Source organism: Haliotis rufescens, unplaced genomic scaffold, assembly GCF_023055435.1.
Source record: "Haliotis rufescens isolate VD_foot unplaced genomic scaffold, xgHalRufe1.0.p SCAF_16, whole genome shotgun sequence".
Taxonomy (NCBI): domain Eukaryota; kingdom Metazoa; phylum Mollusca; class Gastropoda; order Lepetellida; family Haliotidae; genus Haliotis; species Haliotis rufescens.
The window spans coordinates 847,077-979,290 of NW_025963846.1; the positions used below are offsets into that span (position 1 = coordinate 847,077).

Genomic DNA, 132,214 nt, shown 5'->3' on the forward strand with positions numbered 1-132,214 from the left:
ATACTTTAACATGGGCTTACGATAGTCTTAGTGATAAGATCGCTTTGTGCAAGTGGGCCCAGGACGCCAACTCACTCGCTCAAAGACTAAGTTACGACCACCACGTCATTTCGAATAACATGAAATCGTATTTGCTTCGCAGATTCACCATTTAAAATAGTGCTGTATATATATTTTTTCTAGCTTTATGTTATTGTTTATAATTAATACAAGAACACAATTATATAGAATACACTTTATTATTTAGTATCATGCTCCCGGACGCTCCCGGACGCTCCCCGGCGTTATTTAGTGGGACCGATCAGCTGGTGCCACTCAAGCCTGACCCGCTGACAAAAAATAAAATGGCCAATGTCTTATCATTTGTCAAATAAATCTGTCTTCACGTGAATTATTATAAATTTGTTCTTTGTCAAGTTTGATAACAGGATCCCTAAAAATAGTTTCAGAGACTGTGCATAGAAAGACTGATCACGGAATATGTGCCATATCTGAAAATGTTAGCGAGTTTTGTTTATTCCCCAATCGAATAGACATTACATATAATCCCAGAAACGTTCAGAGATGATACATATTCTCTGTATAGCATATCTACGGAATAGCTGTCTCCAATGTGACCCGTGAAGCCATGATCCGAGTTAGAATAGGTCTTCAGCAAACCATGCTTGCCGTAAGAGGCGCACTTACGGGATCGGGTGGTCAGGCTTGCTGACTTGGTTGATGCCTGCCATCGATCCCAATTGCGTAGATCTTTGCTCAATCACTGTATTGTTTGGTCTACACTCGATTCCTTACAGACCGCAGACATATAGCTGGAATACAGCTGAGTGCGGCGTTAAACAACAAACAAACACACATCGAGATTATGTTAATTTTGTATGGAAATGACTTCACGGGGGCAACATATTGTACCGTTATTGTATAAGTTACTGATCTCAGCGCTACGACTTTCAAAGTCTACGTTAGAGTATAGGATTTACGATCTAGTTTTTATATTTTTTGTGATTTTCATGAGATTGGAACAGCTTATTTGTTAAGCACCGGAAATGAACGTATGAACGTGTTGCCATGGAAACGCAAACAATACCACCCTTGGAAATGAGGCAGGTTCAGCACATGCATAATGGTATACAAAGATTCACAATAAATATTAAACAGCTTGTGAGTTATTCTTAGAAAATGAATCCCGTCAGACTTGTTGCCTTGGAAACGGAAATAAAAATGAAAAAAACAACACTTTTAGCACTTTACTTGTATGTATACAAAGTAACACATTATGTGCCAAAGGCGAACCCTGCCTTATTTAAACCTACCGTAAATCTCACAATAAAAGCCGGTTCAACCGACGCAACGCAAAATTGTTATTAAAACGTTGCATGTTAAACTTCCAAGAGTGCAGTTCAGTTGCATCTGGAATGAACCATTTTATACTAAATTGGATGTCACTTTTCATGTATTGCACGTGAAATGAGTTAAACCACTGGTTGCGGTCAGGTGTGTGTTTTGGGTAACTTTTTCCATTACCTTCAATTTTGTACTTTTCATTGTTTATAATAGTCGTTGTCCCTTTTTGCAAACATCCGATCAGTGTGACACAGGCATAAACAACATGTTCTTCAACTGTTAATCACATTGTCACCATACTCAGACCTGTTGACGCTTGTTGGCATGTGTTCATGTTTGACACCCTACATGCCTAGTTTCATAGAAGCAACCAATCAGTGGGACATAGACATAAACAACATGTTCCTCAACTGTAAATCACATTGTCACCATACTCAGACCTGTTGACGCTTGTTGGCATGTGTTCATGTTTGACAAGGGCGGTCGGGTAGCCTGACGGTTAAAGCGTTCGCTCGTCACGCCGAAGACCCGGGTTCGATTCCCAACATGGGTACAATGTGTGAAGCCCATGTCTGGTGTCCCCCGCCGTGATATTGCTGGAATATTGCTAAAAGCGGCGAAAAACCATACTCACTCACTCACTCACTCATGTTTGACTCCCTACATCCCGAGGTGACCCTTCAGCTACCCATCCTTGTCGTAGAGAGTGAGTGAGTATGTTTTTACGGTGCTTTTAGCAATATTCCAGCACTATCACGAGCGAACGCTTTAACCACTAGGCGACCCCAACGCCCCTGCTTGTCGTAAGAATCGACTAACGGGATAGGGTTGTCAGGCTCGCTGACTTGGTTGATGCATGTTGTCGCACATCATCCCGAGGCAAGAGAGTTAACTGACTTTAAAAGTCCAGTTTCCACCCTTGCCGAACTAAGCTAGGATTACTGGGCTCGATCGTTGCGCCACCAGTGGCTATTACCAGCTATGTCCCTTCTATGCCTCTCCTATGGACCAATCAGATTCCACCACTCGTATCATTTGCATTTGCTTCACACAAAATGGTGGCGCCCAGTCAGGACGATCTGATCGATAATCAAGATCCATATTGTGTTAAAACGGGTCTTACATCGCGAAATGCATCAAATCACGCGAGCACATTGATTAAAAACATGAAAAGATTTGGAAAATATCTGCTGACAACGAGTTGGTGGTGCACATGCTTTGCAAATCCTGCAATCGACAGAAATCTGCACAACGGTTTACGAACCGGATTTCGATTTCGGTGCGCGATTTTGATTGGACTATGCATAGACTCGTTAGTCCAACCAAAATGTAACTCCATATATGACCAGCCTAGTTCGGCAAGGGTGGAAACTGGACTTTTATAGTCAGTTAACTCTCTTGCCTCGGGAAGATGGTTATCGCATCCAAATTGCGTGGATCGATGCTCATGATAGCATATATTCAAACTGCTAAAAGTGATGTCCTGGCATAGGTCTACTGTACACGTTTAACTCATTAACAATAAATGTCAGCATTAGAAAATAAAATATATAATGAAATTGCAGAAATATACATAAATATATTGACCGTAGCGGGTGACCTCACCAAGGTGAACACTACCAAGCTGACTGTCATTCATTTCCCGATAAACGTCAGTATATCACGTGATTACGTGAATCGAGCGGAGACATTCATTTTATGACAGTCACACGCTGGTTGCACATCACCCCATCGTGGATTCTGTGGATCATGTTTTGGCGTGTCGTGGCAGGCCTTCTAAAACCGTACTCGTCTTCAAGGCTCTCCCTGCTACGCTTACACTCTTCTGGCCACCTCATTATGGTGGCATAGGAGTGAGTGAATATGGTTTTACGCCGTTTGTAGCAATATTCCAGCAATATCACGACGGGGGACACCAGTAATGGGCTTCACACATTGTACACGTCGGGAATCGAACCCGGGTCTTCGGCATGACGAGCGAATGCTTTGACCACTAGGCCACCGACTGTGGTGGCAGAGGATGGGGCATACGTTCCTTGTATTCATATGCTCAATAATTCATGGATATGCAGACCCATGATTATCTTACTGACTTAATTGTCACAGTGAAACAATGTGTTCAACCGATTTAAAACATTTCACTATTACGCAATTAATTCTGCCTGGAGCTCTGAACTTTTAAATCAACCCTCACATGTTTCTCATTCAATTTATCCATAAGCATCAATGCATGCATTCTCCAGCAACCAAGAGTGCATCCTTCAACATACCAAGAGTGAGTGAGTTGGGTTTAACGCCACTTTGAACAGTATTCCAGTTATATCACGGTGTGTCAGCTTAATGTGGGAGGAAAGCCCGAAGTGATGCAGGTCTCAGACCTTCACTTCGGTGAAACCCACGAGCAGGGGTATGGTGCTGACAAACCTAGAAACATAATTGGGGCGAATCGGGATTCGAACCCACAAATATAGGTTTCTGGCGTGCCATAGGGACGCAACTCTGCACAGCGAGTTGCAGCGCCTAAGATGACTGGGTCACCCGTGCCCCCCCATACCAAGAGACCCCGAGAAGATGGGGAGTAGAATAAGGTGACTATGCTTGTCATAAGAGGGGACTAAGATCGGGTGGTCAGGTTCCCTTACTTGGTTGATGCATGTCATTGTATCCCAATTGTGTGGTTCTGTGCTCATGATATCAATCACTGGGTTATCTGGTCCAGACTTGATTATTTACAAACCGCCGTCATATAGCTGGAATATTGCTGTGAGTGGCACAAACAACCCAAACCTTCAGCTAAAATGTGTGAATTCTCCTGCAACATGTGCATCCTTCAGCAACCAAGAGAACATTCTTCAGCAACCAAAGGTGCATCCTTCAGTTACCAAGAGTGCATTTCTTCAGCAACCAAAGGTGCATTCTTCAGCAACCAAGACTGCATCCTTCAGCAACCAAGAGAACATTCTTCAGCAACCAAGGGTGCATCTTCAGCAACCAAGACTGCATCATTCAGCAACCAAGGGTGCATCTTCAGCAACCAAGACTGCATAATTCAGCAACCAAGAGAACATTCTTCAGCAACCAAGGGTGCATCCTGTAGTAACCAAGAGTGCATTCTTAAGCAACCAAGGGTGCATTATTCAGGAACCAAGAGTGCATTCTTCAGTTACCAAGGGTGCATCCAGTAGTAACCAAGAGTGCATTCTTTAGCAACCAAGGGTGCATTCTTCAGCAACCAAGGGTGCATTCTTCAGTTACCAAGGGTGCATTCTTCAGTAACCAAGAGTGCATTCTTCAGCAACCAGGGGTGCATCCTGCAGCAACCAAGGGTGCATTCTTCAGTTACCAAGGGTGCATTCTTCAGTAACCAAGAGTGCATTCTTCAGCAACCAGGGGTGCATCCTGCAGCAACCAAGGGTGCATTCTCCAGGAACCAAGAGTGCATTCTTCAGTAAACAATTTTACCATGTGTGTCCCTGAAAAATACTCAAAGAAAAGTAACATCATCCAAAAACTAAGGTCTGCATACTTTATTCTTGACATTCTTTTATCCAATACACCCTCAGCAACAACGATAATTCTGATCAGGACAAGATATACTAAAATCATGAATTTATAATTCACAATGCATTTTCTTCACATGACAGTTCAAGGAGGCTTGTTGCACACACTTAAATTCACAGCGTGGACACTTTAACGGTTTCTCCCCTGTATGCAAGCAGTAATGACACTTCAGATTATAGTTGTCTCGGAATGATTTTTCACATCCTTTCCAACTGCAGGCAAACAGAGTTTTTTTCTTGTGGTTACTCTCCGACTTGGATGGTGATACCTGCTGCTCTGGATCGAGGGTCAGGTTGTTGCTCTTACACTTCTTGTGGACTTTAGAAATGTGAGACCTCAGCAAGTCCTTATACCTAAACATCTGACAACAGTTTTCGAAGGGACAGTTATGCTGTCTGTCGGTTGCATGGATCAATGCATGTCGTTTCAGGGTCGACATGGCAAAAAAAGATTTTTGACAGAAATCACATTTAAACGGCTTTTCATTTTTGTGCATTCTTTGGTGGATGATAAAAGTGCGTTTCTGTTTGCATGAGTATTCACAAACATGACAGTTATAAATCTCCCGTGATGGATCATGAATATTTGCAAAGTGCATCTTTAGTTGTTTTTGTGTTATTCCCCTGTATGCACACTCAGAACACATGAAATCAAACCGCTGCTCTTTACTGTCTTCTTCATCATGGGATGTTTTTAACTTTGTTACATTCAAACCAGTTCCGCTTTCAAGTTCATTTGAATGTTCTGTGTCAAATGCAGACTTTTCATCATTTTCAGAACTCTGTGATTGAAGGTTTGTATTCCCAGTGGAATCAGCATTTGTAGCAGTAAAACACAATTTGTCACTCCCTAACTGATCTGAAGAAGATGGACATTTTCTTGATTCACGAAACTTCTCCTCGCTTTTTGTGACATGCTTCCTGACAAAATGGCGTCTCAACAGTCTTGTGGACGTTGTTGCAAAAGAACAAACTGTACACTGAAAATTCTTTTCTATCTCATGGACTTGAAGCAAATGCTTAGCCAGCTTACTGTGTTTGCTGTAAGTTTGGTCACACTGCGAACAACTGAACACCAATACAGCTTTTTCAGTTTGTTTTGGGACTGGGAATGTCACACTGAGATTTACGTTCTGACCGATCACTGAATGAGAAAGGACATTGTTGCTGTCGGCAACTGCTGGAAGACAGAAGTTGCCATCATCGTCACATTCAAGATGGAGGTCAATGTCCTGTATCATCGTTGACGGCAGGTCTGATGGATCAAGCCCAGGTGAAAAGGGCTGGAGAAAGTTGGGAGATTGTGATGCCTCCATATCAGGACCCACTGGTGGGAAGTAGTTCACAGTCGTTCTTCCCTCACTTCCAACATGTCACAAACACATCTGATACCTGTGAAAAAGAGAATCCAAAATTAACACCAGACAACTGTTCTTCAAGCTTTAACTTCTGGAGGTATGTCATCTAAAGCAGTACAGTTTGAGTTGTGTCCCTTTGGCATGCCAGGAACCTATGATCATTAGTTTGAATCCAAGATTTGCCCTGATTGTGTTTCTAGGTTTCTTTGTTTAACAACAAACCAACCAATCAAGGTATTTTTTCCTTAATAGTAAAAATGTATCTGAAAGTCAAATTTAATATTTTTCTCCTGCCACCTACAGATAATTTCGACTGTATACATTGCAAACCAACTGACAAAAAAGCCCCTAGCGATGCAAGTCTGAGACATTTATCAACTCAGGTGTAGTGCTGACAAACCTAGCATCATAATTAGGGTGATTTTTTAATTAGAACCATCCCAAGATTCTTGCATGCCCAGGGATGCAGAATTTGTTTCACCTCAGATGACGATATCACACCTCCCAGTATATAATAAAGTAACATTACAAGAATACATGTTCATCTTGTGTGAAACAGTGTGTTTGTTCTTAGCTTCAGATAAGCCGTGTATTTGTGTAAAACATGCAAGATAAATCATTTAAACCCACATCATTTTAAGTTGTTTGTGTACGAATATGCTTGAAAATTGAAAAAAACAACTAACATCATAAGGGTGTCCCTACTATTTTTTTGTATCACATCTCCAAGGTTTTCCCAGAGAGGGTTGGTCGAAAGAAAAAACCAACAGAAGAAAAAAAGGTTCCTTTTTGCAGAATACCTATTCAAGATGATAAAAACTTACAATGTGAAACCAAAGGTCTAACGTACACTCTCAAGGCTTTGACAAGACCAAATATTTCACATGCGAGGTCAACTATTAAGAGCAAGTTGAACCCCAAAACTGAAGTTAAAACCCATTGAGTAAAGGTTCTAAAAGAAAAACACATGTAGATGAAAAAGCAACCATCACTATAGAGTCATATTGTATAAAAACATTTTTACCCTTGACCTTTTCAAGTCATAAATGCAGCATAAAACAGCTTTGAATCAATTCTAAAATAATTTAAACAAATATGTATCCTCATACATGCAGGCTCACACAAAACTATACTGTAAATGTTGGAACAAGGAGATACATTCTACACAGGTATAGACCACATAGTTAATTAAACATGTTTTTTTATTAATTACATGACAGATGGACCTGATTTCCCCGATTCAGTAAAGTAAAAATGCAAAATATGCTTTCACAAGCGATGCAGATTCCATATTTTAAGAGCATTCATACAATAAATTCCCACAATATTTACAGGAATATTAATATCAATCATTTTTAGATTTTCACTGCTGAACAACAAATGACAACTACATTCAGCTTAGTAACATTTTTTACATCTCACAGATGTCATGCAAATTCCACGACTATTTTATACTGTAGTGAGTGAGTGAGTGAGTGAGTGAGTGAGAGTGAGAGTGAGTGAGTGAGTGAGTGAGTGAGTGAGTGAGTGAGTGAGTGAGTGACTGAGTGAGTGAGTGAGTGAGTGAGTGAGTGAGTGAGTTGGGTTTAACGCCGCTTTTAACAGTATTCCAGTTATATCGCGGCGTGTCAGCTTAATGTGGGAGGAAAGCCCCAAGTGATGCAGGTCTCAGACGTTGACCACTTCGAGTGAAACCCACGAGCAAAGGTATGGTGCTAACAAACCTAGAAACATTATCGGGGCGAACCCGGATTCGAACCCACAATCATAGGTTTCTGGCGTGCCCAAGGGACGCAACTCTGCACAGCAAATCGCGGAGCCTTAGACGACTGGGCCATCCGTGCCCCCCATTTTTATATTGTAAGCATTGAATACACTGAGGTTTCTGCAAAAGAAAATATAAATCAGAATGTCTTGAATCTTCATGAAATAAGACAGTAGATCATAGTACGCACTTATGCTTATTTTCAATAGTGCCGACAGCCCTGTACGTTTTGGGAACCTATCAATTTCATTTACAGTTTGTACAACAAGATATAGGTACTAATTGATGGTTGGTTGGTTTGTTTGTTGTTTAACGTCGCACTCAGCAATATTCCAGCTATATGACGGCAGTCTGTAAATAATCAAGTCTGGACCAGACAATCCAGTGATTAATATCATGAGCATCGATCCACGCAATTGGGATCAATGACATGCATCAACCAAGTCAGCGAGCCTGACCACCTGATCCCGTTAGTCGCCTTTTACGACAAGCATAGTCACCTTTTACGGCAAGCATGGGTTTCTGAAGACCTATTCTACCCCGGAATCACTAATTGATGGAATATTACAGATTCGCTCATTGCCATTGAACTAGGTGGATAAAGGGAAGCTTGAACTTGCTGTGTTGGTCGGAGTCAAGCTGTTTGTGGTACAAAGTCACTTTAACTCTATTATCAGTGAGAGAATCACAGAAGGTCGTAGTCAGGAGGTTCTCAAAAGTGATAGTTATGTCTGCTTTAACGAACAAGGTTGCACCAACTCTAAACTTCACAAATAAAAGAGAGACCTGCTTTTGTGATTGCCATTGTTGCAGGTTTTTATGCCATGTGCTCACTCAAACGTTTGTATTTTCTTTAATTCAGATGTGTTTTAACATTGTATTTTAACAATGCATTCAATGCAATAATGCCACACTTTTTAAATTTTATGTTTCACAGATTTATTCCAGCTTTTCCACACAAGGTCGGTCAAAATAGAAATAAATTGATATGTTAATCATTTATTGTAATCATTTAGAAGTCCCTAAAAACATTTAAAGCAGAATTAGTTTTAAGAAAGGTCTATCCAATGGTTTAAAAATACCCAATAGACAGGACCAAAAGGAGCAAACATATATCGACAACCCAAAGAAAACTATCACTACACAGTCTGAAAGAGTGAATACTCATGTCTCAAAATAAATCTGGAATTCAATTGAATAGCTGTATTTCACACTTAGTGCCTACAGCTTACATGCTAACTGTGTGAAATGTGGAAATGTTTCTATGGTAACACAAAACTGTAAAAAACTTTGAAACACTGAAACAAGGTACATATAGAATCTCTACGATAATTAGAAAGGATTTGCTTCTTCTGGAAAGAGGGCTCATAGGTAATTTTCTAAAATATTATGAGTTCTCTAGTATCACTTCATATGTTCACTGTTTTGATTTTTGCCATTTGTCTTAGAGCTCCAGATGACTTTTTGAGCAATTGAGTTTTTACTCGAAGGTTTCTAACTTAATTGGGTTATTACATTTTTCATTGGTTAACCAATATTTTTTTCACTTATCTATTCATCACTCTATTGGGTTTTTCCAAAATGAGTAAACATTTTGAGATTTAAGAAAGAAACGGTTTAAATGTATATAACGGTTCTAAATATAGGCTTGATGTGGAAAGTAAATTGGAAATTAGGTACTTAGTGGTCATGTTTTTATTCTTTTGAGTTTTTCATTTAATGCATGCGTTTCTAAATACAAGTTAATTGAAAGTAATTGGGTTTTGAATATTTTGAGGGGTTATTTTACGCAAATACGCAGTTTATCTGTAGCTCTGTGTCTACTGCTGGAATTGCTTCAGAGCTCCTTGTTGCTGTTATTCTATTACCTGGACATACCTGGAACATATCATCACCACTTGCAGGTAAACATGCTTATTGTCTTAAATTAATGAGCTAATTGCTTTTTGTTAACTACGTTTGAAAGAAATGCCACATGAAATCAACTAGAGTGTCTTATTTTCAATTATAAGAGTCTGGTAAGTTTTGATTTTGAGTTGCAAAGAATTAACAAGATTACTTCTTCATCTTTACTTGAACACAATGATTCAACTTTAACTGTAAATCAGAACTGATGTATTTTGTTCTGCGCGAGTCCATCTCCAAATAGATCAAATGAGAATCAAACCCGTACAAGGAGATTGTTGTGTTTGATTATCTCATGCCTAAATACGCAGATCAGCTTAATTTGATTTTTGTGGCCATTTTGCCAAAAATGAAAAACAAATTGAATATGCAAATAGGTGTCTCAGTACATGTAGGTAACTGTTGGATATTGGGTGCTCAAAGAAATAACTTCCCTTCTCACTTTAAAATGCAAGGGAGACATCAGTTAGAGAAAATATCTAGAAATACACAGAACATGTGACAATAGGCAGGCGGGGATTCAATCAGTGTTACTGTGAGAATATACAGAAACCAATTTTCACAATTCTTGACGAAATATCAAAATGTTTTGGTTCACGTACACATATTTGCTGTAAAATGGTGCCGGCCAGACAACTGAGAGTTTGCGTGTTCTTTCCCTTTGAATCAAAAACAATATTCAAATACATTAATGCAAGAGGTTTTTTGAAAATTGACATGACGTCACAACTTGGGGTTTGCAAATAGGAAATCGGAGAAGGTTTTTTTATCCATTTCCAATCTAGACATTGTAATTAGTACCAAGTGTGGAAGGAAAACGAACATTGTCTATGTGTAGTTTACTCGTGGGGATTCTGGCAAGAATATAAGTCCCAAGCAACTTATGCTTGTGACAGGTGACAAAAATGTTAGTCAGGCTCGGGTACCTACAGGACTACCTGGACCCGTTAGTCACGTGATATATTGTTTAATGACAAAAAATATCTGGAACTCTATGGTTACACTACAAGTCACACATGTTCGCATTTCTTTCTGATCATGCACCCATTTCTTCTGACTTTTCATATCTTTGAATAAAGATATAACTTGAGTCAACTTCAGTGTATGCATGACCAGATTGTTTGATACATGTATCTAAATACGTTTTGCCAGTGCGATGTTAAAAAATGCCCAATCGGACATTTTGTACCTATCTCTTGAGACCTACAGTGGGTACCCGGGTCGGGTCGGGTAATAGGGGGGTGGGTACCCGGGTAGAATCCCCACGAGTAAACTACACATAGACAATGTTCGTTTTCCTTCCACACATTGTAATTAGTACCATGTGTGGAAGGAAAACGAACATTGTCTATGTGTAGTTTACTCATGGGGATTCTGGCAAGAATATAAGTCCCAAGCAACTTATGCTTGTGACAGATGACAAAAATGTTAGTCAGGCTCTGTGACTTGGCCAATACGCTAATAGTGTGGATCGATGCTCAAGTCAATCACTAAATTGTGTGGTCCACAGTCGATTATTAAAGAAGCTGTCATATAGCTGGAATATTGCTGAGTACAGCGTTTAACACTTCACAAACAAAATGTATGTGTTATTAGGACAATCATTAACCCCTAGACTGATGCTATACTGGATTTGCCAGTGGGTTTTGATTCGAAAGACCACATGGGAATTAGGGCTGGGACAAGTCCGAATTATCCACCCGGGTACCCACCCCCCTATTACCCGACCCGACCCGGGTACCCACTGTAGGTCTCAAGAGATAGGTACAAAATGTCCGATTGGGCATTTTTTAACATCGCACTGGCAAAATGTATTTAGATACATGTATCAAACAATCTGGTCATGCATACACTGAAGTTGACTCAAGTTATATCTTTATTCAAAGATATGAAAAGTCAGAAGAAATGGGTGCATGATCAGAAAGAAATGCGAACATGTGTGACTTGTAGTGTAACCATAGAGTTCCAGATATTTTTTGTCATTAAACAATATATCACGTGACTAACGGGTCCAGGTAGTCCTGTAGGTACCCGGGTCCTACTCAGTAGTCAGTACCCAGCCGACCCGGGGACCCGAGTTACCCGTCCCAGCCCTAATGGGAATGGCAATTACTCCCAAGCTGTCGCTTTAACCGCAGGGGCATGAGATAACCATGTCCAATGATAGACGTCCGTTAATTAGGACGCGTGTCCAAGCAAAAATAAACCAATTGCTCAATCAATTAAGATTCACATGATAGGCATACACGCTTATAGCTAAATTCTAACGAATGTGCGAAAACTGAAACGATAGCTGACGATGCCATTTTGGGCGTGTCATAGGCTACGTTCAGATAAAGCCTGGGTTGAAAATGAAACCGTAGGAGGGAATCTTTTACACTTACATTTAACCGCATAAATCTTGCTATCAAATTATCGCCAACTAGCTGCGAATAATGCAAATTAACTCCTACCATGTCAGGCGCTTCTTTGGCCACTTACATCACTTTCAACAAATTATTCATTTGGGGTTGATGTAAGCGACGTCCGCAAAATTTTCATCCGGGCAACTAGCTACAAAACATGGCTGCCGTCTGACTGCAGGTTCGTAATAGAAACTACCAGATGTTCATCGGCCTCAAACCTTCTAACGCTAACGAATTCACGATTACAATTCGATCATTTGTTATCTTGTAATATATTTGCAACAATGTACACGAATTTGAGTCATTTTGTGTTTGACGAAAATGTCGCATTCGATGGCATTTTTCCGCCATAATTTTACGCTCAGTCACCGTTGATTTGGTTTTTCCTTTCCATTATGACAACGAATTTATCATATCAGATAGAATTTGTGCCGGTCCGTTTGATTTGCGCTTTTGTAATTTATTTTCTCTTTTACTTCCTGCAACTTCCACGTGTGGCTATTTTTAGAAGATTTGCTATGCGGATCACTATCCTAACGCTGAACTGACCACGTGCACAAATTTGCTATCTCATCTAACACGCGTATTTGTAGTTTCTTGAAGCGTTTAAACAAGTTTTATGTTTGTTATCAATAAAAAAAATATATCTTGAAAGTGTTATGGATCACATAGCATTTCAGGTTAGAATTCTTCAAACCGGGAGGTGGTAACAGTGTGATTGAAATTGCTCATTGCCATGATTACGGTTTAGATACAGGAACAAGAAAACGTGTGTAAAGATAGAGAGATGTCCAACCGGTTATAAACTACTGAATGGCAAATCAAATTTTAAGCTGTCCATGGTCAAGTAAAGGTCTCCTTGTTTAAATCTTCATATTAAGGATTACAGACCCTAGAATCCTTACAATTACATATTATCTACTGTAAACAAAACCAGAGAGTATCAATGACTTCTTATTTTCAATGTTGCTGTCATGTGTTGCCTGTTGGCTGGTGTTTTTTATATCATGATCAATGATTGGAAGGACCAGTAGAGATTTGTGAAGCGACTAACGGGATTGGGTGGTCAGGCTCGCTGACTTGGTTGATGAATGTCATCGTATCCCAATTGCGTGGATTGATGCTTATGATGTCAATCACTGGATTGTCTGGTCCAGAGTTAGTTATTTACAGACCACTGTCATATAGCTGGAATATTAATTGCTGAGTGTTGCGTTAAACAACGAACAAACAAACAAATTAGGCATTTATGTGCGTTGAATGAATCAATGATTAGAACTAAACTGAAAAGCTTTACAAGCCCAGGTAGGATGCACTTGTAATGTTAGAACAATGGGGGGATTTGTACTAGCTCCAGGCTAGTGTTAACTTCCAACTCTTAATCAACGTGTTATGTTAATAACACATGTGATTCTATGACAGCCTGTGGAAGGAATGACACTTTAAGCGGTGTTAAATCTATCAGACTCATTGTAAGAAAGAATTTGATGGCATATTTTCTTTGAAAATTAATTCCACAATACAGTGAATATTTGTTAATCAGCATGCTAGCTAGTGATGTTCCAATGCACATTTATTTCCATTTTCATCGTTGATGGATCAGTAACTCTGTATTGATGCTGTTATGGGAAAAAAGTATGCTTTATCAAATTTGTAATAAAACTGTTCATTCATGTCTTTGATCTGTAATTAGTTACACTATAAATCATATTCATTATCATTGATTTACATGCATTTAATGAAGTATTTTCATTGATTGAACAAAACAAAGTCAACATGATAACAGAAATTATATTTTGTCATTCTACTTGTCTGGCGTTATAAACCTTTTTTTAAGATTTTAACACCCCAGAGAAATATTGTCTTACCAAACTTTGATGTTAGTAGCAGATTTAAAGGTATTAGTGTACAACAGAAACCACATTGGCTTCATTTTCTTCATTATAAACTGTCTCTGTGGTCTAGGGGATAGAGCATCTGCTCGGTGAGTAGAAGGTTGGTTGTTCGAAGACAATCCCCTGGCAGCATTATGCGAAATCACTTTAATAGATGATACTTATTGTTACCCTGCCTGGTGTTCGTGTTAACATGATTAAGGGCCTACAACAAAGACTGGTTGGCTCAGAGTCAGTATGGTGTGTCTGAGTGAGGTATTCTTATTATACTGGGTCATGTTATCTTGGTAGGCTAGCACCATAAAACTGACATTAGTCTAGACCTGCAGACACCCACACACATTGCTACATAAGTGTGAAAGCCTTGAACCATTTTAACTTATCTCATTCATTAAAGAATTCTAAATGCTATGGTAAAAAATTTCATTGACTGTCAGATTGTCATCCAATTTGTCCTAAATGTTCCTAAATTGGTCCTAAACTGGTACAGGTTTAGAAGGATGTTCTATGAAAAGGTTATGTAATTATGAAAATGTCCTTTTGCCATTTGTCCATAGCAAATTCACTGCCCCATGGTCCGAATAGATCACTTGCATCGCATCCTTGTCTAAATAGACAACTAAAGTGAAGATAAATGGGTCACAATGCATAACCTGGCTGATGGTGTCTCATCTTACCCCAGCTGCATGGATCATTACTGATGCAGTCAGCCGATGGTTTACCCAGATTTCTATCATTTACAAAGAACATTGAGAGCTCAAATATTTCTGGCCTGTATAAGATCAAGCCAGGCAAAGTGCTGGCTACCAAAATGATTGGGCAACAATGTTACACAATTGGCAAAATCACACATTGTAACCACCCAGTCCTCCTTTAAGACCCCCCTACCCCCCCCCCCCCCCCCCCCCCCAAAAACTTGGTGAAAAACTTTTGACGGTTTTGGTGGGAATTATCTTGCCATAGTTGATGCTATTGACGAAGAATTGTTTGCTGTTGTCATATGTATTTTGTGTATTGCCATGTTGAAAAGGAGGCGTCAGGGTAGGCAAAGGCATATTTGGTCCCGAGAATGGCTGCTCGTTGTTGAAACAAATTAATTAATTCTTCCAACACCTCGTCATTCCAAAATAGTTGATTCACTTTGACTTGACTATGCCCTTCAGGTTGAAAAGGGGTACATGTTACTTGCAGTCTGATTGGCTAAGTTAAAACAACGTCATCAAAGTTTGACGATAAATAGCATCGGTTTCTATTCCATCAAAGTACTGTCAAAAACTTTGTCAAATGGATTTTAACCAAGTTTTTGATCAAAGTTTTTGATGGTGTAACGGGTGCTTTGCCCTAGCCTCTTTAAACAGGGGATCATTTTGACTTCCTAGCTGTAATACAGGGAGTCATATGTCTTTCAAAGGGGCATTTTAACAAAATACTAATTGATGTCAGATTTCGTAAGGAATTTAATTTAAAACATATAGCTGATGTGATGTAACCTATTTCTGACAGTGACTGACATGAAATACAACCACCCCGTTAGGCAACTACTGAAACTTATTTCTGATGGCTGCAACCGAGAGCTTGCCAGTAGGGCTGTTTAATGTTCAGACATAAGGTTTTGGAACATTAGACAAAGTTGATATCAGTCATATTTTATTGTCAAGGGATATGTCCGTTCAAATTTTAATGTTCCGACAGTATGGTACAATTAATTGATTTTGACAATTTGAATGATCTGCGTCATGACTCACAATGGAGAAATGATATTGCATATTTTCTACTTAGATTGCGTCAAATATGCAGGTTTTATGCATCAGGGCAAACTATGGATGCGCATATTGGGGTATAGAGAGTACTGTACAGATCAGACTTACATTGTATTTTATGATGATCACTTTTCTTTGTTTTTGCAGTTATCCATGTTATTGATGTCAAGATGAAGATTGACAGGTCAAAGTTGAAGAAGTCTTCAACTGAAGTGGTAAGATAAGATTCAATATTTAATCAAACTAATGTGTTTAAAATATTTTTGCATCAACAATTGAAAGGACAATTGTCCCTGCTGTTGTATTTAAATCCAGTGACACCTCACAATTTTTCACCTTTAACTTCAGTCTAAGTAATGACTAGGACCCCTAGACGTTATGCTTAATTTTGAACAGATTCAATCATTAGGAGACAATTGGCCTCATAGTGAAGATTGGGACCGCCACTGTGGTCTAGTGGTAGAGCGTCCGCCCGGACAGCGGAAGGTCCGGGGTTCCATCCCCGACCGCGTCATACCAAAAGATGTTAAAAGATGGTACTTGTTGTTACCCTGTCTGGCGCTCGGCATTAAGGGGCTAAAAAAACAAGGACTGGTCGGCTCGGAGTCAGTATACTGTGTCTGAGTGGGGTATTCATGTTAAACTGCGGCATGGTATCTCAATGAGCTAGCACTATAAATCGTCATCAGTACGGACTAGTACAAGCAGTTACACAAACACACACACGTACAAGCACGTCGCTATATGAGTGCAATAATCTTGGACGGGACGTTAAATCCCATTTTACCTCACCTCACATAGTGATGATTGATTATAACTTGTGAAGTGTTTCCCACTCAAGGAATAGATTCTCATTATGTCATTCTTTGATGTAAACAAGTGAAGAGCTCAGCTGTGAAATCACATCTATGTACTGATCTGCTTTACATAGCTGTGCACTAGCATCCCTGAGCTCAGAGTATACATCAAGGAATATTATAGAAATTTGTGCTCTCATCCGTGGTGCATAATCCATCATTCTCATAGACAGGATGGCCAAATTCCTGGCACACTGACAATTTACAGTTGGTGCTGAATGAAAATATTTCTGTTTTCACTCCTAATTTTCACTACTAAATAATTAGTGTTTGGTGTAACAGTTATAAGAGCAATCATTTAAGGTTGGAATCAATATTTTTACTTGGTGTGTGACTGTGATCAATACTTGTATCTTAAAGTGAAAAAATTGCGATCCACTAATGCATCTGTGTGTTGTCCTAGCATTAGGACTCAATTCCCTTCTGCCAACATACAGGGTGTTTTCTGGATACAAATACAATTTTTAGGAGGGGTGTGAAATTTTGTTTTTGAGGCTTAAATGATTAAATGTATAGTTTAGTAAACATAAACAGGGTTAGAAACTAACAGTTTTCGTCCACTAGTCCTTATAATGATAACATATAGCAAAACCCTTAAAAAGGGCAAATTTCTACTAGTCCTAATGATACCTTTACCATTGGGCAGTTTGGCAAGGACTATAGGCATGATAGGACTAGTGCCAATTTCTAACGCTGATAAAACCAAACAGTCAAACTTCTGTTCATACAGTGTGTCTCGCTTTTTCTTTTCCAGTAAATTTAGGCAGTAATATATGGACTTGTATATGAGTCCTTATTCACTAGAGTGCCCACTTTGATACCTATGAATTTCAAACAGTTGTAAATTTAATTCCAAGGAGAGTATCTGCAAAATCTGAACTACATTGGATACATCATGAATTTTGGAGATAGTAAACATATTTTGAGCTTTTTAAACAATGTATATAAATTAAATAAAAGAATTTTTAAATTAAAACAAGTGTGTTTTCTGAGTTCTGTTTGTTACATGTCTGTGCATACCTCCAATCTGTAGGCTGTATTCCACATTCAGTTCAATATTAATGTACGATTTTAACAGAATGTAACAGGTACCTTTGTACTTTAACAGATTTCAATAAAAAAAAAATTGAAAAAAAAAAAAAAATTAATACAAATGTACAATTAATTTGACAAGTGTCGGACGTAACAATGTCTGTCCTCGATGGGTGGTGAACAAAAACATCATTTTGTAACGAATTGTGAAACCACAGAAAGTTACTTCGGAAGCAGAATGAAAGTTGGTGATCAATGTATGTTAAACCTAAACATGAAATCAAAACAGGTTTGCAACCACAGAAAATAAATGCAAATCATAAACGTCTATAGAAAACTCTGTCCCACTGTTACGGGCGAATTGTCGATCATAATTTAACTTTTCTGATCGCTACACGTCACCTGGTTTATATTCCGTCATCGGATTTGCCAAGTTCCGGTTGGTTTCCACATGATACGAATTACATGATTGCCGAAATTTGGTCAGCAGCAGAGATGGCGCCAAAGAAGAAGGATGCTTCCACGTCTGTCTCGGTAAGTGTAAATGTTACAGGCGACCCAATGTTACGGGCGAACATTGAATTAGTCGATTTATATACGATAGTTCAAGTTTTCACCAGTTCGGCCACAAGTACTTTAGAAAAGTAATTCAAACACACAATTAAACACGACTGCTAGAGTTTGCTTCGCACTATGAATAAGAACAAGCTTTGCGCAAAGCCTCGCATAGAAAAAGTTGGACAGACTTACTTCGTTCGGGCATAACATTGAGACAGACATTTTATTGTCGGTCGTAACAAGTGGACATATTATCTGACGGTCGGACAAACTGGTAGACAGACGACTTCGGTCGGGCAAAATAGTATATATTTTTATGGACCTACCTGTAATATCATTCATTTATTTAATCTATCACATTTGACAATGTCGGAAATACGTATTCCTTTTCAATTTATCATTTTACATCGATAAATTAAAAAAGTATTCACTATTTTCCGTGATGTTATTGAAAATAAAATTATCGCACAACGGGTCCACATCGAACATGTCAAAGAGCAAAATATAGACGTTTTAAACAAATCTTTAAATATATTATACAAAGTAATAAATAAAATCAACAAAAATATATATAAAAGTAATCAAACTTACATAGATGGGTTATTATTTCCATATGTTCGTGTATCGCGTGTAATGCAAGTCAAATGACATCTCGGCTTTCATCGCCTTGAATTCTCGGCTCGGACACAATGTTTAATGCCATAATATATGCATGAAAAATCTTTGTCACAGCTCATAACCTAGCACGATGCATTCACGAAGTTCCGTATTTTTAATATATATCATGATTTCCTGCTTAAAACGTTCAGAATAATACGATTTAACGAAAATCTTTCGTCAACTTCTGAAAATTACCAAACACGAACTTGTTATCACAGCTGTAATTTGATTGGCTGCCTTAGGTCACGTGCTCAAATTTGGCTAATCGCGAACCTTGTAGCAGATTTCGGCAAGAAAGCCTCATAAGAAACCAATTTTATTCCAATGACATCGATTGTTATAACTACGGAACAAAAACCAGACCATGTTACGAGCGTGTAGATGGAGGAATAAGCTTTCCAGCGATGTGTCATATGCCATTCTTCAACGAACGTGTTATTCATACGAAGTCTCGAAAACGGGGGTATTTCTTCATGTTACTGAGCGGACAGCCGCTGTTATCGGGAAATGGGTGATGACAGAAACTATTTATAATTCTTTTTAAAATGATTTTCCAATTACGTAAACAATGAAAATAAAACAGAAATGGGTAAGTGGATTTTATGAAATCTTATATTTGCCGAAAATCGTCAAGTTTTCGCTTCCTTGGTCCTTAATCTGGATGTTAACTACGTGTTAGCTTACATTTTATTTATTTACAACAAACTTATGCATTATTTTAAATAATGTGAAAAACATAACTTTCATATTTATAAAATATAGGATTATAGGATCAGACCTTTCAATTGATGTATAACATGTAGCAGCAAATATATTTTACAAGCAGATATCTTCTTTGATGAATGTTGGCTTCATCTATCACACAAGAGTCTCTGGGAACTTGTGAGTGAGTGAGTGAGTTGGGTTTAACGCCGCTTTTAACAGTATTCCAGTTATATCGTGTCCCAGCAGTAAACACTTCTGGTTGACTGGTGTTGAAAGAGTTAATTGACTCATTTATATCTTGGAGCTACTTTAATCTTCCATGGGGCTATGTAAAACATGTTAAACATTTACATACAAGGGTTAAAACAATAAATGACATGAAAAAATGTGAACATGAATTTAGGTTAGGATGGATGACTTTTTGTAAATTAAAACCTGAGAACTGTACTGTTTCAAAGAAAATTATACCTCCATATAAAAATTACTCATTCAAAACTATATTATAGTTTTTTTAATTTGAATGCTGACATTTTTCAAAGTAGGGCCGAACAAAATTAATTGTGCGTTTCCTAGATTAGGATTTTAAGTGTGTAGGTCTACATCAAGCTTTATAAAAGTGAGTTTAAATTAAAAAAATAATGATAAAAAAATTCCCTATTCCTTAATCCTGGGAACATTTCATAAAAAATCAAAATATCTCCCCCCTCCCCTTTTCAGTTTTTTTAGCTTGGCGTAACAGAATATAAGTGTTGTCCTAGTTTGTTTATGAATAAAATATAGATCTATATGTTTATTGACAGTGCATTTTGCTTTATTGTAAATTAATGAATGTACTTATTGGTCTCATTAGAATGGTGAGAGGTGTAGGCGATGGGAGGCAGCTGAAAAAAGGTGACCAAGACTACATCGAACAGGAACGAAAGCGAAAAGCTGATTATAGGGGTCGGATGAATCCTGAACAAGTTGACAGGTAACAAACTTCAGAATTAACTTTGTGTTTTCCAATATAAAAACAAGATGGAGTTACTCCAAGTCAACAAGGGAAATATATATAGTCCGATATGTAGTAGATTAATAGATGGGTCCATTTCTCTGTTTATCAGTATGATCACATTGGACTCAACAATATACTTTTGGTTTTTAACAAAATGGAAACTCACATCCTCCAAAGGGAAGTAATTATACACAATATCATTACAAAATCTCATTTATGCTTAATAAATTAATCTTAAAAATAAAATACCACCTGGATATTAAACAAAACTTCAAATTTATATTTACTATATGGATGTGCTTCACTTTGGTAAAAGCATGGTAAATTACAATTATTACTTGTCTTGATACTTCCTAGATCACAATTAAATTCAGTTATACAGTCTATATTTTGCTTATTAGAACCACTGTGGCAAAGTGGTTAAGTCTAGAACTCAAAATCCACAGGAAATTTGGGTCTGGGTTCAAATGAAAAGTTGGCCGAGTTTGTGGCAGCCCCATCTAAAATTAACCTGGTTGTTCATGGGGCAATATTTACATTTTCAGTCTTCTGTCTTCAGTCTGCTTTCGTGAATCCTTCAATAAAATTAAACTGTGCAGCTTGCTTATGAAATCATGTTGAAGTGGCAAATACATATTATATATTATAATTTTGATTTCAACAGGTGGATGATTGGCCATGGGTGACTTTTTTCACTAAAGTGAAACAAAGATGGCTGGCAAAGGACATCCACCACACTGTCATGTTCGAAGACGTCAGAATAGCAATTGATTGGACATTATTTGAGGTAGGACATTTAATAGAACTTTATCTAACTCAAAATATTGCATCATATTTCTGACTGTTGTACTGAAAGAATTCAAGTTTTTGGTCATGAATATAATGTTGTTTAAAGGGACAGTCCCCGAAAACACTGTTTTTATGGTTAGATATGTTAGCATGTGCTGTGCATTGGAGCTGTACAACAATTTCAACAATAATCTTCATCTGCACATAGATAATAACAAAATAGCAAATTAGATTCACTATGAATGGACCGATTTTCACCAAACTTTACCATGTGTTGCACAAGTGTATCTTGCAAAAGTGAAGTGTAGCATACTAAAGTAGGTCACCTTACCTATATATTATTGACTTATTATCTTTCGATGAGGGACTATGAATTGCCTTGCCTTGTATGTTAATGTTCTTCAATTTTTAACATTTTATTGGTGATGCAATTATATATATCTTGTTGATACAGGAGATGACTAACGCCCTGTCCACCTTTAGAATGGACTACGAGATCAAGAACCAAGAGGACACCAATAACCAGTTTCTGAATAAACATAAAAAGGAGTATGGCAAAACTGATATTGGTCATTGAGATAAACAATATTCAAGATACAGGATAGCTAATGTTTAATTGCACAGTGGAAGACTTTCAAAGTTAAATTAAATTAAATTAATTTTTCTAAAATGATTTTTCATGTGGATACAAAATAGCAGCAATTGTACAGCTTTGCCTAGAAATAATTTATTGTGTCGCAGTTTTTTCCTGATTAAGTCTTGCGATAATACTTTGAATTCATCAACAATTTGAAGTGGTTTGTAAAATATTCAGTACAATGAATAATTGTCAAACAGTTACTGAATATATAAATTATAAAGGGTTATTCCTAAATGAATGTTTGAGAGGGCTGGGATGTACATTTAAAAATATTTAATGAGTGGTGGGGATATCAAGATTCCACAATCTGTTATTTTTAATATACAACTTGCATACAGCATTATAGTTTTAAAATTTGATGGGCGTGTGGGGTCCCTGAGTCTTAGAAAATATCTTCCTGCCCTGCCCTGCCCACATTAATTTCTGGAAAACCCCAAACCACATTCCAGGCTGTTGGGAATCTTGTCTACCGATAAACAATTGTACTTGGAATGAAATTATGTATTAATACAGTAATGGAATGTGTTATCACTATATATTACAACTTCATTACAATGTAATTACCCTGGTGTGTTAATTAGTAACTTAATGTAAAAATAATATCTAGAAACAAAAGAATTTTCTTCTAGAACATATTTCGGGCATACCATGAGGCACAAGCATTTTTTTTTACAAAGTAGACACATTTATAGTTGGTTGTAAAGAAGACATAATTGCATGATACTTCATGAATTTTTATGCTAAATTAGATATTATTGATATGCATATGATTTAATTCAGAAATAATGAACAGCTGTTATTTTCCGGCGATGGGACAGCCTTATTGGGTTGTTTATAATTGAAAAATATTCCATGGTTATAGACCAGTTAGAAATTATTTTGAGATACATCGTCATCACCATTGTAGAATTTGTGACTTGTCACACAGTATGATTTGGAATATGAAATAAAAGTGGTTTGCAGACTGTATTTTATCCTGTTTTGCTTTGTATGTCCTTTGTTCGTCCTGACATCACAAATGTCTGTCCTTTGTTCGTCCCGACATCACAAATGTCTGTCCTTTGTTCGTCCCGACACAAAACCCTGATTTTTATTTGTCTTGTGCTGCTTAAATAGTTGTAATTAACCTTTAATTGTTTGATTATATCTTAATGTACTTGTAATGTTTCATTCCATACTTCAGGGAACATTTAATTTTTCTTGTAAATTGCTATTTTAAAGCATCATGTCTGTCTCCGTTTGTCCCAACACTTTTTGATTTTTTTTTAACCTTGAAAGAGTTTCAAGACATTGATATATTCACATGTATTAATCCCATTTTGGGTGGCAAGTTGTACCCACTACCCGAAATGCAAATGAATTAAAACAGATTTATATGAAGAAAACTTAGGTTTTGTCTGTCCTCGTTCGTCCCAACATGTCTGCGTACCATCAGTGTTTTCATGTCAAAATTAAACAAACTGAGCCAGATATTATCTTCCCATGTCCAAAGATGAAAAAAAGAATGTTTAAACTTGTCAAAAATGCCGCCACCTTGTCTTTTCATAAATATCTAAATACTGACTCCAATGTAACACTTCAATGGGCATAAAAGTGAATAAGGACTCTCATATGTTACATTGTTCTGCCGAGGCTGCGGCCTCGAGGGATTCCCACAATGATGTTTTGATTGGTGCATAATATTTACGCTCAGTAGACATTGGGCTCATTCAGGTAGTTGGGATTATTTTGTGAAATTATAGGGGACACTAAGTGTCTTAAAAAATATTTTATATCACTCGCACAGCTGTTTCAATTATTGAATGTAAACTTCCTCTTTTTTGTGTCTCATTTTGCTCTCCGCACCTTTATTGGCTGAACGTCCCAAATGGTTGAATCAGAATCAAGCTTACACATTGTGCAATTATCCCTCCCTACGGTGTTACCTTTGGGTCCAAATAATTGATGAGCGTTATAGACGATCAGCGGTTTAACCAAGGTGGAGTTGTAGGGGGTAGATGACCAACAGCACATGCACTGCCTACCTAACACGATCTATGATGCACTTTTCAGAGTTTGAAAAAAGATTAGAATAGTAGTTCTGTATGATTCACAGTGTAAAAAAACCATTTATTGAGTGTTATGCGCTTTAAGTAAAACACATTGTATCCCGTTAGCAAATTCATTTGAACAAACAGGTATATCAAACTTTTTTCAACAAAAAATATTGTATTAAATTATATTCCCAGCTCTCCAAGGCATTGGTGTATATGCAGAGATTAAGATTACTGTGTGTAGCTTCTGGAAATAGCAATCAGCTCTACACACTTTGTCTCCCAATCTACTGGTGATTCTGTTAAAAAGTACCCAATGATACAACTTCAAAGAATTTGGATGTAATGGTCGGAAGAAATTGTATCTGAATTATTATTTTATATATAATAATAATATATTGCAATATCATGTTATTTTAGTTTCAAATTTTACAGTATATATTTGATAGTATAAGAATCAAAAGCGTATCATTTTGTTACAGCTGATTGCTATTGCAGGATATTTTTACGTATGTAACAATTTGACCAGTCACTGTAGAGAATTCCCGCACTACATGTATCACCATAGGGACTCCCCTGCGCTACTTGTATTTCGATTGCTAAAACGTTATGTTGACATAATAGTTAAATTGCCGCAAATATGACTTATAACAACTTAACAAGTCAAAGTATGGCATTTGTGACAGATGTATCAATTCTCTGGCAACTAAAGTTAGTTTAAATGTGGCAATAGCGGTAATCTGACCATGGTTACTGTAAATAATGGTGAATTGTGCGATCTACCATCACTTCACGCACAACTTCGCCGAAATTAATGTGAACAATATTGAATGAAATTTTGAATAAAATCAATAAAATAAATTACAAAAATTAGTCCAGATATACAATGAACACTTTTGATAACCAGATAGTATAATAAAGGAATTAGATTTCCTACTTCAGGATTTGATGACTGGTATTTACGGTGTTCGTACTCGTGGTGATCAGCTGACAATGTTTTTTCGAGATGGGGTGAAAACATTGTGTCAGTAAAAAAACTTGAGGTTATTAAAAATGTAAGTACATTTTGTGAGCCATGCGTTACCAAGCGCTATTACCGAGTTAGTGCTATATTGAAAGGAGCAATAACGAGGGAAACTGATAAAGAGCTGACAGCGGGAAAAATCTTCTGAGATAGATCAATTTTAATTTTCTTTTCTAAATCTAATTTATTATTTTGGAACGAGTACCTTGAAGAGACATGCTAACGTTGATCACAAACAAGCTGTTGAGACAAAATATGACATCAGACGTAGTTGCAGCAATACATAACATTACATCTGAGACAGAAGCCATGGAAAACATTTTATGTATCGCTAGCATTACCTGTGGATGTGGATTCTGCATTCGTAACCTGCATATCAGATTTTATGGGTTATTTTTATGATCTCTCAGCGTGTGGCCCCATAAGTTTTGAAAATGACCCCATGTTTTTATCCTGAAGGGGTCCCTGTCCTTGTTCAGTTTCTTGGCAGAACACTGATGTTACTTGATGTGGACTTCTTCGCGTTGGCTATATATAGTTGTAGCATGGGTTATTATTTATGCCACTACAAGTAATCAATTTGTCACCTGATCAGAGTGCATGTGACGGATTGTTGAAATGGAAACACCCTTACTCTGTTAAACCTTTTGACATTTTCTTGTTTATGTGTTTTCTTCTTTGAAATATGACATAAAATGATTAGCAGACATGGTTGAGTACCATGTTAATTTATGTTTGATATTTACCACACATTCTGTTAATTATATCATGTATATAGCTTTACAGATGTTGTGGAAAATATTGAAAAGTTCAGACGAATAGAAACTGAAAAGATTGCTGTATTTTTTGCTGTGAATGCAAACTTAGTTTATAAGGAAGGCATGCATACAAATTGTTCACTACAAGACCAGTGAAGCAAGTCCAACTAACACACTGCTCACGGTGTAACATATTCCAATTAGACCCGTGAAGATTCGAGGAAGAAAAGGTCTTCAGCAACCCATGCTTGCCGTAAGAGGCGACAAACAGGTTCGGATGGTCAGGCTCAGTGACTTGTTTGATGCATGTCATTGATCCCAGTTGCGTGGATTGATGCTCAGGATGTCAATCACTGGATTGTCTGGTTCAGATTCGATAGTTTACAGACCGCCGTCATATGGCTGGAATAGTGCTCAGGGAGGTGTTAAACAACAAGCAAACAAACAAAACATATTCCAATTAAGTTTAGCTTTTTATACCCCCGTTTAGTAAATCGGGGGTGTATAGCGTTACGCCTGTCCATCCGTTCGTCCTTCCGTCTGAGCTTTTGTACGGCCCATAACTTTTTAACCATGCACCCTAGCTTCACCAAACTTGCTACACACATTTACCACAATGAGTACTTGTGCCTTTTGCTAGTTTGAAGATTCTGAACTTTTTAATTTTTGCCGTTTCCATGAAAACATTAAGAAACTTAAACTTTTAGGGTGGGTGTTTTGTACGGCCCATACGTTTTTAACCATGCACCCTAGCTTCACCAAACGTGCTACACCTATTTACCACAATGAGTACTTGTGCCTTTTGCTAGTTTGAAGATTCTGAACTTTTTTATTTTTGCAGTTTCCATGGAATCATAGTGAAACAAAACATTTGAGGTTTTTTACGATCCATGTTTACAATATTATGTATCCTAGCTTCAGCAAACTTGCTACATTAACCACTGTGATTATTTTTTATCTTTTTTAAGATTCTGAAAGTTTTCTCTTTTGCTCTTTTTCATTCAATGTATAATAAGTATGCGTCATGCTTTGTAGTTAATTTCCAGTATCAAAGGATTCCAAGAATGTATGTTGTGCTAAGCATTGATTATCCCACACTAGATATATTTGCAAAAACATGTGTTCTTTTCAAATATAATGCATCCTCATGGGGTTACAAAAAAGGGCAGTTCCTCTGACTTAAAGCAACAGGTATATTTCATTAATTAACAAACTATTTACTATTTGTTGTTGACCAGCGGGGACAACAGGGGTATGTGAGCTGTGCTCACTTCTTTCTTGTTGAAGAATAAGTATTAGAGCTGTTACGATTCATTCGTGAATTCGGTGATTCGAACCATATCCCTTCATCAATGTTCATGAATTGAATTCGTTATTTGTGGTCACTAGAATCGAATATTTACAACAGATAATTTTACAGAGTGTTTTTGACTTGAAGTTATCTGTTATTTATCAAAGCAAGATATCCTAAATGGAATATGTACAAACCATGCAGTAGTCTGTTGTGTGGGTCATGTACAACTCCACCTCGGTTAAATGGCTGATTGTCTATAACGCTCATCAATTATTTGGACCCCAAAGGTAGCATTGTAGCAAGTGATCACTGTATTTTTCATTGAACATAATAAATAATACATCAAGTACTGACTTGTTGCATTCGTGAATAAAAATATTCGTATTCGATATCCTATATTTGTGATATGTATCGTATTCGCCTCATTGTGTATTCGTTGCAGCCCAAATAAGTGTAAAATTTGAAAGAAATTTTTGTTCCTTTTTTTGCTTATTTTCCACGCTTAATAATACTGACCAGGATTTTTGTGCAGAAATAACTGTAAACCAAAAAATCGAGAGAAAATCTGACTGTACAGACTTAGCATGTTTATATGATTCCCTGTTGGAGAGTTTGTATTCTACTCTTTCTCATCGATTTGATCAGTAGGTTAAGTTCTACTTTCAACTTTGATTAATTGAAAATGAACCCCCTTATAAATTGTTAAACATTAACAGCATGTACACAACAGGCAAAATTGAAATCAGTCATGAATTAGAATTTGATTGCTTTTGAGGTGGGAATCTGTGTTCGAGGTTATTTCACTGCCTTGTGTGCTTGGAGGATGGCAAGGGTGTGATGTGTGTTTGGCCTACTTGTTATTTGATAGTGATTAAAGAGTCAGAAGGAAATAAGGCAATCCTAGTTGTCTTTTTCTTATATGAGCATTAATCAAAAGTAGATTATTTCGATATCAAGGGAAGCTCGATTGTCACCCTTCAACCAGAAAGACTTGTGATATGGATGCATAATATGGCAATTTGCTTCCATCTTTTGGGATGACCTTGTCTACAAGGTAGCATTTGAAAATGTCTTATGGTGTGTTTATTTTTTCAATGTGCAACTCAAACTGTAGTGTAACAACCTGTAACAACATATTTTGAGTAAATCTGTTGCCATTTTTAAGTGATACAGCCCAGAATCATACACAGTAAGTCACATTTTAGAAGACACAAAATTATGTAAACATCAAACCCCCTGTGGGTTAGAATTGCTCCTCAGCAACCTAATCTCGATGAATCAGGTAGTCAGACTCAGTGATTTGGTTGATTGCATGTCATTGCAGCGGTAGAAACTAACAGTTTTTGTCCACTAGTCCTTATAATGATAACATAGTAAAACCCTTAAAAAGGGCCAATTTCTAACAGTCCTTGTGATACCTTAACTATTGCCGTATTGGGCAGTTTGGCAAGGACTTTAGGACTAGTACCAGTTTCTTATGCTGCATTGTACCATGAACATCCTGAAGGCATGACCGCCACCTGAATACAGCTGGAATATTGCTAGTGCGACTTTAGACAACAGACAAACAAAACAAATGATGGATGACAAAAGCATCAGGTTATTTGTTGTTGACCACTACAGGTGAACATTTCAGAAACAATAGGTTGCTGCTTTTTGAAGGATTGATGCCAAATGTGAATGTAGGATTTGTAAATAAAATATGAAAGTGGTTCCCAGCAGACCCAAAAATGACCATGTTGAAATAGGTGTTGCACATAACCATCATAAGATTTTTGGCAACACGTCACTTGGTTTTAGTGTTATTTACAGACCATGGCTTTTAGCAGAACAGTGTCGTTAACATTGCTTAAGTTACCTCTGTTATCATGGCTATCCGTTGAAATCATTGTTTAGATTAGAATTACATATGAAGCAAAACCAACCCACATGAAACCAGAAACTAAATCTACTCACCAAATCCTTGTTTTTATGTTTCATGTTTGAACACTTCTGTTATCTTTGGGTGATGTTGTTGGCAGATACTGTATTCGACGTAATAAACACCCAGGGCGCTCTCAAAATTAGAAATAGGGGTCTCTTATTAGAATATTATTTTGGTGAAAAAAACAGCAGGACACTACAACCTGAGACCGGATATCACAACAAAGAATATTAAATAAAGAGCTGCAACCAGACTGTCATCTGTTTTTGTTGTCGATTAGTGTATGCTCAACTTGCAAGGATGACCAGACACTATCGGTCAGCATCAGTCACCACAGGTATTTCCCCAAGGCCCCTGAAGCAGGAGAGTGATAATCCTGAAACACCAGGTCTATTTATATGGGTCTGGTGTTTCAGTAATATCACCATACTGCTTCAGGGGCCCATGGTATATCAGTATCGAGTCCCGTGCTGATTTCACAGAGTCCGCCATATTTGTTTACCTGTCAATTTCTGTCTTAATAAATGCTTAGCTAAGATAAAAAATAACCTTCATAAACACTGTATATTTATTACTGCACGTATTTCAGTGTATGTAATCTTGTTAATCTTAAATGTCAAAAAAAGGAGAAAAACGTGATATTTATCCTCTATTACTGGTATATCGTAAATTGAGGTTCAATCTTTCCATGATACGTATCACTGATAGAGTTAGGCAATGTGTAAATACTGTTTGACGTGACTGACAGACTTCCAGGCAACAAACTGTATTCTGCTTTTGGAACCTTTGAGTAGTTTGACCTGACAAATTTGTATGGTACGGGAATATTTCTAGGTTAGGTCGACATTATGGCAGGAGACAACAAGGACACACCCCAATTGACAAAGATGAATGAGGGAAGAATTCGGCCAACAGACGGTTGACATGTGTGGGCAGCTAATGAGTAAAGTGCATGAGATTCAGTTTAATGTTTGAGACATTGGACAGACTTATGCGTATATCGCCTTGCGAAAAAAATTGATGGACTTTGACTAAACACTGACGATGCGACTCTGGAACTTGTGGAAGGCTAAACGCAACCGACAGTTATATAGCAGCAACTGTTGATTAGCAAACCTAGCAACACCTACGTCCCGATAGGTTGAAATTTGTATGTAATATTTCATATGACTCATGATTACATTGTTTTGATAATCATTATCTATTAACAATGATTAGAACATAAACCTCTTTTGAAAAGGACCACTCCAAACTTTATTATATATGTTTGGTTTTATTTTTTATCAATACCGTTAAAAGTTAAGATATTACAACATGATTATGTTTTGGACCAGAAAATGATCAAAATGGTGGATATTAACCTATCATTTTAGGATTACTAAGTAGTGACAGTCCAAACATGCATAATTAATTAGGTAAATTAATGATAATTTTTCCTACTGTAGAATATGTTACATCTTTTGCAATGTAAAATACAAAGACTAATTGAAACCCAAATAAAATACCAAACATTGAATTCAAATAAAGAAAGCTCTAAAAAAATTGATGGACTTAGACTCAACACTGACGATGCGACATTATACTTTGTGACATCATTGAAACTGAATTGAAATTTGATCCTTACAATAAAATAAGTTGCAACATATGTTGAAATTTAGGGCCTTAAGTCATAAAACATCTAGTTGAAATGGGAAAATGGATGCATGACTTCCTATTGATAATAATAAAATCATTCTTACATCAAATATCTAACTGCACCTGTATATAACATGTTACTTTTGGGATAACACTTTCTCTTTAAAGTACGAATTCTAGTTAGTTTTTTTGGTTGAGTCCCATCCAGAATTTGAACCCACACTTCTCAGAGTAAGGCACCTAATCAACAACACAGAGATGGCGACCAAACCAACTCACCACCGATGCTTCCACAATTTTTGAAATAAAAATTTAGAATTATACAACATATCATGATGCGTATCTCAATATGTCCTTGTGCATTGCAAAATATTGTGATACACTGTGACCCTCCGATACCCATCCCTATATAGTATAGATTATTTTAGAATAATTACTTATTTTTAAATATGTCCTTTTCTGTAAGTGTATAAATGTATGCAATTAGTATTTTGTAATACAGTGGAATCTGTCCAAATCGGACAATCTAATTCAGATTTCGAGACTTTTTCTCTGATCCCCTCAGCTTAATTAGATTAACCCATTGTCATGAACGTGTCAATAAATAACAGTAAACACAACTTGTCGTTATCAATTGCAATGGCTGAGGGAGTGGCAATGAAAAAGTGTATCAAACTTTCCCTTGCTAAGAAAGTTGCTTTAATTGACAAATTTAATGCACTACTAAAACCGAAGCAGAAAGATGTAGCCGAAAAGTTCATGTCATAATTGGATGGAAATAGAACAGGATAACATCCGCATTTAACGAGAAGATTCGTTCTTATCAGAACATCACCAAAGCACAATAGTTTAGTTAAATGAAAAATAAGTGTAAATAGGAAGGGTTATCGTTAATTTCAATTTTCAGTCAACATAACATTTTCCAGTTGGAAAGTTAAGCATGCTGATATTGGAAAGGGTTGTCCCAACAGCTAAACACATCATTACTATATGTTAACATGTTTGATGCATGGAAACTTGTGAGATGACAAAAGAAATAAGTGTATACTACCAACTCAACATTTCGACAGAATATTTGTGAAATGTATCTGCGTTATTATGTAATTCTGTTTGGAATCTCTTTAAAAAAAGAAGAAGATTACTGTGAGGGAAACAAGACCCTTGACAATGATTTACATAATGGTCCTCCGTAGCATTCAGTCCTCTTGCTATTGTATCCAGCGGAGCGAGGGGCAGTCGGGTAGCCTAGTTGTTAAAGCGTTCACTTGTCACGTAGAAGACACGGGTTCGATTCCCGACATGGATACAATGTGTGAAGCCCATTTCTGGTGACCCCCTACGTGATATTGCTGGAATATTGCTAAAAGCGGCATAAAACCATACTCACTCACTCCAGCGGAGCGATATGAAATATTGTGACCTAAAACAGTGTACAGAACCTTAAACTATCTTATCCATAAGCAATTCTGATCGATTACTTGATTTTTGTCTACCAACAAGACATTGTGTATTAACTGATTACTCAGCATCCTCAAAACACCATTAATAAGTTCAACTCAAGTCTACCCGAAGGAAACAATTGGTTATCTTTAATTATTATTTTTCTCTACAGCCTGCCGATTGCAGAACTTTGATAGAAAAGTTGAAATCCTCGGAGGATGATCTTCTTGCTGAACTCCGAACTGTGAAAACATGGACCTTTGGAAAGGTATGTATTGCTTGCTATCACCAAAAACACGTTTTGCAAGGGGTATTATAATGTCCGTCTGTCCATGTGTCTGTGTCCATGCATCTGTGCAAGATGTTGTTTCCGGAGCAGAGCTTGAACACCGTTCAATATTCTTTCACCAAAGATGGAATAGTGATAGGTCTAGTGGTGAACTGGTGCTTTTTTATACTTTGGGATTTTTTGTTTATTTTTACATGTTTCCATGGCAACAACTTTGACATAGACTGAAAGTGGGGGTAGTGCTCGTTGCCGGAGCAGATCTTAAAAACTACTATATTTCTTCACCAACTCAATTATGTTAATTGTGCTTATAATAGAAAGATTTTATTTTTATGAAGTGTTTTATTTTTATTAATAATTTCAAGTTCTGTATGAGACCACATCTTCTTTTCAGTGTGAATTGTATCACTGGTCTGATATACTCGACCTGTTTGATGATGTATTGGAAAAGGCATGTAAGAAGGAGACTGAGAAGAAATGGACGCTTGCTTGTGATGTCTCTGGAAATGAGAAGGTTTGTGCACGTTTGATTGAAATCTTCCAGAACCCTGTGTGTTACATTAGATTGAAAAGATTATGGTTTGTTTGTGGTGTCACTAAGGAATGCTGTAGGTCATGTGGCGATGGTGCTATGTTATGGCAAGATCCAGCATTCAAGATAGTTCATAATGTGTCACTTCATGGCCAAATGATGCACACACCAGCGGTAGAAACTAACAGTTTCAGTCCACTGGTCCTTATAATGATAACATATAGCAAAACCCTTAAAAATGGCAACTTTCTACTAGTCCTTATTACTTGCCCGTGAAGAGATCACCCGTTTAATAAACATACAGCTTTATTACACATTGTGTAATACCAAAACGCGTGCTTATGTACTCTCGGAACACGTTTCACGAACAAATATTGAAAGCTCTCAACATCCCTCGGCGTATTCAACGACATTGTGTGTGGAGATGATAGATCACTGGGAGGAGCTTATGCACACTCGATGACCCCAGCAACCTTGTTGCTAGGCTGACGTCACATGGCATTGTTTCGCTGATGGAACTTGCAACAAAATTCAACAAATTACGTCATCGGGTATTGTGACGTGATTGTAAACTTTGAGGTGCAAGGCCCCGTTCCACAAGGCGATCGTACTCTAGCGCAACGACAGTCGTTAGTCTAAGTTAAATTATGTGAGTTGTGATAGCCTTAGCACTACGATAATTTTGTCGGACGAACGCCTGAATTCTAAAGGTGGACCATTGTATGATATTAAATTCATACGTTTCAACTTTTGACGTGTTTGAAGTATTATTGTGTTAAACTCAATAGGATTATGCCATGGATCGTGTAGGTGTCAGCCTATTTACACTCAACAGTATAATTCTAAAAACATTATAAATGACAAGTAATAAATAAAATACTAAACTCGCTCTCGTGTAAAACCAATTTTATGAAACTCGTGAATAGTTGTGGTATCTGACTCGCTTTCGCTCGTCAGATACCAGAACTATTCACTCGTTTCATAAAATTGGTATTACACGGGAGCTCGTTTAGTATTCTATATTTATGATACCTTTACTATTGGGCAGTTTGGCACTGACTACAGGACTAGTGCCAAGTTCTAACGCTGCACACTAACATGTGTAAACACATTATTGCAAGTAAAGCGATCTGTACCAGTGGTTATAATCCTGAAGCCTAGTTTATTCCTGGACTAGAAAAATCTCACCTTTTTGACCATGTGTACAGAGTAAAAAGTATGTGAATTGATGCCTAGAGACTGACTCAATACTGTATTCCTTTCCAGCTCAAAACCCTCCTCCTGGAGGTGTTGCGATTCACAGCTCTGCTCATTGAGCACAGCTTCTCTCGTCACCTGTACAACTCCATGGAACATCTCACCACATTGCTGGCCTCCTGTGACATGACTGTCGTGCTTGGTGTTCTAAATCTACTCTATGTATTCAGGTAAATATCAACTGGTCCCTTTAGTAGGGATTACAGGCTAGAATGTCCAGAGTACCAATGCCTGTTGTATGCACAAAGGCAACAGTAACTAGGTTTTATGAAAATCAGAAGTCTTTAGAAAGGCTATATCATCAGCCAAGTCAAACACCAGTACACTCAAAGAAAAAGCAGAAGTTTGAGTTATTTGTTTCAAAAAATTGCAATGATCTGAAAAAGACATGATAAGAGTTACTTTTGAATTTTATTGTAAGATGACAAACATGACGATCTTGTATCAATGGTATAGTTAGAATTTGGATGGCAGCCCACATTTGTGACTGATTCTAATCACTTCCTGTTAATTGCATTTGCTAGATATTGTCATGCCTCAAGCAGCAAACTTCTGAACATGTTTTATCATTTGCCATCTTGATGTTATATCTGTTAGTTTGATTTGTCAATTTACTGTCTTCCTTTCCTCTCTCCCCACCCCAATGAAACTTGGCATATGCATTTCTCATCTGCTGAAAAGGGGCCTTTTGCTAGTTACACATTTTGACATTTTTTATGTTTTCATATTTTGCAATTAATACATGTATTCTTTAAAATTTCTTCTGTTGCATGAAACCATTATCTTTCCAGGCAATAATTTTGCTATTGTTTTTTTAATTTACAAACACATTTACAATAACAACTTAAACTAACGTATTTATAAAAAACATGGAGGAGGATGACATGGTTTTAGTTTTGAAAAACACCTGGTTATTTTCTGTGATTTATTTTATTTTTCTGTTATTTTCAGCAAAAGGTCCAACTTCATAACACGTTTAAATCCAGATAAGAAACAAGCCCTGGTTGTGAGACTGACACATCTAGCTGAGGTAATTAGATAGTATTGTCCTTTGTAGAATGGGTTGCAGATTTTTTTTTACATTTTGAGACAGGTTGTTTGTTGAATAACAATAATTACTTATGATGGAGGATACATGTATTTGAATTGTACATTCCCATCATTCTCACATTAACAAAAGAACTGCAAGATGATCCAGTACATTGTGTATCTTCAGTTTCTTCCCAGTGTTTTTTACTTGTTCAACTGTGCTAAAGAAAAATGCTTAGATGGGAATAGAACTTGAAACTATTCCTGTACAAAGTAGTCATGATACTGTTTTGGAGGCAAAACAGGGAAGATGCTACACATCATGTTTTGAAAATCTACACTTTAGGCTAACAATTTGAAGCTTGTGAACATGTTCTGTCATAACCAGTAATACTAACTAATAGTTTAGTTTCATAATATATATGTCCTTATTTCAGAGTTGGGGAGGAAAGGAAAATGGATTTGGACTTGCCGAATGTTGCAAGAATTTGGCTTTGAGTGTAAGTATGATCACTGACAATTTTCTAAGATGCTACTGTAAAGAATTCTTTGTCCAAACGTACATCAGGTGGGTTTATGTGTTGGTATTTGTCTTTACATCTGCTGGCCATTATGATCTGATATAAAACTGAATTTATGAACTTATCCCATCTCACACAATGCATTTCTTCCTTCTTCTTTCGATCCTTATTTGAAAACGTACTTGAACAAAGTTTCCAGCTTCAAAAAACAATTCACTGAGCACATCACAGCATCACCATGTTCACCCCCCAAGCAAATTGGTCACGCACTGTAATCTTGTGCGATGTGAGTTTACATGACTTGATCACCTGACTACCCCTACCACATCATTCTCATCGTGGAGACATGTTTTGAATTTTACAGAATACATTTTTGTTGTTTTTGCGTAAGCTACTTCTTTCATATAAACCTTTACAGTACTATCCTGTAGAAAGATAGGGTACACAATTAATAAACGCCCGTCCTGTCTTAATTTGAAGATGTAGCTACTCAACTGCTGATCCTTATGATCACAACTGTGATTGTCCAGGCCGGTGCTATATAGACAAAGGATGTTCTCCTGCTAAGAAGCCCAAATGGTTTACTAAGCTGGCTGTCCCCTCCACCGTTCCAGTCTTGAAACCACCTCTGACGTCAACCATAGCCTCCTTGTCTCAGACAGCTTCCTCACTGACGATGTTCCCACTAAAACGGTCCAGCCGTCTGTCCCCAGTTCGCCTGTGTTGAAGCACACCACAGACTCGTCCAAGCCAGCTTCGACAGCCCCTACTGTTGACCTTCCGAGCGCTTCCAGTAGTTGGCTGCAAGTCCCTCATTGTCCCCCATGGGATGTTCCTGTCGTTACTGAACTGACCACTTCGTCTCAGGACGCAGTTGCTCCCAAGTTGACGGGTGTTGATTCCGACTTCAATTTAGTCCTCAACTGCTCTTGAGGAATGACAGAGCCGGGATCGCTCTCATGCCTCGGACAAGGATGGCCGTCCTTCCTCAAGGAGTTGCCGTTCCAGGGATCAACTATCGAGGGATAGATGCTCTTGGGATCATTCATCAAAGGATCAACATTTCAGATCTACGGTTTGCTGCTCGCAGGATCGACACTTACACGATTGACGTCGGGGGGGGGGATCAACTTTCTCCGAATTGTCGGGTCTACTGATTGACCCTGACCATCATTCGGGGGAGTATTCGAATTCAGATTTGGCAGATTGATCTTCGACTCGGTATTGCTCTCCTTCTACAAGTCATTTGATAAGTTGGCCACAAGACTTTTCCAGGGATAACCTTTAGCATAGCGAATACAGTATCGTCAACAAGGCTGGAATCAATACCCCCCAACGTCTGCATCTGTATCATCATGTGCAGTCTACCCTTTTGTGTCACCTTATCCTGACTACCACTCTTGTGCTGACTTCTATCGTTATACGCCTCTCCGGGATTAGTCCATGGATCACTGTTGACATGACGATCGTCATCAACCCTTTTTTTCACATCGAGGTTCATCTCCGGTGGACACACATTCGAATCAACATTCTCCCAGTAGATCCACCTTGCAGCCTCGCCTCCAGTTCATGGGCAACCAAGCCTGGCGGTGTCGCTCATGCAGGCCATGACTTCTGCCCTACAGATACCCTCTGCTTCTGGGTTGACATGGGGAGTGACAACTACACTCCTCCCCTCAGGGTCGACATCAACATCGAAATCAGGGCACATGTTCTGTCTTTTAATGTCATCAATGTCGCCAACTTTCTGAGACTGATTTATGCCCTGCCTTCCCAATTGTCAAGCATTCGATGGATCGGCGGTTTCAAGGTTTCATTTCAAGAATTCTGTACTATTGTCAGCCAAGAAACCAAAGCGAACAGGCTGTCCATTGTTGCTGTACTTCCCTTGTCTTTTTTGAAGACCACATCATCTACAATCACTTCACTATCGATGGAGGGCGCAGTATCCGTTTCATTCTCCACAGATTTTCCTGACTTTATGAAGACCACAGCGTTGTGTGTGTCCCCCATTCATCTGACCACCCACCATACTGTATGATCAAGACTGGTTATTCTATTGCATTGACATTTATAAAAGAATCAATGTGATCTTGTTGGACTATTGCTATAAGTTAGGTATAACTAACTCACTCATTCAGCTACGCATCGCCTGAATTGGATTGGCTGTGTCGGTTTGGAAACGTTATGACAGTCTACATTGGCATTGCCCTCCCTTACCTACTTCACGGAATTACCAGACTATCCTCGGCGTTAGTTCAATCTGTTGCTCAAGAAGATTGACATGTGTAACGATCAAGATAGACATTATCAAGGGAACATTATCAACTTGCAAATGCACTGAGCACGTCACTCATTCTACAGGGAACTGGCTGCATGTACACCATTATCTCTTCAGAACTCGGGACAATGTTTTTGTTCGTCTGCTATAGAGTTCTCTCTGTTTTGTCCCATGATTGGGGCGTGTGGTTTGCCTGCTCTAGAGCTCTTGTGATCATCACTGCTCCACAAGCTTATGCAGCCGCCAGAAAAAGGATAGCAGTCCCAGCAAGGATAGAGTTTTCAGTGCCCCGGTGGAGGGATGTTTTGCATATCACATGTCTGAACTCTTCTCTAGGTTGTAAATAATTACACACTAGGCGGAATTCCTTCAAGCATCGCTTGGCAGCTGTTCGTCCCGACCCAACACCTCTTTGTTGATGCCTTGACCGTTGGCTGGGGACCTCACTTGCACGATCTATAGATGACAGGACGTTGGCCCATCGACAAAAAGAGACTTTGGGTGAATTTTTTTTTAGAAGATGGAAACTTTGTTCAAGCATGTTTCCACATAAGGTTCAAAAGAAGAAGGAAGAAATGCATAGTGTGAGACGGGATAAGTATATAAATATAAAGGCCGGGACGATACAATATGTGTCATGATACCTTGCCAACGATCCGATACGTATCATGATACTTGCAAATGCCCTTATATGTGGTGCTTAAGCAATATTTTTAATAGCCAGGATGGCCAAATAGCTGACACACTAACGATATACAGTTGACAGTATCAAGTATGGCTCAATGAATGAAAATATTTATGTTTTTACTACTCAATTTCACTGGTAATTAGTATTTCGTGTAACATCTATTAAAGAATATATTTAAGGTAATAATTAAGGTAAAAATCGATACTTTTTACTTGTGTGATTATGATCAATATTTGTCCTGAGACGTATAAAATCAGGGTCCACTGATACATCGATGTATCTTCCCACTATTAATAAATATACAATTTAATGTAAAATTTAAGGCTATGTGTATAAATGTGCAAAGCTTTATGTAAAACTAGCGTGTAACTATTTCCATTTGTATTCTTTCAATAACCAGTCATAATTCTGGTTAAGCATTTCTTTCAACCCCATAAATAAGAAATACATTTTCTTAAGTAATGGCTTAGATGTTAGATGGCCGGATGTTAAGTATATGTTTATGAAACCTCATGCATGTGCTTTTCAATCTTTTCAGAACTTTCCACCTAGTGCAACAACTCTACATTTTGAATTCTACACAGAAAATAAAGATGAAAAATCTGGAAAAAAGGTAAGTTGGACTGCTTTTCAACTATATCCTTTTCAATATTTGAGGGTTATCAAGGCAAGTAAAATGTTGAATACATGACTATATGGAAAGACCAGCTCTCAGCTGTAATTTTGCTGAAATTTAGTTTGGCCCTGCCTGAAATGGTATGGATTCATAATGACATGCTGGATGACTTTATCTTCTGTTGATCTGATAAGCCTGTGTGCAGACTGCATTCACTTAACAATGCATTGCGTATCTCCAGTCTAAACCTTGTGGTTTTGATTGGTCGTTAACCAGTGCTAGAGTACTATGGCTATTGCGTAGTTGGAAGTAGTACTATTTGTACTTCTGATTTGTGTTAGCCATGACATTTTGTATTCTTGTAACCATTTTTTTGTCCACAGTTCCAGAAAAGGTCAATGCCTGGTGTAACCATCATTGGTTTTTGTATACCTTTGACGAAATTAATATTTATTGTTTTAACCAAATTCATTTGGTACACAAGTCATTAAATGCAGGTCAAGTTACGTGAAATTATTCAGTATTAACAAGGTGAAAGGTAAATGTTTGTAGAGCATCAACAGCAGGTTCCTGTTTGAAATGTGAAGTACTTGCAAGTTTTCTTGATTGCAGGGTGCATCAAATTCAATTCAAAGTATTCACATGGACAATGTTGACAAGGCTGCTTCTCTCCCATCAACCATCATGGAACAACTGGAGAACTACAGTATACCTGCAGATAAACAGGTCAGTCATGGTAGAGCAATGCAGTGGACTATCAAGTCCAAAAGGGGCCATATGTGCCCAGCTAAGCTGCCACAATTCGCCATGCAGAGTAGTGCTTGGTTGTAACAGAAGATGACAGTGCATGACACCTTTGTTCCCTCTCAGTAACATTGCTGCCACCTGTGTGGACACGGCTATCACAATAATCTTGAAATTTGCTTTCTAACCCCATATGTACTGACATTTATATTTTTTTGTATGTCTATGAGAATGCCAGCATGGGGAATTTTAAAAAGGTTTGCAAATAACTTAATATTTCCTTGATGAATTTATGTTTTGTTGTTTAATCAGATTGGTTCAAAATCTTTTCCCCATGCTTGTTGTGGGCGCTCCTCTCACCTGTAATACAAATGAAATAACTCTCACTCTCCTTCGTAGTTTGTGTAATTCTAATAAATACATGATTGTGTTTGTTTCAGGTTCTGCTGTACACTCACATACGCCTGGCCCATTTGTTCTCCAACTATGAGGCCAGAGTGCAGTGTGTTCAGGCCAGACTTCAAGCTATTGCTATACTTGGTTAGTATGTGAATGACCCTTGTGGAGATTCTTGGTTAGAATAGGTCCCCAGCAACCTATAATAGTCATAACAGGCAACCAAAGGGATCTGGTGGTCAGTTTCGGTGACTTGCTTTATTGCGTATTATCGTACCCCTACGGTATGGATCGTTGCTCAAATCACTTGCTTATCTGGTCCAGACTTGATTTTTTTACAGACTACCATCATAGAGCTGTAATATTGCTGACTAGTGGGCCCAGGTTCGATTTCCTACATAAGTTTCAATGTGTGGAGCCCATTTTTGGTGTCCCCTGCTGTGATATTACTGAAATATTACTAAAAGTGGCATAAAACCCAACTCACTCTTTGTTCATGGTAATAGTTTTCTCTTCTGATAAATGTATCAATTTTATCCCAAAATAAATTTGCTGTGCTGTACATTTTGGAATGATCGTTTGAACCTCTTCTAAGACTCATTTAAACTGATAATTATTAATATTACCTATATTTTTGTTTACAGTGTACTCAAATGCTATTCAAGAAAATATGAATGTGATCCTGTATCCAGGCCTCATAGAGGAGCTTGTTGATATTGTGGAACTCAAAGAACCTAACCTAGTGGTAAGTTTTATTGAAATGACTGGAACCTATTTCTATCGTAAACAAATACCCAGAATGACAAACCATATAGGTTATCCTTAACTCTTACAACACCACAGGCCCATCAAAGAGCAGAATAAAGACGCTTCAAGCAAATCTTAAAATACTAATATTTATTTTATATGAAGTAATAAATAAAATCTCCCTCCCTCCCTCCACCTCCTCTCTTCTCCTCTCCTCCTCTCTTCTCTCTTGTCCTCTTCTCTTTTCCTTCTCTTCTCTCTTCTTGTCCTCTTCTCCTCCTTTCCTCTTCCCTCTCTTGTCCTCTTTTCCTCCTCTATTCTCTTTTCTCTTCTCTTCTCTTCTCATTTCCTTCTCTCTTCTCTTTTCCTACTGTCTTCTCTTCTCCTTTCTTCTCTTTTCCTCCTTTCTTCTACTCTCTTCTCCTCTCTTGTCCTCTCCTCTCCTGCATTTGTTTAGCATTAGGTGATTGCCATGTACTAATCAGTCTCACATCTTTTTTCAGGACATCAAAGCTGCTGCTTTGAGAACATTGACATCTATCATACACCTTGAGAGAAATCCAAAGTAAGGACATTTCCATTAACTCCCAATCATGATAATTTGATAGGGAACTAATTAAAGGAGTTAAACAGATTTGGTGGTAATTGTTTGAGCAATAAGAAATGTATAAAAACTAGAATAAACTTCAGAGCCAACACTGTAAGTAAATATTCGCTTTCTGGAAGAAGCCCAAGAAACACTGCATAGAAACAGTTTAGTGAAAGCAAGTTGTGAAGGCCTGTTGTTTGACTGAAAGGAACCGCCTCCGTGGTCTAGTGGTAGAACGTCCGCCAGGAGAGCGGAAGGTCCCCTGCCACATCATACCAAAAGACCTTAAAAGATGGTACTTGTTGTTACCCTGTCTGGTGCTCGGCATTAAGGGGCTAAAACAAGGACTGGTCGGCTCGGAGTCAGTATACTGTGTCTGAGTGGGGTATTCATGTTAAACTGCGGCATGGTATCTCAGTGAGCTAGCACTATAAATCGGCATCAGTCCTGACTAGTACAAACAGCCACACACACACGTCGCTATATAAGTTCAAGAATCTTGGACGGGACGTTAAACCCAATTTCACCTCACCTCACCTCACCTCACCTCTTGACTGAAAGGATGTTTACTGTGTTGTTCAAGTTTACACACTGTCTTTGTAGGTTAAACAGTATTATAGATGCCACTGGTGCTTCATCTTACCACGGATTTCTACCTGTGCTTGTACGAACATGTATTCAACACATGATAGGTGAGTACTTTTCAATTTCTCAGTAATTTGCATTGAATGTCTGCAATTTGACATGCTTGATGTGTCATATTGATCGTTTACCAATGCTATAAAAATAAGGTCTTTTCACTTGTAGAAAGGTGCTGTAGGGCACATTTCTGTGTTAAGCCTTGACATTATACTGATGCTTGTACCGGTTACAGAAAGATAATCATGTTATGTTCATGTTGAGCAGATGTAGAATGATATTATGTTAATGAGCACTTTTTACCGTTTGAATTTTACCCTATATATGAGATGGAACAGTCTTTACAATAGACAAAAACCTAGTAGCATGTCAGGGGCCCCACATGTTTTTTCTGTTTCTAACAGATGGTGAAACTGAATAAGTATCTAATTTTGCTTTTGCTTGGCCTTTTATATGTCATTAGAAATAATGTGTATGTCAGTTTTATTGTCCCCCACTCAAACAAAGTTCCATCCATCCATCCATCCATCCATCCATCCATCCATCCATCCATCACTGCCTGTCTGTCTGTTCCTAATCATTTCATTTATGGAGGGTGTCACAGAAGCTTTCCATATTTTTCAACAAAAATAGTCAATCAAACAGATCCTGAAGTGAAGTTTAGCTATTTCCAGATTGTGGCATTTTAATTTTTCACGTTTTCCACGTTTTCCACATAGCAATTGTACTTCGTCTCAACTGGTGCCTTTTGATGATTTCGAATTTTATATTATTATTAATATTTTTAATATTTTTTAATTTTTTTTCCATGACGACAAGTTGGACTTAAACTGAAAATGAGGGTAGTGCTCGTTTCCGGAGCAGAACTCCAAAACTGTTGAATATTTCTTTTTGAGATTTGCTAGTGGTAAACTGGTGCTTTTTGATGATTTGGGATCTATATTTTTAAGATTTTATTTTATATTTGTCCATGACGATAAGTTGACTTATTATACTGAAAATAAGGCAAGTGTTCGTTTCTTGAGCAGAACTCCAAAACCGTTAAGTATTTCTAAATGAAACTTGCTGTACAGATCAGTCTAATGGTGAACTGGTGCCTTTTGATGAATTGGGATTTTAATTTTTTTTCTATTTCATGATGACAAGTTGGACCTATACTGAAAATGAGGGTAGTGCTCATTTCTGGAGCAGAACTCCAAAACTGTTGAACAACTCAAGATAAAACTTGCTATACAGATCAGTCTAGTGGTGAACTGGTGCCATTTGATGATATGGGATATTATAATCTGCAAAGTTGTTGTGTTGGTTTTACTTGGCCTTTAAAGCCTAAAGATCGATGTTTGAAATAAAGCAGCCTTTGCATTGTGTATCTTCAGTCTGTGTCCCAGTGGTTCGGATTGGTCGTTTTAACAGTGCTAGAATAATATGGTGATTGTCATAGACGGGGTAGACCTGGTGACTATTCCAGCATGCAATAACCATGACAAAAAATATTAGATATGTTCTATAAATACATGTTCATTACCTTTTCTACACACTATTTTAATCAGTTGTACATGTTATTAGTGAAGAAAAAGAAATTAATGGACATGACTGTTTCTGTTGTCAAAGTTATGACAGTTCCTCTAGTGTATGGTTTAGAAAAAAATATGTAAGATTATCACGTTGATAGCATGACCCATGCCATCAGGGTACACTGACAGTGAGCCAGGCAACCCATCGTACTATCTGATTCGGGTATTGGGATTCTTTTCTTGATCTGAATCTCCAAAGGGTTTTAAGGTCAAGTAAATGCAACAAAGGTTTCTGGCCAAATAATTTTATTATTTGTTTTGCATAACGGTATCCTATGGCAATAATAAATCTGCACCCTATGTGTCCACACCTTTCATTTCCATGCTTATTATTTCCACATTCTAAAGGGCAAGTTAACTGAAAAAGACGATTGTGATTTTTTTTGCGAATATCAATTTTCCTTGATACGTTTTATCAATTTTGGGAGAGAAAACTTCTAATTATTCACAGAAAGTATTCAAATGTGCAAGTGAAAGTACTGAAATCGCTCGCTTCGTAATCATCTTTCAATACAAACCTATTTGGGGGTGTGGCCTAAAGCTACCGGCACAGCAGTGACAACTGTTTTCATTGGCTGACATGTTTCCGCTTTTTTTTCTATCTTGAAATTCTTAGCCGTTTATATATCGTTCTGATATTTGTGTTATTCCTACAAAAATAACATTGCATACATTGATAAATGTGTCAAATCAGCGTTTGAAACTGGCGCTAGTTCTATAGTCCTTGCCAAACTGCCCAATAGTAAAGGTATCATAAGGACTAGTAGAAATTTGCCATTTTTAAGGGGTTTGCTATATGTTATCATTATAATGACTAGTGGACTAAAACGGATAGTTTCTACTCCTGGAAATGACCTTTGTTCTTGACATTGTAAATAATTAAAATAGCAATAGGTAACTAGCGTTTTATTACTGACATCCTGTTGGGATAATAAACAACCAGTTGCCTTTAGCCCTATTCCACACAATGAATGCCTGTCAGGAATTAATCCCCTAAATAAACAACTGAAGGCATCTTCAGTGTTATAACTAACAAAGTATAAGGTGACATATGTTGTAGACATGGTCTTCAAATGGTAGAACAGACAGAAGTAAAAAACTGAAATGTTTTCAAGTATTTGCATTGAGTGTCTGCAATTTGACATGCTTGATGTGTCATATTGATCGTTTACCAATGCTATAAAAATAAGGTCTTTTCACTTGTAGAAAAGTGCTGTAGGGCACATTTCTGTGTTAAGCCTTGACATTATACTGAAATTTGTACCGGTTACAGAAAGATAATCATGTTATGTTCATGTTGAGCAGATGTAGAATGATATTATGTTAATGAGCACCTTTTACCGTTTGAATTTTACCCTATATATGCGAGGAACAGTCTTTACAATAGACAAAAACCTAGTAGCATGTCAGGGGCCCCACATGTTTTTTTTATTTCTAACAGATGGTGAAACTGAATCAGTATCTAATTTTGCTTTTGCTTGGCCTTTTATACTTCATTAGAAATAATTTGTATATCAGTTTTATTGTCCCCCACAAATTCACAAAGGTTCAAATGAGGGTTGGGTTCTCATTAACCGTTCAGTATTTCTTCTTGACACTTTGTATATCAATCAGGCAAGTGCTGAACTGGTACCTTTTGCTGTTCAGATGCCTTATTCATTTTTCTCCCCGAAGTTTCAAGAACAGGGGATATAGAGATCACCATGTCTGTCCGTCAGCTGTCCGTTTTCTGTCTCTGGGGCTAAACTCTGGGTTGAAACTTTCTATATCAATCTGTCCATTGGGGAATGAGTCCTTTTGATGATTTTGGATTTTTGTTCTTTTTATTATTCTCCCCGGCATATAATGCGATGGGATATATTCAGCGCCTCGTCTGTCTGCCTGCCTGTCCGTCTGTTCCTAATCATTTCATTTATGGAGGATGTCACAGAAGCTTTCCATCTTTTTCAACAAAAATAGTCAATCAAACAGATCCTGAAGTGAAGTTTAGCTATTTCCAGATTGTGGCATTTTAATTTTTCACGTTTTCCACATAACAATTTGTACTTCGTCTCAACCGTTGCCTTTTGATGATTTCAAATTTTATATTATTAATATTTTTATTTATTTTTTATTTATTTTCCATGATGACAAATTGGACTTATACTGAAAATGGGGGTAGTGCTCGTTTCCGGAGCAGAACTCCAAAACTGTTGAATATTTCTTTTTGAAATTTGCTAGTGGTAAACTGGTGCTTTTTGATGATTTGGGATCTATTTTTTTAAGATTATACTGAAAATAAGGTTAGTGTTCGTTTCTGGAGCAGAACTCCAAAACCGTTGAGTATTTCTAAATGAAATTTGCTGTACAGATCAGTCTAGTGGTGAACTGGTGTCTTTTGATGAATTGGGATTTTTTTTTTTTTTTCTATTTCATGATGACAAGTTGGACCTATACTGAAAATGAGGGCAGTGCTCATTTCTGGAGCAGAACTCCAAAACTGTTGAACATTTCAAGATAAAACTTGCTATACAGAACAGTCTAGTGGTGAACTGGTGCCATTTGATGATTTGGGATATTATAATCTGCAAAGTTGTTGTGTTGGTTTTACTTGGCCTTCAAAGCCTAAAGATCGATGTTTGAAATAAAGCAGCCTTTGCATTGTGTATCTTCAGTCTGTGTCCCAGTGGTTCGGATTGGTCGTTTTAACAGTGCTAGAATAATATGGTGATTGTCATAGACGGGGTAGACCTGGTGACTATTCCAGCATGCAATAACCATGACAAAAGATATTAGATATGTTTTTATAAATCCATGTTCGTTACCTATTCTACACACTATTTTAATCAGTTGTACATGTTATTAGTGAAGAAAATGAAATTAATGGACTTGACTGTTTCTGTTGTCAAAGTTATGACAGTTCCTCTAGTGTATGGTTTAGAAAAAAATATGTAAGATTATCACGTTGATAGCATGACCCATGCCATCAGGGTACACTGACAGTGAGCCAGGCCACCCATCGTACTATCTGATTCTTATTGCTACCATCGGGTATTGGGATTCTTTTCTTGACCTGAATCTCCAAAGGGTTTTAAAGGTAAAGTAAATACCCGAACAAACAAAAATTATTATTTGTTTTGACGTAACAGTGTGGTATGACAATAATAAATCTGCACCCTATGTGTCCACGCCGATTATTTCCACACTTTAAGCCCAATGATCGATGTTTGAAATAAATTAGCCTTTGCATTGTGTATCTTCAGTCTGTGTCCCAGTGGTTCGGATTGGTCGTTTGACAATGCTAGAGTAATATGGTGATTGTCATAGACGGGGTAGACCTGGTGACTATCCCTGCCTACAATAACCATGACAGTATTGAATTATTTCAGGATTTCATTTTCAAATGTCAGATTTTATTTTCATATGGGAAAACATTTAGTGCTAAATAGCTTAATCATACATGGTTTCAGTATAAAAATGAAATATGTGGCCATGACTTTTCTATTGTCGTATTACAACTACTTTTCTGGCAACGTTATGACATTTTCACTGTAGTTAAAATAAAAAATTGTATATACGGGAATGTGTATAAGGCAAGTTTTTCATACCTAGAATTAGGGGGCTTTCAAGGGGGGTCACCTTATACACAGGGTTGAAAAGTTTTGATGGTTTTTTCCCCCCAACACGAAGACAATGTCATTACTGTGAGCATGTAACACCGGAAATACTATGTCAACAAATGCGTACTTCAGTACGCAAATTAATCATGTAATTACACTGTCTGGTTATAAAAAGTGTTCATTTTATATCTGCACTTATCATGCTTATGTTTCTGATCTATTTTATTAATTTTATTCAAAATTTCATTCAAAATTTCATTCAGTATTGTTTCCATTCATTTCTGCGAAATTGTATGTGAAGTGATCGGAAGATCGCGAAACTCAGTTATTTACAGCAACCACGGATAGATTACCGCAATTAAAGCCTTGAAACCAACTTTAGTGGATAGAGAATGGATATAAATATCATAAATGCCATACATTGACTCGTATAAGTCATATTTGTTGTAGTTTGACTATTTTATCTCAACATAAAGTTTTCGCTATGGCGAGTACAGGACTATCAACGGTGATTGGTCAAATTGTTCCATGCTAAAATATACCCAGCAATAGTGATCGGCTGTACCAAAGTGCTATGCTTATTGTTATTAATTTATTTCAAATACATGTATACATAGTAAAGCTTCAACTAAAATAACATGATTGGAATAAATTATTAACTATTATAAAATATTAGTTTCAGAAACAATTCTTCCGATCATTTTTAAAAATTCTTTAAAGTTATGATATTGGGAAATTTTTAACTGAATCACTGGCAGATTCCAAGTAACGTGTACACAGCTGACTGCTACTTCCGGCTTAGTTTACTAGAAAATACAAACGGTAGTCTTAGTCTCTGCATTAAACACGATGCCTAGCAGAACAGGAAAAAAAAATTCATGTCTACTGTAGCGATGTTTTTTCACACATTTCTATTTTTATTGACCAAGTTTAATTTTTATGATCTGTTCGTTTCTCTGAATTCGCTGAAGGGATACATCTACGATGTAATTTTTTTCTGCGGAAGACAAACATGTTTTTATTGCAAATGTAGAGATTGTGTATGCGCTGGGAACGTGCTTCATTCCAATTCACTTTATAGACAGGGTATATAAATTAACATCGATTTTGAAGGATTCATTCTAATATGGTCTTTCTATTTGTCTGGATCACAAGCATTCAAGTTAGATTTGATTTAAGGTTAGACCTGACTTTGAGTTACGAGTAGAATGCAAAGAAGGAGATCAGTGTTTCAGGAATATTCTTCTTTGTTATACAGTACATGTACATTGGACAGAATAATATTATCAAGGCATTTCTTTTTTTCAGACCCTGAAATGGATGCTTTTCCCCAGCAGTATGCCACAGCTTTGTTCTCCTTCCTCTACCATCTAGCCAGCTATGAGAATGGTCAGTAGAACAGTATATTCCAAATTTGCAGCTGTTGAATAGTCTATAATGTTTTCATTGTTAGATAATGTCATAAATATTGGGCTTGAATGACCCTCCCATTGCATCTCTAGGCATGCTAGAATCCTATTTGTATGGACTTGAATCCCAAATTCAATTTGATTCTTTGTTTGCCAGGACCATGCTCATTGTTTTAACCAAAGTTGTAAAGTGTTTAGCCAACATCACTCTAGGCTTTCCTCCCATATTAAGTTGATATGTAATTAAACTGAAAAAAAACACTCAGCAGCAATAAATCCAACTCACTCACTTTAAAACTTGTTAGTGTTATGAATTTGTTTGTGATGACAGGCTGTTTAGTTGTCATTTATGCAGATGATGATAGAACTTGGCATCTGTCGGCAGTGTTCAGTGGGGTTTTCAGTTTTGTAACTTATTTGGTCTTTCAAATTTTGTCTTAATGCTCTCAGCCATAGCAGCCATATTAAACATGTCAGGCCTTTCTGTATATCCCGTGAAGATTCCATGGTAGAATTGGTCTTCAGCAACCCATGCTTGCCTTAAAAGGCGACTATGCTTGTCGTAAGAAGCGACTAACGGGATCGGGTGGTCAGGCTCGCTGACTTGGTTGATGCCTGTCATCGATCCCAATTGTGTGGATCGATGCTCATGATGTCAATCACTGGATTGTCTGGTCCAGACTCGATTATTTTACAGACTGCCATCATATAGCTGGAATATTTAAAACAACAAAGAAACAAAAAAAACTTTCTATATGTGCTAGATAAAAGTTGTGTTCAGCACATGATAGGTGTATATATTCTCTTGCTTTCTTCTAATGTTTGTACTTGCATTGAGTGTCTGCAATCTGACATGTTCATGGGTCAGATTGATCGTTTTCCTAATGCTACAAAACTGAGGTCTTGCAGTCATAGAAGGGTGCTGTAGAGCACATTTCATTGTTAAGCCTCAACATTATCTTTCTAGTTTATGTAGCTTGTTCATGAGATGGAGTAGAATGAACGAATAGATAGATAGATAGATAGATAGATAGATAGAAGGAAGCTGATTAGCATGTGATTGTTACTGTGTTACCAGGTGTTGAGGCATTGGTATCTTGCGGGATGATGGAAGCATTACTGAAAGTCATCAACTGGTATGGAGAGGGACAAGAGCACATAACCGTAAGTGTGGGTATTGTTTTCTGGCTTCCTCTTTCTTGCACTTTCTCTTACTCTTGCAATGAAATATCTCCTCAGTGTTTGTATGTAGAATCAATGATTGCCATCCAGATTTAACTCTTGTAACACCACCCGACATGGGTACAATGTGTGAAGCCCATTTCTGGTGTCCCCCGCCGTGATATTGCTGGAATATTGCTAAAAGCGGCTTTAAACCATACTCACTCACTCTTGAAACACCACATGTTAGTACACTGCCCAAGAAGTCATGAATCCCCAAGCCAAAGCCACATCACAATAGTATATAATTTTAGGAACCTACCAGTCATATCATTCATTTTTTTATCTTACACATTTCACAATATCTGAAATACATATTTTATTTCAATTTATCATATTTTATTGATAGATTAATAAATTATTCACTATTTCCCATGGCCGCAAGCTATGGGATTCGAACCATGGGAGCCGTGCCAATTTACACGGGTAAATTTTAGGGGTAAACAAAGAACGTGATCTAGACTGCCAGTTCTCGGACTTCCATTTTGGTGGAAGCCTCGGTGGCTGAGTGGGTTAGATCGCTGACTTTGTGTGCTGGCGATCAGGTGCCTCAGTCTGGCAGTGTGGGCCCGAATCCCGGACGGGACTCAACCCCCAAAAAGTATGTGAATCTGTCTTTTACTGAGACAGTGTTATCCCAAATATAACATTTGTTACATAAAGGTTCTGGTTGACTGGTGTTGAAAGAGTTAATGATTCCATGATTCAGTAAGTCAAGCTATCTTTCATCCTTTTCACAATAATCACAATGTTCATAGTTAAAATTCTCCCTATATCATGTCTAGAGAGAAATGCTTTACTAGATATGATTTGGGATTAATCTGAACATGTATTAACATACGTCACAGCCCCGTGCGGAATCCTTGTTGGTATAGGTCCGTCCCCAACAATCTGTACTTGTCGTAGGAGGCACCCTAATGGATCAGGTGGTCAAACTTAGTGATTGCTTGCCATCGTACCCAGTGGCGTGGGGCCTTGCTCACAACATCGAACTGTTTTGTCTGGCCAATACTTGATTATTTACAGGCCATTGTCACATAGCCCTAATATTGCTTAGTGTGGCATTAAGTAACAAAGGTTAAGCATACATCCCAGGTTAAGCACCTGACTATCAGCTATCAGTATTCAGTGTTACTGTGAGTAGCTTCTGATTGCCCTGTCAGTTTGGACCACTTGTATACCTCGTGCTGAACAAATCATGTGGCCTTCCTTTGCAATATTTGTATAAATTGTTTAATATGGAGTTTAGTCAGTATTTGTTTACAGCACCTCATGTTTGTCTGCAGTAAAAGGCGACCGCCTCCGTGGTCTAGTGGTAGAGCGTCCGCCCGGAGAGCAGAAGGTCCGGGGTTCAATCCCCAGCCGCGTCATACCAAAAGACGTTAAAAGATGGTACTTGTTGTTACCCTGTCTGGCGCTCGGCATTAAGGGGCTAAAACAAGGACTGGTCGGCTCGGAGTCAGTATACTGTGTCTGAGTGAGGTATTCATGTTAAACTGCAGCATGGTATCTCAGTGAGCTAGCACTATAAATCAGCATTAGTTGGGACTTGTACAAGCAGCCACACACATCATGCATGCACATCACTATATGAGTGCAATAATCTTAGATGCGACATTAAACCCAATTTCACCTCACCTCACACCTCACCTCACCTCACCTCACCTCACCTCACCTCACATCACATCACATCACATCACATCACATCACATCACATCACATCACATCACATCACATCACATCACATCACATCACATCACATCACATCACATCACTTGACACTGCTGCATATACATCCAACACAAGTTTTCACAAAGTCTGCTTAGTACTCTTGAGCAGTGATATCACTTTGACATTCTTGGAAAAATATTTCTGCCCTGTGTTTGTGTAGATAACACATGTTCAATCTATTCAGTTGATTTACAATTGTGTTGTGTCCTTGCAGTTTGTGACAAGAGCTGTACGTGTGATTGATCTCATCACCAACCTGGACATGGCTGCTTTCCAGGCTCACGGAGGGCTTCTTGCATTTATCAACAGATTAGAGGTACGGAAGCCCATCATGTAATGTTGTTTGACAATTACAGTCAGGGGTAAATGTTTTACTATGTTTTACTCTATGCTGTAATCAGGGTTCTGTCTGTACAAAACTAATGAGCAGTTGAAAGAACTTGGAGTAGCTATGTTACGTAAAAAAGTGATGGAAAAGTTTGATTTAGCTCGTGTTATGATTATTGTTTGTTTCACAACTGTTAATTATCATTCTGTCCAGTTAAAAATTCTACATTGTCCACATGTGTATGTGACTCAATTATTATTTATAACAGAATGAAGTGAGCATCTGCAGAAAGGAACAGCCATTTGTAATCCGACCAGCCCGCCGTGAAGCCAGCATCGACTCCCAGCCTGAATCTCCCCCAGCCCCGATGGAAACAGACATGACCCAGAGCAGCGACAGTATAAACGCTGGCGCTTCAACTTCACTCCCAGCACCTGTAGCTCAGCCTGCAGAACCGGCAGAGCCAGATGTGCCAAAAACAGGTAAGTTTGCGGATAGTTTGATCTGATGTCTAATGTCTTGTCAGTTTATTGGCTACCTGAACTTTTCTTTACTGAAGGACCCATGACATCGCTGGAATATTGCTAAAAGTGGCATAAAAGCATGGTGGCTGAGGTAGCGCATTCTTGGTGTCCTGCAGTGTTATCGAGCTGGATTATTGTCACAAGCGATGGCAAACAATACTCTTTAACTGTCTCTGTCATTATTTAGTCAGGATTAAAAAATGGTACAAGACACAAATGTTTATACTTCTAAAAGTCAAAGTTTTAATGGGTCCATTGTCTTAAATACTCCAGCAGAAGACTTTGTAATTTTCTTAAACAAAGTTCATTGATCTAAATAAGATCTTCTGCCTTCGTTTCGTTCTTGGTTCTCCAGCCTCTGGAAAACTGATTATCTCTCGGAAGAATACCAAAGAAAGTTGATTTAGTAACCAGGAATATCATGTCATCATCTTCTGTTTGCTGTATTGCAGGTGTTCAGTGTTTTCCACAGCGAGCTGCTCTACTCAAGTCCATGTTGAACTTCCTGAAGAAGGCCATTCCTGACACAGCTTTTGCAGAGAGCATTAGACATCGTAAGTGCAGGAACATGTTGTTGTTTGTTGAGGGCTTGTTTTATTCTTGTACGTATGTTTCATTCATGAAATGTAAAAAATAATTTCTTGATATTGTGGAATAACCAAAGAATTTTCAATATACTTTGTCATAACATGTTGATATTAATTTTTTTTCAGTAATGGATGGATCTCTTCCTAAATCCCTGAAGCATATTATCAGCAATGCTGAATACTATGGACCCTCACTCTTTCTGTTAGGTAAGTTCACTGCCAGCACACTTGCTGTTTCTCAGTGAATCATTCTGATGATATTATTTATTTCATAGAAAACTTGGACTATTTAGTAACTTACATTATTTTATCTTGGAAGAATCTTTTGGAAGGAATGGTAAACCCATAGGGTTAATAAAAATAGTATGTGCACTTTTGCAAATATCACTTGACGTTCACCTGTGTAATTTTTATGTCATCCGGACTGCATTGTTGAAGTCATTTGAATCTTATAGTGATGTAAGATCGGAATGACGTCCAACAAAAAACGTCTTAGCTGAATTTTTCCCCGTCAAAATGGATGTTTTCTGAGAAGGCGGTTGTGATAAGCGGATTTTTCCCTAAAGGGGAGCTCCAAATGATTAAGCAATCATGGGTTATGAAGAAATTAATGCATAGGCGTAAGTAAACTAGCACGTGTGTCATACTGATTTTATAAAACTCGTGCAAGAATTCATGTATTGGGAAATATATGTATTCTGACTCTCGTTTCTTAAATCTGTATAACACACATGTTAGTTTACTAACGTCTATGTATTAGAAGTGATTGATATTTCATTACTGTTTGATTGTCAAAAAAATAAATTGAATCGTCTTTCAATGTGTTTCTACTGAAAGCATTCATAACGTTAATAGACCATACTTAGTCTCCACCTCAGATTAATATGTCATGTGCTCATGTGTAAATACTAAAAGTATTACTATGTATGATTTGTTTTCAGCTACTGATGTTGTGACAGTTTACGTCTTTCAAGAACCTTCTCTTCTGTCATCACTTCAAGACAATGGCCTCACTGATGTGGTGCTCAATGCCCTGCTTATCAAAGATGTGAGCAGACTTTATTACTTGAAAACACCAACTCTAAATTTAGATATAGTCTCAGTTGACTGTTAGAATTGGTTTAATATGTTTGGAAAATATAAGCAAAATTTACATTCCTACTTAAAAATAATTTCTGTTTAACTCTTTCAACACCGTAGGCCGGTTATCCGGCCAAGAAGCATCGAGTCCCCAGACACCGCAGGCCGGTTATCCGGCCAAGCCGTAGTCACGTCAAAATAGTACTATATTTTTATGGACCTACCTGTAATATCATTCATTTATTAAATCTATCACATTTCACAATGTCTGAAATACATATTCCATTTCAATTTAACATTTTTTATCGTTAAATTAAAAAATTATTCACTATTTCCCGCGATGTTATTGAAAATAAAATTCTCGGACACACATTTCGACAACGGGTCCACATCGAACACGTCAAAGAGGAAAATAAAGACGTTTTAAACAAATCTTTAAATATATTATACAAAGTAATATATAAAATCAACAAAAATATATCTAAAAGTAATCAAACTTACATCTAAGTTATTATTTTCATCTTTTCGTGCGATCGCGTGTAATGTAAGTCAAATGACATCTCGGCTTTCTTCGCCTTGAATTCTCGGCTCGGACACGATGTTTAATGCAAAAATATATGCATGAAAAATCTTTGTCACAGCTCGTAACCTAGCACGATACATTCACGAAGTTCCATATTTTTAATATATATCGTGATTTCCTGCTCAAAACGTTCAGAATAACACGATTTAACAAAATTCTTTCGCAAACTTCTGTAATTTATCGAACACGAGCTTGGTATCACAGCTGTAATTTGATTGCCTGCCTTAGGTCACGTGCTCAAAATTGACCAATCACGAAACTTGTAGCAGATTTCAGCAAGAAAGCGTCATTAGAAACCAATTTTAATCCAATGAAATCGCTTGTTATAACTGCGGAAAAAAACCAGTCGATGTTACGAGTGTGTAGATGAAGCAATAAGCTTTCCAGCGATGTGTCATATGCCATTCTTCGACGAATGTGTTATTCATACGAAACCTCGAAAACGGGGGTATTTCTTCATTTTACTGAGCGGACAGTCGCTGTTATCGGGAAATGGGTGATGACAGAGACTATTTATAATTCTTTTTAAAATGATTTTCCAATAACGTAAACAATGAAAATAAAATAGAAATAGGTACGTGGATATTATGAAATCATATATTTGCCGAAAATCGTCAAGTTTTCGCTTCCTTGGTCCTTAATCTGGATGTTAACAACGTGTTAGCGTACATTTTTTTATTTACAACGAATTTAATTAAGTTGTAAATGCATTATTTTAAATAATGTGAAAAACATAACTTTCATATTTATAAACCATAGGATCAGACCTTTCAAATGGTGTATAACATGTAGTAGCAAATATATTTTACAAGCAGGTATTTTCTTTGATAAATGTTGACTTCATCTATCACACAAGAGCCTCTGGGAACTCCGTGTCCCAGCAGTAAACACTTCTGGTTGACTGGTGTTGAAAGAGTTAATATGTTTATATTTTCTAAGCTGTATTTTTAAAGTTTGGTGCTATGTTAATAGTCTCTGAAATCTCATAACTTTTTGAAATCATTTGTGTTGGTTTATGACTCTAGTATTTTGATTCAATATCACTTATTTTTTATTTTAGGTTCCAGCAACACGTGAGGTATTAGCATCCTTACCCAATGTGTTCAGTGCTCTGTGTCTGAACACTCGAGGTCTTGAAGCTTTTGTGGAGTGTCGTCCATTTGACAGACTTTTCAAGGTGCTTTTATCCCCAGACTATCTGCCAGCAATGAGACGAAGACGAAGCTCAGACCCTTTCGGTATGTCTTTGTTTTTACACTTCAACCTAGCTTGAAGTAGAAACAAACTGTTAGTTTTATTTTTGTTAAGGGGGCATGGGTGGCTTAGTCTTGTTAAGGGGGCATGGGTGGCTTAGTCATCAAAGGCACCACAGTTTGCTGTGCTGAGTTGTGTCCGTTAGGTATGCCAGGAATCTGTTTGTGGGTATGAATCCTGGTTCACCCCGATTATGTTTCTAGGTTTGTCATCATACCGATTGCTTGTGGGTTTCACCAAAGTGGTAAAAGCCTAAGACCTGCATCACTAAGGGCTTTCCTTCCACTTCAAGCTGACACAACTGAAATACTGTTATAAGTGGCTTTTTACGCAACACACTCACAGTTAATGTTTCATCAAGTTGATAGTAATGTCTTCTCCTTGAATCAGACAAAACTGATATTGATCTTTTGTGTTTTGCAAATTGTGTTAATTATCTGCCTGCTGCCTAGAAAATGGCAGGAGGAAAAGTAACTGGCATCACTTGCAAGATGTTTTGCAGTTTCTATCATGAATGATTGTATTCTTGATTTTAGGTGATACTGCCAGTAATTTGGGCAATGCCATGGATGAGTTGATGAGGCATCAGCCTTCTCTCAGGACAGATGCAACCAAAGCAATTATTAAGGTAAAAATCTGCACCTGAGGAGTCATTACCTTAAACTGAATATTACTCTTTATGAGCCATGTTTCTGTGTCTACTTATCAATATGTATTCATGAAAACTTTTTCTGTCTGTGAAAGGATGTTTGCATACAAGTGTATTGATTAGGCTAAGAAACATAATTGGTTCTCAGACAATAACATAGGTGCAGATGGGCCATAGTCTGGCTGATGGATATGTATGACTCGTGCTTTCACCTTCCATTTTGTATTGTTTATGGATCCGGTGTCAGGATCATGAAGTTGTGCTTGCATAATGTTCCTGTGTTTTGTTTATAGTGTTTGTTTCTTATTAAATTAAAATTGAAGTGCCAAAATATAAATTGCAGTGATGAATTGTTTTCTATGACCTGTCTATGTGACACAACTTTGAAAAATACCTCTAGCACCCCCAAAACTATTGGGGATAAATGGCCATCTAGACACTTCAATCTCAGCTGTTTGCTGACTGATGGTAGTGACATTAGATATGCTTTCACACTGAGTGGTTCTACTTTTAAAGGTGAAATACTTGCTATTGTTTTCTTCAGCATCAAACAACTCACTAATTATAACTTACAACTCAACTACAGTTTTTCGTTATACCCTTTTGTGATTGTGACAATTTCTTGTACAGCTTTTAGAAGAAGTCTGTGCCATGGGAAGAGATACCAAGTACATCTGTCAAAAGCAGCAGCCAAAGGCAGAGCAGAATATGGCACTGTCAATCCGTTCCCCTCAACCAGCTGACACAGGTTCATCTGATGAGGATGAAGAGGAGGAGGAACTGCCTAGCACTGCAAGTCAGAGTACATCAGCCAAACCAGCTCTCTCACCCACACAGGACTCTATGCAGTAAGTCATATCTGACTGTCAATAAGTTGTCTCTAAAATCTTCCCATTCGATGTGATAGTAAAGGTTTTTTGTTTTTTTAGAGTAAACAGGATTTTGTCCCTCTATTTAACCTTTTTGTCATGCCATTTGTATATAAAGGTTAACTTGATTCCTGAGTTAAGAAATTTGTTTTTACCTGCTTAGTCATCAGAAAAGTGTTGTTTGTCGATAGGAAGTAAATTAGGCTGTACTTGCAGAACATACTGTCAGTTGGTACAACTGAAGGGGGAATTTTGCTTTTCTGAAAAGCTGTTCTGTTTTGTTGCAGAAGCCAGTCTGCTTCACCTGACAGGCAGGCCATTCCTCTCATGGATTATGTTCTAAATGTGGTAAGTGTTCGTCATGTGTCACTGATATAACAATACATTTGACTGACATTGAAATCATGTATCCTGTTTACAGAAGGTACCTGTTGCCATTTGAGACTGTTCATTCACTATTTGTAAGTGCTAACATATTCATTTTGCAGATGAAATTTGTTGAGGCCATTTTAAGTAACAACTCGACAGATGACCACTGCCGTGAGTTTGTCACACAGAAGGGCCTCCTCCCACTCATGGGCATCTTGGGACTGCCAAATCTTCCTATTGACTTCCCTGCATCACCTGCGTGCCAGGCTGTTGCAAGTGTCTGCAAGGCTATTCTTGTAAGTGATTGTGATAACATATGATAGGCTTTATGCTTTCACTGCCCAATCAGTATTTGTGGGAAACATTCATTCATTCATTCATTCATTCATTCATTCATTCATTCATTCATTCATTCATTCATTCATTCATTCATTCATTCATTCATTCATTCATTATTTACCACTGATTAATATAATGTTACAGTGATTTATGAAGTAGGTCAGACTTAGACTTTGCATCTTCCTGAGGCAAGAGCGTCCACTAGCCTTATTATCAAAGTCTTGTTTCCACCCTTGCCACATCAAGCCCACTTTCCTGTGCTAAATATGATTGGCCTATGGCACATGTTGTTAGTCAAATCAGAATGTTTCAACATCCACAACTGGTACACCTTCGTATGAAAGAGATATGCCGCTGCCTGTCGTTTTTGATACGAATGTTTTTTTCAATTTATAAACCCCTCAAAGATTGCCTATCTATGTGTGCCAGAGATGAAATCCTGATCGACTATGTCGTCAGCATCTTTGTGAAGCTATACAAGATAAGAACAGCGATTTGATTGGATAATGCGTTTTCAATACAAGAAGCACAACTCGTGATCTACACGAGGTGGCTCCAGGGTCGAGCCAAGGAAAGTAGCCTTGATGTGGCAAGGGTAGAAACAGGCTTTGATATAGGCTAGTGGACACGCTTGCCTCAGGAAGATACTTTGAGACTGTTCATTGGTTTGTTCACATTATCAGTCACTGGTTTCTCTGCTTAGACTCACAGTGCATGTAAGAATGTGAAGCCGATTTATTCTGTCTTTGACAACAATTTTCTTATCTCTGCCACACTGAATCTAGCATGTTTGTTTTCTCTAAACTGATGTTGAACAATGTAAAACAATAACATACTTTCACTTTTTCTTTTACAACTTGCAGAGCTTGTCTAGAGAACCCCAAGTATTGAAGCAGGGATTGCTTCATCTAAATGAAGTGCTACAAAAATTGGAGCCGTTACACAAGCCCTTGGACCCCCCAGGTGGCTCTGTGTTGCTACGGGAACTGGCCAGCGTTGCTAACATCCCTGATGCCACTCTGTCCCCCCAGGCCACACCCCTCCTCCATGCCCTGTCGGCAGCGCATGCTTACATCATGATGTTTGTACATGTGTGCAGGATGGGGCAGGTCAGAAGAAATGTGGTATCTACTAGCTTGCAGTGCTCTCATGTTCTCTGTTCTGTTTCAAGTTGTGGTTTTTGGTGTATTGATGCAGCTTTTAGTGTTGTTGCTGGGGTGGGATGTGGGATGGTTCTGGGATAACGGTCTTAGAACTTTGGAAGAAAACAGCATTTTTACATTTAAAAACCACCAGAATCTATGCATGTATCTTATCTACACGCTGCTTGCATGTGCTTAAAGATGCAATGTTTGAAAGGATCTTGCTCTGAGCTGCATGAATACATCAATGTCTGAATTTCAGAAACTATTTGGCTCTGTAACCTAAATTCAGCGAAATCATCATGGTGTAACTGAAAATGGATAACTATTGTAACATTAAAGATGTATTTACAGTATGTAATCAGACTTAGGAAACACCCGAATGATGATATCTGAACTTCAGACTCAAAAGTATTTGTTGTAATTTGTTCCAAGGAGCACTAACAAGCTGAAGAAAGCTGGCTACTCTTGTGTGTATCATTGCCCCATGTTTACTGAATGTGACTTAAAATGCCACAAATTCATTACTATTTTTTCAGCGAAATATTTTTTTTAAGAGCCTGGGTGGGAGGTGTTATCTTTTTATTGTACTCTTCTCTTTTCACAAAGGGAACAGTCGATGGGTTTTAAGCATTGTATGTTACTTTGATACAACAATAGTGATCACATGCTAATTTGGAAGACTGATTGTGAATGTAAATACCTTGCCTGATTTGCCCAACCTTGTTTAACTGCTTGAAAAGTAGAATTTTGCATTTTTCGTGCGCATTGAACAAGATAAAAATTATGTTTTGAAACATTTCATTTTGATGAATACTTTCAGGAATGGCCTGGATTTTATGAGATTATTAGAATAAATTTATCTATACCTGCCTGTAGTACGTAGTATAACTTCATTTTCATTGTTACTAATGTCAAAGATAACTGAAAATACTGATTAAACCAGTGACAGATTAGACACAGAAGACCCTATCTCCCTCCTTCTCTCTCCTCTTTTTTTTCTCTCTTTCCCCCCCCCCCCCCCCCCAAAAAAAAATATTCAGTTGTGAAAAGTAGCCTTCAACTCATACAATGACTTGGATGTTGTCTTTGTCTTAGGACAAATGAACATAGTTTTCCACTGCCACAACCTGTCTGTTTTGATTTGTGACATGACATATTCAGACTAGGATGCAAAGAAATGAAAGGCTTGTTAGTTGGGTTATATCCCTCAAATATTACTATTCCCTCATATGCTCTTTTCAAGTTTATTCACTTTTTAGACCTGCTCCTTGGAACATGTGTCTTTGTCGGAAGCTTTTACTACTAATACTGCTTTTGCTCAAATTTGAAGACATTAAATGTTTTGCTCTGAACTGGTATATAACAAGGCTTTGCTTAGAGTAGTACCCTAGCTATCACCATGTTAATATGCAAGGGTATTTGCTTTTCACCCTTTAATTGAATGTCTTATACTCTTGCTTGTGCTTAGCTGAAGCAGTGTATTACTTGCACACATTTGTCTTTAAAGATGTTACTTATTAAAAATCAAATTCCATCAACTTTAATTGTAAGTGTTGACTCTTGTTGCACCTGTGTTTGCATGTTGTTTGCAGCCTATGACCATATGAGAAACAGATAATACATTTCATTTTCATTGCTTCAGATTGACATCAGAACCATATCAGTGAGCCACTGGGGATCGGAGTTAGGACTACAAGTCTTGAAGGGGCTGAGTCGGCTTTACACATCACTTGTGTGGGAAAGCACTGTGCTACTGGCTCTCTGCAGTGAGGACATTTTGCCCCCTGGATGTGAGTTTGGTAAGGAGGATATGGACAAGATTCTTCCAAAGGATCAGAAAAGTGATAAGGATCCCAAAGAAGGGGAGGAAGGTTTGACGAGGAGTGTTGGAGAAATGGGCAGTAATGGTGTCAGTGCTGCTATGGAATCTCTCACCACTTCGGAAACCCCTGAAACCCCCATGGAAGTTGTGTCCGATTCTGCTTCCTCATCAGACAAAGACACGAAAAAGTCAAAACTCTCACCTACACTTCAGGCTCAGATCAAACAGCTGAAGCCATTATTATCTGTGTCCTCCAGACTTGGGCGAGCTCTTGCTGAGCTGTTCGGCCTCCTGGTCAAGTTGTGTGTTGGAACACCAGTGCGACAGAGACGGAGTCATCAGACCCCACCTACTCCAACAACACCCACACCGGCTGCTCAGGCTGTTGCAAAGGCGCTAACAAAACTTTTGGCAAATGGATTGTCATGGAATCCTCCTCCACATGCACCTGTACCAAAGCTTAGGTAAGGCAATGATGTGACTACTGACAATCTAATAAAACACCAGACCTTTATGCAAGGGTTATGTTGCTGTGTGGGAAATATGTAGTCCAATTCATTTAACACATTTGTTTTTTTCTGTTGTTGACTGTAATGGAAATAAGGCCCAAATGGTATATGTTGCCATGATACCTGAAGAGTCCTGTAGGAATTTACCTGATCACCATTGTGAGTGAAATATGTTAACAGGAAAACAAATATGCAAATAGATACAAAACACTGATGATCGAAGATGGTAAGTCAAAACTGTCATAACTGGATGTGTTTGGGACTTACTTTTCAGTTGGTTTCAACCATATATAATCATATAGTGACCCAACAAGAGGACAGCAAATTTGTATCATATAATTCTGTAACAGAAAAAGGTAAGACTAATATAAGCAGTGATAAGTGCAAATCGCAAATTTAGGATGACACACATTTTGCCTTCCAAAGTTTCCATATTAGAAAGTATATCAGTTGTCTTCTGTTGCAGGTTAACATTCCTTGTATGTTCTGTTGGATTTACATCACCGATGTTGTTTGATGAGAAGAAACAGCCATACCATCTTATGCTGCAGAAGTTTGTCTCATCAGGGGGACAAGATGCTCTGTTTCAGTAAGAATTTCTATAGTTATTTCCTTAGCATGAAACTTTGGTTGTTGCTTTATCATGTACTAAATGTATACCATCTGTTTGGAAAGGTTAACCACACTGCCATTTTCTGTATAACATTTATTTTAAGGCTGATTTTGACACTTACATAAAACTTGTTTTGATAGTTTCTTTTATTTATTGATTTATGAGCAAAAGCCATGACATGACACAGTCTGTGCCAAAAACCTTTGAGTCCAATAGCCCGAACCTGTCACTTGACATGATTTTCAGTACATCTTAGGCTTTTGTTAGAAAGCTTATAAGACCCAATGAAATTGTACTCGACTTGGGCTTTGAACCAGTGGCTAAAGTCACAGACTGATAACACATTGTTTTTTTGAAAGTATGTTATTCCTACTCTCCTTTGAAACACAGTAGTCCCTGCTGTATGTGAAATGTCATCGACGTCACTAGTAAATATTTCACTGTCTTGACTTTTGCAGGGCCTTCTCTTGGGCATTGTCTATGAATGGAAAAGTTCCCTTAGTGGATGGTTTGGAACATCCTGATTTACCAGGTAAGAATGTGATGAATGTACTCACAATTGATTAACATGTGCAAATATACATAGGAGAGGTATCCAGGCTCATTATTCGTTCCACACACTGTCTGTCAAACTCTGAAGAACTCATCAATTATGTGAAAGTGCAAGTTAAGGATGAAACTGGTAAATTGATGGAAATGTGAGCTATGTTTTTGTTTTATAACCCCTCTGTATCTTCTGAGAGGTGGTGTGAATATCACATTCTGCTTAGTGGTCAACCACCATACATATGAGACATGGATGATGACTTAAGTCCACCAGAACTGTTACTGGCTATTAGGGATGTCATGATACACTATCACTTTGATGTATTGATAATATTCTCTAAAAATATGACCTGTATTGATTCATAGTTTAATCCTGTATCGTTTCACACATGGACCCATTTGATCATACTTAATTTGTTCAATTTTGGGGGCACATCTAAGGTATTTTGCAAACCCGGAATTTGCATTTTTATTAGTAACAGAAAATACTTATGTTGACACTCCATTTTTATCTGAGATAAGGCATTGATTAGACCAGATATTCAGGAAGTTTCAAGCCTTTTTAATAGTGTTTATGCCCTGAGAAATAGAAAAAATCATGCAAAATTGCTGCACATTAAATATCACAATATGTATAATATTGTGAACAGAATGGCGATACATATAGTATTGGGAGATAGTCGTATCGTGCCATCCCTACTGGCTATTCAGTGACAGACAGCTGAATCAAATATTGATGCAGTGTTTAAATTAAGCATGAAAGTCATGATACCCTGTCATAATCCTCATGTTAAAAGCCAAAGATTTAGCCACTAGATTCAAATACCAAAGGAGAAGACCTGTTCACCCAGCAGTCACCTTAATTCGAACCTCTGCTCGTGTAGAACTTCAATAGTCTCATTTATTTCAAACATGTATTGGGGCGGTCGGGTAGCTTAGTGGTTAAAGCGCTCGCTCGTCACGCCGAAGACCCGGGTTCGATTCCTGACATGGGCACAATGTGTGAAGCCCATTTCTGGTGTCCCCTGCCGTGATATTGCTGGAATATTGCTAAAAGCGGCGTAAAACCATACTCACTCACTCACTCACTCACTCACTCACTCACTCACTCACTCACTCAAACATGTATTGTATTTGAACTGTTTTGATGTTGCAGATGGATCTGGAGAGTTTATAGATGCATGGCTCATGCTGGTTGAGAAGATGGTCAACCCCAAGACAGTACTAGAATCTCCACACACTCTTCCTACAAAGTCAACACAACCAGGATTCGCTCCCTTTAGTCCTGTGCAATACCTCATCAGCACACAGAAGGTATGTTTCTTGAATCACAGTAAACCAAGGAGGGGGTTTAATCCATTTTTAGTGTTTTTTCAACATGAAAACACTTTAGTTATTTCTTTCTTTTAGTTTATATGGTACCACTGTAGTCTAAGAGACAATATTGCTGACTTTCACATGAAGGATATACTAACTCATCTATGTCACCCATGAAGGTCCAGGTTAGAATAGGTCTTCAGCAACCCATGCTTGCTGTAAAAAGCTACTATGCTTGTCGTAAGAGGCGACAGACAGGATTTGATGGTCAAGCTTGTTGCGTGGATCGATGCTCATGATGTCAATCACTGAATTGTCTGGTCCAGACTCGATTATTTACTGACCGCTGTCATATAGTTGGAATATTGATGAGTCGGCATTAAACAACAACCGAAAAAAACATCAATGATTAAGCTGCCAAAAGATGATTGATAAAAAGGGTGTCATTTATGTTTGTTTGAAATCTTGTAGGCTGCATTCAATGCTGTGATGAATCTGTGGAACAAGAAGCCAATCAAAGTGTATGGCAGTCGGATGTCGGAATCTATTCTGGCAATTCTGTGTCACATCATCAAGGGAGAAGGAATTATCAAGGTATTTGTGGGAACATTGCATGCTCTCACTGTTGAGGAGTTTCCTTTTTGGCATTCCTCAAACACATATTGTATTGCTTTGTTATGGTAATGTGCTAATAAACATTGTTTACATGGTGAACATGGTGATTGTGCCAGACAGTGTGGATTGTTGATCATAAAAGGAGTCATTGGATTGTCTAGTCCTGATTCCAATATATACAGGCAGCTGTCATATAGCTGGAATATGGTTAAGTGGGGCATTAAAAAACAAACATTTATCCTTCATTAGATTGTCATTCCTTATAGATTAATGTTCATGTCATGTTAACATTTCTCTGTCAGGAGTACCTTGCTAAAGAAAAGGAGGAGAGTGCAGCTGCCACCCCAGGAGCCCAGACTCCCTCTCCTGCTAGTTCTGTAGCTAACAACATGGCTGCTGCTGGACCCTCTGTCCCAGTCCCTGTGCGGCAGGAACCAGAAGTCAACCAGGCTCATCTCCAGCAGGTATGTCATGATGATGAAGGGTTACGCTTATTAGCAAGTATAATCATTGAAACGAGACTAGCAAAAGCCAATCATTCATGTTGCTTGAGGGGCGGTGGGGTAGCCTAGTGGTTAAAGCGTTCGCTCGTCACGCCAAAGACCCGGGTTCGATTCCCGACATGGGTACAATGTGTGAAGCTCATTTCTGGTGTCCCCCGCCGTGATATTGCTGGAATATTGCTAAAAGCGGCGTTAAACCATACTCACTCATGTTGCTTGATGCCCAGACCCGTGAAGATCCAGGATAGAATAGGTCTGGATTGTCTGATCCAGACTTGATTATTTACAATCATATATATAGCTGGAATAATGCCGAGTGTGGCGTTAAACAACAAACAAACCAACCAACCAAAGCTTGATGTCCATGTGTGAAAAATGTTAAAGATTGTGGTCTCTATGTATTGTGTAGGTTAATCAGCAAAAGATCATGTTCTTTGCCTCGGCACTGGCGGATACAGGGGGAGGGGATTTGCAGGGGACGGCTTACATGCCATTGTACACATTTTTTTTAACTTTGTGACTCCCCCTTTTTCAAAATCCTTGATCTGTCTCATCTAGTTTTATTTGTACTGAAATGCTAATGTTAAACAAACAGGGTATGATGATTGCTTATGACTACCTTAATTTGCACTTTTAAAGATTACACAGAGATTAGTCTAGAAGTTGGCCATGGTGCTTTTTCAAGCAGGGCTCTATTGTAGTGAATGCAGCATCTGCAAGATATGCTTTTCTTTATCAGCTGATGGACATGGGATTTACTCGAGAGCACTGTATGGATGCACTGCTGCACACAACAAGCCTGGAACAAGCCACAGACTACCTCCTGAATCATCCTCCCCCTGCACTGCAGGTGCCGGTAAGAACACTTGTTGAAATTGTGCTTGTCGGAAGGACAAAACGTTTTATCATTTAACTTAAGCATTTATCCATGACATAAGCTTATGACATAAAAACATGTATGTCATACCCCAATGACATAAGTATGCAAATTAGATATGCAAATTAGATAACCGGAAGAGCGAGCGGTTTGATTTGAAACTATATATTATAAGTGAAGTTACACCAGAGATATAATCAGATTACACAGAATCGTTGTTGTTACCGTTATTAAAGTTTCAATTATTCTGCGAAAGTCTGTTCAAGTATTTTGTTTAAAATAATCCGAGGAACTTTTTTTCTCGGAGAATTGTTTATTTTGGTTTACATGGCTATGGAAGACATGTATCACTACGCACGATCTATACGTAAGATTTCGACAAGTTGCTGATGTTAATGTTTAATGCAATTATTCCTTAATTTGGAAGCAAAAATGTGAAAATGATAAATAGAATTCATCACTCGTGTTTTTTAATATGGGAAATATCAACCTAGTCCCGTTAATCGGTATTTGCCTCGCCAAAGGCTCGGCAAATACCGATTAACTAAGACTCGGTTTATATTTCCCATATTAAAAAACACTCGTGATGAATCCTCTATGTATTAACTGTATATGCGGAGAAGTGTCGCTTGACAGAAGTGAAGAATGTCTTAACACTGACCACACTGTTTGAAGACAAGGAATGCACTTGACAGAATGACATGTTTTATTGAAACTGACCACTCTGTATAAAAATGTGCTTGTCGGAAGAACAAAATGTTGTATTAACTCAGACCGCCGTATATGCAGAGAAGTGTCGCTTGACAGAAGGAAAGAATGTCTTAACACTGACCACACTGTTTGAAGACAAGAAATGCACTTGACAGAATGACATGTTTTATTGAAACGGACCACTCTGTATAAAAAAAACATGACCATAGGTTAACTCACTTCGACCAAAGATCAAGGGAGCTGATGTCATCTGTTAAAATTCATCTTGAAATTATCCTCTGAAAGTCACTTTAGTACCTTGCCATCTATTTTGAAGTTCCGTTTATGGATACAAGGGCGACATATTGCAAACACTATTAGGAAGAGTTGTGGCCCCTTTTATGTTATTTTCCTTTTTAAGTGCTTAACTTCATATTTTTTCGTGAAATGTATACACAACATCCCAGTGCTGAACTGTTGTTCTGGAATTGTTTTAATTTTTATCTTTTGTTTTTCCAAGGCAACAAGTTCAGATTAGGGTCAGGTTTTTTCCTGGTGCCAAACCTTCATTATTCCTCCATGAAACTTCGCAAATGTATTAGGCTAGTTAGAACAGGTGTCTATAGTTTTCATTGAAATCAGAATAGATTATTTATGACTATAATCATGCAAGGATGGTTGGGGTTATGGATGACAATGTCTTCTTGTTTGAATTTAGAAATGATCTTCTATTTAAAACATTCACCACAGTGGATAGCGAATCTTATGATATTGTTACTTTCTTTTGTACCTGAGCTTGCTGAGATATAAAACTGTTATGTATTTACAATGAGGTGAGCTACAGGACCATGGTACTGTATTTGTTGTCGTTTGTTGAATGTTTTTGAGGATGATTCTGTTCTTATAGATGTATTTTAACTTAATTCTGTTTTTGATGATGATTTCTTACCAAGATTTGTTGAATTTGTAGATGATAGTGCCCTTTGTCAATATGAAATATACATAATAAAATAGTGGATTTTGGAAGATTTAAATCAAGCGAATGAGAATGCCAAGAAACCTAAGCCTGATGTCTCTTTCAGAGTTCCCTCTCTGTAAACACATGCACAAGGATTTTGTCTGAGACAAATGACACGATAACATTTTCATGATTTCATCAACTTTTGATGGGACATTCTTCTATATCTACCAAATCTGAAAGGCATTTTGGATGACAGTCAGGGTCCCAGAAAATGAAGCAACCTGCAGCATTAGAAACTGGCACTGGTCCTGTTGTCCTTGACAATCTGCCCAATAGTTAAGGTATCATAAGGACAAGTAGAAATTAGCCCTTTTTAGGGGTTTTGCTATATGTTATCATTATAAGGACGAGTGGACTAAAACTCTTGGTTTCTAACTCTGACCTGAAACCCTGCATGGATTGTTGTAGGTTTGCCGTAGTCCTTAAGCCAGATCAAGTGTTGAATCATTTGTTCAATTGTTTGATAGGCATTACTCAGAAGTTGACGGATGACAAAGTAAATAAATTGTGTCTACTTTGTCAAGTGTATTTTCCTTGAGTTAATGTAAGTGTACAAGTGAGGCTGCTGATACAACTATGGTGTTTCTGAATGGCAGGGTCTTGGTATGGACATGGACATGTCTGAAGAGGATCAGATGATGCGTGCAATAGCTATGTCTCTAGGGGAAAATGTGGTCATGTCCACTGACCAGGTTAGTGGCTTCCAGTAACTCAAATATTCAAGCAAACCTACAAGACATCTGCTGTGTGCAAAAGATGTTTCCATAGTTTACTTTTGTTCCATAATTAACAAAGTTGATATTCAGTTATTAATATCTATTTCGCATGTTTTGGATTTCTAACACCTTTGTTGAAGTAATTGAATGAGTTTGAAGTAATTGTTCGAATGGACGTTTATTGCATCATGTGTGTTTTCAGGAAGAACCAAAGAAAGAAGAAAAGAAAGAAGAAGAAGATGAAGAACAAGAAAAACAGGAATTGGAAGAACCTTTGGACAAATCTGTATTAGACAACTTCACTCAAAGCGTTGTAACAGGTACTTGTCATTATAAGGAGAGACGACCCGTGAAGAATCCGGGGTAGAATAGGTCTTCAGCAACCCATGCTTGCCGTAAAAGGCGTCAACAGCGGGATCGGGTGGTCAGGCTCGCTGACCTGGTTTGAAGCATGTCATCGATCCCAATTGTGTGGATCGATGATCATGATATTAATCACTGGATTGTCTGGTCCAGACTCGATTATTTACAGACCGCCGTCATATAGCTGGAATATTGCTGAGTACGGCGTTAAACAACAAACCAACCAACCAATCTAAGGAGAGACATTTTGAATACCGAAAATGGGTATTGGTTTTATTGCCTATGGTGCCGCCTGAGGCCTTCAGCTGACTGTGGTGGTTCTATCTCCCCCTGTCCACTCTTGAGTGTTTCTAAGTGGGCCCAGCTATCTAAACAGCCTCAGTTTGCTGTGCCAAGATGGAGTGGATTCAGTTGGGTAGTTTTCCAGGGACAGTTGCCCTGATTGTGTTACAGTTATGATTCCATGGCAGCAAATGTCTGCTACCTCCATATTTTTAGCTCACCTGACTGAATGTCAAGCGGGCTTTTGTCTTGGCCTCTTGATACAGTGTAAACAGTCTCATCAGAAACCACTGGACGAAGCTGAAATTTCACATGCTTGCTCCCATCAATGTTGACACCCAAATTTGTTCAATAGGTTCAGATTTTCATTATGGCCACCACGACAGCCATATTGAACAACCTATTTTTGACCATTTGGTTAAAATTGTAATGAAAATTGACACATTTGTTTGAGATGATCCAACTTATCCTTTTTGCTCTCTGCTGCCGGATATTGACTTTTTTCATGGCTGACTTGGCAATCCTATAGATTGAAGCAAGGCTTATTTAGACTTTATTTGCAGAAACAAATTAGTCTAAATAAGCAGATCAGATATACTTGGTGTTTATGTTAAAAAATCATTCTACGTATGTATAAAAAGGGGAAATCTGCTACCCATGCATAGTACTACCCCGTTTCATACACCTCATTCTAGGTACCATAAACTCTAAAAGTAGATGAGCTACAGTGCTGTGGTACATTTTCTATTTCCAACCCACATGGTACTGAGTTGTATTTGAAAAGCCATGTTAATCCCTATATTCCTGAACACATCCAGTCAGGGGCGTTGGGTAGCCTAGTGGTTAGCGTTCACTTATCGTGCCGAAGACCCGGGTTCGATTCCCGACATGGGTACAATGTGTGAACCCTATTTCTGGTGTCCCCCGCCGTGATATTGCTGGAGTATTGCTAAACGCAGCGTAAAACCATACTCACTAACGTCCAATCATGTCACTTCATGGTTCAGTTGTAATTGAGAGTTAATCGAATTTCAGGATTATTGTGACTGACAGAATATGAAAACAGATTAGGTCAAACTAGTGATTTTCATGAGGCTTTTATCAGAATATAAAGGCAAAGATTTTATGAAGTATATTTCTTTTTCAGGTTGTATGCAGTTACTAGACACATTACCAGAAACTGTGTACCGTGTGTGTGATCTGATGATTGTGATAACACAGAGGAATGGCAATGCATGGCGGGATGAATCTCTAGCTACGCTCGTACAACAGGTATGATTTGTTGTCATGTTTTTTTCTTCTGATCTACAGATACCTCAGTATGAGATACTTCTAAAGTACTGCAATATCTAGTATTACCTCTGATGCACATTGGGCAGTCAATAACCTTGTGGTTAAAACGTTCCCCGTCATGCCGAAGACCCAGGTTTGATTCCCGACATGGGTACAATGTGTGAAGCCCATTTCTCATTTCCCCCGCGTTGATAGCGTAAAACCAAACTCACTCACTCACTCTGATGCACATTGCGTTATGAAGGTTAATTTTAGGTCTTTGAAAGGCTTTTAGAAGTGATTAGCATAAGGAAGAGAATATATGCATGTGAACTTCTTTATTAGGAGGAACACGTTTCGGAGTATATGCTTACTCCTTCATCACCTAATGAAGAATATACTCCGAAACGTTGTGTTCCTCGTAATAAAGAAGTTGACATCCATATATTCTCTTCCTTAAAGTTAATATTTTCGTATTTGTTGTGATCACGTCACATAACAACATTACTACTAAGATTTGAAACATGTTCCATAAAAGCAGCATCCCAGTTATGAAAGTATCATCAATTGAGAAGTGTCTTTCTTGTATTCAGGTGTTCTGTCTGGCCCATCAACTCCTGGCCCAGCTGTCAGAGGGGATCTGTGTGAAGGACTCTGTAGATAAAGTCTCCAGTGAATCCAGTGCCTCACAGTTTGCAAACAGACTTCATCTTCTCAGTTTGTTGTTCGAGGTATGGTGTTGTAATTTATCAATGGAACTAAAATATGCCATTCAACTTTTGAAGTTGGGTTGTCATTTTAAGTTACATTTATGGGCTAGGTAGCCATTTTAATAGACTGATATTTAAGTTTCCAACACCCTTGTCTTAAGCGTCATTAATGAAAGGAAGTATATTTTTATAAAAATATTTCATGTTATTTGTAGGAAATGATGATGCCATGTGCGGAAGCTGTTGAGAATGGCAAATTCCTCGACTTGTTGATCCAAGTGTTGAATGAGGGACAGGAGTACCTCAGTAATCTTAAAGACCCTTCAACTCCAAAGTAAGTGTTGAAGGCAATCAGTGACTACATAACCTTAGTTAATGTGTTTGCAGTATAAACCTAATCTCTTTGCAGCAATGTAATATATTTAACCCACCAGTAAGTTCTGTAAATAGGTATATAGACGTATTTTGTTACAGATTCTTATCTAAAACCGGTCCCTCAATGATGACTTAAAACAAGCATATATCTTACTGTTTGTGATGCCAAATATAAGTCTGAGAGAAATTATATATTGATAATTTGATGGTCAGTCTCTCACTTATCATGTTTGTTCTACAAATCTATGTTGGACAGGGTATGTGATGATCTGTGGAACTGTCCGTTTATTTTGCAATCATTGTTACATTATGCCATCAACAGCATGATATTGGCAGGCATAAATGTTTTGGTTAAGTGATAAAAAGGGTTTGAAAAATCCATGTACATGTGATATTTTGTCAATCAAGTCAGAATGTGTGAGAGTTCTAAGTAATTCTGAGTGAAAAAGGTTTCATGGTATCTCCATCAAATTTAACACCCTGATTATATTACAGGTGGATGGCTCCGCTACTGCTTCTTCTTGACCTGTTCGAAAAAGTGTCTGTGATATCTAAGAGGAAGTCGGAAGCTATGAGCCTCATTGTGAGTTGGTGTTATCACTCTTCTAATCATTTTTTACATTTCAAGATTAAGATTGACTTGTCAACTTGTTTGTCCTGTGTAACAATTCTAATTTTTAAGCTTACCCTATCTCACACTGTGCATTTCTTCATTCTTCTTTTGAACATCATGTGGAAACATGCTTGAACAAAGTTTCCAGCTTCTAATACATTTTACCCAAACACATGCCTGCATCATCAGGGTCACCACCCGAACGATGGGTGATGCACTGTAATCCTGTGCTTTGCCACCTCACTCACTCAGTCATCGCCACCCTGTGGAGACATGTATTGAGTGTTTTGGTTTTTTTTATCCCCCACCCCAACAAAGTTGGTGGGGGATATGAAAAAATGTGTTCCGTCTGTCCATGCGTGTGTGTGTGCGCACGTCCCGAAAACATTTCTGGAACATAACTCAGAAACCATTTAATATTTCTCTACAAAACTTTGCATGTCTATGAGACTCATACTGAACTGGTGCCTTTTGCTATTTAGCAATTTTAGAAATTTTCCATGGCAACAAGTTGGACGTAGGCTGGTGGTGTTCGTTTCCGGAGCGTAACTAAAAAAACGTTAAATACTTTCTTACAAAACTTTGCATGTCTACCAGGCACATACTGAACTGGTGCCTTTTGATATTTAGCAAATTTTGATTGTTTATGTTTCCATGACAAGAAGTTGGATTTAAGTTTTAATATAGGGTGGGTTCACTTATGGAGTATAACAAATAAACTGTTAAATGTTTCCTTGCCAAGCATTGCATGTCTTTATATAAAGCACATACTGAACTGGTGCCATTTGATATTAAATAGTTTTAGAAATGTTTATTTTAGAATTTCCATTGCAGCTATTTTGACATGGGCTAAGAGAAATGTTGGGTCAGTTACCTGGTTTGGGACCATAACGTGTTAAAATGGGCGGGGGATATAGATGACTTCGTCGGCTATACACGTGTTGTCTTTATTATTCGGGTTCCCAGACTCAGTACCCAGTGGAGGGTGAGCTACCTTGTCTGTAGAGACTACTCTCTTCCACATAGAAGTTGCCCCAAGACACAACCGATTTGGCAGTGTCCGAAGACCTTACCTGCTCACCTCTGCTTTAGGCACGTGATGTTTCAGTATTGGTTTGATGATCCTCTGATGGATATTGTTGATCGTTCCTCTTCTCGTCTTAGCATACTTCAATCCCTCGTGCATGATTGTTAGCTTTGAGAAAGCGTTAAAAGAGATGCCAAGCTGGCTCACCCTAGTGTCCATTGGAGATAGTTCCACTTCCGGAATAGTTATAAGTCTTACACTGAAAAGATCTCTTTTCAAAGCTATGCGGTCATTCGTATAACAATGTCCTACATGAAAACTTGTAACACATAACACATGTTATACCCAATGTCATACATTTCAGGTGAAATGTTTTTAGAAGCTTGAAACTTTGTTTAAGCACATTTCCACAAAAAGATCAGAAGAAAAGAAAGAAATGTATTTTTGTGAGATAGGATAGGTTAAAAATATACAATATAATGTAAAATTTTCAATTATTTATATACAATTTTAAAATTGCAAACATGATTGATTTTGTTTCTTGGGAATTTAATTCAGGTCCTTTTTAAAAAAAAAAAGTATTGCACACTAAATAAACACTTAAAAAGAAGTGTCACCATTTTTGATACAGAAGCTTTGTATGTGGTTTAAGTATGGAAATGTATCCTACTGTTTTACTTCCGCAGGCTAACAGTCACACCTGGAAATGGTTTGATGACAGCAGTGGCAGATGGTGTAAATATAGTGTGGGCAACAACAAAACTATTGATGATGCATACAGAAGCGGAGACAGCAATGTCAGGTAAATAATATTTTATGTCCAAGTTTGGCAGTATCAAGTTGACCCATGTTGCAAGTAGCCAGCTGTTGTGGCAGTAACTGCAAAAGAAAGCCCTTCATTATAAACTATGAATTGTTGATTGTATTTCTATGCGCAGTTTGTGACAGTAACTTTTGAGGGACCAAACCAACTTGTCATTCCACATTCTTTTTCAAAAGATTTTACTTGTAATTTGAGCTGTCATTGTCAAGCTTACTGAACCAAACAGAAGTTTTGAACAAGATTTGGGCTTTGGACAAGTGGCTACAGTCAGTCCGTTGTCTGTCATGAGTAACAATGTTCTGTGTATAGTTTTGCAGGCTTTCATTAAATAGCTGTAATATATCTGATCTTTTCTACATAAGGATATTCAGTATATGATCACACTTTGCATTCAACCAAACCATACAGCTACAAGTTGATTGTAAAATTGTTCAAAATTATATAACACCATGGGTTCGTCAGGACATTTATGGTTTTCTTACTGTTGATTTTTGACAACCTGTTTCTTTACTTAGATTCCAAGCTGGGAGGCGAAGATACACAGTACAGTTCAGCTCTCTTGTCCAGGTAGGTACTTGAAGGACTATAACATTTGCCTCAATGATGACAAAAACAGACAAGCATATAACTGAACTGCTGTGTGGTCAACTTCTGTCTGAGAGCATTTTTGAAGGCGGAAGAAGAGAAGAAGTTTTGAAACTTTTCTTCATTTGCTTTCATTTACAAGTGAGGGTAATCATGATTGGTTGGTTGGTTGTTTAACGCCGCACTCAGCAATATTCCAGCTGTATGATGGCGGTCTGTAAATAATCGAGTCTGGACCAGACAATCCAGTGATTAATATCATGAGCATCGATCCACGTAATTGGGATCGATGACATGCTTCAACCAAGTCAGCGAGCCTGACGACCCGATCCCATTACAAGCATAGTCGCCAGTTACGGCAAGCATGGGTTGCTGAAGATCTATGAATGCCTATTGGTCATTGTTTCTATAACTATGTCAACTCTTTTCTACAGGTTAATGAAGAGACTGGTAACAGGCGACCGATAATGCTGTCGTTTCCAACTGCAGAAGAAAAACCTTCCACAAAAGAGGAACCTAAAGACAGCAAAAATAACACAGAAGCTTCTGGAGAGACGCCAAAGGGTATTGAATCTTGATTGCATATTCCTTTTGGGTTTGTCCTCATAAGACTTTTCATGAGAATTTGCTGGAATAACATCCTATGTACTTAAAGTTGTATGTAAATAATGTGCTTGACTGATATGGAGTTTAATAGAAAATAAACAAACCCAAGCTAAATATCTGAGTGACTGGTTATGAAAATCTGTTGGTCTCATAGCCTGGTGACTATTTTTTTGTTTGATATATACATATAACTCAAAAGAAGTTAAAGAACACCCAATTCCTTCATAGTACAACAGTTAATATGAAAGAATCTGGTGTTCTTTATGTTCTTTGAGTAGTATATGCCGGGGTTAATTTATTTGCTGCAGATATGATCAGTTCTATATGGATCCCTCCTCTGTGATGACTTCAAATTTGACAAGCATATATCTTACTGTTTGTGATGCCAAAACATAAATCTGAGAGAACATCGTTCCCCTGTGATAATAAACTAGTTAAAAAAAAGGGTTTTCATTGATGGAACAGGAAGTCATGCTCTACTTGTATTTCAGCTCCTGAGGATACGAAGATGGAGACAGAAACTGTAGAAGAAAAGGAGAAGCCACAGAAGACGGTGGTCCAAGGTTTTACAGATCAACAAATCACTAGCATAATAAAGTGAGTGTATTGGGCTTAGTATGAATGAATTGTTGTCTTCTGGTCCCATGCAACTTGACACCTTTGTATCAAAGCATTTCATAGTGGAGTTTGGACTACATGTGTTGTAACACATACACTGGTGCAGGCTGATGGCTGTTGATTGACAACATCTTTGTCTGAGAACCAGTTATTTCGCATTATGACCAAATTTCATAATTGTTAATCTTTGGCTTATTATGTTTGACATCAACTAAATGTAAAATCATAAATGTTTAGATTCAACTATGGACAGGTGTCAGGACTACCTTCCAATTGCAAAAGTTATCTTTGTGAATTAGTTCTTTGTTTGTTTGTTTGTTTGTATGTTGTTTAACTCTGCACTCTGCAATATTCCAGTTCTTTTATGTCAGTCTGTAAATAATCGAGTCTGGACCAGACAGTCCAGTGATGGACATACATCGTGAACATCGATCTACACATTTGGGTGACAAAGACATGTACCAACTATTAAGTCAGAGAGCCTGACCACTCGATTCCATGAGTCGCCACTACCAGTCAGTTGACGTTATCCCTGTTTTGATTACATTCTATGATATTGAGATTTTGTTATTTGCTTCATGATTTACAATATCTAATTTGTTCATTTCTTTTGTCCTCCAGATCCGTTGTCTCTTTGCTAAGTGTCCCAGTTGACCCCGACACACTACATGCATCGTTGAGACTTATGCTTCGATTGACCAGAGAACACAAACATGCTGTGCATTTTGCTGAACTTGGTGGACCTAAAATCCTTCTGAATTTGACACAGGCCTCAGCATTTCAAGGATTTGTCTCCCTTGCCACCCTTCTCTTCAGACATATTTTGGAGGAACCATCCTCTCTCAAGTACTGTATGGAAAAGGTATGGTTTCATTATGGAATGATCTATAGTGTTGATAACATCTCGAATTCTGTCTGCTTCTCCTTGATGACAAAGGGGCGGTCGGGTAGCCTAGTGGTTAAAGCGTTTGCTCGTCACGACGAAGACCCGGGTTCGATTCCCGACATGGGTACAATGTGTGAAGCCCATTTCTGTTGTCCCCCACCGTGATATTGCTGGAATATTGCTAAAAGCGTTGTAAAACCATACTCACTCACTTGATGACAAATTCAGACAAGCATAAAACTGAATTTCCTATTTTGGACTGAGAGGAATGATGATACAGTTAGATGCTTCTTGAGAATGAGTCTAGACAAGTAATAGGATTTGCAGGATAAAGAAAACTTTTCTTTCTTTTTCTTCTGAGCAGGTTTGTACAAATAGATGTAATTGTTTGTCCCAATCTTGAATGACTTCTAATTTCATGTATGTGCTATTATTATTTGTCTGTGGATGAACGTGCAGTGCCATGCAGACGAATTACAATGCCAGTCATAAGTGTTTTTTTAATCATTTTCCTAATTATTGTGAGTGATGCTTATTTTCAGGTGATGCGAAATGCATGCAGTGGAATAGGATCAAGTGCATGTGGAGTTGCCAACGGAAGTATAGGCTCCAAAGAGATGCATTATGTGATGAGAGTGTTGGGCCCTGCTGGATGTAGGAACCCAAGTCTGTTTGCCGAAGTGTCTAAGAATACACTACAGATTGCATTGCCTCCACCTGGCAAGATTCTCAGAGGTAGGTAAAGGCAACAACTTGCCATTTCTCTTCTGATATAGGAAGTTATTATCATGATGTGTGCCTAAAATGTATTTAGAACTTCCATAACCTCTGACTCTCTGAATGTATGTGGGACCATCTCCGTGGTTTAGTGGTAGAGCGTCCGCCCCGTACTATGGTATGGTACTATGGTACTTGTTGTTACCCTGTCTGGTGATCGGCATTAAGGGGCTAAAACAAGGACTGGTCGGCTCGGAGTCAGTATACGGTGTCTGAGTTGGGTATTCATGTTAAACTGTGGCATGGTATCTCAGTGAGCTAGCACTATAAATTGGCACCAGTCCTGACTAGTACAAGCAGCCACACAAACACACAAACACACACACACATACATGCCTGTTGCTATATAAGTGCAACAATCTTGGACGCGATGTTAAACCCCCATTTCATGTATGTCATGAACAACGATGGCATATTTTTCTGAGTGACGAAATTTCAGGTCAGTTTGAGTTTAGGTTTATGCTCATGAAACTGTACAAGCCCAATAATCTTTTGTGTTGTATGAGGCTATATAAGAAAAACTGGGCAACAAATGATTTCCTCAGACAACATTGAAACTTTTCATGTGCTGAATTCAAGACATTGCTGTAATTAACTGTTCCAGATGAGGATGAGAATCGGTACACAGCACCAAATGCACCACAGATCTTGAAATGCTCTCCTACCAAACAGCTTTCATTTGCCATCAACCAGACCGTTAAGGAGGTGGTACATGATCTCTTGAATGCCCTCATCGTGAAGTACACTTGGAAAGTTGATGAAAGTGAGTTCCAAATACAGCACGTCTTCTAGCTTTTCTTCCATGTTATTTTTCCAAATAAATGCTTAAAATGTTAGAAATTAAGTTTTTGGAGTTAAGGATTAGAGTCTCCAGAACATAAACAAAATAACAGGTTACAAATGGATTAATGGAGGACCTGTTCTTAAAAGTATCTTTAATGTAAGAAATTATGTTTTGGCCTAAGAATAAGTTAAATCCCTTTTTCTCGATACTGTACTATGAAATGACATTTTTGTCCCTATCTGCTTTAGATACATCCAGTTCTGAAGTTCGACCAGCTCAGACCTTAGCAGAAGCTATCCAGGAGGTTGTGAATGAGGTCGCCAGGGAGTTGAATGAAAGGCAACAGCAGGCCATGGTTCGACAAAACAGCTCTGCTGAAGTTCCCCAAAGCACTGATGAAGGAGAAGCGGTAAGGATTGTCCTTGTTTTATGCCTATCATGGCCAGGATACATGAGAAGAAACTGGGTTGACATTGTTTCCTCCAAACATAATGTCATACCGAATTTCATTTTGTTTTTCTCACGATATGGCTGAAATATTGCCGATGTGACTTAAAACTTAACTCACTCACTCACTCATTTTGTTTTTCAACAGAGTCAATCTGATCCGAATGCAGAAAGTTCCACATCTAAAGAACAGAAGGATACAAAATCAGCAGAAGATATTCGAAAACAGCGTCCTCTGCTGCCAAAGTCAGCGATCTTGCGTCTTTTGTCAGAGATCATTAAGTCTTATGGCAACTGTACACAGTTGATCACCCAGTATACATATCATTCAGGACAGACAGAAATGGTGTCAGAGGTAGGTATTTCTGTTATCTAATCGTGTGTCTTCACGCCAATGGCATTAGACACAAGTTTGTCTCGCTTGGCCGCAGTTATTTACCGGCCACTATGATATAGCTGGAACATTGCTTTATGCAGTGTAAAACAACAACAAAAATAAATGTATTTACCTTAACATATCTACCTTGTAGCATTACTTGCAGTCCCTATAAAAAGTTAGGTAAAAAGATTTATCTTTCTGTAAATTAAGACAAATTGATGATTTGGTGGAGACTTCTGTTTTTCAATACACACACACATTAATTATGTTTTCATCCACAAATGATAACTTATGAATTTCACATTTCTCTCTCTTTCAGGAGTGTAGTGTATTAGCTTTTGTTCTGGACAGCCTGTTACCCCAGTGCCAAGCATCTGGTGATAGAGACTGTCCAAGTTTGTCCCGAGTGTTTATTGCCAGCATCGCTTCCTGCAATCACAGCCCAGAAGCTCAGAACTCCCTTGTCATAGAGATCAAGGGAGCTCTACAGAGAGCTCTTGCAATACCAGAGAGTTCTGAAAAACATTCCCGCCTTCAGGCCCTCACTGGAATAATAAGTACTATCATAGAGGCTTGTCCTAGCCCTGGACAAGTACCTAATCAAGTGTTCAAGGGCCAGCAAACTGTGATGAACAATATGGTGAAAATTCTTATCAAAAGGGGGCTAGTAACAGATTTGGCTCGGATACCCCATAATTTGGATTTGTCTAGTCCGTACATGGCCCAGACAATCAATTCTGCACTGAAGCCCCTTGAGACCCTTTCGCGCAGTGTCAATCAGCCCTTGCAGAGTGTTACAGCCAAGCCAAAAACACCCGATGATGGCTCAGGACCACCTAATATGGGCGGGACTACCATAGCTGCTAATAACAATCAGACAGGTAGGGTGTTAATAGTTCAAGCTTTTTCAAACAAGAATGTATTAAAGTTATGAATCTTTGCTGGTTAAGATATGACATTGATGATGTGATAAATATTGGTGTCTCATTTTAAGCTGAAAGGTTGTGATAACAAGTGATGGAAACTAACAGTTTTAGCCCACTAGTCCTTATAAGGATATAGCAAATCCCTTGAAAATGGCAAATTTCTACTAGTCCTTATGATACCTTAACTATAGGGCAGTTTGGCAAGGACTATAGGACTAGTGCCAATTACTAACACTGGATAACATTGTTCTGTTTATGGTTGTAGATGCCCAAGGTGTAGAAGAGGCTCTTGCAGGTGAAGCTGAGAACAATGTGACAATAGAAGATGTGACTGACCACCCTCTGGACCTGGATGATCTGGAGGAAACATGCACCCATGATGCTGTTGAGCCAGATCTTGACAGTCAAAACAGGGTAAGACGAAGGTTGCTAGATTTAGGTACGAGCATTACTGAGCCAGTGTTTGGGAGCATTAGTACAAATATTATAGTTTTCCTGTATGCATTGTAAAGACTTGGGATGTGTGTGAGTTTGATTCCATCAATGCTGTGCTAACATTTGACAAAACAATCTGTCATTAAAAGTAAATATCTAAATCTATGGTAACAGAAAAGAGAGATAGATGAATTTCAGATTGGAGGTTTTAGATTAGATTTTTTACAAAATCTTATACAAATAATTTCATATTTGTGGTTGATCACCCACAGAATTACTTGAACCAGTCAGAAATGTTTTTTTATGTTATGTTTTGAGAGGTTTTGTGACTTATCTTCATCCATGACATTCATTTTTTCAATGACTGTTTTGTTTTTACAGGGTGGAAACCTCCTGGATCAAGTGTTGGACCAGTTCCTGAACAGAGGTCCAGGACAATCTGATAATGAAATTCTAGGAGATATCACAATGGGCACAGGTAAGAATACAGTATTGCCACAAGCATGTCAAATATTTACATACTTAGGTCCGAAAACAAATGAGAAATTAACTGGAACCTCTAGATTGCATCAAATTGTACTTGGAAAGTATTATGGGGGTTTATAGTCTTGATTCAAAATATTTGTTTCTTGTATATTTTCTCATTCCTTCTTGATTCAATTTAGGCAATATTGTTTGTCATGTATGTGTTGTTGTCAATTTACTTTCTATGAGAACACCTAATCAAGCATACTTATTTATTAATAACTGAGTGATTATTTTGAGACCTAAATGATGAAATATTGATAATGTTGGACATGGGAAGATTAGATGAAAGGTTTAGTTGGCACTCTTGTGAAACTGAAGAACATACCTGTTGTGCTTCTGGCCGTCAAATGCATTTCTAAATGTTCTGTTTGTCTGGAATTAATAGTCATTTCTGAATTTAATTAAATAATTCTTCTGGCTGCAGTTGAGGAGCCAAGTCAGGCATCACACAATGAGGATGAATCTCCACGTGTGATAATCAATGTAGAAGTTGAAACTGATGATATTGATCAGCATGATTCTCAGATGGTCACCCAAGAGATATCTGATGTTGAGGATGATGCAGATGACCATGTGCAAGGTGAGAAATCAAGTATTGTTGTAAGCATGGTAAGGTAAACATTGATCTGATTTTAGGGTCTTAGCTAACTGTGTATTGTGCCTGCCTTCAATGAGAGAATACCTGATACCTATGGGGACTGATGGTACCGTTTTATTTCAGATGATGGTCCTGAGGAAGGATCTCCTGACAGTGCCTCAGAAGGTGATGATGATGACAACGATGATGCTGATAATGATGATCATGACGATGAAGATGATGATGAGGATGATGAAGATGATGATGAGGTATGTTTCTGATGGTTCTTATGATGAAATATGAAGGCATTATGATGTCTTATTCTCATTTGAATTTCAACAGTTGGTTGATGGTAGGATTTTTCTGGTTAAATGTGTGTCGGTGGTATCTATTGACCGGCAGGTCCAGGTAGTTTTGGGGGAATAAAGAACCTTTCATCTTTTATTTCACTAGCTATCTTGGCCATATGTTCAAGTCAAATATTCTTCCTGGAACTGTTTGTTCATCTCATAAATAATTTTTATGAATTTGGAAATTACTTGATTCTGATTGGTCTATGAGAGGTATCAAATCACAGTAACTACCTTTTATTGAAACACATGATTTGATGGCTGCATTACTGCAGAGCTGGTATCTCTTTGTTAGTCATTTTTGGAAGGTATAAAACATGGAAAGAGAAAACAACAAAATTGACTGAGAAAATGTATTACAAGTTTAAGTAACAACGAAGGGCTTAGATTTGGTGCCTTTCTGTAGATATCATATCTTTTGTGTCGTAATAGTGACTTGTTGTATAGAACTAAACCTTGTGAAACTTGCTTCATTTCCTTTTGGTGGGCCCACTTTATGTTGGCTTATGAAGGAGCTGTGATGCACCTTTTCAGTGCCTGTCATATATGCAAGTAAAATATGATGATGTGAAAAAAGTTAATATCGGTGTTTTCTTAATTCAAATCAAAAGCCCACTCAAAACATTGGACTCAACCCATGCCATTTCACTCAATCTATTGCCTTACACCCAAGGCTAAAAAAAATAATAGTCTTGGTTCTCAGGCACCGCCTGCATCATCGTAAAGTTTGCTGCGTGTTTTGTTTTTATTTCCATTTTTAAAAAAACCAAAAAACACTTAAATATTCCAAGTCCAACGGTAGTCAAATACTGTATTCCAGTATTTTACTCATCAAAAAATACTTTTATGTTTGGAGGCCCTGACCCAGGTTGATTGTACACAACTGTTTCTTTGGTTAAACAATTGTCTATTTGGTTACATACTAGTTTGAACACCTCTCGCTCAATATTTTCAAAAGCCATTGCCTGAGTTTTTGACTTATACATTTGAGACCTCACGCAAGATGCTCCAAATTAAGATAAGAGGTATCTAATCTGCTGTGAGGCTTCCTCAAATTTCAAAACACAGGAGTTTTCTCCTAATTAACAGTTTGATGAACTACTACTTACACATGTTTCAGTATAGGCCATTTTCACAAGCTTACCAGCTCACTGTATGTAAATTATAGCATACTTTCTTAAGAAAGAAAACCCAGTGATACTTGTCATTACTTTAATGACAATGATTTATGATTTCTAAATCCAAGACCGATCTGAGGGTCTCTTACGAGATCAGGGAAGTAAAAGATGAAATGTGTTTTCTAATCAAGCAACCTCAAAAATGTTAACACGGGGTATTCCAAATGTCAGTTACGATCTGTATGATTGATTCTGTCAAAATTATCGTCAATCTCGCTTCAATGGGATTAACATTTTAAACGGAAGAGACTTTCCATTGCCTTGGCTAGTACTATCTTACAATCTCAGCCATTTGTTCAGTTTTCAAATTTTGAATTATAAATTTTGTCAAAATATTTACAAAGTGTAGTCTGGAATGGCTGCCAGTTTAACACAGAAAGCTACTTTCAGATTGGCTGATGTCAACTTCTTGTTAGCCATTTCATTGTTCAGTCAAAGTTTGCGAAAGGTCAACCTGACATGACCTGTAATGGCATGTTTTCAGATCTTTGTGTAGTGGTAGCGAGCAGTAAGGTCTGATTTTAATGAGTTTGGTCCAAGATTAAAACACAAGATCAGGAATGTAAGGACGACCTATGTTGGCTTGGATCAGTGCTTTTGCTAAAGAACACCGGCATTCCTTTCTTGTCCTGGGCGCCGTTCCACAAAGCCATCTTATCGCTAAGGTGATCGTAACTCCCATACTTTAACACTGGCTTACGATAGTCGTAGCCCTAAGATCGCTTCGTGGAACGGTGCCCTGGCTACTGATAAGTAGACAGGTTGGAAGCCTGTGAAGGAAGGCTTTGTGTGATAAAAGAGAGTATCTTTCAGGGTTCCGACATGGATGCAGATGAAGATGACTATCATGACATGGACACCACCATCACTCCAGGCTATGAGGATGATTTTCTCTTCCATATGGATGATATGTTCCCAGCTGGAAATTCAACATACCCCATGGGTGAGAGTAAGACCTGTTCCACTCTTAGCATGAGTGTGTGTTTGTGTTGCATGCTTATTCAAACAATCTTGATTATGTTAGTCTTGCCTAAGGATTCTCTGAATTTTCAGTGCATGCTGTGAAAATTCCTTACAGAATTAAAATTCATGTGAAATATTATACATGAGGATTACTGAAAAGATTCGAGTTGTTTGTGAAATTGAAGTACTAATATAAGGCTTTGGTAACATTTTGGTTCTCTTGAACTGCTGCTTCAAGAAACTCCCCCAACCCCCCCATGAAAGCATTTTTGTCTACTTTGAGACAAAGTTTTAGGAAAGTATTGAAGGCTGGGTGTTACTCTTTTGCAGTAAAAAAAAGGTAATTGCCTTAGGACTTAACATTTTTCCAGGAAACTTAGCTTAGGCTCAGTCTGAAAACACTACTTGAAAATGGTAATGGAGCTGTTCTGTCTTTCACTCAATTAGGTGGAGCCCAGCACATCTTTTTCAATGATAACTCCCAGATACGAACCTACCAACTGCCTATTTCTGTTCATGATAACGATAATGGAAATGATGCAAGTAAGTAGAAACATTTCAGTTGAAAGTTAAAATTTGTATTTTACCAGATCGCTTTTTGAAATCTTTCGAAAATTGTACCTGCATTCTGCATGAATGTAAAAAATATTACCAACTCTGCCCAGATTCTCGTGAACAGCGTAAAAGTCAATTTGCACGTATGATCTAGTAAAAGCAGATTTATGAACTTTCCAAACTAAAATGTTGCTTCCTACTTGACTGGTGTAAAACAGGGGATCACTTTTCAACTTCTGTTTTAGTGCCGTCCCTTCCCCCCGCACCTAGCAACGTGACAACAGCTCATCCATTGTTGATGCGACAGTCCGACCCCCACACAGTGATGGGCGTGGCTCGAGTTCATCGTGGGAACAGGCAACGAGGCTCCTACAGGTTCAATCCCAACACTCAGACTCTCCATGTCAACTTGCAGGGCAGTGGTCGACAGCCAAATCCTCCAGTTATCTTACAAAGGTTAAAAAAATTTATAAGACAAACTGGAACTAGGAAAGGTGTTAATATACTAAACGGTTAATGTAACACAGGGATGGGAAGTAAGCTGTTTGTATATGTAGAACAGCTTTTAGCATAGCATGGAAAAGCTAATGCAATAGATTGGTGTAAGCTTATAAATCCTGTTCATTGTATCAGATTTTCCATCCTTTTTCAAAAGTTATCTGTCAAGGTCCTCTAATATTTTGATTTATTTTGGTATAAACTTGAGAAAGGTTTCAGCAAGTAGGATGAGTTATCATAAATCATTGACTTTATCCAAATAAATAGGAAATATGTTATAAAAAAGTAAACATTCATTGAGACTTAATGGTTAGTATAAGAGAGGGTGGACTGTGAAAGGGAGGCATAGATTTATACAGTACAAATGATAATAAGGTGAAAATCTTAAGATTAAATCATAAATTATTTCTGTAGTTAATACATAGTAAGATAACATGAGAATAAATGTAGATGGTCTGCAATTGATATGAATGGGATGTTATGTTTTTAAATGCTCATGAACAAAGCTGATGTACAAATATGATGCTGGAACAAGCTTTAGAATAATGGTAAGATTTATTTTTGGTGTACAAATATTGTGCAATGGAGCGTGCATTAAAATAAATGGGAAAATATTGGATTAAATGCTGATGTAAAACTTACAAAATAAGCCTTTAAGTATCAATGAACATAGATGTTTATGAATGACATTCAATGCACTTTTTCAGAACTAATCTTCCGTGAAGGTAATTTCGTATGTTGAGATATTAATGTTCCTGCTTGGTTACTTTTATAGTCGTTTCTTTAGCAATATCTTATGATTAATTAATGAGTTTAAAGAAATTAAAATTAGTTTTTATTTAAAAACTAAACCAAACGAATAGCTGGCATCACCTCTGACCACTGACTGCATGCACATTGTGTTCTATCCTATCCACTATATGTAATAGTAAATCTCTTTCTACCAACTATTTGGTTTTGAAAAATAAATGTTAAGTTGACTATTGTTTCTTTTTTTGACACATACCTGTGATAATGTGTAGTTCTATTACTTCACAAACCAATGGCATTATTTGCTATTGTAATAAGCAAAGTAAATAAGTAGATCTATAAGAGTTCAGCTTTGGACAAGTTTGGCGAGTACAAAGCTATTCTAGAGTCCATGGATCCGAAGATTGTGAATGTTGGGAACATTTGTTGCAGACTCCTTGGCCCTACTACAGCAGCAGACATCCTTCAGCTAACCAACACTCTCACAACACAAGCTGGAGGACCAACACACACCAGGGTGGTGCTGGCCAATGATGACTTGAGGATTATCTCCAGGCCAGAGGAAGATCTCTTCGAAGAGCTATTCCAGGTAACTGTTATAGCTTATGTGACCCAATGTGATTCCATGAAAAAGTAGGCCCCATGAAAGAGGAGTTCTTTACAATTCAGTAGCAGATAATTGATAGCACATTCAGTAGATGTCAACCTGCGAGGATCATTTTCATGTATTTTCGATTAAATCAAGGAAATACATCCTTTGAAACATTTTGTCAATTGCATCACAAAGCTATATTCAAATCAAGGTATAATATAAAGAAATATAGTCCTTGCATTTTTACCATAAACTTTAGAATTCGACTTTTCAAGAGCCTGAAAGGATTTATCTGACTTTTCAATATAGCCAGATAAAAACTATTTTAAACCATAGACTCATGTAAAAACACTGTTGTGGCAAGATTCATGTTGTTTGTGTCTTACCCATTGAGATATTGGCACCCATGGATGCCAGACACTTAAAAAATGTATGTGAGTTGTCAAAATTGTAATTACAAATGGTGTACATATTAGGAAACATCAAAAACAATTTTTGAAAGCAAAAATAACTTAATCGTGTTGTAGGACCCATTTCCAGAGAGTGGCTCTGCAGGCTCTGGTGTCTTGTCTTGTGTTCCATCTACACTGACGCGCTGGACAGAGGAGACCAAGGTCTTGGATGGAGACAGTGTCCACAACTGTCTCATGAGTAAGTGCATCTTCTGAAGCGATGACTGGGTTACTTCTTTCAAGAATCATTGTTTATGATTCCCTCTGCCTTAAGAATTATTGTTTGTAACAGGTGTCATTTGTCTCGAAGAATTATTTATATATTCTGTCACATCCATTCATGTGAAATACTTTCTAAGTTAACAATCACGTCATGACTCGGGTATTAAAAGAGAAAGCATTTGTCAATTGTGTGCCCTGAATGACATTGAAGATGAATACCACTTCCTTTTTATATATGCCCATTTTATGCAACATTAAGGGCTAAGTGTATACCTGAATATTACCATGTGAATCCTACTTTCTTTAAATTCACATCTCTGTTAAACAACTCTAAGTACTTACTTTTACAACATGTATCTATGTACATTTATCATGCAATGAGACACAGGAAAAATATTATGTTATAGACTCTACTGCTCTGAATGTATAAATCATAAATGTACTATAGGCCTGTGGCCTCCTCTCTACAGAAATAAAGAAATTGATGGACTTATTTCCAGTCATTAATCGTGGTGTGTACATTTACAGCGGTCAAACCTAACATCATTGAGAGCTTGATTAAGACCAGAGATGAGGAGCTGAGTGAGAGGCGAGAGAAGAGGAAGAAAGCAGCAGAGGAAGATGCAGCCAAGAAGGAGAAGGAAAAACAGAACAAACCCGAGGAGAGTGGCCAGATTGACAGCTCGGTGAGGATTTCTCTGAACTATTGGATCTATTGGTTTGGTGGGATTAACTAGAAGTTACAACATTTTCTTAAACTCTGTTACCCTCTAGCCTGTAATAGTTTGGACAGAAATACCTTCATCTCCATTAAGTGTGTGATTTCTTTCAGTCTGGAACATCCACCAGTGTGACAACCTCGGGAGCAGTAAGTGCTGCCAACACGCTGTGCATCACGCCAGTTGTCCCCAGCCACACCTCCACTCCCAACCCACCGCCACCACCAGTCACTACAACTACTGAGAATCTCTCAAGGCAAATCAGTAAGTTTCATCTTGTTTAGTACCCCACAGATTATGTGCTATGTGTTTGAACATGATAAGGAAGAAGTAAATAGTGCATGTTTCTAACCTTAACCAACATATATGTCAAGTCCCGTTAATCCAACATTGTTGGTTGCATATGATTATGTCGGATTATGAGTATGTCGGGTAAACGAAATTAAGTAGTATCAACGTGCGTGATCGAAAATCTGACAACTACATGTTACATTATTAGTGGAATATGTTTTCTAATCAAAAAGCTCAACACAAAACAACTGTTATGGACTTATGACTTATTCAAAATACTTTTAAAAGCATAGTCTGGAATGGAAGTCGCAAGTTTGAATCTAGTACCGCAAAGCTAAGGAAGCTGCTTTCTAAGTGGCTAACGTTAACTTCCTGTTAGTTATTTCATTGGTGGTCATAGTTCGCGAAAGGTTGTTCTGACGTGACCACCTGTAATGGGATGTCCTCTGCGATGGCGAGAACTTGTATCTGATTTTAATAAGATGGAGGTAATCTAAGCATGTGATTAATCCTGTTTTCTTTATTTAAAGCATTAATTGTTTATTGTTAACCAAGATTATCTCTGCAGCTGTTGTAATATGCAGCTACCAGCCTGATTAATGAGTGATTTCGATTAGACGTTGCTAATTAGGTGTGTCGGAGTCAGAGTGCGAGACTGTCGGATTAACAGGTCTAAACAGCACTGATTTAATCGGTTCCCATCATTAGTGTCGGATAAAGCCGATTGTCGGATTAACGAGACTTGACTGTATGTCAAGAAGCTGAGCACATCTACATTTTGATACTATCGTTTGTGTCACTGTAACTGTGGCTTCCCAAAATTCCATCAAATTTGTATTCCTTGACAAATTGAGACAGTTTTAAACTCATCCTAGCTCTCACTATGCATTTGATCCTTCTTCCGATCCTTGTGTGAAAACATCCTCAAACAAAGTTTCCAGCTTCTAAGCCCATTTTGCCCTAACACCCCTCACATCAGTAAGGATAAGATATATGGATGAACAACTTCTATACTACAAGTAGGACCGATGTTTCGGTGTAAGATCACTTGATAACGGTGTTAAAACCTACACCCAAACGTTGCTCCTAATTGTAATAAAGAAGTTGTTCATCCATATATCTGTTCCTTATTTTGTACTCCAACTTCTAAATGCCTCTCAAAGAAGTTACCCTCACACCATCCCAACTATTGGGTCATGCCTTACAATCTCGTGCACCGTGATGGAGGATTAGAAGCTTGAAACTTTGCTTTATGACATTTCCACACAAGGTTCGGAAGAAGGATAAAATACATAATGTCAGATAGATAAGTATATGAATATGCAATTTACCGTACAATTTGTTTTGCTCATAAACATTTTGAGATGGTCACCTTTTTCTTTTGGTGTTTCTTTAGTTAAACTGTTTATTTATGTTCTAAAGGTATGTAGTTTGTGATAACGTGTCATGTTTAATCCAGGTGTAAGTGAGGCTGTGGCAGCAGCAGAGAGACTTGCTTCAGCAATGGTGGAGGAGGTCCTTGCCCCTGCCATCACCACCACAGCTGCATCTTTGCCCAGTGGACAGACCGCAGTTACACCCAGTGTTACCCAGGCGGCAGTGTCCACGACAGCTCATGCTGAGCTCACTGACCACCTCCTAGCTGGACAGGGCCTAGCCGCAGATACCATCACGCCAGCCAACCAGCCTGTCCCTCTAACAACACCCTCTGCACCACGCAGGTAAGCCAGGGCACTCTGTTCATTGTCCTTCAGTTACTGTGAGAATTTCAGTATGTACTTTGTTTGTCAGACCAAATGAATTATTTGTTTGATGGAAATGTTGTTTTGACATTTTGACTTTTAAACAATAAAAGTGGGAAACAATCTAGAAGTCTTGAAAAATGCAGTCATGCATAGAATTGCCTATTGCATGTTTTTGTTTTATGAAAGATGGTTTATTTTCTTATTCAGACGCACAATTTTTTCTTTTTAAACATTCTCGATGTTCGCTTTGTCTAGAACACAGCATGACAGGTGGCTTTAGCCACGACACTTGTAAAAGAAATGGCAAAACCAGTGATCAAAATGACATTGCGACATGGTCTCATTGGCTTTTGATAGAGAAAGGCTATACATCTTTTTTTTTATCGATTAAGGCAAGGAGTTTTGTTTTGTCTCTCGCAGTTTGGAAAAAAACCTTCATGGGCGGGTTCCAAAAAGTCTAGTCTTTAAATATTTGAAAGTGTATGAAGTGTCACTTTGCCTGAAGTCATAGCTTATTGGAGTTTCATGTTAGATATATTGAGAAGTTTAAACCCTTGTTTTCCAATAGCAATTAGTGGACTAATATAAAAGAAGTAAACATGTCTTGTTATACCTGACATCATGAATTGATTCTCATCTATATCAATTAGTGGTTTACTACTCACTCAAACAGTTTTTACACTGAGGTGCTATAGTTTGCACCTTGCTGACTGCAGCGTGATATGACATTCACTCACTCACCAGCTAATGATGATGCACACAATCTTCATAGATTAACTGTCTTCAGCAACCCATGCTTGTCGTAAAAGGCGACTAATGGGATCGGGTGCTCAGGCTCGCTGACTTGGCTGATGCATGTCATCAATCCCGATTGCGTGGATCGATGTTCATGATGTCAGTCACTGGATTGTCTGGTCCAGACTCGATTATTTACAGACTGCTGTCATAAAGCTGGAATATTGCTGAGAGCGGCGTAAAACAACAAACCAAACCAAACCAACCATAGATTAACTAATGTTTGAATGAGTAGATATCTAATATATTTGTCCAGCCTTTCACCAGTAATCTCTTCCTTCCAGGGCTGGAGATCTGCCGACTTCCAATCTTGCTTCCTTGTTGCTGTTTGACGATTCTGTCATGGAAGCCACCAGCTCTTCCTCGCCCTTATTTGGATTGGGCACCACGCAGGGAGATGAGGTTGGTCCTACGGCCACACCAACATCCAGCTCCGACTCAACAACAGGGGCACAACCCCAGAGCGACACGGCTGTCACACCCGAGGAAGTCTCGAACATTACAAGTTCAGATGCTGTTACAGTGCACTCTTCTGCGTCAGGCAAGTTTTAGTACATTACTGAGTAGCTTTCAGCATCAGACATAGACGTATCATTTGTGAAAGTACATTTGAATGTGAACCTTCATACAGTGGGAAAAGTATTTGTACTTAGTAGGATATATTCTTTACTCAAGGAAAGCGTATCTGAAGTTTCAAAGACCTGGGCCTTGTTCCACGAATTTGAAAGTGCTCTGAGCACTAAGAAGCATATTGCCATACTTTAACAATAAGTACTAAAATCACTTTACGGAACAGTGCCCTATTTTTTATTTCCAACGTTGCTGCGAATAGCTGCAAGATTGCTGATGCAGTGATTAACAATAAATTCTCACTCACAATTATTCTCAAAGGCATACAATTTGTTGAGCTTATTCTTGTGACTCCTTGCATTGATGTAGCTGCCATACTTTTCTTTAACTTGCCTAAGCCATTCCTCAAAGTGTAGTAGCCCTAAGATTTGTGGAACAGGGACCAGTACCTAACCACCACCACCCATCTATCTATCTATCTATCTATCTATCTATCTATCTATCTATCTATCTATCTATCTATCTATCTATCTATCTATCTATCTATCTATCTACACACACACATACATACATATGGGGGGGGGGGGGGGGGTGGTATATACATAGTTGATGCCTTGTCCATCTGTCTGTAATCATTTTGTTTCCTGAGCAGAACTAAAAAAACTATTCTACATGTTTCATCCAAACTTGGTACATGTATTAATCAAGGACTGAAATGGTGCCTTTTTAGGAATTTAAAAAATATTAAGTTTTCCTGTTTCCATGGAAACAAGTTTGACTTTGACTCTGTTCACTGTTCATAGTTGTGTGTTTGTCCGGACCATATCTCTGAAACTAATAGGTACTCTTTCTTTGAAACTGCACACACAAATACCAGGTTGCCTGATGGTACCGTTCGCTACGTAGGGATGTTCACAATATATATTTTTTCCGTTTCCATGGCAACATGTTTGACTTTGACTCTGTTCACAGTGATGTGTAGCTGACATAGAAATACAAAGTTCCGAATCCCAATTCCATGGCATTGTTTTGATAGCACAATAACTACTCTTGTATGACGACAGGCAGATTAGAGAGAAGTTCTCTCATCAAGTTGGACTTAAAGTTACAATCAGATGATTTGTTCTTTCATATTTGTTGGGGCCGTGGGATTTGTCATCTTCTGATGACTCTTGTCTTACACAGGCAATGCAAATCCAATGTGTGTCTCATCATTTCTGACTGGTGAATAACTTCGGTCACTCACTCCTCTCTCCATCTTCCAGGTAGCACAGAAGAACTTGCAACTGCATCTGGTATGAACCCTCCGAACACATCAGGAAGCACGACTTCGCAGACTAGTGTCACTAGTGTCACTAGTTCCATCCTATCATCCTTGGCAGAAGCTGCTAACCTAGCTAGTACTTCTAGTGGCACTCCATCAACAGTTGCAGCTGCAGCAGACTCTGGTGCGTAGAATGTGTTCGGGTGTATGTTGAGTGTCTGAGCTCAATATGATAAGTAAATTCCAATTTATAAATAAATCTGGTGTCAGATAAGTAATTATCTGAAACTTCTGTCCAAAATATGACGGGATTGCAAAGCATATGCTTGGGTAATTGTGCCTGGTTTAAATATTTACCATAGTGATATGTATCTTTTTTTGGTCTTTTTCAGAGGGTGTGGACCCTTCATTCTTGGCTGCATTGCCAGACAACATCAGACAAGAGGTGATAGCAGAACAGCTCCGTCTCCAGCGGATACAACAGAGAGCACAACAGCAGGCACAAAACACCGAAAGTGCAGGAGCTATGGAGGTTAACGCAGAATTCCTTGCTGCTTTGCCACCTGCCATTCAGGAAGAGGTGGGTTATCATGTTTGTTGTTTAACGCTGCACTCAGCAATATGCCAGCTATATGGCGTTAGTCTGTAAATAATCGAGTCTTGACAAGACAATCCAGAGATTGACATCATGAGCATTGCTCCACGCAATTGGGATACGATGACATGCATCAACTAAATAAGCAAGTCTGACCACCCGATCGCCTCTTTTGACAAACATAGTCACCTTTTACAGCAAGCATGGGTTGCTGAAGACCTATACTACCCCGGTTTTTCACGTTAAGTTTTTATGAAAAGATGTTGAAGTACTGTTTGTGTGGAAGGTAACAGTTATTCTGGTAATTGCCCCGTTGGAATAGCTCCTAATTTTTCTATGATTGTTGTAAGAGTGACTGTTGAGAATCAGATGGTTGTAATTTTATAACCTGGGTGATTGTGCATCATCTTCCCAAAAGTGACATGGTGCATTACTGATGCCATCGACCACTGATCTTCTTTCCTTGATTTGATTATTTACAGGACACTATAGCTTGTACTTTTAACTAAAAAAAGAATACCCCCAACCCACCCACCCTTGTTATTATAGAACTACAGGAACCTATTCTAATTGTTTGTTGGTTAACACCGCACTTAACAATATTCCAGCTATATGACAGCGGTCTGTAAATAATCGAGTCTGGGCCAAACAATCCAGTGATTGACATCATGCGCATCTGATTGTAAGAGGAGACAACATGGATCGGTTGGGCAGACTCTGACATGACAGGTTGATAGTGTCATCGTACACCAAGGGCATTGAATTTTCACGTCATATCAACCACTGGATTGTCTGTTCCATACTGAATTATTTTCAGTCCACTGTCTTATTATAGCTGGACTATTGCTTACACAACAAGCAGACAAGAACTACATTCACTCATTCATTGTTACTGAAACTTTTAATATTTGATATTGATTCAAAATTGTCCATTATCCAAATAGTTATATGAATTCTTTTATATGGAAGGTGCTGGCTCAGCAGAGGGCAGAACAGGCCCGTCTCGCAGCACAGCAGCAAACACAAACAAACCCGGAGACTCCAGTTGACCCTGCAAGCTTCTTTGCCACCCTGCCCACATCACTACGACAGCAGGTGTTGGCTGACATGGATGACAGCATGTTAGCTGTTCTACCACCTGATCTGGCAGCAGAGGCTCAGGAGCTGAGGAGGGAGTTCGAGGAGAGACACCGCCGAATTGTTCAAGAGAGAATCTTTGCACAAGCTGGTGCTGCTTCTCTGTCCGCTATTTTACGACATTCAGGTGCTCAAGATAGAGCAGGGTTGAGCAGAGGGAGAACCTTGGTGGACGAGTACAGGGGTGGGCAATTAAGTCTTAATGCAGCTACTGCCATTGTCATGTCTTGTCAAGTGTTGTCTTGATCAGTAGTATCACTGATGTTGTAGTCCTTAACAAGTTTTTCTGCACGAAAGAGCTGAAGCTTGAAGTTTTAGTTCACTTTTCCAAACCTTACATGCCTTTGATGCTAGGGTCATCACTAGATACAGTTTGCTGGCAGATGATAACATTTACATGTTTTATAGGAAGATAAAGTACTGCTATGAGATTTCATGATTTGCAGCAGCATTTGGTCCTAGTGTTCAGTAATGCTGTGACAATCTGGAGAATGACAATAAGTATAAATGGTGTAGGATGCTTTGAGGTGTTTTCTTTGCTTACTGTAGCACAAGCTCCCACAATCTCTCTACTCAGCTCTGCTCCATTTTAGTTTTCTTTTTATTTGCTTATTTTCTGTTTGAACCAGCTAGTGTGACTTTGGAAAAGAAAGATAACTTATGTTAATGAAACTGTGAAAGCTCTGGCTTTGAATTGTTAGTGTTATATGAGCAGTAGATAATATTCATGTTCGGTGCTTGTACTGTTTTGACACTGGACAAGTTAATTACTGCATGTTTCCTTCGTGTTCTGTGGAAGTAGCGATAAGGAAGCTACAAGTATGATCATCTAATAGGCTTACTTTGACGTAGGATTGCAAATCATTAGTGACTGATATGAGTCTTGGATGTGCCGGTTAGTATAAGGCTGTAACTTGACATGGTGCTTTTTTCCTCAAGGACTGAGAAAGGATGCCTGCATTTTTTTTCCTGACATGATAATATAATGGTTGGCATTCAGGCGAAATATTCTTGGTGTTTGCACCATTGTTGATCAAGTTCCTAGGCTTCTACATCACTGACATACATTAATATTACCATGAATGGAAAATATATGATTATTTACAAGGATGCTATTAACGTTCTGACTTAGTGATACCCCTGAGAAACTCCTTAATACCCTGAGAATACAACAACCATCAACTCATTTATTCTACAGTTGAATAGTGAAAATCTCCGTACCAGTAAGGATTCTCATCTTGTAGGTGCATATCAGATCATAATGGGTAAAATGTGGTGCTCCCTTGTTCTTATTTTGGAGTTAAGAGGAAATCACAGCACATCGGTCAAGTTGAACTGTAAAAGTCCTAGAGTTAACTTTTGAATTAGGTTGATTTGTTGATTGTTTAGTTCTTTCTTTATTGTAACAAGTTATTTCTGTTTAGGCCTTGCGGGACGGCTTGGATCACGCTATGCAATCAGGGCTGCTCCCAGAGGAAGCAGATGGGCGTGGGGAAATAGATACGGAGGCAGGTATGCTGCTCGGTATGGAGCCCAGCCTCCTGCCAACAGTGCAGCCATCAAGTTACGAGGTCGCCATCTATTGGACAATGAAGCACTGACCTGTTTACTTGTCTTACTGTTCTTGGATGAACCAAAGCTCAACACATCCAGACTTCATAGAGTGTTAAGAAATTTGTGTTACGATGGACCAACAAGGACTTGGGTGATTAGAGCATTGTTGTCCATCATGCAGAAAACGGGTGAGTGCAAGCTTCATGAGATAGAGGACAAGGTTGGGCCGGCCAAAACCCCTGAAAAGGGCAAGGCCAAAAAGGTTCAACCAATGCAAACAGATTCCCCGGTGGCTTTGAAAAGTGATGTGCGCAGTCAAGCATCCTGGTTGTCTATGAGTCTAGAGGCTGCCTTAGGTTGTCGAGCCAACGTCTTTCAAATTCAGCGGAGTGCAGGTAAGAAACACACCAATCCTCCGAGCTGTAGTGTCAGTATTCATAATCAGGCTGCACCTGTGGTGTGTAGACATGTGTTAGACACTCTTATTTCCCTAGCCAAAGTATTTCCAAGCCATTTTCTGCCTGCTCCAAAGGCAAAAGAGGTCCAAAAATGTGAAGATGATGGCAAGGAAACGGACAATAACAAACAGAAACAAATTGCAAGTGGTGCCTCCAGTCCCAGAGTTGCAAACAAGTCTGAGAAGGGGGAGAAATCCGATGCCAAGCAAGAGAATAAATGTGACACCAATTTCTGGGATTTATTGGTGAGATTAGACAATACAAGCGGTAGCAAAAAAGGCAAAGGAATGCAGAAAGCCCATAATTCAAGTGCATTTGAAAATGAGGATAGTACAGTGTATAACAGTTCTCCAATAGGACATCTCATGAACATGCTGTCTCATCCTGTTATACGGAGAAGCCAGCTGCTTACTGACAGACTCCTGAGACTTCTAGGGCTTGTGTCGATAGGATTGCCTGATTTGTCCCGTGCTAGGGATGTCCGAACAAGTGGTGTCACCACTGCAACATCCAATGTAATCGCAACTACAGCTGCAGCATCTAGTCTCTTGACAGCAGCCACGATAACAACATCTTCAAACTCTGCACCCACACCAACATCGATGGTTCAACCCTCAGCCCCACCTGCAACAAGTGCAGAAGGTAAGTGTCTGACTTGCTTGTGGGACCCATGAAGATCCGGGGTAGAATAGGTCTTCAGCAGCCCATTCTTGCCGTAAAAGGCGACTATGCTTGTCATAAGAGTTGACTAATGGGATCGGGTGGTCAGGCTCACTAACTTGGTTAATGCATGTCATCATATCCCAATTGCATGGATCTATGCTCATGATGTCAATCACTGGATCGTCTGGTCCAAACTAGCTGAATAACTTGACTGTCGTTGCCCTACTTCAAGTTTTAATCTTTGTGATATGAAATGTATAAAAAGTGCATGAAAATGTTCAGCACATCAAAGCTATTCCAGTCTTACAGTATGTGCCAAATTGTTTTTTACTAATTGGCTGGTGTGTTGTCATGCCAGTTACACATTGCTAAAGGAATTTAAATAGACAGTGGAAATTCCAATTTCTATTTTATGAATGTTATTTCAGTCTCATTTAATTCTGAAAGTTCTAAGATTTGTTTTATTTTTAACAACTATTAGTGCTCAGTTTATCTTTTAAATATTGTTAGTTTTCAGTATGAAACTAGATTTCCTCAGTCAAATGTATTGTGTCAGTTGTGACTTGGATAAACAACATTTGCAATTACTTCAGGAAATATTTCGTCAAATAAACAGGAATTACACATCATGTAAAACTCTGGAACTTGTATTTAGGAATTACTTTCAGTAGACTTTAGGCTTAGCATATGGTCTAGTATAAGCTGTTCTTAATATATTCTGGCTTCAGACTTGTGTCTAAAGTCGGAGGCTGATGTTTCAGTTATGAAATATTTAACTGAACTTTAAATGGGAATTACATTTTAAGGAGCATGTAGAGTAGAAATCAACTGATGTTTGGGTATCTTGTGTCAGCAGCAAACTATACATGTGGCTAAATGTTTGTTCTCTACAGCTAAGTTAATAAAGAGCCCTGAAGAAGTGGAAGAAGAATTTGAGGATGAGTCACCTATATTGAAGAATGAACTGAACCTCGCTGTACAGGTAAGATATAGGTTATGCTGGTAGCATGAAATCCATTTGAAATACTTGGGAAGGGTGAATATATATTTGTAGCTTTACACCTTATGATGATTTTGTACTTCTCATGATACTGAGAGGGGCGGTCGGGTAGCCTAGTGGTTAAAGCGTTCGCTCGTCACGCCGAAGACCCTGGTTCGATTCCCGACATGGGTACAATGTGTGAAGCCCATTTCTGGTGTACCCCGCCGTGATATTGCTGGAATATTGCTAAAAGCGGCGTAAAACCATACTCATTCAATCACTCACTCACTCATGATACTGAGCTTATTTTATTGTTCCATAGACCAAGAAGAGTACAGATAGACGATCATGCAGCAGAAATGCTTTCATAACCCTCTCACAGAAATCATGGTGATGCAATTAAACAATGACATGATATTGTGTATTTATGGCTCAACTGTTCAATGTTTAAAACTGATTTAGTAATATGTCCCCAGTTTTGATGATTCAGATCTTTACCAGACACATGGTTGATTTTTTTGTTTTTATTCCCCTAACACAGGTGCTGACAACCAAGTCATGTTCTGAAGAAGGTTTAGAAGATGCTACAAACCTCCTACTGCAGTTGTCTTGGGCCAACAACGCTACACGCAATGCAGTACTTGAACTCTTGCTGGTTGGTGCCAGGAAACTTGGTCTCACAGTCTGTGCCAATATAAGGTAGAACTTTCTAACATAAACAATTTACAAAACAGCGTGACCTCATCTTTGTACATTCCCGACATGGGTACAATGTGTAAAGCCCCTGCCGTGATATTTTGTATGGCTGTTGAAATTTATTTTGTTGGCATTTAAACTGAAATTTGTTGGTAAGTATTTTCTTTAAGGATTTCATGCATTGAATGCATATGAATTCTCTTAATTCTCTTAATTTTTTTCAGAGGTTTGCTGGTTGAACTTCAGAACTTAAATGCTCACATAACTGATGACGTTTTTGACTCTGATGACAGTAGAGATGTTGATGCGAGTGTAGAGAACAGAGGAAAGGGTATGCTTCCTGACAGGTATGTACTATATCAACTTGTGTTCATGGTACAGGCAAACGGTTCCTTCATTGTGCAACCTATTGTTTATCTTGTCTTGATAATTGTCCTGATGTTATGAAAGGATTGATATATATTGTGAAACACATAACCTAATTGAATGCTGGTCTCCTTGACCTGAAAACCTGTTGTCATGGGTTCGAATGCAGGTTCACTCCTTCTCATGGTCAACATCACTTTGGGCTTTCCTCTCACATAAGGCAGACACACTGATATAACTGAAATCCTGTTCAAAGAGGTGTTAGTCCAATTGCCCTCACCCCAAACATGGATGACCTGAATGATTGCAGTTGTCCTCAGACACAGAATATGGCTTCATTTATTTTCACAATAACTGTAACCCTATTCCCAATTGGGATTCCAGGGCAGAATAGGTTCCAAGTGGTTGTCAAAAGAGTTGACTAATGAAGATCAGCCAGTTACTATGTGTGACTTATAGATTCTGTGAAATTTTTCCTGAAAGCATGTGTCATTGCTCATGCTAGGCGAGTAACGGGATCGGCTGGTCAGACTCGCTGACCTGGTTGATGCATGTCATTGTATCCAAATTGCGTGGATTGATGCTCATGTTTTCAATCACTGGATTGTCTGGTCCAGGCTCGATTATTCACAGGTCCCCGTCATATCGCTGGAATATTGCTGAATATGTTGTTAAACAACAAACAAACAAACACAGCTAAATAAGTGTCAGGTACTGAGTATAAAAAGTTACCTTGGAGATAAATACAAATGATTATCAAGCTCTGAACTTTCTCTGTGGCATTGTGCTCTTAACAGTGTGGATTATTGCTCACGAAGTATTGATTTAGCTGTCATGGGCATATATGAGACTACAGTATGGATTGATAAACTCTTTCACAGGTTTATGCCCGGAGTGCATGTAGTGGTATCAGCACCCACAAAGATGAAGAGTGGGAGAGAGCTACAGCTACCCTCAATGTCTCAACTCACTTGCAAAACATCAAGCCAGCAGTTCTTCCTCAGGATCCTTAAGGTCATCATCCAGCTGAGGGAAGCAGCAAGGGTAGCAGCCAAGAAGCAAAAGCGTACAGGTACAGTGTGACTATTGGTGCATCACACAATTGAGGCAATGTGGCACTCAGACACACGTGTCTTGTTTACTATGTGTCCACCCTCTCCCCCCGCCTGTATTATTTTGATGGGTTTTAAAGCTAAAATTCTTTAATGCAAAGATAAAATGTCATGTTGATATAAACTCAGTGTTCGAAAAACCTGCCTGCCCGACCGTCCGAGACGGGTTGATTTCAACTCGGGCTGCCAGATTTTCAAATCCCCCTGCCCGACAGTCGGGTTATATTTCATATGTGAAAATATTCTAAATATTTCCCGATGATAAGCATTAATTCACATGTAAAGATGAATGAAAAATGTAACCAAAAAGAAACCCTGTTAGCTTTTAGACAACCTAAAATTTAGCGATGCGCTTATGCTACGAACGGACCGTCTGTATACACGATATCGTGCAAATAGTGGACCAATGCCGTGCAATATACACGACTGGAAAACTCCCTTCTCCGCCGTGTGACGCACACGTTGATTGGTCTATTAATTTCCTACACAACAAACCTGGTTTCCGGTCTCAGTTGCGCTACGCTACATTGTATATTACTCCCCAAAATGTTAACTCTACACCATAGTGCGGGTATCCTTTCTAAAAAGATATATCAAAGATAATAAAAATTCTTTACTTGATAAAATTGTAATTTCTTCTCTAAACATCTGTGAAGATATAAATGTTTGCTACGGTGGATAAACCAGGTATCACAGTTAGTTAAAAGTTTTGCAGTCGTACAGACATGTTGTGAACATAGAGTCTGAGAGATCATAAATATTTTGAGTAAACATACTTTACCTAATGAGATACTAGTTTTACGAACCAGAATATTTATAATTTAGTTTTGTTGAACCAATTAAAATCAAAACATAATTTCCCCTATTAAAATACTACTTCTGGTAAAACAAAATGTACGAACTTTCTGTAAAAGAGCAAGCAATCTGAAGCAAGGATTTATTTTCCGCGTCGTGATTTACATGCAAAGTATATCACACGTTGTAGTGGAATATATGTAATGTTATTGCAAAGAATTATGGTATGTTGTTTGTAGAGCTGTTAATATGCAGTCCCCATCCCTTCAGAGAAACATATGATTTTAGTGGGCAGGCAGGTTTTGGTCAGGGCTGGCAAGTATTTCAGCTAGCCAGTCCTGTGGTCTGGCTGAAATTTTTGGGAGTTTCATACCCTGATAAACTACACAAAAGAACAACCAGTGCTTTCATATTACTTTGTAAGAAGTTAAAGAACACCTGATTCATTCATATTACTCTGTGATATGAACGAGTTAGGTGTTCTTTAACTTTTTTAAGTAGTATACTTCGGATAGGTAATTTGTCCTCTCTATAACCTTCTTGTATAATACAGGGATGTATCAAGACCTGCTCAGCGGCTGATTGTCAGCTCCAAGTCAGTTGCAAATGTCCATAAAAACTCCCAATTTGGAATTAAATTGTTATGGTAAAAAATAAGAAGTCTTTGAGGAAGTGACTATATTTCAGTGATAACAGGACAATAAAGAGGTGGATGCTTCATTGCATAGTTTTACATTATTTCACTGAATGCGATGTTAAAATATTTCTGAATTAAGGAAAATAAGAAAATGAAATCCCAATTGTAAACAAATTAAAAAATATTATCAGTTTGCCTGCGAAGGGCACCTAGTTTAAAATATACTCATCCATGTGACTTGATCACATTGGTGTCAATTATTCTCCTTAATTACACATCATTCTATTGATGTTTGGTCTTCTCAAGGCCTTGTTTCAGCATGCAGCCTGTTGAGATAACTAATAAATGTATCTCAGTTAAGACATGACATAAATAATATTACTCACTTACGATAATCTATTGTTCATTCCTCAACTAGGCAGAGAACTGGGTAACATAGCTGAGGCAATGGCAGCATTAGAAGCAGAGGCGGAGGCTTTCATGGAAGTTGTCAGTCACAGAAGTAGCACCCCCCTAACACAGCAGGCTCAGCCACAACAAGCTGCTCCCACACAAGTCGACATGTTGCAGGGGTCAGCCCAGAGTGGGGCCAGCGATGCCCAACCTCCAACCCCTGGGGCAGAGACTCCAATGGAGGTGGATCAGCCAGGTATAACTTGTACTGCAGTCATTACATTAATATCAACAAGGGTAGAACCATGTAATAACGCTCTGATATTTGCACATGTGCATTTTAACGATTATCAAAGCAGGTCTTTTGATGTGATATGACATCACATTCCTTCTTTGTTGAGAACAATGCGGTATGATGTCATCCATTGTTCATGATGTCACAGTCTGAATTCATTTCATCATCTGAACAATAGACTGTGAAGATCCTTGTTAGAATAGATCTTCAGCAACCCATGCTTGACGTAACAGGCAACTATGCTTGTCGTAATGGGATCAGGTAGTCAGGCTCGGTGACTTGGTTGATGCGTGTCATCGTATCCCAATTGCGTAGATCGATGCTGATAATATCAATCACTGGATTGTCTGGTCCAGACTTGATTATTTACCGATCGCCATCATATTGCTGGAATAATGCCGAGTGCTGCGTTAAACCACAAACAAACATCTGAACAATAAGCTGCCTTCAGGAAATTTCTTGACAATAGACTTGAATTTGTATTTGGTTTTCTTCATACAATATCTAAAAGTCATGACTGACAAGTAAAAGAACATACTTGGAATGACAGATGATATTTGTTCAAGGTGAACAGATGCTGAGATTAAGCTTGGACTTACACCATTCATTCACTCGGACAGATAATCTGTACTTCCTTGTGACTCTTCCTCATTGTCTAATCATTAACCTTGTGATGAATATCATGCATATGTTGTCTCGATATTTTGTTATCCTTCAATTTTCTTTTGGTCTTTTTGAAGTTCTGCTTCACTATGTCCATCAAAGAACCCTTTGGTATAAATGTTCTGAACAAAAGTTGGATGTGTTATGTCATGACATGGCTTGGTAATATTTTGTTTGTCATGTTCGTCAGAAAGTCTACTATCCCGAATAGTGATGACATATAACAATACCCGCAAAAATGTATGATCTTGTACTAGCCCTTAGGATACTCTAGCTTTAACAAAGCTGGTCCGGGCTAGTGCTAATTTCTATCCCTGCTGAAGTCTGAAGTCATGTGTTGGTTCTTTGTCCACCCTTGGGGGCGGTCGGGTAGCCTTGTGGTTAAAGCGTTCGGTCACCATGCCGAAGACCCGGGTTCGATTCCTGATGTGGGTACAATGTGTGAAGCCCATTTCTGGTGTCCCCCCGCGATGATATTGCTGGAATATTGCTAAAATACCCATTATCCACCCTTGATTGTTGCAGGTTCCTCTAAGGAGGATAAGGACAAGAAGAATGAGGAGACAGCAGCTCCCCTGCCGCGCTTGAGTGAACAACTATCACTGGAAGAGTTGTGGCAGACTTTAGGGGATTGCTTGTCTGAGCTGGCTAAAACACCAGACCAGCATGCTGTGCTTATCCTGCAGCCCGCTGTGGAGGCCTTCTTCATTGTACATGCAGGTTAGTTCCATGGAGAATGTAGAAACATTGAGTCTGTAGCCATACTCATAAGGCCAAAAAAAGTAATAGTCTTGGTTCTCAGGCACTGCCTGCATCATTGTAAAGTCGGCCGCATGTTTCGTTTTTGTTTCCATTTTAAAAAAACTCCTAACACTTAAAAAATGTGGTACACAACTGTTTATTTGGTTACATACAAGTTTGTCCAAACAAAAAAACTACTGCCTGCCCACTTTATATTTTCAAAAGTCATTACCTGAAAACCAATTCTTTTATCTTTTAAAGCCTAATACACTGCAGTCCAGGGCAATGTTTCAAAAGCAATCTACAATGTCTTATGTGAATGTGAAAGTATGGGAGTCCAGATTGTCTTCGCAGATTGCCAGGGGCGAGTGTTAAATCATCCTATCTGAACCTTTGTTCAGTGTTTGCTTGGTATGAGAAAACGTATGTTTCATTGGATATTATTCTTTATGAAAATTGCTTTGAATAGACTTTCAGAAAAATTCCAGTTGTAATGTGCTTTTGGTGTTTTCTTGAACTTAGGTGAGAAGGAAGTGAAACCTGTGGAGACCCACCCTCGTCGTGAGGATCAGCTAGCACATCTGAATGCAGAGATGGCTCCTCCTTCCCCATCTGCCAGTAATAACCCAGCAGCCAGTGCCGAGACAAGCATGCCTCTCACCAGGGAGAACTCTGTTGCATCTGTCTCTTCCCTGGCACATCTGCCACCTGATGCTCAGAAGTTCCTCAGGTTTGCTGGTGAGTACAACTCATTCAAGTCTCCATGCTTAGATCTCTGGTTGGTTGTATTGATCCCAGCTTGTTGTTGGGAGAAGGTGACTCAAGTGTAAGGATGCCAATATTTGAGGATACTGTACGGATGAAAGTGAAGACCAATTCTCAGTTGTCTGTCAGGTTTAATGTAATATTGCACCTGCCATTGGCATACCCATGACTTTCTGAATGTTTGTACGATAAAGTGCTTTGGGTAAAAATTGTTTTGACATATTTTTGGAAAATCTTTTTTTAAATTTTTCTGGCATTGATGAATTATCTGTCTGGGTTTGGAATTTGGAATACTTTGCTTGTTTTTGTTTGCTTTTAAGCATTGTCCTCATTGCTGGCTTGGGATTAGTTAGAAAGACAATTTGAAATTAATTCCTATTTTTACCTCACTTGCAGAAACCCACAGAACTGTTCTGAATCAGATCTTGCGACAGTCGACAACCCCATTGGCTGATGGTCCTTTCAGTGTCCTTGTGGACCACACACGAATCTTGGACTTTGATGTGAAGAGAAGATACTTCCGTCAGGAGCTTGAGAGATTGGATGAGGGTTTGAGGCGTGAAGATCTACCAGTTCATGTCCGCAGGGAAAATGTCTTTGAGGATTCTTTCAGAGAGCTTTTCCGAAGGTCACCAGAAGAGTGGAAACAGAGATTCTACATTGTTTTTGAAGGTAGGAATACAGGGCCTGAAAGAATATTCAGGGCTGCAATTGCATCATGTCTGATGACCAAAAAACCCCTAAAGAAAGCTGATATATTTCACATTCAGCATTGTTACATGTAAGGGGTCTAAACAAACGTGTCAATAAGAACATGCCACACATTGTACTTGGTTTATTCAGATATCAGTCAGGAGTTACGACTTGTTTGATATTTCAGTTTGTAGTTCAGTTTCAAAGCAAAACACTGAGTTAAGTTGATTATGTTAATGAAATGCATGGAAAGTTACGTTCACATGTAAAAATTGTCATGTTATATTTTTGTTCTTCCTTCCTTATAATTGCTGTTTGTCCTTCACACTTTGTTTCCTGAGCATAAAACCATTCAATATTTCTTGATCAAACTTTGCAGATTCTAGTACAATGCCTTTTGCTCTGTAGGAATCTTAGATCTTGATACTTTTTTCGGTATGGTTGAATTTTTACTCGTGCTGCCAACCACCAGTTTACCTGGCCCACACAGGCTGATGTGATATGACTGGATTATTGGTGAGTGTAGTCTTATGCATGGGTTGTTCACTAACTCACTCAACCATTGATGTTTTAGTAAAATATCTCTCACTATTCCAGGGGAGGAGGGCCAGGATGCTGGAGGCCTGTTGAGAGAATGGTACCTGATCATCTCAAGAGAAATCTTCAATCCCAACTATGCATTATTCAAGACCTCTCCAGGGGACAGAGTCACCTACACTATCAATCCGTCTTCTCACTGCAATTCTAACCATCTTAGCTACTTCAAATTTGTTGGCCGAATCATTGCAAAGGCTGTGTATGACAACAAGCTTCTTGAGTGCTACTTCACGAGGTCCTTCTACAAACATCTACTCGGACAGCCTGTCAAGTGAGTGAATCCTGCACAAAAATACTTTGGGAGGCAACCAAAGTGGGTATCTGCTGGTCACAATCGCTGACATAAAAAATCATTGTTTTTCGCCAGGATAAAGCTTTATTTTGCTATAGCATGAAATGGCATTCATTTGCACCATATGTAGATTGTAAATTTGTTGTACATGAGAGTACATGCCATTCGTGACCAACTCGTGTTATTCCGGGACAAGCCGAATAGCGACTCGTGCCCCTCTCATGGCCATTTTTGCGACCGGGTTCCGTCTTAGCGCAAATGGGCAAAGCTAAAACAATTGTCAACTCGTTGCGTAATGGTTAACATATATTTCCCCATATATTATATATATTTCAGATGCAATTTAAATCACATAGGGACATGCGGAATAATACAGTATGATTTGAACACATGTAACTGTGTCTTGGGTATATTTTTAGATGCAAGACGTATGTAAAATCAAAAATTATTTCTGAGGGATTCTTTGACGAAGAACTTGAAATCATGCACGCATTCTGATTGGTTTGTCGTATTTTCGCACATAACATTCATCGATAGGGGTACGAGTCTTCTTGCAGGTTACGGAAAGGGGCGAGTGGTGACGAATGAGTACATGCATATGAAACCTTTTTAGGAGATGACACATGTGCAGTGTGCCTTTGCCTTGATTTCAGATACACAGACATGGAGAGTGAAGATTATGCCTTTTACCAGGGCCTTGTCTTCTTGTTAGAGCATGGTGTTGCAGATCTTGGCTATGATCTCACATTCGCCACAGAGGTAAGACTGTGTTCAATCTATTCTGTTATGTAAATGAAAAATAAAGAAAGATTCTCACCTTAATTGTTTGAACCTTGGAAAATATATTTTCTTGTTTCTTACCACATGCAGCATGCTGGCATCTTTTTAGAACCAATTTTGTGTAGCGTTTGCTGTTCCTGAACTCTGTCCCTTTTTATCCCTACCTCAGATCATGGAGTTTGGTGTGATGGAGACAAGGGACATTATCCCAAATGGACGTAACGTGCCCGTGTCTGAAGAAAACAAACGAGAGTATGTGAAGCTTGTCTGTCAGATGAAGATGACGGGAGCTATTCGGAAACAGCTCAATGCTTTCCTGGAAGGTTTCTATGACATCATTCCGAAAAAATTGGTTTCAATCTTCAATGAGCAGGAACTGGAGCTGCTCATCTCTGGCCTGCCAACTGTTGACATTGATGATCTGAAGGCCAATTCAGAATACCACAAGTATCAGCCTAACTCCCTACAGGTATTCACAGTTTTTCTGATGTTTTCTCTGTATTAGGCAGAACAACACTTAGGAGTGACTCTGTTGTTGGAGGCATTGTGCCCAGGAGGTTTTGCCGTGGCACAATTTAACTTAGCAATCTGCTTCTATAGATAGCCACCCTTGGTATCCGGGAATAGAGTAGATACCGAGTACCCCTGTGTTACAAAATGAGAATCGAGTTGTAAGAATATGTGACCAGGTTGATTGTGTGTCATCATGCCCAGATTGTGTGTATTGTGCTCATATAGTCAGCTATTGATCTGCTTGGCTAACATTTGATTATATAAAGGCTGTTGTGAATATTGCTACTCTTTTTATGCTACAATTAAAATAATTTTATTAAACATATTGACATTTTTCTAGTCTTTGATGCAAAATCTGACCTGATGAACATTGAAAATTCATTTGCAGATCCAATGGTTCTGGCGAGCTCTTCGTTCATTTGACCAAGCAGAAAGGGCCAACTTCCTGCAGTTTGTTACTGGTACCTCTAAGGTCCCACTTCAAGGTTTTGCCTTCCTCGAGGGAATGAATGGCATACAGAAATTCCAGATCCACAGAGATGACCGATCTACAGACAGACTTCCAACTGCACATACTTGGTAAGATATGGCACCATGCTTTTATGAAGCCTTCATCAAATTGTGAATGAAGATAATATAAACAAAACTTAGTTGTAAGATACAGTTACTGTTTACATTTATCCAGGAATTTGTAGTCCAGCCAATTCAATCAATAACCGTACCATCCAGATTAACAGGTTTTTATTGTAAGACGCTTAATACCAGTCTAAAGTTATTTGAAGAATGGGGTTAAGGTAATTTTTAAATGTCAATGTTTTAGGGATGTAGGCAACACAAATATTGTGCACATTTCCAGTTTTATCTTTAGTAATTACATTAATAAAGCCCCATTTTAAGCATCCTCTCACTTCTATGGTATATAGTGAGTGAGTTAAAATGTAATGATGCCATGGTAGTTTTTCCGCCATATAGCGACATTGCTGGAATACTTCTTACCATGGTTTCATACAACATTCACTGAAGGATCTAGGCAACTTTGCTTGTCGTAAGAGGCGACTAACGGGATCGGGTGGTCAGGCTCGCTGACTTGGTTGATGCATGTCATCGATCCCAATTGCGTGGATGGATGTTCATGATGTCAATCACTGGTTGTCTGGTTCAGACTTGATTATTTGCAGACTGCCATCATATAGCTGGAATATTGCTGAGTGCAGCATTAAACCACAACCTCACTCACTCACTCACTCACTCACTCACTCACTCACTCACTCACTCACTCAAGGATCTTGTCTTATATCTAATCTCCAATAATGTGGTATTATCACCAGGGAGGTACATCATACTCTTATGTCTTAATTTTCAGCTTCAACCAGTTGGATCTCCCGGCCTATGAGACGTACGACAAACTGAGACACATGTTGCTGCTGGCTGTTAGCGAGTGTTCAGAAGGGTTTGGCCTTGCTTGATTGAGTAGCAGGGTTAAATTGTACTGGTTCAGCATCCCAAGGGTGAAGCAGTAAGACTGTCAATTATCAGCCCTTCAGGATGGAACGTTGAGACAAAACACCTTCTACTTAATCCCAACTCTGCTATTTATTATGATTGTGGTTCATATTGTTGAATGACAAATTTACATAGTTTATTGTATTTAAATATTTTGCAACAGCAAAGAAATGATTGTATAAAATATGGTACAAAAGTACATAGAGCCTTTGAAAAAGAGAATGCCTTTTGTGATTTTATACTGTGTATATAGAGAGAATGGTCATGGATGTGATATGAAAATAGTAGAATTTATGCACAGTTTATTTGGGAGATATTATTTTGTTTTGCCCACTTGAGAAAACACAAAATCCTTCCTTCGTTTTGATGACATTTCCATCCACAGGTTATTGGCATTGTTTGTATTTATGAGTTCAATTATCTATTGCTCTTAATCCCCAAAGTGAATTGTGTGAAATCTTTTGTTTGAAGTTATGAACAGAGGCTACTGCTCAAACTGTCAGTGTCAGCTTAGATGTGAATAACCTATATTTGAAATGACCTACATTTTAGATGTACCTGTCAAAGCATTATTTACTTTGTAACATATACAATACACTTAAGTCACATTACTCTTTCATATTCAAAACATTGTGCACTATCAAGTTAACTGGTTTCAAACACATAACACTGATTGTTGTGGTACACAATTATCTCCATTGTAATTCACTGCCAGAAGGACTTACACGATGCTAAAGTTACTTTTATCTGTTTTATGTTAAAACCTGCCCAACGTCAAGGTGATTGTGACAGAATGTAAGACGGAATGTTCACGTATCATATTTCTCTGAAACAAATACAGTACAATGCAATGTTTGGAAGATCATGTTTATTGTGTTTAACTCAACACTGACTGCAAAGCATCATAGTGAGTTCCGCACCCAAACAAGATTTTGACTTTCTAATACTGTTCAGAGACAATTTGTGTCAGTGTCTTATTGGACACTTGATTAAGAACGATATGTAACTTGTTGACATGTTAAGTTGTTTGCGCACCTCTTCAGGAGACATGTGAAGTACAGTGAGAGTGACTTGATGGCACAAACTTGATTGTGACTTTATTCAATGGATGTAAATGGCATCACTATTTATGGCTGATGAAGAGCCGTGAGAGGAGAAAGAAGATTTTTATTGTATGCTTGAACAAATGATGTCGAGAGTTCCATATGGTGTATTATTTATTGATGTTTTAATCTGAACAATCCCCATAATTGTTTGAAAGCAGGAATGTAAAATACTTCCAAGGGGCTGCTCTACAGAGCTGTAATTTGTAGACAGATTGTTTCAGATTTCTTCAGTTTCAATGTACTAATTGTCCACATGTATGTAAGTCAATAATGATTTGAATATTATGACTTAATGTTACTGGTTGTAATCTTTACCAGCTGTGTACAGCCTTGATAATGAACCTGTTATGTATATTTCTCAGTCATGTCCATAGCACAAAATGACTAATGCAAGCATTTGAAATAAAAAATTAATTTGCATTCTGAAACTGTAAAGTCAAATAACAAGGCATAAACTGAGAAATAAAACTACAGTTCCAATATTTTGTGTCAGTATTTTGTTTTTGAAGAGTCAGAAGAAAAATTATCCTCTGTCCAGAGGAAAATGAGGTGGATGTTTGAATAATGCCCCAGTCAGCAATATTCTGGCTGTATCAAGACACTTCATATACAATCTTTCAGCAACCCATCCTTGCCATGAAAAGCGACTATACTTGTCGTAAGAGACGACTAACGGGATCAGGTGGTCACTGGTCACTGGATTGTCTGGTCCAGACTCGATTATGTACAGACCGCCATCATATAGCTGGAATATTGCTTAGTGCGGCATTAAACAACAAACATATACAAGTAGGTCTTGTCCGGTCTGTGAAAATCGATTGATGGCAACAAAAGCAATGAACTATGCCATTGGGCCACAGTGTCTAGTGGGGAGCAGAAGGTTGGTGGTTTGATCTCGGGTTCTGAATGGGTCATCCTTGTTAAAACTGTTGCATGGTATCTCGGTGGGATGCTCGCACAAGTGCAATAATCTTGAATGTAACGTTAACCCCACATCACCTCACCTCACCTCTCAACGATGGACTATTAGCTAGGTGAGCATTTATTTCTCATTTTTTGGTCTGCTCTCATGGTGATGATGGAGTGTGAGGACATTTTCCGCACTGGAAAGCATGGGTTTGTTTTCTGTCCTGATCATCAATTGATGTTTTTTTTGGAAAAATACACCTTTTAATGTCATGTCCTGAACTTCCTTAATTCTTTAAGAAATATATACATATGACATTAATTTCATTTTGATAAACATCTAAGATAATGTGAAATTTCGTGTAAGTCCTCATTTGATGCAAAGAAACAGAAGAAACAGTTGGAAGATAGTTAGTTTGGATAATTGATTTCAGTTCCTGTTTATCAGTGAGTATGTAACTTGTAAGCACTGCTAAACTTGTTTTCCTTGGGTTTTAAAAAAAACAAAACTTTTTGCTTTTCACATCAATGTGGTAAGAGTAAAAAATCATCTTAATGTGGACCATCTGTAGTTTGTGAAGGGGTGGTTGGGTAGTCTAGTGGTTAAAGCGTTTGCTTATCATGCTGAAGACCCAGGTTGGATTTCCCACATGGGTACGATGTGTGAAGCCCATTTGTGGTGTCCCCTCTCCGTGATATTGCTGGAATATTGGTAAAAGCGGCATAAAACCATACTCACTCACTGTAGTTTGTGAAGATTGTTGGGAGTGTTTTGGTTCTTTTATTTTGCAAGAAGAAAATCACTAAGAACATTACCTGTAAAAAGTTTTGTCTCGGGAGAAATATTTGGAAACAGACTAATGTATGCAGATAATAATGTATATATTCTTAATATGCCAAATCCACTCCCTGACGCATGCTCAAAACACAACATTATAAACCAGGTTAGTGGTTCAGTGTGAACTCGATTTTCATTCTTAGCTCCCTGGGGAACATACAACCCAAGCTAGAAGGTTAACAGTCATTATACCATCTCATCCTGGTGTATCCTATTGGGTACCCATTCACTGCTGGGTGATCAGGCATATGTCGATCAGTCTCTTGCCAAAGGACACTCGGCCGCCTCCTTGGTCTTGTGGTAGAGGGTCCGCGGAAGGTCCGGGGTTCGATCCCCGGCCGCGTCATACCAAAAGACGTTAAAAGATGGTACTTGTTGTTACCCTGTCTGGCGCTCGGCATTTAGGGGCTTAAACAAGGACTGGTCGGCTCGGAGTCAGTATACTGTGTCAAAGTGGGGTATTCATGTTAAACTGCGGCATGGTATCTCAGTGAGCTAGCACTATAAATCGGCATCAGTCCGGACTACTACAAGCAGCCACACACACACACACACACACACGTACATGCACGTCGCTATATAAGTGCAATAATCTTGGACGCGACGTTAAACCCAATTTCACCTCACCTCACCTCACCCAAGGACACGCCACATGTACACCATGTGCTTCAATTTGGGCAGGGCCAGAAACTCAAGAAACTTTCAGGAGTCAAACTGCCTGATGTAGTCACCCATCCCAATACTCTCCACAACTGACCTTGCTAAACTTCACCAGATGTTTTGTCTGTGCGCTGAACAGAGGACAACATGACGCCAGATAAGATCTGACCTAAAACTACAAACACCCACTCAACAATGCTAGGTGCCAGCATGCTACATTATGAAATCGTGCAAAGTAGGGGTCGTCTCAAAAGTAAGATAGGGTATAAATCTGAAAGTAAATGTGGACAGTTTTGACATAACATGTGCAGTATGCGTGTTATTGGGACAAGATATGGTCACCATTATACAGAAATACTGTTAAATGCGGCACTGAACACAACCAACCGACAGTAAACCATTTGTGTACCGTACGTCTTTGTTCCCTGATTTATTACAAGAACAGGACTATTACAGTGCATAATTATGTTAGTGGACAGTCTCCGGTACACAGTTCGCTGGTTAGGTACGTTAGCACCAAAATGTTACACACCTAAGACCAGCACAACCTCGGGCCTTCCTTCGACACAACCCACGATGTCAACTAGTTTATATTACTTTCTTATGGCCTTTACCGATCGAGGTATCTTCTTGATAAATAGGGGCGGTCGGGTAGCCTAGTGGTTAAAGCGTTCGCTCTTCACGCCGAGGACCCGGGTTCGATTCCCGACATGAGTACAATGTGTGAAGCCCATTTCTGGTGTCCCCCGCCGTGATATTGCTGGAATATTGCTAAAAGCGGCGTAAAAGCATACTCACTCACTCACTCACTCTTGATAAATAATGGGGCACGGGCGGCCTAGTCGTCTTAGGCGCCGCAATTAGCAGTGCACATTTGCGTCACTTAAGCACACCAGAAGCCCGTGATCGTGTGTTTGTGTCCGGTTAGGTCCGATGATGTTTCTTGGTTTGTCAGCACCATACCTGTGCTCATAGTTTTCACCAAACTGGTAAACGTCTAAGACCTGCATCACTTCGGGCTTTCCTGACACGCCATGGTATAACTGGAATACTGTTCAAATCACTGCATTCTTCAATCTCATTTCCCGACATGGGTACAATGTGTGAAGCCCATTTCCGGTGTCCCCCGCCGTGATATTGCTGGAATATTGCGGCGTAAAAACTGAACTCACTCACTCACTCACTCACTCACTCACGTCCGTTAAGACCTGACAAATATATATTCTTAAGCAGCAGATTCATGATCGAGAGAAATCTCTCATCTCTAAGACAACTCTATATTATATCACAATTAATTTTCAAGGTTCATCTATACGCATCCAGGGAATGCCTGCTCTCTTGTAGGGGATGTTTGGCCATGTTATACACATTTGCAAACATGCACTGTCACCTGACCTCTCGGCGCACTTTGTATTGTCGCGTGACTTTCATATCTATACGTTGGTCGCTTATAGTGTAAACATTCAAACTGGCCAACGGATCTCGATACCGTTGTAGTCACCACCGAAAGGCCATGCCTGCCCTAAAGTATATTCACGGTATTGTTTACCTGGTAACTGCACTTTGTACAGCACCCAGTCATGAAAATACCACCCCCGCCGTGAACAGTGTTGAAGAGGATATCGAGCGTCTCAACAGGGAGATGCCCCTCCTTGAAGAAAGAGTCATGTCTAAAATCGAGTTGGCCAAAAAATCGCTGAGATCTGAACTTCAGGGAACCATTCAGCTTCTTGTCACACAAGCTGTGGCAGAGATACTCAAGGGAACGCCTCCAAATCCGACAGTTCAAGTCAAAGCTGCCGATGCGACGTTAAATTTGAACTCGCCCAGTCACTCAACAGCTGGACATCCGACGAAGCAACCGAACAGCTCACTTCCAGACCAACATGAGAAAATGGAAGAAGAACCGTCCCTGAAACCGGAAAAGGCTCCTTCTGGAAGGAAGAACTGCACTTGTCGCAGCTCCCGAGAAGAAGAGGCCGAGGATGTGCTGAAACCGGAAAACGCTCCTCCTGGAAGGAAGAACTGCACTTGTCCCAGCTCCCGAGAAGAAGAGGCCGAGGAAGTGCTGAAACCGGAAAACGCTCCTCCTGGAAGGAAGAACTGCACTTGTCCCAGCTCCCGAGAAGAAGAGGCCGAGGAAGTGATGGAACCGGAAAACGCTCCTCCTGGAAGGAACAACTGGACCTGTCCCAGCTACCGGGAGGAAGAGGCGGAGGAAGTGCTGAAGGAATTACGGGAATGTAGAATGAGAGCTTGTCACGTTGAGGAGAAACTGAGGCTGTTGTTGTCTGAGATGAATCAGACGTGTTCGGAACCTCAATCTTACAATAGATCAACGACAGAAGCAAAAGCGACTTCGGTCTTTACTTCAAGTACGCCATCTGCAGGACCATCTGGTCTTGTGACAACGGCTGTTGGGACGCTACCTAAAGTTAACACCAGTATTTTCATCGCTAAAACTCCTTCCTCGGGGAAACAGTTTGGTCAACTCAGAATTCAGGACAATTCTTATGAGCTCTACCCATACATCGGTTGGCAAATCGTCACAGCAGTCGCCTATGTTAAAAAGCTGAATAGACTCTTGATTGGCACATACAATCCCAACAGTATAATAACATCTAAACTGTATACATTTAAGGTAAGAACTTTAAGAGAAGATGTTGAATGTTATGGAATGGCTGTGGATGACGAACGAGACGCTATCTTCATGACTACCCAGAATCCTATTGCCTCCATCAGCCGCATGACCACTCGAGGCAGACGGTTCAAGGTCATCATTGACCTGTCGACGTACGATAGACACCCACTTCGCATTGCCGTACATCCGAGAGATAAACGAATATTTGCAAATACGAAAGACAAGATTTTCACTGTTGGGTACGACGGTCGTGATTTTGTGACACTAGTAAGAGGGAGGTCTATGCATAGTTTAACCCTGGACTCGACGGGTAACATATTGTTCTTTAACGACGATACCAGATTGTTGAAGATGTCCATATCCCGACATTTGACCAGTGAGGTGACCACATTTGGATCGTCACCCTGGGATTTGATATATTATAAAAACACCCTATACTACTCTGTGGCCCAGTACAGGGATAGTGGAACAATTGGTCTGGTGTACTTACGGGGTTATGGCAAAACACTCGAACTGCACAATGTAACCTACAACAATTATGGATATGGTTTGAACATTTGTTTGATTCCATAACGGGGTTTTGTAGGGTCTTCTGCAAAATGGGTTCTGGGAAGAAGTGTTACAATCTGCTGCTACAAGTATGATACCTTAGACATTTCAGGACACAGTTCCCAAATGCCAGTCCTGAAAAACGACCAACATGGAAATATAAATTGTCAGCGCTAGGGAATACCCAGCTTTGATTTTCGGCCAAAACAGATTCCACTTGGCGTAAAGGGCAAATAGCTGTGGAAGTGATATGAATGGACCATTGAAAATCAGTGATAACACCAGGTGTTGGAGAAAAGGTTAAGCATGTCCTGCCCTACCGGTAGCACCCGCCATTCACACAATTTGCATAAAAAAGTGAGTATTTATTGCCTGACGCAGCACAGCAGTGATCCTGCCATGCGACGTCAGCCTGTAAACAAACCAGACAATCAAGTGATCGATGAACCAGAAAATCCAGTGACACGAGAGTACCATTACTGATTTTGTTGAAACTAATGAGGTCACAGATTCCTGTGATGGTCTCATACTGACATCCATGTGTTCACTGGCTGTTTAAGTTCCTTATCCGTGCCAGAGCCGGTAAAATAACGCCTTGCTCGGATTCCGACAGCCGGTTAACGGTTACGGACAGTGGAGATGTTGGACGGAAACCGGGGATTTGACTTAGAATGGGTTTCCTGTTTCGAAAGTAAAGGACCCGGATTTAGTGACTCTGGGCTGGTGTAGTGATGCAGGGTCTCCCCGATCGTGGACGAGTGAGTGGAAATGGTTTTACGCCGCTTTTAGCAATATTCCAGCAATATCACGGCGGGGGACACCAGAAATGGGCTTCGCACATTGTACCCGGGTCTTCGGCGTGACGAGCGAACGCTTTAACCGTCAGGCTACCTGACCGCCCCCCGATCGTGGACCAGCTCCAGTGCCGATATTGTGCCCAGTTTCGGGACATTGTGCTCTGGGGCGGTATTAATAAAAAGTCTTAGAGTGCTAAAGAGGTCTTAAGTCTGAGAAAATTCTAAATCATATTCATAAAAACTTTTAGCACTAAGCGTACTCCTAAAGTTAAGAGTACTCAAGATGATTTTTATAGTTACTTAAGAATGTCCTTAAGTGTCCAATATGGCCGCAGCTGCATCTGCTGAGAACTTTCAGGCCAAGAAAAAAACAATTCAGTGTGTATTCAGACACGGAACTTATCCAGCGGTTCCGTCTTGACAGGGCAGGCATATCATTGAAAGGCTTCCGATGCTAGATTCAAGTCAACCAATAGCTATATTTCTTACATTATTATTCATTCCTGGCTTGACGATTTTCAATCGAGAAATGTTCTAAACTTGCCCATCGCAAATTCACACACGTGAAAACTAATTTTCATTTTCCCAAGAAAACAAGTCATGCAAATGTCAAAGGTCTTTGGTATCAACGGCTATCAAAGACAATAAAACCGTTTTGTGACACTTTATCAGTGAAAATAAAACATGTAGATTTTATTTTCCTGTAGCAGTGCAACTTGGAATACTTTTCATCCATGAAATGTACTTTCGAAAATACTTACGTAACATTGACTGAAATCCTAAATCTTTTGAATATCTCATGGGCCAGTATGGGCGACATCTCTATCAATAATAAATGGTATATCCTTTTCAAGTTATGTCTTTGCTATGAACTTCAAGGGAACAAGGTTAGAATAGGTCCCAGCACTCTATTGCTTGATGTAAGAATCGACTAAATTGGTTCGAGTGGTCAGGTTCTGTGACCTTACTGCGTGTCTTCGTGCTCCTAATGGTAAGCCTCTAAGACCTGCAAACGTGGATTGCTGGGGACCTATATTCTTACCCGGAATCCCCACGAGTACCACCGTACAGTAAGTGTGTATCAGGGCTGGGGTTTCCAGAGCTACACCCGGGTCTATAGTCAGGGGTCAGGATGTACCTACCTATGCTTGTCCTAAGAGTCGATAAAATGAATTGGTGGTCAGGCTCGCTGACTTGGTTGATGCATGTCATCGTATCCTAATTATGTGGATCGATGCTCATGATGTCACTCACTGGATTGTCCGGACCAGACTCGGGTCTGTACATACTGCCGTCATATAGCTGGAGTGAAGCGCCAAGGAGCAAACAGTCAGTCAATCAAACTGTACTATTGCGCGCTGTTCAGGCTCACAACTGAGTGAGGAAATGTGAACGTATTGACGGCTCTACCATCAACTTGAACTTGATATAATCAGGGGGCACGGGTGACCCAGTCGTCTGAGGCGCTGCAGTCTCTGGGCACGCTTGAAACCTATGATTGTGGGTTCGAATCCCAGTTCGCCCCGATTAAGTTTCTAGGTTTGTCAGCACCATACCCGTGCTCGTTGGTTTCACCAAGGTGGTAAACGTCTGAGACATCACTTCAGGTTTTCCTCCCATATTAAACTGACGCCCTGTGATAACTGGAATACTGTTCAAAACAGTGTAAAACCCAACTCACTCACCTACTCAATGATATATATAATCAAGGTCGCCCAATCATTTTTTCCAGCAATTGTCAGTCTACTATGAGTGCTTTGTCAATAACACCTGCAGTGACTTCAGGGAGCCTAACATTGCTCGATCTCATTCTGCTTAACTCTCTGATCGACCCGTAGCCCAGAAAAGAGGCCGATAGTTTAATAATACTATAGGGGCTGTATATTATCCTCGTAAGTCTGGGGGACACTTTATGATTCTTTCCAAGTATTAAACAACCGGATCCGAAGTATAAAATAAAGGTAAATATATCCCCCACCCCCACCCCCACCCCCACCCCACGAACGCTTGCCCCCATGCCTGCACAATGATATCTCAGTGGGCGAGCACTGTAAAACCGACATTCGTCCAAACTAGTCCAAGCAGACACACACAGGTCGCTGCAAGTGCAATAATCTTGAACGAGACGTAAAAATGTCCAATGAATAATTTGTGTTCACTCGATTTGGTGAACCCAAGTTGACGTCGACATATTTTATAACCATGCACACGTCCTACGGCGTGGAAAAAAGAATGTACAAGGTAATTTTGACGCCATTTGACCTCAGCTCGATGCATATGAGAGTATTGAGTTCTGTAATGACTGCTTGTGCCTGTGTGCGGTATGGTATGCCGGTCTTGACAGGCTAGTAATACAAGTAGAAGTAAATAATCTTATCAGCCTCTTATCGAGTCAAGCCAAGTCACTTGAATGCACTTCCACCTACACTGAATAAATATAGTTTGCTGCAGCCTAATGTGTGGCCTAACATATGGTATTTACCTTGAAGTTTCGGTTACAGCACACAACACACCATTAACAACGCGACAATGGCGACTAGTGGTTAAAGTGTGTACCTCACAACGAAGGCCCTTGTTCGATTCCCGTATAATATGTGAAGCTCAGTTCTGGTGTTCTCCGTCGTGATGTTGGGGGCACGGGTGGCCTAGTCGTCTAAGGCGCCGCGATTCGCTGTGCAGAGTTGCGTCCCTTGGGCACGCCAGAAACCTATGATTGTGGGTTCGAATCCCGGTTCGTCCCAATTATGTTTCTAGGTTTGTCAGCACCATACCCGTGCTCGTGGGTTTCACCGAAGTGGTAAACGTCTGAGACCTGCATCACTTCGGGCTTTCCTCCCACATTAAGCTGACACGCCGTGATATAACTGGAATACTGTTAAAAGCGGCGTTAAACCCAACTCACTCACTCACTCACCGTCGTGATGTTGCGTAAACATTGCCAAAAGGAACGAAAATCCCAACTGACCTACTCCTAACACGACAACAGAGCTGTCGTATATTTGGGTACAACGTGTGAAGTTCATTTCTAGTGTCCCCAGGCATGATATTGCTGGAATATTGCTAAAAGCGGTGTAAAAAAAACATACTCACTCACTCACCCAGACATTTTCGATGATATTTTAGCAAATATCTCAGGAACTTCGTTGCTGCCAATGACGTAACTGTCGCCAACATATACAGACAGTCGTCATACAGCTTGAATATCGTTGAGTGCGGAGTTGAGTGACCTCAACTGAGTGAGTGAGTAAATATTGCTTAACGCCACATCAGCAATTCTCGGAGGGAAATCTCTTTAGTTTAACCGTAGTTAACAAATAAAAAAAAAAATATTTTGAAAATACTAAAATCTCAGTCACAAATAACATAAGGCAAAAGACTGATTGATAAAATAAAGACAATTTTATTTTAAAGATTGATTTTTTTACATATGGGTTTCACAAAAACAACAACAAAGAAACACATAAACTTTCTTTTCATATATAATTTTATACCACTGACATGAGGTACGGCCGACACATGGATGGGGTTAGGTGATGTAAGCCAAACGATTTGTGATTCCAATGACAAGACACATATGACACGGGTTGTATTTGGCCGCGAAGCTTCCCTGCTTCAACATTGTGAAACTAAAATGTGAAGGCTCGGTGTGGATGATGGCTTCGACAATTGACATAGTTTATCGGTTATTGTTGGCGTTGGCGTTGGCGTTGGCGTTGGCGTTTACCGCATGCAGTCTCACTTGCAGCAGGTACCTATAGAGTGAGTGAGTGAGTGAGTGAGTTGGGTTTAACGCCGCTTTTAACAGTATTCTAGTTATATCGCGGCGTGTCAGCTTAGTGTGGGAGGAAAGCCCGAAGTGATGCAGGTCTCAGACGTTTACCACTTCGGTGAAACCCACGAGCACGGGTATGGTGCTGACAAACCTAGAAACATAATCGGGGCGAACCGGGATTCGAACCCACAATCACAGGTTTCTGGCGTGCCTAAGGGATGCAACTCTGCACAGCGAATCGCGGCGCCTTAGACGACTGGGCCACCCGTGCCCCCCTGTACCTATAGAAGAGTTTTCAATGTGCAGGGTGCAGTCGGGTGGGGGTAGGGAAAACGGTGTCACGCTATTCTGCTATTGGGTTGTACTGCCTTATACCCCCATCACACCAAACTAGTTCTCAATACGTTCGTGAAAATGTCGTCGAACGGGCTCCAACTGTGTATGAACGTAGTGGACGTAGTAGCAACCACTGACAGTCTTTTTACGAACGTCATGGACGGGCTCGGACGGGGAGGTGCTCTAGAACTTTGAGTCTGCTCAAAATTTTATCCCGTCCATCCCGTTCTGTAATTAGTCGGATTGACAACGGAATTGCCGTACTTCGAGCCTACTAGGGACGTGTTACGACGTGGTGCAGTCGGACATAAATTTCAGAACGTGTGCACACCGACTGTGTCGACTTCTCTTTGGGGGCATGGTGTGTACAGCTCGGAGCCCTGAACTTGAATGAAGACTGACTACAACGCGCTCGGTATCCATAGGAGTCGGGTCGGGACGGGCAAGGACGTGAATACACACGCACTTGGGACAAGATGAGGACGTACTGCGAACGAGTTGGTCGGGTATAGAATTAGTTAGAACTGGCTTGGATGTATTGTGAACGAGGTAGAACGAGGTTGAACTGGTTAAGAACGGGTTGAGAACGGCTACGGACGTGCTCGAACTGCTTCGAAACGTTGTTGGGATGAGGTGAGATGAGGGCACTTTTACACGATCTGAACTGGATACAAACGGACTGCAGACTGGCTACGAACGAGATAAGAACGAGATAGACGTATTGAGGACTGCTTATGAACGAACTAGCATCGTATTTCACGCCAAACTACGCGTTCTACCGTGATCACAGCCCGTTCTAGTAATTTTTTTTAGAACGGGGTAGAACGGGATAGAACTACTTTGGTGTGATGGTAGCATTAAGCAGCTCTCACACTTATACGAGTAGCATACGAGTACGCTAAGAGTGTGTTACGAGCCCCATAGGAGTCTAATAGGAGTCTATTAAGAGTTGCATACGAGCACAACGATCTCGATACGAGCTGTACGAGTTTGGTACGAGGTGGCGACGATTAAATAATTCGGCGGGAAATTGTCACATGATTTAACATGGAGGCTCTTATAGCTCGTATAAGCTCGTATAATAAATTTTGCAGAGGATCCTCATACGAGTTCTGTACGAGCACCACGAGGTCGCCACGAGGGTACTACGAGTAGGACGAGTGTGTTACGAGTTTGTTAGGAGTAGGCTGGCGGCCCGAGTGTTTTGAGCAGTTCCAAAACTCTCGTAGATCAGTACGATGTATCCCGAGTTACCCCGAGTTCAGTACGACCTCGCTACGAGCTCCACACGAGTACCCCCCGAGTCAGCTCGGATCCATACTCGGGACGCAACTCGGCAAAGTGTGAGAGCCCCTTTAGGCCACAAGTTTTTGTTCATTGCTTTTCGGACTTTTCGAAACTGTTTGTTCGTTTGTTAGTTGTTTAACGCTGCACTCAGCAATATTCCGACTATATGACGGCGGTCTGTAAATAATCGAGACTGGACCAGACAATCCAGTGATTGACATCATGAGCATCGATCCACGCAATTGGAATACGATGACATGCATCAGCCAAGTCAGCGAGCCTGACCACCCGATCCCGTTAGACGCCTCTGTTATTGATTCATGTCTTTGTGTGTCATAATAATTCAAAGTACTTCATATTGTACTATATCTTCACATTAAACTATAACTACTTCGATTGTGAAGTATTGCTGTTGGAACATTGCTAATAGCGGCGTAAAATCGAACTAACTCACTAAAACCAAATGGGTAATCTATTTCGATTAACCGACGCCCTATTCATAAAGAGAACTGCAAACCAATGAGTTATAAGGATTACTTTATTGTGTGTGAGTGTCCCAATGGCCGTTCATACCTATATAATATACTTAATACGTTTCAACGCCACTCTTTATTCCGCAGCCTGGACGTGGTGAAAAAAGGCGAATAACATGGTTGCCTACATCTATACGTTCAGTGTTAATGTACAGGGCATTCTTTGTTGCCATGATAGCAGCAAAAAACACAGTTACGGAAACATACAAGGGCCGTGACTTCCACCTCAGACCAAAAGAAGGTATTAGATGATAAGTATGTGAGTTTTTCGCAACTAAAACCAACACTCGTGATAAGCTTGTTGAGAAGTTGAAAAAAAGTTTTAAAAAAAGGCGAAGTTTAATGCAAAATTCGCACATTACCGTGATGGTGTTCTTACAGCAAAATTGGGCGAATCTATTGATAAGATCCACCAGCAATGAACGCCAGCGGTTTTTGGTGTTGGATGACAACTTTGAAGCGCTGTCGTTGTCGTTGCTTGGAAAAGGAGTTGAGACAGTGGACGTTGGCCTCGAAGAGAAACCACATGGATGTTTGAACCGTCTAACACCCGGGCAACGAGTGAACATGACAAGATGCAGAGTAGTTAATGACTTCACGTTACCCTGGTGAGAAGAGAAAAGGTCTCGATAAGGAAGAATGTGTATGTAACATGAGAATGGTCCCAGTCGACAATGTGGCTAACTTCCTGCATCACTGTTGTCATACTGATCCCGATGGCAAGGAGATCTGTGAAGATATTGATCGAGATTTATGGATTAACGTTTTCCTGATATGCATCATAGTCCTCAAGGTCATGGTCGTTCTGTAAAGCCTGACCTTTCTCCCTGGATCGTTCTACATGGAGAAGTACAAAGACGTGACATATACTCACAATTGTAGTGAAAATATTATTAAAGATTAAACTTGTGAAATCAATGGAATTTAATTCCCACAAAAGTACAAACCTTTTTATCCGTGTCAAAGAGTTGAAGGAGGTGAACATTCTTAAGGAATTTATTGTTGAAAAACAGGATGACAAAATATTTGAGGTAAATCTCGACAGCATTGTATGGTTGTTACAGGTTTATGGTTGTTACAGGTTATATGGTAGTTACCGGTTGTATGGTTGTTACTGGTTGTATAGTTGTTACAGGTTGTATGGTTGTTACAGGTTGTATGGTTGTTACAGGTTGTATGGTTGTTACAGGTTGTATGGTTGTTACTGGTTGTATAGTTGTTACAGGTTGTATGGTTGTTACAGGTTGTATGGTTGTTACAGGTTGTATGGTTGTTACTGGTTGTATAGTTGTTACTGGTTGTGTGGTTGTTACTGGTTGTATAATTGTTACTGGTTGTATGGTTGTTACAGGTTTATGGTTGTTACAGGTTATATGGTAGTTACCGGTTGTATGGTTGTTACTGGTTGTATAGTTGTTACAGGTTGTATGGTTGTTACAGGTTGTATGGTTGTTACAGGTTGTATGGTTGTTACAGGTTGTATGGTTGTTACTGGTTGTATAGTTGTTACAGGTTTTATGGTTGTTACAGGTTGTATGGTTGTTACAGGTTGTATGGTTGTTACAGGTTGTATGGTTGTTACTGGTTGTATAGTTGTTACAGGTTGTATGGTTGTTACAGGTTGTATGGTTGTTACAGGTTGTATAGTTGTTACAGGTTGTATAGTTGTTACAGGTTGTATAGTTGTTACAGGTTGTATGGTTGTTACAGGTTGTATAGTTGTTACTGGTTGTATGGTTGTTACAGGTTGTATGGTTGTTACAGGTTTATGGTTGTTGCTGGTTGTATAGTTGTTACAGGTTGTATGGTTGTTACAGGTTGTGTGGTTGTTACAGGTTGTATGGTTGTTACTGGTTGTATAGTTGTTACAGGTTGTATGATTGTATGGTTGTTACTGGTTGTATAGTTGTTACCGGTTGTATGATTGTATGGTTGTTACTGGTTGTATGGTTGTTACAGGTTGATATGCATCATAGTCCTCAAGGTCATGGTCGTTCTGTAAAGCCTGACCTTTCTCCCTGGATCGTTCTACATGGAGAAGTACAAAGACGTGACATATACTCACAATTGTAGTGAAAATATTATTAAAGATTAAACTTGTGAAATCAATGGAATTTAATTCCCACAAAAGTACAAACCTTTTTATCCGTGTCAAAGAGTTGAAGGAGGTGAACATTCTTAAGGAATTTATTGTTGAAAAACAGGATGACAAAATATTTGAGGTAAATCTCGACAGCATTCATCTGCGTGTGAAATCGAGGAAGGTTTTTTTTCAGAGAATTATGTCCCTGTGTCTGTTGTGAAAATAATTTACGAGAATTGATTCCTTTGCAAAATAAAAAAAGATATACTTCTTGAAGCCCTTATGTTATACTGGAATATATGGCGATTCGATAGGTTACCAGTCATGTACCCGCTTCAAATGTTTGAAAATACTTGAGTCATTGTTTTGCTGGCAGTCCCTTTGTGAAACCGCTTAGTTAATTATCTAGGCAGTAACTGAAGAAGAAAAAAGGGGGTGGTGTGTGTGTGTGTGTGTGTGTGTGTGTGTGTGTGTGTGTGTGTATCTGCTACTGGAAGGTAACAGCATTATAAGGCCATATTTTCTTCCTTAACGGTCAGACTATGAGTGGGTTGGTTTTAATTAAGTTCAAGTATTGCTGACACCCTTTGAGTTGGAGCTGAAGTAAAGTAATCACGTCTACAACGGCAAACTAAAGGGCTTCTGGTGTCCATTCGATCAGATATTTACTAATACATCATTGGAGATTTTCTTTGAGACAATCAGTATGCATCATTGTGGTTGTCCAGGGAGTTTTGGAAGAGAACTGTTTTGCCTTCTTCAACCTTTTGAAAACCATGTGTTTATTCTTTGTTGTGATTGTGGTGCTTGCATTTGGAAACCAGCTTTCCACAACCAACCAAATGTTTGGCCGGAGGTTTTTCTGCCCCTTGTTTTCAATAAATTCTTCATGAAGGGTTCTAGCTTAGTTAAGGAAGACACAGACAAAATGAAAATTGTGGCATAATTTAACAACATAATTAACAATTACACACAGACATGGTCCGTTGTTGACCTTATTCCTGCCATAACTGAAGCAGAGACGTCGTCAAAGTCCTTGGAGACAGTACATATTGAGGGCGAGGTTAGCAACAGGGATATGGGGAAAATGGCATTAACAAAAGTATAAAAGACAGTGAGCACACTCATTCATCGTCCATTGAGCCAAGTGAGCCTATTGTTATTAGTACGGTAGATTCGAAACTTCGTGGTAGTAAAGATTATATAGATTTAATCATTGACATGGTCACTTATTTTCCTTTTCCATCTTATTCAACATTCATATGAATATTGATGATTACTTGTTGTTCTACATAATCGAGTATATCTCCAGGATATATTAAACCCAATATAGAGTAACTTACCATTCAAATAAAATGAGACAAGTAACCTGATGTCATACACACCACACCACACCACGCCACCCCATTCACGCCATGCCACGCCACGCCACGCCACGCCACACCACACCATTCACGCCATGCCAAGCCACACACGCCACGCCACACACGCCAGGCCACCCCATTCACGCCACGCCACGCCACGCCACGCCACGCCACGCCACCCCATTCACGCCACGCCACGCCACGCCACACCACACCACACCACACCACACCACACCACACCACACCATTCACGCCATGCCAAGCCACACACGCCACGCCACGCCACGCCACACACGCCAGGCCAAGCCACGCCACGCCACACCAGCCATCGCTCCTTTACTACAAATGGGTTTCCGACAGGTGAACTGGCATGTTGATAGATTTGAAGTTATAAAAGTGGAGTAGGAGTAGAGTAGAGCGAAAGGAAGCCGGAGCCTGTTCACACAATCTGCAGATTACATTTCCACATCACCTTGACATGCATGTCGTTGTAGTGCTTTCTCTACCAAGCTCTTGTTTGTGCAAGGCATCCGTGCACAACCTTAAATCAACATTAACGGTACAAAGTGCATATACGAGAAACTACTTCATTCATTAGGTTTACGTGCTTTAGAATGAGTGAGTGAGTATGGTTTTACGCCGCTTTTAGCAATATTCCAGCACTACCACGGCGAAATGGGCTTCACACATTGTACCCATGTCGAGAACCGAACCCGGGTCTTTGGCGTGACGAGCGAACGCTTTAACCACTTGGCTACCCAACCGCCCCTACGTGCCTGAGAGCACAGTCTAGTAAAACTAATAAGGTTTTAATGTTTTAAGACAGCAGTAAATTACTGGGTTGTGTCAGGGGCAGGTATAGTGTATTTTCAGTAATTTCCCTCATACGGTTGTAAATTGTATAAAGATTAAAAACTAATGCCACCTGCAGTCGGTTGTTACAGGTTGTATGGTTGTTACTGGTTGTATAGTTGTAACAGATTGTATAGTTGTTACTGGTTGTATGGTTGTTACTGGTTGTATGGTTGTTACTGGTTGTATGGTTGTTACAGGTTGTATGGTTGTTACTGGTTGTATAATTGTTACTGGTTGTATGGTTGTTACAGGTTTATGGTCGTTACTGGTTGTATAGTTGTTACTGGTTGTATGGTTGTTGCTGGTTGTATAGTTGTTACTGGTTGTGTGGTTGTTACTGGTTGTATGGTTGTTACAGGTTGTATGGTTGTTACTGGTTGTATAGTTGTTACTGGTTGTGTGGTTGTTACTGGTTGTATAATTGTTACTGGTTGTATGGTTGTTACAGGTTTATGGTTGTTACAGGTTATATGGTAGTTACCGGTTGTATGGTTGTTACTGGTTGTATAGTTGTTACAGGTTGTATGGTTGTTACAGGTTGTATGGTTGTTACAGGTTGTATGGTTGTTACAGGTTGTATGGTTGTTACTGGTTGTATAGTTGTTACAGGTTGTATGGTTGTTACAGGTTGTATGGTTGTTACAGGTTGTATGGTTGTTACTGGTTGTATAGTTGTTACTGGTTGTGTGGTTGTTACTGGTTGTATAATTGTTACTGGTTGTATGGTTGTTACAGGTTTATGGTTGTTACAGGTTATATGGTAGTTACCGGTTGTATGGTTGTTACTGGTTGTATAGTTGTTACAGGTTGTATGGTTGTTACAGGTTGTATGGTTGTTACAGGTTGTATGGTTGTTACAGGTTGTATGGTTGTTACTGGTTGTATAGTTGTTACAGGTTTTATGGTTGTTACAGGTTGTATGGTTGTTACAGGTTGTATGGTTGTTACAGGTTGTATGGTTGTTACTGGTTGTATAGTTGTTACAGGTTGTATGGTTGTTACAGGTTGTATGGTTGTTACAGGTTGTATAGTTGTTACAGGTTGTATAGTTGTTACAGGTTGTATAGTTGTTACAGGTTGTATGGTTGTTACAGGTTGTATAGTTGTTACTGGTTGTATGGTTGTTACAGGTTGTATGGTTGTTACAGGTTTATGGTTGTTGCTGGTTGTATAGTTGTTACAGGTTGTATGGTTGTTACAGGTTGTGTGGTTGTTACAGGTTGTATGGTTGTTACTGGTTGTATAGTTGTTACAGGTTGTATGATTGTATGGTTGTTACTGGTTGTATAGTTGTTACCGGTTGTATGATTGTATGGTTGTTACTGGTTGTATGGTTGTTACAGGTTGTATGGTTGTTACAGGTTGTATGGTTGTTACAGGTTGTATGGTTGTTACAGGTTGTATAGTTGTTACAGCTTGTATGGTTGTTACTGGTTGTATAGTTGTTACTGGTTGTATAGTTGTTACAGGTTGTATAGTTGTTACTGGTTGTATAGTTGTTACAGGTTGTATGGTTGTTACAGGTTGTATGGTTGTTACAGGTTGTATGGTTGTTACAGGTTGTATAGTTGTTACAGCTTGTATGGTTGTTACTGGTTGTATAGTTGTTACAGGTTGTATGATTGTATGGTTGTTACTGGTTGTATAGTTGTTACCGGTTGTATGATTGTATGGTTGTTACTGGTTGTATGGTTGTTACAGGTTGTATAGTTGTTGCAGGTTGTATGGTTGTTACTGATTGTATGGTTGTTACTGATTGTATTGTTGTTGCTGGTTGTATAGTTGTTACAGGTTGTATGGTTGTTACAGGTTGTATAGTTGTTACAGGTTGTATGGTTGTTCCATACTTGTCACAGACAAATACCAATCCATTTCCCGGTGAAGTCCCCAGCAGCCAATGGCTGCACGAGGTGACTGAATGGAGGCAACTGAAGGAATCGGGGGGCCCAGGCTCTGTTAATAGGTTTATATTACCCCAACATCATGGGACATTTGATATGATCACTGATTTGTTTAGTCCAAGCTGGATTTTTACAGGCTACACTTACAGAGCTGGAATAATGCTGAGTGGTATGAAACAACAAACAAACCTGAGACGATGTTGCAGCCTGTTTGTTTTTTCTGTTACGGTGGCAGAAGGATCCGATGATGAAAGGTAAGAAGAGGAAGACCTCCATTTGCTATGAGGATCATGCAGGAAAGAGTCACATTACAAAGGGTCAGCATGTGCTACAACATTCTGACAGCTAATAATGATCTTTCACATTGCAGTCAGTCCTCATTATCACACTTATTTAGAAGATAGATACACATCCATCATGAAACAAGCACGAAAAAACAAATAAATACATTTTAACTCATCATTGACCATTGCTCTATATCTGATGTGTTCTAATAACATATACTCAAAATAAACATAGTGTACATGTTCACTTAATTTGTAAAATAATAAATTTATGTTTGTAAATATAAATATAATTTGATCAGAAATACATTCTTGACACTACGAATTTATGAGACGAGTTTTGTGGAGGAACCTTTAAGGATGCATCTGTCCATACTATGCAGTTTTGTTTAAATTGTGACCTTCTCCGTGGTCTAGCAATAGAGCGTCCACCCGGAGAGCGGAAAACGTTAAAAGATGGTTCTTTTTGCTACCCTGTCTGGCGCTCGGCATTAAGGGGCTAAAACAAGGACTGGTCGGCTCGGAGTCAGCATACTGTGTCTGAGTGGGGTATTCAGGTTAAACTGCGGCATGGTATCTCAGTGACCTAGCACTATAAAGTGCTAGTACAATCAGCCACACACACACTTTTGGACGCTGCGTTAAACCCCGTTCCGCCTAACCTCATCGTGTTTAAATTGTGATAAGAACTGACGTAAGGGTATTGAGTAGAAAGTTCACTAGTGTTTGCCCAAGTCAATAGCTCAAACACCAAATCATTCAGTACACGTTTGCAAGATTAGATCTTTTACTGGTAGAGAGGCTATTTTTGACCAAGATGTATGCACACGTGACCTGGCGCTGATAGCCAAAGGACATTGCTGTTGCGCATTGCATTGCCAACACTCTTGTTATCACTACGACATGAGTCACTGAAAGCGTGCAAGCAAGTGAGCAAGATGGCGGTGTCTCGTCAGATTGTTTTGTCAGTTTTGTTTTTCACAACTACTGTTGCTGAACCGACTGTCGGTGGGAGCAGCAAAGGAGTCTTAAGACCAAAAACCGTATTCCACGATGGGAAATGTGATTTCTTCCTTGCGGATTCAAATATTCAGGATGAACTTATCGAGGTATTTGAAAATGGTGTCAAGGTGATCAAGTTTAATGTGAAATTCAAAGATTACCACGACGATGTTTTAACTGCAAAAGGAGGTGATTTATTTCGCCCTAATCTGTGGGTAAGATCCCCCAGCAGTGAAGGGCTACGGTTGTTGATGTTGGACGACAACTTTGAAATGTTGTCATTGTCGCTGCTTGGAATTGGCGTTGTGGAGATGGATGTGAAACTTGACGAGAAGCCATATGGATGTATGAATGGTCTGACATCCGAGCAACGAGTGAACAAGACAAGGCACATACTACTAAATGACTTTCAGTTACCTGGCTCAAGCGAGAAGAGTGGAAGTCTCAAGACCGAATACATATGCAACATGAGAATAGTCCCAGTTGACAATAGGGCTAAATTCGTTTATCACTGTTGTCATATGGATCCAGATGGTTTTGACATTTGTGAAGATATTCATTATGATTTGTGGGTCAATGTTCTTTTGACTTGCATCCTAGTTTTAAAGATACTAGTTGTTCTGTATAGTCCAGCATTCATTCCTGAACCTCTTTACAGAAGAAGGTTCATAGCCACAGATTATACTTACTTTATTCCGAGAAGTAACGAGAGGATAACGATTGTGAAGACTACTGGTGAAAATTATCCCAATGACATCCCTCGAATCCGACTTCAGAAACTTAAACGACTAGAAAAACTAAAGAATTCACTCGACCAAATGCAAGTTGACAGAATATATGAGCTCGATCGTATTCACTTTTCTGTGGAATCAAGGAAGCTTTTGGCGGAGAATTATGTCCCAGTGTCTATCATGAAAATGATATATGACAATATATTTCGCTGCAAAATAAGATCCCTCGATCCCCTGAAACCCTGTTGTAATGCAGGAATATGTAACATAATCACAAGCGGCACTAATGTGTTAACTTGGTTCAGATGTTTGAAATATTTTGCAAAAATGATTCTTCTATGCCTCCTGGTCATCCCCTGGGTTATTCGATTGGTTGTCTATTACACATACGAGGCAGTTATGATAGAAGAAAAACACAAAGCTGCTGAACGTCTGAAAACTGGTTTGCAGTTTCATGGCAGCTTGACACACTATTTCACTCCCCTGCATGGGATGTTTGTAGTCATGTACATCATTGCCTCCATTGATTACTTAACATATGGATTCCTCAGAAAAACAATGAAAAATCGATTCAAGTTCGTGCTTCGAAAAAGCCTTCAAGACATGCGTGAGCAGTCTTCTTCAAATATTTATGGAATGGCAGTTGCTCTTGTACTTGTCCCTTTTGAACGATTTGGAATATTTGGTTTTCTCCTGGTTCCTCTCTACTGGATCATCCTCCTGCCCACCATGGTCCCCATCCTGGCAGTTTACACATTTCCAGCTCTTAATCTCAGTATTCGTCTCTTCGTGTTTGTATGTCCTGATATAGTCGTTAACTGCGCAAAGAAAGTGTTTGACTTTATGAAGATGAAACTTGATTTAAAGGACTTGGTTATGTTTCAGAGAAAGGAATATTGGCCAAAGAAGATAGTCTGTATTCATATTGGCATCATCCTTATGTGTCTGTCATCCTTCTGGTCCCTCACCTTTCTGTTAATGGAGTGCATATCATTCTTTGTAGAAGTGGCAGCTTACACTCTGATAGGCATCATTGTCAATTCTGATGCAGCTCTTCAGTATATCACTGTCATATTCCTTATCGGGATGTACGCTAAAACATCGTTTGGCGGAGTTCATTCAAAGTATCTAGAGTTCCACAAGATCATCAGAGGCCAGTTGCTCAGTAGGAAACAGGATGAAATGAAGAGGACGGCCAGACAAGATTCTGACATCCAAGGAAACACAGT

General features: G+C 39.0%; 2 protein-coding genes and 1 long non-coding RNA gene across 14 annotated transcripts; 2 read left to right on the forward strand and 1 right to left on the reverse strand.

The window, feature by feature from the left end:
- Positions 1-4,856: 4,856 nt before the first annotated feature.
- On the reverse strand, positions 4,857-12,467 carry LOC124146149 (zinc finger protein 808-like). Of its 3 annotated transcripts, none has more exons than XM_046516289.2 (2): positions 12,386-12,467; positions 4,857-6,296 (listed from the first exon to the last, which is right to left on the reverse strand). In XM_046516289.2, the coding sequence occupies exon 2, from the start codon at positions 6,218-6,220 to the stop codon at positions 4,955-4,957; it is 1,266 nt and encodes a 421-aa protein (XP_046372245.2). In that variant the 5' UTR covers positions 6,221-6,296; positions 12,386-12,467; the 3' UTR covers positions 4,857-4,954. The 3 variants fall into 3 exon arrangements, with proteins under 3 accessions (XP_046372245.2, XP_046372244.2, XP_048252727.1); XM_046516288.2 differs by having other exon boundaries at positions 12,317-12,437; XM_048396770.1 differs by lacking the exon at positions 12,386-12,467 and adding an exon at positions 10,535-10,552.
- A 2-nt stretch (positions 12,468-12,469) lies between these two features.
- LOC124146150 (E3 ubiquitin-protein ligase HUWE1-like) lies at positions 12,470-110,928 on the forward strand. 9 transcript variants are annotated; one of them, XM_046516290.2, is made up of 79 exons: positions 12,470-12,515; positions 16,140-16,207; positions 32,508-32,603; positions 33,019-33,138; positions 34,423-34,583; positions 35,365-35,443; positions 35,880-35,942; positions 39,471-39,545; positions 40,161-40,274; positions 40,733-40,832; positions 41,333-41,433; positions 41,939-42,000; positions 42,628-42,716; positions 49,145-49,225; positions 50,324-50,415; positions 52,412-52,513; positions 52,794-53,007; positions 53,502-53,603; positions 53,763-53,843; positions 54,578-54,684; positions 56,360-56,537; positions 57,090-57,181; positions 57,833-58,050; positions 58,359-58,419; positions 58,560-58,736; positions 59,643-59,903; positions 61,567-62,210; positions 62,722-62,844; positions 63,327-63,400; positions 64,571-64,728; positions 65,203-65,325; positions 65,649-65,810; positions 66,589-66,705; positions 69,034-69,129; positions 69,356-69,473; positions 70,946-71,070; positions 71,664-71,801; positions 71,996-72,114; positions 72,651-72,738; positions 74,482-74,597; positions 75,134-75,185; positions 75,638-75,767; positions 76,301-76,406; positions 77,049-77,289; positions 77,856-78,048; positions 78,695-78,853; positions 79,123-79,283; positions 79,470-79,676; positions 80,020-80,581; positions 80,892-81,040; positions 81,443-81,539; positions 82,014-82,169; positions 82,311-82,435; positions 84,508-84,643; positions 85,105-85,200; positions 85,458-85,668; positions 86,893-87,049; positions 87,580-87,703; positions 88,255-88,412; positions 88,559-88,709; positions 90,196-90,457; positions 91,561-91,817; positions 93,112-93,294; positions 93,503-93,690; positions 94,675-95,026; positions 96,267-97,496; positions 98,411-98,499; positions 99,041-99,198; positions 99,420-99,542; positions 100,443-100,633; positions 102,524-102,754; positions 103,982-104,176; positions 104,720-104,935; positions 105,359-105,634; positions 106,253-106,523; positions 107,198-107,303; positions 107,494-107,793; positions 108,226-108,416; positions 109,201-110,928. In XM_046516290.2, exons 2-79 carry the CDS (start codon positions 16,163-16,165, stop codon positions 109,301-109,303), a joined length of 13,365 nt encoding a protein of 4,454 aa, XP_046372246.1. In that variant the 5' UTR covers positions 12,470-12,515; positions 16,140-16,162; the 3' UTR covers positions 109,304-110,928. The 9 variants fall into 9 exon arrangements, with proteins under 9 accessions (XP_046372246.1, XP_046372250.1, XP_046372251.1 ...); XM_046516294.2 differs by having other exon boundaries at positions 94,675-94,969; XM_046516295.2 differs by having other exon boundaries at positions 85,458-85,587.
- LOC124116257 lies at positions 18,292-22,298 on the forward strand. Of its 2 annotated transcripts, XR_007221544.1 has the most exons (4): positions 18,292-18,415; positions 20,655-20,774; positions 21,463-21,585; positions 22,042-22,298. It is a non-coding gene; the product is annotated as an uncharacterized LOC124116257 (long non-coding RNA). The 2 variants fall into 2 exon arrangements; XR_007221543.1 differs by lacking the exon at positions 18,292-18,415 and having other exon boundaries at positions 19,965-20,774.
- Positions 110,929-132,214: the final 21,286 nt, after the last annotated feature.

Excerpts from the sequence above, each read along its gene's own strand:
- LOC124146149 (XM_046516289.2), bottom strand. The coding sequence starts at position 6,220 with ATGGAGGCATCACAATCTCCCAACTTTCTCCAGCCCTTTTCACCTGGG.
- LOC124146150 (XM_046516290.2), top strand. The coding sequence starts at position 16,163 with ATGAAGATTGACAGGTCAAAGTTGAAGAAGTCTTCAACTGAAGTG. Across the intron at positions 79,284-79,469 it reads GCACTGATGAAGGAGAAGCG|AGTCAATCTGATCCGAATGC; the intron begins GTAAGGATTGTC and ends GTTTTTCAACAG. Across the intron at positions 95,027-96,266 it reads CTTGGTGGACGAGTACAGGG|GCCTTGCGGGACGGCTTGGA; the intron begins GTGGGCAATTAA and ends ATTTCTGTTTAG.